The sequence below is a fragment of the Ammospiza nelsoni genome, chromosome 14, assembly GCF_027579445.1.
Source record: "Ammospiza nelsoni isolate bAmmNel1 chromosome 14, bAmmNel1.pri, whole genome shotgun sequence".
Classification (NCBI taxonomy): Eukaryota; Metazoa; Chordata; class Aves; order Passeriformes; family Passerellidae; genus Ammospiza; species Ammospiza nelsoni.
In genome coordinates this window covers 1,550,517-1,691,565 of record NC_080646.1, presented here as the reverse complement: position 1 = coordinate 1,691,565, position 141,049 = coordinate 1,550,517, and the positions used below count along the sequence as shown (strand labels likewise).

The 141,049-nt window shown below is 47.3% G+C and overlaps 3 protein-coding genes across 3 annotated transcripts in view; 2 read left to right on the top strand and 1 right to left on the bottom strand.

Annotated features, from left to right (window-relative positions):
• Positions 1 to 45,085: 45,085 nt before the first annotated feature.
• Positions 45,086 to 113,157, top strand: SMAD3 (SMAD family member 3). The gene is made up of 9 exons (XM_059482583.1): positions 45,086 to 45,375; positions 94,405 to 94,598; positions 95,486 to 95,620; positions 96,268 to 96,342; positions 97,103 to 97,153; positions 102,289 to 102,501; positions 104,642 to 104,779; positions 106,988 to 107,132; positions 108,820 to 113,157. The coding sequence occupies exons 1-9, from the start codon at positions 45,170 to 45,172 to the stop codon at positions 108,941 to 108,943; spliced, it is 1,281 nt and encodes a 426-aa protein (XP_059338566.1). The 5' UTR covers positions 45,086 to 45,169; the 3' UTR covers positions 108,944 to 113,157.
• A 1,312-nt stretch (positions 113,158 to 114,469) lies between these two features.
• Positions 114,470 to 131,487, bottom strand: AAGAB (alpha and gamma adaptin binding protein). Its single transcript, XM_059482584.1, has 10 exons — positions 131,400 to 131,487; positions 127,273 to 127,463; positions 126,690 to 126,786; positions 125,938 to 126,027; positions 123,474 to 123,557; positions 118,692 to 118,774; positions 118,203 to 118,290; positions 117,475 to 117,579; positions 117,119 to 117,168; positions 114,470 to 116,543 (listed from the first exon to the last, which is right to left on the bottom strand). The coding sequence occupies exons 1-10, from the start codon at positions 131,473 to 131,475 to the stop codon at positions 116,466 to 116,468; spliced, it is 942 nt and encodes a 313-aa protein (XP_059338567.1). The 5' UTR covers positions 131,476 to 131,487; the 3' UTR covers positions 114,470 to 116,465.
• The window catches only part of IQCH (IQ motif containing H), a 61,209-nt gene continuing 41,273 nt past the window's right edge, over positions 121,114 to 141,049 (top strand). The window contains exons 1-8 of the mRNA XM_059482581.1: positions 121,114 to 121,319; positions 127,951 to 128,205; positions 130,086 to 130,172; positions 132,335 to 132,451; positions 132,783 to 132,877; positions 133,202 to 133,310; positions 134,653 to 134,772; positions 140,327 to 140,438. Of these exons, the coding sequence (XP_059338564.1) occupies positions 132,362 to 132,451; positions 132,783 to 132,877; positions 133,202 to 133,310; positions 134,653 to 134,772; positions 140,327 to 140,438 (526 nt within the window). The 5' untranslated portion in view covers positions 121,114 to 121,319; positions 127,951 to 128,205; positions 130,086 to 130,172; positions 132,335 to 132,361. The remainder of the gene's footprint in view (positions 121,320 to 127,950; positions 128,206 to 130,085; positions 130,173 to 132,334; positions 132,452 to 132,782; positions 132,878 to 133,201; positions 133,311 to 134,652; positions 134,773 to 140,326; positions 140,439 to 141,049) is intronic.

The following is a 141,049-nucleotide window of genomic DNA, read 5'->3' as shown; positions in this document are numbered from 1 at the left end:
GGATTGGGACAAGGGATGGAGGGACAGGACACAGGGAATGGCTTCAAACTGCCAGAGGGCAGGGATGGATGGGATATTGGGAAGGAATTCCTCCTTGTGAGGGTGGGGAAAGCTGGGCTGGAATTCCCAGAGCAGCTGTGGCTGCCCCTGGATCCCTGGAGTGCCCAAGGCCAGGCTGGATGGGGCTTGGAGCAGCTGGGATAGGGAAGGTGTCCCTGCCATGGCAGGGCTGGGGCTGGATGAACTTCAGGGCCCTTTCCAACCCCAATAGTCCATGATTTTATGATTTCATAATCAGATGAGTTGTTCAACAATTGGACATTTCCTAAAAGCCTCTGAACAGCTCTTTGCTGCTGGCTTGAGCCAGCATATTTACAGCATTCAGTCTGATTCCATGAAAATTTACATTTCCTGAAATGCATTGGGCCCTGATTCTATAGAATAACACACAGAGAAACTAAAATATGCCATCAGTCAGATGTTCTGTGAGGAGGAGGATGCACAATATTGAGTGTAGATACTGGATTTGGTTCTTTGGGATCTTCTCAGCTGTGGGACTCTGGCTCTGCTCCTCTTTGCACTTTTGGGGATTTTTTTTTTTTTGTACTTGGGGAGCAGGGAGATGTCAGCCCCTCACACCAGTGTCATGGTCCCCTTTGTCCCTTCCATGGTGACACAGAAGTCAGAGATCCACCCCAAACCTCTCCTAGGTGGGACAGAGCTTTCCCCACTCGTTTCCCTTGGGATTCTCTGCTGCAGGAGGAGATGGATGGCTGAGTGCTTCCAAAGGCACAACTCCCCCGGCAGCATTTAGCAGGATGTAAAGTTTTCCTCGTGATTTATTGTCCCCAGTGCTTTAGACAGACAAAATATGCTGGCAGTCTGTCCTGGCTGACACTGCAAACTTTGTCTGGAGCACAGAGCCCTCCACAGAGAGGAACATCTCTTGTTTGCAGACATCCAGGAGCCCCTTAGGAAGTCTCTGGGAATTCCTCTGTTGGCAGATTCTGTCCCAAATTGAAGAGCAAATGTTAAACAAAGAACACGTGCAGGACAAATCTGTCCTTCAATCACTGCTGTCTAGGTATAAAAACTAAATTTGTTTTTTAAAAAGCCCCTAAGTGCAGTTTAGCAGCAGAATTTGGGATGAAATCGTTGAAGGCAAGGAAATTCAGCAGCAATTCCTCCCTTTCCTCTCAGCCACCTGAACATTGCAAGAAGCAGTGGGATGGAACACAGGGGTAGTTTCATGCCAAATGTGATTTCTTGAAGTTCAGGAAACTGTGTTTATAGTAATAGAACTTCAGGTTCTGATAAGCAGCAGGTTCACAACACAGAGCCACACACGATGCAGACAGCACAATGCCTGAATTTAGATTTTGGGCTTGTCTTAGGTTGCTTAACAGCCTCAGTGTTACTTAAATGTAGGTGTTTAGTGTGTGGGTGCATGATCCTGTGTGTGTCTGTGTGTGTGTGTGCATTAATAGCAATTTGTGATAGATGCCTCTGGGGCCCACACATTCAATAAGGAAAAAAGGAGTTTTTATGGGAGATAACATAACTGTTTGCAATTTGGCTATTCATTGTATCTTTGGCATTTTATGTACTGCATTAGCTGAGGCAATTTCATGCATATGGATATAATGCATTAAGTAGCAGCATTTAAATATAGTGAAACTAATTTTATGATGATTAGTTGAAGGAAAACATTGCATTGGTATCATCTATACAGGAGCCAATTTGCATGAAAATGCCCAAAGTTGCTATGCCAACATTTTCTGTGTTGCCGGTCGGGGTCGTCTCTGTGTCAAGACTTTGTATTAAAAATCGGTCTCCAGTGCCCGTGTCTTTTAATTCATTGCAAGCTGTAGGCCATTTGCTCACAAAGCGCTTGCAGTAAAACAAATGAATAGCTAAAATACTCATTTGCATGATTCCCATTTGAAAACGATTCCCCTGAAATTAAGGAAGCGTGTGACTCGGTTGTGAAGATGGATGGGCAGATGAGCCGTGCAATTAATATTTTTCGGCGCTCTCTTTTAAAGCCCTCCTAAGACTCCGAGCAGCACATGCTGCCTCCCAGACAAATTGGGTCCCGCAACAGTTCCAGGGCTGCCATGGCAGCAGCTTGTTCCCACTCTCTCCCCTTTATTGTCTCACTTACATTATGCAGTAATTAAAACTATTTACCATTCCTACTTATCTGCCATCTGCTGCCATGCAAGTTTCCTCTCCTTTATAAAGCCATCTTCCAGGAGAGGAGCGGAGTCAAGGGCGGCCGGGGGGAGGGAGGAGATGCTCCTGCTTTCATTAATAGGTAGCGGACCAGGACGAGGTTGAGTGTTGTAAACAACCGGGTACTCGCACGGAGAGTGTCGTTTGCTGGCATTTACGTCTGGCCACCGTGGCGGGAGGAGTTTTGTCCTGGAGCAAACGGGGGCGGAGGGGAGCGGGCAGGGCAGGTGCCCGGGGATGCTCCTCTGCTTTCACACCTGGAGGGGAGCGGGCAGGGCAGGTGCCCGGGGATGCTCCTTTGCTTTCACACCAGGAGGAGAGCGGGCAGGGCAGGCGCCCGGGGATGCTCCTTTGCTTTCACACCAGGAGGGGAGCGGGCAGGGCAGGTGCCAGGGGATGCTCCTCTGCTTTCACACCTGGGCGCTGCTGACGGCTCAGCGACCCCTCAGACAGAGCGGGAGGCATGAATGAAGAGTTTGGGGTTGGTTTGGGTTTGAATGGACTCTGCTCTCGCCAATGGGAGGGAGCTGGCATTGCTGGGTGCAATCCTGCCGGGGATGATCGCAGCCAGGCTGGATCCACAGCAGGAGCGGCGCTCGGGGTCAGTGTATTGGAAATGCGATGGAAATGCCCAGAGACCTGCAGGGCTCAGGGAAAATACCGAGCTCGGGGCCCGAAGTGCTTAAATCCCCGCTGGGGTGGGGACAGGAGCGATGACAGCCAGGTGAACGCAGCCTGCCCGGTCCTGCGGGCAGATTTAGGGAGGGCAGGGCGGCCCTGCAGGGCTCGTTCCCAGCCGAATGGGCCAATAAAGCAGCTCCCGAGGTGCTGCCGCTAATAAAAAGTGAAGAAGCCGGCAATTACTGCCGCCCTCGTCGCGTAACTCATGCTCCAGATTATTTACAGTGACTCTAAAATTTAAAAAAATCCAGTTGGCTTAATTGGCTTTTTCTGCCGTGGGGATGCCAGCGAGGGAGGGCGGCACAAAAGCCAGGGACCAGCACGTCTGGAGCTCTGGGTCTGGTCGGGGTAGTCAGGAACAGTGCTCAAAAACACCGAACTTTGCTAAAAAAAATGCTAAAAAGCACTTTTTAGTTGTACATTCTCCTTTCCTCCAGCTCTGGCAGGCTGAGTTACAGCTCGCAAAGCCAGCCATGGCACGCAGGACTCCGGCTGAGTTGGGTTTTTTCTTAGAAAGCCGTGGCAGTTCCACGAGTTTTCCATCGTTCAACTGCAATTGATTTTCTCAGTGCTCTTTTTTTAATATATAAACACTCAGGTCTGGATTTCAACTCTTTTTCGTGGCAGTCCCTGTTTTTGCCACCATCTCTTGGTCTGGAGAAAACATCAAGGGAAAGGAGGAGGAGAAAATGTTTCGTTCTGGGTTTGGGTTCTTAACCATCGGGGCTGTTGGTTTGAAGCATCATCCAAGAAACTCTGGTAGAAATAGTCCCAAATCTACAAAAATATGCAACAGGGAGAAATTGCTGCACTGGTGTTACAAACAACGCTGGCAAATGCTGCCAGGCTGCTGGGGTGGCTCGCTCAGTGCCCCAGAGATCCCTCCTGCCCACAAATCTTTGGGGATTTCGGGGTTCGGTGAGAACCAGCACCCAGCTTTTCAGCACTTGGTGGGCATTTCTCAAAAGCTGGATGCTCGAAGGACAGTCATTTCCCAAGCCATTGAATTCCTTTGTTACCGGGCAAATCCTTTTCATTCCTTGCCGAGTACAGCAGAGGGGGCACTGGATTATTCACAGACGCCCGGCTGAAACCCAAAATCACGGGGCTCCTTCTGGTCCTTTTTGGTGCCACACTGGGAGCACCTCGGGCACGTCCCAGTTCACCCAGCAGGATGGGACCACCCTGCTCTCCCCATTGCTCCTGAACCTCATCCAGATACGGCTGAGATCCACAGGAGGATGGAATTTGGCCTCACCACAGCGTAATTTGCTTTTTGTTTGGTGTTGGTGAGGTTGGGCTGCTAAAGGTTGAGTGAAACCTCTGGAAATCTTAAATATCCCCTTCATTGAAAGTTGAAAAACTGGCTGAGTTTTCTTTATGCCATCCAGCATCCCCATCCCTTTCAGTAAATGATTTTGCATCACAACCCTGCAAAAAAAAAATTACCATAGAGATCCCATTTAAGGCAAGGAGGAAAAAAATAATGTAAAAGGAAATATTTTAGGTAGGAGTTGAACAGCAAATGCTTTTTGGTCTCTGTGGGGAGTAATGATCCACAACAAGGACACAATTCTATATGCATGTAATATTATCACATGCTTCAAAAAGCTTTTAAATCACATAAATGCAGTTATGGACCATTGTACAAAATAAACATTCCACTTGTGTTTAGGCTGTTTTTAGTTCTTTGATCTAAAGTGATGCTTGCAGATTTTATTGCTTTGTAAATTAAAGCAGCTTTGATTTGATTGAACTAAATTAATAAGGCTTCTGCCTTGTTGCAAGATAACAACTACAGTATATTTTGGCTGCACTGCACGTAAGGAAACTGCAGTCTGTAACAATTCCACTGAAGCTTTGTGGAGGATTTCAATACCTATTTTAATTAAAACAAAAGCCACTAATGTGTTCCTTAAAGAGAAAAAAACCTTAGAAGTCCTTTTAAATCTATTTTAATATGTCTTAAGGACTAGAAGATAAATGGCAGGAGAGCTGGGCTCTGACAAGGGACTTTTTCTCCGCCTTTTGAATTTGCTTCTTGCACGTCTGAGGCCTGGCTCCTTTAGGATGATAAATCATGGAATCCTGGAATGGTTTGGGTTGGGAGGGACCTTAAAGCCCATCCCATCCCACCCCTGCCATGGCAGGGACAGCTCCCACTGTCCCAGGGGGCTCCAAGCCCCAATGTCCAGCCTGGCCTGGGACACTCCAGCAGGGACCTGTGGGCTCTGACCATGCAGGGAAGGCCCTCAGCCCACTTTAACCAATGTGCTGTGACATTTTCCAGCTAATTTCTCCTCTGTGGGGCTTTCCAGCACAGTCACCATCTTTAAGTTACTCTGGAGAAGCTCCTGTAACTCTCAGGAAGGTTTGGGATGTGGACATTCCTGGTTCAAACCATCTGATTATTTTAAGGAAGATTTTCGCTGCCTGTAGGTCTCCTTGGGGTTTTTTTCCCCTTGGGAAGTTTGAAACCAGAACTGCTTCTTGCTCAATTTCATTTCCAAAAAGAAAAAAAGCTTTCAACAAAAGCTGCTCTTTGAAATCTCTAACAATAAAAAAAAAGGCAGTGCCAAAAAGACAAAAAGACAGAGCTGCCACATCCTGACCACAGGGGCACCGTGGGAGGAGTGCAAGAACAGTTCCCAGCAGGGAAAAACTGGGAGCAAAAGGACTCCATTGGTGGGCATCCCCATGTGCCCCATCCCTGCAAGTGTCCAAGGCCAGGGTGGACACTGGGGCTTGGAGCAACCTGGGATAGTGGAAGGTGTCCTTTAATATCCTTTCCAACTAAACCTTTCTGGGATTCTGGGATCTGCTGGGGTTCCCAGACACAACTGCAGCTGGCAGGGCTCAAGCCTCAGCTCTCCCTGCACATCTCCAGGGATCTGGGATGGAAACAGCCAAAGAAAGTGCAAAAGCTCCCTAAAAATCTCTGTGGCCCCATTCCTGCAGCCCCTGGTTCAATAGTGCCCCATAAGGGACAGTGTTTGCTCAGGGGCTCTGTCCATTTTACCCCAGAAACTCAGACCCATCCAATCTCCCCTCCTTCACCACGTGGGTGGATCTGCCCCTCACAGCAGTGCTGCGATGCTCCCCAGTGTTTTTCTAACTGGTTTGGAAGGACAGATTTACTGGTCCAACCTTTGCATGGGCAGGGGACCCCTGGTCCTGATGCTGAGCCCCAGTCTCTGCTGTGAGCTCAGCTGTGGGATGAAAAACCTGCCCCAGGCTCATCTCCCCCAGCAGCAGCCCCAGCTCCCCATCCTTCCCCTCCTTCTTATTCTTTTCATAAATAATTTTAATATAGTCCAGAGTGGCTCAAAACAGGAAACTCTGCTGTTTTATTTTGGTCTGGAGTCAATTTTCCTAATCCCTGCGGTGGAGTTGCTAAGTTACCCTATCCCAGGGCCCTCGCTGCTGTTTTCATGTGGAAAAAAAAAATAATAATCATAAAAAAAATCAGTTCTTCCCTAAAGCAGCAGAGTTTGGGAAAGCTGCGGCTCGTTCTGTGCCAAGGGCTGGGCACAAGGAGCCTTTGCAGAGCTGCCCTCTGAAATCCCCTTTGAAACCCAGCCCTGGAAAAGCCAAGCCCTGGGCGGCTCGGCCGGGGTCAGGAGGGTCAGACAGAGATGAAATGAAAGACAAACAGCGGCCGTGGAAAGCTTTCCCTGCCATCTCCTCGGGCCTAATGAGCCCTGGCTGCGCGCCTGGACCGAGGCCAAACATTCATTTACCACAAATCTTCTGTAAATGATTACATTACCTTACATTAGTTTCTGTAGTACCCCCAACTGTTCCTTCCAAAGCAAGTTGAGCAGAAGGAAAGCTGCCACTTCCCTGTAATTATTCTCCCCTGGCCACTGGGCCGCGCTCCTGCCCGGAGGTGTGGGACGGAGGGGGACAATTCTGCCTTCCTGCAGTGGCCTCTTGGACACTGCTGCCCTGGGTGAGGGAACAGAGGTTCCCAGTGTGGGATGGAGGGTGCAGAGCAGGGATGCTGCTGGAGGTGCAGAGCCTCCCCAGAACTGCAGCTGGGAACAGGAGCAGGTGATAATCATGGAATGGTTTGGGTGGGAAGGGACCTTAAAGCTCACCTCATTCCAAGCCCTGCCAAGGGCAGGGACACCTTGCCCTAGAGCAGGATGCTCAGAGTTGCTTCACAGCAGCAGTGATGGGTTGTCCTTTTGCTCCTGGGGTCTCCTTGGCTGCTGGAGGTGCCTGGGGCTGAAGTTTGGGCCTCAGCAGTGTGACCAGGCTCACAGGGAGGGAGGCCATGGCATCCCTGCTGCACTCCAGGCAGGGCAAAAGCCTAAGAGAACTCTTTGGCTTGTGAGCTCCAAGTGTGGTGTCATCCCAAATCTGGAAGTTTTAGAGAAACCCCATCTCTCCCTAAGCAATTCCTCTTTTTTCCCACTCCACCTCCTCCTTTCCCTACAGCAAAACCACTTGGCGCAGCCCCTCCTCTCTCTGCAGCGATTCCCCAGCTCCCTCCTCTCCTCTGCTGGGCTGCTTTGTCCGAGCTGTGTTTGCCTTCTGGGGCTCCTCTCTCCAGCCCAGCCATGTGCCTGTGAGTGATGAAAGAGCAACTGGGCCCTTCAGCCGGGTGCAAATTCACGCTCTGCTGGTGTGAACTACTTTTCCTTGATGGGATTGACAACCACACGGTGATTTCTCCCCTCTCCACTCCTCCTCACATGACAGATTCCTGTGGCTTGCAGTACAGGGCCAGTTTATTTATTTTCCCCCAGCCCTACATGTGCAGCCCATGTTGCAGAGAGGCAGAGTGATCCCTGTCCTGACAGTTTTCCATCTCCCCAAGGCACAGGAAATAGCATTGCTTCGCCTGCCAGGGCTGCAGTTACACTGGAGGCTGGGGCTGGGGCTGGTTTGGTGCTCAAAAACCCTTGGGAAGATGCTTTGAGATGAGCAGCAAACTAAAAATAATCCCTGGGAGTCAATTCTTTCTTAAATTAAGCCAGGGAGCACCGGAGCTCTCTGTTATTCCCAGGTGTGCTCCCCTCCCTGTGTCCTCCCTCCCTTCTTCCAGCCTTTTCCCCAGGCCTTCTGTAATCTGCCATTTGTTATTGATTTTATTTAAGCTGCAGCAGTTTGTTATTATTATTAATTCCAGGCACATTTTTAACAGCACTAATAGGCTGGAAGAGAGAAGTGCTCTCATTTGCACATCCCTTCTCTCTGGAGGTGATTTAAGCCCATCCATCTCCCCAGCACAGAAAAAAAAAAAAAACTGGGAAAGGGAGATAAAGGCTGTAAATTGTGAGTTTCAAGTGCTGAGGTGTGAGTGAGAGGGGCGGGAGGTGACACCAGGAGGTGTTTAATTATCATCCTGTGCCATCACAGGTGATAAGGGAATGGAGCTTCTGCTGCCTTATGGGAACCCAGGAAGGCAGTGGTGATCCTGCAGTTCCTCCCCATTAGACAGACAGCCCAAACAGCCAAATATTGGCTTAAAATGTTGTAATTTGGCCACATGTTGGCAGCTTGCTCTGGAGCTTGTCCTTGTGCTGAAATCCAGAGGTTCATCTGAGGGAGCAGGGATGGAGGGAGCTGCTGCTCTTGGGTACATCCGTGCTCCTGCAGCTGATGTTTGCTGCTCACACCATGGGAGGATTTCCCAGCAAGGGAAAATGCCTTTATTAAGGGAAATTTTGGAGTAAATAACTCCTGGATTATGCTTGCCAAGCGCTGCCTTGCTTGGAGACATTGGGCACCCTCAGAGTTCGAGGCTGCCCTTGGAAAACCTGTGGGACTCTTTGTTGGCATCTCCCCGTTCACCTCCTGGAGTGGAGGAGCCTTTTCCAGGATTGAGGGAAGGTCACTGCTGTCCTGAGAGGTCTGGTGTGGGCAGGAGCTGCTCCCGGTGCCATGGATGCCATGGATGCCATCACTCCATCGATGCCATCACCCCATCAGTGCCATCCCTCCATCAGTGCCACCACTCCATCGATACCATCCCTGCCATCAATGCCATTGCTGCCTCCACTCCATCGATGCCATCACTGCCATCGATGCCATCACCCCATCGATGCCACCTCTCCATCAATGCCATCCCTGCCATCGATGCCATCACCCCATCGATGCCATCGTTCTGTCACCTCCATGCACGCGGCTCCGCTGTCCCTCTGGGCCTGCAGGAGATGAAAGCAATCAGAATAACAGTGGGACACGAGCTGTGTGCAGGAAAATCCCAATTTTGAGGCATCACAAAGGGGCCCTGGCTGGATCCGAAGTTGCTGCTTGCAGGAAGTTTGCCTTTTGTTTGATCTATTTTGCGCATCCCTATTAAATAACTAATTATTTAACATCTTTTAAAGCTTTGCTATATATTACAGCAGGCAGGACACAAATGGCTGCTTTTAATAATATAAAAGCCCATTAGCTTCATTTACTGTTAATGTTAAAATAAACATGAGGCAATTTAGATATACTATTCCAATTTCACGGAAACTTTGATGTTTTTCTTCTCCACTCACATAATTAAGGGAAAAAACTACTAATGATATTAAGTTTGTACAGTGTTAATGACAGAAACAAGCTGCAGTAGAAATTGCAGCCATTAATATGGAAAAATAAAATATTTAACACAGGAGATAAATGAAAGCAATTTTAATAAAGTAAAATGAAGAAAATTAATTTTAGAAACTTTCAGCATTCTTAAAGCGCTCTCGGTTTGTGACACGTTTTGTGTGGTTTTCTGGTCGAGATTATTTATGATTATTTTTAACACCTACCTGTTTTCTTTTTTTCTCTTCCCATTGTTTTCTCTGAAGGTCGAATTCTGCCCTGATTTACACCCCATAACCTGGCAGCAGCTAAAGGTGAGCTCATCTCTAGGAGATGCTTTATCACAACCTTTTTTTTTTGGGAATCAGGAGCCCTTCAGGCATTTCAAACCCCCAAATGCCATCTGGGGATGCAGGGTGGTGCTGCCTCATGGGATGGGGCTCATCCAAGTGGCACCAGCACGGCTATACAGCACTCCAAGGGGATGTGTGGCAGGGTTTGTGGCTCAGGAGAGTTGGGGTTGGGAACAAGGTGGGGCTGTGGGAGTTGAAGGCTGAGCCTCAGGGGCACAGAGAGCAGCTACAGGGGCTGTGCTCCAGCAGGATCTGGGCTGAGACCACCACAGCATGGAAATCTGAGTCCTGGGAGCAACCTGGAGCTTGGCCAGAAACCAAAGGGGTTCTGTGGTCAGGGCAGGAATAACCTGCGGGGTGCAGCAGCCAACACCAGCCTGTGCTCCCCCTCCCATGGGCTCTGCTGCCACAGAGACCAGAGCAGAGAGGAACATCCCTCTGCTCCCCATCACACCTGCTTCCCACAGGAGAGGGGCAGGGAGGGCTCAGCCCCAAGCAGAGAAGCTCTTGCTTCATGGCTCAGCCACCCAGGCCCCACCATCCTGCTCATTTTGGAGCCCTTAAAGTGAATCCATTCCCAAGAACAGTCCATTCCCACATTTCCAAACTTTGGAGGGAGGACAATTGGCACCCACGTACATTTCAGCCTCTCTTCCACACCATCAGCTCCATCACTAACATGTGGCAGCCTTTGCCAGCAACCAATCTTTAGCAACAGCTCGGTGATTTTTTTTTTTTTATTCTGATGCATTTATTTACAGGAAATGATTAATTAAGGAATTCTTTTCATTGCCATTAATAGTTTTGCAGACAACCCGACGAGATAATCATCACACGCTGGCAATCACTTGCCATCAATTATCCCCACGCTGCTGCTGTCAGTGGATCACAGCCCCTACCTGGTGGGAGTCACTGCTGGTGCCACCGAGGCATTTTCCAGAAATGCAGGGCTGGGGAGGATGGGAAACAGCTTCCAGACAGGCTCTGAGATTGATATGCACGCCAAAGGGAAATGCATTAAACTATTTAACTGCCTGGAAATCCAGCATAATGAACATCCAAAGGTATCTTATTACTAGTGCACTGTAGCTTGCCTTTATTTATTTGTTAGCATTTAAATTTTGTTCCAATTAGTTCTTGTGTTGGGAACACTCCTGCTGCAGGGGTGGGTCCTGCTGAAGACACTCAAATCTGTGTTTCTGCTCAGGTGGGAGTGGGAAGGGAGGGGGATGAGGAATGGCAGACAGGGAGCAGCCAGGTCAGGGATGGTGGCAGCACCGACAGGGACCTGGCCTTGTGGAATTTGGGTGGCCCTGGATGAGCTCTCCTGTCCTTCCCCATGCCACCATTTCCCCAGCCAGGGCCCATCACCAGGGGCTTGTCACCACCTCCACTCCCTGTTCCCACATCACAGAATCCTGAAATGGTTTGGGTTGGAAAGGACCTTAAAATCATCACATCCCATCCCCTGTCATGGGCAGAGCCACTTTCCACTGTCCCAGGCTGCTCCCAGCCCTGTCCAGCCTGGCCTTGGGCACTTCCAGGGATCCAGGGGCAGCTCCAGCTGCTCCTGCCAGGGCCTGCCCACCCTCCCAGGGAAGGATTTCTTCCCAAAATCTAATCAAAACCTATCCTCTGGCAATGTTAACCTGCCCCTTATCCTGTCACTCCAGTTCCCAATGAATTTTCCCTCTCCAGCTTCCCTGTAGCCCCTTCAGATCCTGGAAGGGGCTGTGAGGTCTCCACAAAACCTTCCCTTCTCCAGGCTGAGCAGCCCCAGCTGTCCCAGCCTGTCTCCATAAAGAGGGGCTCCAGTGCCCTGATCCACCCCATGGCCTTCTCTGGAAGTGCTCCAACATTTCCAGGTCCATCTTTTGTTGGCAGCACCAGAGGTCAGCACTGCCTGTTGGATGTTTTAGAAAAAACCCCAAACCCTTCCTGCCAGGGCTGTGTGTGTGCCCCCAGTGAGGTGTGAGGAGCACTGAGGAGCTGTGGTGGCCTCCTGCTCTCCCTGGGAAGAGCCAGGCACCCAGTGAGCAGAGATTTTGGGAAACTGGACCAGCATGCTCAGCAACGCCTGAGCCTCTCAAACATGCCAGAAGGACATTAAATGGAACGTATTCAGTGCTAAGAATTATGGTATCTTTAGAACCTAAAGTGTATAATTAAATTATAACATCTGAGATTGGAATTGCTTTCTCACTTGTAGGGGGAAAAAAAATAAGACATTTTAATAACATGTCATAAGTTTTACAGTTATTGGATTTTCAAATTGTTTACAAAAGCAATATTGTTCAATTGCATTGTTGTTTTGTTGGGGTTTTTTTCTTAAGTCTTTTGATAAAAAGAATAAACTAACAATAATGTTCCCAGGAGGTAGAACAAAATTGCATTTCACTTTTGTTATTTGTTTAATTATCCATTTAGCCAGTCAGTATATAAAACTCATTTTCAGCAGATTCCTCCTCAAAGTCTCTGGCTCCAGCTGTAACTGCAAAGAGCTTTCAACTTTTATTTAACATTAATAACCCAAGGAAATCCTGGTGTTCAGTTACTGCAGCACCTTGCCTGCCATTCCAGGGACATGAGTAGGAGAGATCATCAGGCTGGTAATTCCCAGTTTTCAGGATTGGAGGGGAACACTGGCTCACAGTGTCCTGTTTATTTTCAATAGGAAAACACAGGGGAGTCCTAAAAATCCACAGTCTCTGGTGGTTTTACAAATCTTGAGCAGTTTGGGGGGCTGTGCCCTCTCATTCTGAGCCCGCTGGGATTCTTTTCCTGGCTGTTCCTCCCTGTTTGTAGGAGAAGACCTTGGGCCAGGAGAGGGATTCTCCAGGCCATGACCTGGCTGAGGTTCACATTTGAAAGGTGATTTGTGTTAGGACAGGACCTGATCCCATGGCAGGTTTGGCTGGTTGTGTCTTGGTTTCAAGGAGATTTAATTAATTCATTTAATCAGTAGCTTTCTGTCTTCATCAAAACGTCTGTATTTCTACAAACCCATCAGTCCCAGCAGCCTTTAAACCCATGATTTGCTTGGCAAGGAGAAGTTGGGCATGGCTGGAATCCCACCAAAGCACTCAGTGGCTCATCTGTGTAGATGCTCATGTTGAAGCTGTTCCTGTTCATGGCACAGGGTGGAACCAGATGACCTTGAAAGGTCCCTTTGAACCCAAACCATCCTGTGATTTTGTGATTTATGATTCAATGTTTTATGATTCTGTGATTTTCATTACTCTGTTTCCATGATTAGCAAGCACTGCACAGTATGTCCATCAGTGTTTTCTCTCTTTCAGCATCTCCTTCCAGAGGCTGATTCCTGCCGTGTTTGAAGCACAATTGCTGATATTCAGGATCATCTTCCAGCCCCTCCTCATAGCAGGGAGCAGCAGGATCCCACCCATTCCTGGGAGCTCCGCAGGACACCCCAGTGATAAAACCCTGGTTTTTGGGATTTACGGGCACATAACCCCCCAGAGCAGCACCTGAGCTGGAGACTGTGGGAAAACAAAACCAAAGAGGTGTAAAATGGAGCCACTTTCTTTCCCAGCCTGCGTTCCTGGGATGAGGCAAAAGAAGGAGCTACTCCATCCCTCTGGAGCTGCCTGCTCCTCCTGCCAGCACATATCGGCTGTTAAATGCTTACCCAGCACCGGGAGGGGGTTATTAGGAGCAGTGCATTCCTTTGATAAGTTCCCAGGTCATAAAGATGTTTGACTCCTCATTTGCACGTTCCTCTTGGAATCGATCAAAGCGGAAAAGCTGGAGGGTAAAAATCGATAAGGGAGAAGGGTCTGTGGGAAGACGTATGGATAGAGCTGGGCAGGGGCAGGGCAATCAGTTATTGTGCTAGTTGATGGCAGGATGAGAACTCAGAATTGATCAGAGGCTGCCTGAGCTGATACAACTCAGTGGCTCCAGAATCCTGCTCTGGAGATGTCTCAGAGGGATGCTCGGATCAGCTGCACCGTTCCCAACCTGCTCAGCTGCAGGGGTTTATTGACAGGGAAAAGCAAAATGAGCCTGGCTCTGGGTTAGATCCCCAAAAAGCAGGACTCTGCTGATCAGGGCTCCTGGTATTCCAGCAGATTTCCACTGCTACGTGGATCCAGGGGCTGTTGATGTATCCATGAATCACCCACCCTCTCCTCCACTGAGGGTTTAGAGCAATCTCTGCCTCCCTCCAGTGCACCACAGGACATCAAGGATAAATAATTCACCCTCCTGACACCAATCTTGTGGGCTGGAGTCTGTCCAAAGGAGAGAGGAGACTGAGGCACAGGCACAGTGAAGAGCTGGTTGCTCCTGAACCTCACTGTGAGAGGAGATCAGAGATCAGGAGATCAGCTGTGCACCAAGGCTGTTCCCATTTTTTGCAGAGTGTTCCCAGCACTGCTGCTGTGGTATGAGACAGGAATCCTCCTGCCTCAGGCTGCCCTGGAAGGCACAGGTTTGACATTCCCAGTGAGTATTTCTGGATGAAACAGAGCTCGAACACCAGAGGGAAGCCTACAGATCCCTTTTCTTGGAAGGCATTTGATCAGATAAACCAGATCCAATCCACCTGCTTGTGCCCTCCAGGTGGGAATTCCCATTTTCCATGGGACAAACTGTGCTCCAATTCTCCTCCCTGCAGTTCCTTGAAACAAATCATACTTTGGGGATAATTTCTGGAAGATCTGCCCTGAAGCTGGATGGGAGGAAGGTCAAAGCCACCTCCATTGCAAAGCTCCAGCAGTGACCCCACAACAGGAACATCAGTGCCAGCACTGGGAATTCTGAAGACCAGGTAAGAAAAGAAAGAGTTTAAACAAGGATCAGCCCTGGGGCAATGGGGTGGAAGGTGACCAGGCAGGGTTCTTCCATTCCTGTGACCCTTCCTTGGCCACAGGGAGCTGCCCAGAAAGGGGCTCTGCTGGTGCCCAGATACCTTGGGCTTTTCACTGCCCTGCAGCCAAGAAAAGGAAAGGAAAAACAAATTTCTTGGTAACAGCTGTGTTTCCTTAACAAACAACTGTTCCCTTAAAACATCCAGGATGACAAGTTGACAGTAATGAAGTAACATCTGTCCAATCAGTGCACTTTTTGGCAGCTCTGGAGCCTCTGAGTGAACGTTCCCTAATGTTCACCAGACACTCGCAGCACCTGCTCTGCACCCCCAGCCTCTTAGGCTGCCTCCAAATGCAGAACAGATGTGAGGGCTGAGATAAAAAGCTTCCCCAAACAATCTATCAGTCTAATAGCATTGATCAGATAAAACTATCCTGGAACATCGCTTGCTTTGCTTCGGGCACCTTCCACCTTTCCTGGGCATCAACCCTGCTGTTAACCCTTGCAGGGTGCCAGGAGGGAGGGCTGGGGCTCTCAGGACCCAGCAGGGCCCACAGTCCTGTTTTGGGCTACTATTATTATTATTGTTGTTGTTGTTGTTTTGTTATAGATGATGGTGATTATTAAGTACATGGTGGGATTTTTGGGGTGCTCTGTGCAGAGCCAGGAGTTTGTCTCAGTGATTCTTGTGGGTCTCTTCCAACTCAGGATAATCTATGATGCTGTTGATGGGAATGCAGCATAGGATATGAATTCCTGCAAGGCTCTGCTGGGAGCAACAGTGGGACAGAAAGACCATCCATGGATTAAGAGAGATGTTTTCCATGGCGGCATGGGGGTGCTGTTGGCATTGCATATGGCACTGGGGACACCTGGCATATCCAGAGCAGTTTGTTTGTGGCAAACGAGCAGGGAAGGGCAGCTTGGGCAGCTGTGAAATTCATCTTCTGAGGGGCAGCTTGTCCTGGCTGTGGAATTCCCCTTCTGAGGAGAATTTGTTCTGTCTGACCCAGGGCAGGGATAGCGGGGCTGGAAGGATGGGCTCTGTGGATCTGGAAGGAGGAGACCAGGAGATACTGATGTCTCTGCATCACCCCCAGCTCCCTGCTGCTATAGAGAATTATGAAATCACACAATGGTTTGAGTTTAATGCGCCTTGGAGCTCATCTCATCCCAGGCATGAGCAAGTGGCACTTCAGGACTGTTTATTTTCTCCCAGATTAGCTCAGGCCCAGCTGCAGCTCGGGGGTCAGCAGCTCCGGCCCTGGAAGGTGCTGCCATCACTGGTTTTTGCTGTTCATTTCTCAGCAGCCTCTCTCATCCCCTTGGCTCGGTGCACTGAGAGGGTCCCTGGGCTGCTCTCCCTCATGGGGACACATTTCTGGGCCTGTGCAGTGACAACACGAGCAGCCGTTCTCCTTGCCCTGGCTTTGGCTTGGCAGCCCTTGCCGCACAGCCGGGAGGGGTGGGAGCGCCTGGGAAAGTGGGGAGCAGCAGATCTGCCCTTTGCGTTAGGAGGAAAAGCAAGAAAAGGAGGAAAAAGCAGCGCCGGCAGGGCCGGGAGCGGGGCCGAGCTGAGCCCGGCTGCGCTGCGGGTCCGCGGCCACGGGAGGGCGCGCGGAGCCCGGGAACGGCACAGGAGGGCCCTGAGGGAACGGCTGAGAGCGGGCTGGGGCTGTGAGGGAACGGCCGAGAGCGGGCTGGGGCTGTGAGGGAGCGGCTGAGAGCGGGCTGGGGCTGTGAGGGAACGGCCGAGAGCGGGCTGGGGCTGGGAGGGAACGGCTGAGAGCGGGCTGGGGCTGGGAGGGAACGGCTGAGAGCGGGCTGGGGCTGGGAGGGAACGGCTGAGAGCGGCTGAGGGCCCTGAGGGAACGGCTGAGAGCGGGCTGGGGCTGGGAGGGAACGGCCGACAGCGGGCTCGGGCCAGACTTCCACAGGGTCCTGAGGCGTTGGCTTTGCCCTCTCTGTTGCGGCGTTTGGAGCAGTTAAATCATCAAAGGTTACGTTGGAGGGAGCCTAAAGCCCATTCAGTGCCACCCCCTGCCATGGCCAGGGACACCTTCCTCTGTCCCAGGCTTCTCCAAACCCCAATGTCCTTAGCCAGTGCCAGGGATCCAGGGGCAGCCACAGCTGCTCTGGGAATTCCAGCCCAGCCTCTGCCCGCTCTCCCAGTCAGGAAATCCTTCCCAATATCCATCTAAATCTCACCTTTCCCAGTGTGAACCTATTCCCTGTGTGCTGGGGAGGGATCCCTTTGGGACAAGGGATTCCCTCCATCCCCTGTTCCAAATCCCTCTCCAGCTCTCCTGGAGCCCCTTTTGGCACTGTAAGAAGTTCTGAAGGTTCCTTTGAAACTTCCCTGTTGGGTCCTCTCTTCCTGCTCACAGTTCCTGGTACCAAACATAAGTTATTTAAACCTGGGCCACTTGTACAAACGAAACAAATTAATTTATAAGAAGCCAGAGCATTAATGGGTACATCTGTCTTTTAAAACTCATGGAAGTTCACTGATCTACTTCAGCTCAGAGCACACACATGGACATAATGTGGTATTTTTTGAGTGGGAAGGAAATTTGATACCAAAGTTAAATAATCCTGCCTGAGCTTCTGGGACAGGGATTGTGCTCACAGGCTGGCAGCAGAGCATGGCAGGCCCTGCCATGATTCCAGCTATCATGGGACAAAACCGTGGATTTGTTGTCCCATTAACACAAAGCCAAGATGAGTTAGCAGAGGTAGAAGGTGAAAGGTTTGTCTGCAGGCTCGCCTGGAGTCAGAGGGGTCTCAGCTCATTTTGCATGAAGTGCAGCCAACCATAGCCTCAGCATCAAGGCTCAGGGCCATTGAGTTTATGTACATTGATTTCACACCTTCTCTCATTTGCCTTTCCTCTCCCCAGTCCTTTCCTGCAGATAAATTTAAGGCCCAGCAGAGAAGGAACATCCTTAGCTGGAAAAATCAACTGTGGCAAATTCGCGATAAAAGTCAATCTTCCGTGCACCTTTGTTTTACTGGGTGTTGTAAGAAATTAGACATCTATGTTATCCAGCTGGATTTTCACCCTGGGCACGCTGAGTTTTCCACAGGATGGATCAAACAGGAGGGAGGTTGCTGTGCTTTGCTCTCCTGAAGCCCAGTCCCAGCAGCAGCACTCCAGATCCCTGGAAATACAGACCCTTAGACGAGGATGCTGGGCAGGGATTTCTGTGTTTCTTTTTTAGGCTGGAATTGGAACCATTTTAGTTTTAGGAAAACCAATTGGCTGTGCAGGCACATTTATCTGAAGTGGGGGATATTGGTCCAATGTTGCAGCAATGAGGGGAGAACCTCACCCCCCATTTCTGGTGCCCCTTTTTCTTTCTGGGGTTCTCTACAGCAAACATCAGTTTGCAGCTCTTTTACTCTTTTTTCCTGCCTTATGCTGCAACTTGAAACAAGTAATTGCCTTTAGCCCAGGAAAAAATAGAATCTGTATTGTTTCCTGCATCCTCTCCAGTCCCCATTCTCTTTCCCCACTCTAGCACAGTTATTCAGTTTATAAATTTGACAAATGCTTGTCAGGGCACTTCAGACATCAACCCTGAGCTGGTTTGATTGGCAGCAGTGAGATCCCGGGCACGTTTGCAAGAAGCATCTCTGAGCTGTGGGTCCAGCAGTGGGAACTGCTGTTATGAGCTGGGCTCATCCTTAGGGAAAAGCCTTCCCCATCCCCTGAGGGACCCAGTTCTGCAGGAGAGCCACAGCCCTGGCTGTGCCAAGTGTTCATCCCACTGGAGGAGCGCAGCCCCAGCTGCGAGGCGTGAGCTGGATGAGGCATCTCCTTCCAGGCTTTGTTTGGACAAAGCAGTGCTGCTCCCAGCTGCAGTGTTTGATCTTTTCCAGAGCTGAGGAGATAAGAGCAGGGTCCTCAGGGAGCTGGGAAACCCTCCCTGCTCTGCAGAGTGAGGCGAACGCTCTGAGCAGCACTGGGATCCTCAGGGGAGGGAGTGCTTTTCTTACAGTGCCATAAATCACAGCTCCAAGGCTGCTCTGTCAGAAGGGAGAAGCAGGGAAGGGGCAGTGGAGCAGTTTTTAACCCTGGATCACCTGGAGGGCTGGGATGTGCCCTGGTGTGGCAGAGTTGCCCTGTGTGTGCCAGTGTGGGAGCTGTGCTACTCTGCCCCACTCCTTCATTTCTAATTTGCAATTACGAGCGGAGCAGGTCAAAGAAAATGTCTACAAAGTCATCACACCTTCCCCTAGAATAAATCTTCTCTCTTTCTAGAAGAAACAGGGGAAGAAAGAGGAGGAGGAGGTGACTTAGGGGAGGAAGGATATTCTGGAGTAAGGAATGCCCAGGTTGGCACCACTGTGAGTGCCCCAGAGAATTGTGGTGGAGCAACCTCCTCATTCACAACCATCAGCATCGGGGGTGACTGTAGGGAAACAGTGACCAAAACTCCTCATGGCCTTTGCTATGTGTATCCCACAAAAATGTGCTTTCATCCCAGAATAACAGGGGAGAAAGTCTGTGGTTTCATCCCTGCCGTCTACAAAAGGGATAAAACCCCCTTATCTCTCAAAGCCATAAATGGCTGCTTTTCTTAGGGGTTTGGGAACAGGGTGACGTGGCATGGGGTGATTCATGCAGCCAGGGCAGCAGGAATTCCTCCTGAAAGGTGTCCTTCTCTCAATCTGCTTTTTGCCGTGTGAGTAACAGGGAACCTCAGCTCTCTGTTATTAATATGCCATCAGACCATATGTTCTCAGCCTCAGCCCATATGTATTTTTGAAAAGAACCACCTGTGAGTAATTCTGCCTCCTCAGAGGAGTGAGTAAAATCTGCTTCGGTGTGTGTGTGCTGTGTAGGGAAGGAGGACTACAGGTTTTTAGGGAATTTGTAGGAATTTCGCTGTTTTGGGCCCGCCCTGCTGCGGCTCGGGGGTTACCTGGTCCCTGTGCCATCAGCTGTGCCGCCTCACCGCGGCACAAAGCAGCCCTGAGGAGAGGCTGTTGTTGTTTTCAGGGCATGGTTCTGCTGTCTCAGGTTATTTGAACAGCTGCCCCGCGCGGTGCAGGCGGAGCCGGGATCGCAGCGCTGCCGGTGACTCACCTCCGCTGCCAGGGACAAAGCACAGAGCCAGCGGGGATGCCAACGGTGAGAGGCTGCCCTGCTCCTGCTCGGGGTGCTGCCAGGGCTCAGTTACCCCAGACAGGCAGAGCTGTGTGCCTGACCCTGGCCACAGGCTCCTTTTTATTTACCTCTGTTTTTAAGGGATTTCAGATGGACCGAGGCCCTTTGCAGAGCTCTTAGAGCCTCTCACCCACTGCAGCCCTAAGGGATACCCCAAAGACAGTTGTGACTCTCCCATTTTCTGAGGGTCAAATCCCTGTCTGAGCTGCTGGGGATGGCTGCACCCCCACCTGAGAGGCAGAAGGATAGACCCACTGAGAGGGGCAGCTGCCCTTTGGAAAGAAATTTCACCTTTTTGGTTTCAGGGAAGCCAAGGCGCTATTGCAGCAGCAACCACGGGCCAGTGAAAGTCTGGAAGTAGCTATTGTTTGCAGATGCAGGAGAAAATGTTTGCTAAACACGTAATGAATCTGTGTTTTAAGGGATTGAAACCACATGCCTGTGTGGCTGATGTGTGGATTTCTTAATGGTAAAATGTTAATGAAAAACTCTTGGGCAAGCCAATTCCCGTAAGCCATATAGCCCAAGCCTGTGTGATGCTGGGAATGCAGGACAGAGGAGCAGAATTTTTTTAAAAATGCTGTGAATACAACAGAGGAGTTGTTTCCCATCCCTTTCATGCCCTGCCCGTGCTCTCCTCACTCTCCTGGCACACACGTGGCAAAGCCCGGGATAATTCCTGCCCCTTGCAGGAGGAAAGAGTGCACATGTGGAAAGCTGGCACCTTGGATCACTCCCCTCCGTCTGAGCAGGCTGGCTGCAACTCACAGAGGCTTTTTTCCCTTGCAGACGGAAAATATTGCTCAGTGGAGCCCCAGGATTTGAGTGACACAACAACAATATCCCCTCCAAGCGTGTGGGGCAGCCAGGTGAGAGAGGCTTTGCTGGCACCGCCAGGGATGCGCTGACGCCGGCTCCTGGCCCCGGCCGGAGGCTTCGAAGCACACGATGCTTTCCAAGTGGGATTGCACCTGGAGATTTGCACCTTCTCCAGCCTGGAAGGAGCAGCCAGAATGGCAGTGCCTTGCTGAGGCTGTGCTACAGCCACTGCCCAGGTATTTTCCACCACAGTTTCGTTTTGAGGGGTTAAAATTGCCCAGGAGTTACACCCAAGTTTTTATCAGGGCTTCAGATTTGGGTTTAGGAGGAAATCCAAGCTTTTGGGCAAGGTGTTGGATTTCGATGCTCACTGCGTCCAGTCAGTGGAGCCATTCAGAAACATCAGCTCCCCCGTGGCTTTGCAGAGAGCAGATCTGCTCCCAGCACACAGTCCCAGTTCAAAGGGACAGGGAGGTCACTGGTGCTGCAGGGACAGCAGCATCACCAGCAGGCACCGAGCTCCCAGCCACCCACCAAATGCCAGTTTGGGCAGGAGTAATGCAAATTGCTGCTTCCCTGGGTCATCCAGGGCACTCAGCAAAATCATAGAATGGTTAAAGTTTGGAAAAGACCTCCAAGATATTGAAGTCCAACCAAGTCCTTCAGCATACATTTAACACCAAGTCTATTAAAGATTCAGTTAAGCACAATTGCTCATTTTAGTGCCTCACTTGGCTCAGGCACCAGATACAGTTGCTGTATGTGCCATTCCCTTTTAGCCTGCTTTCCTCTCTATCATTTGGGCAGCAAATGCTTGCTCAACCCCAGTTTGCTCCAGCTGCAAAGCTTCACTCCTGCTTTTTAGAGAAATTAGGAAGTTGTACGTTGTGCAAACAAAGTGTGCCATGTGTGGCCTGAGAGTTTCATTCATTCATTTGTTTAGGAGAAAGAAAGGGAAAAGCAAAAGGCCCCAGTGCAACTAAGAAAACAGTAATTGGGAAATAAAATTTGAGTGACGATCATTTCGGGTCCACTGGGGTTATGCATCATGTGTCAGGGTCTGGAAGGGAAATGGGCTTATCAGATCCTTTGCCTTTTGTACAGATAAAGAAAATATTTCCTTACAGAAGAACACCATAAAATCTGGCACCAAAAGTCTGTCTTGGCTCGGTGGCAAGAGTACAGTGTGTGGATTTGGTCCATAAATGTGGTGAAAATCCATATTCCCAAGCAGAGAAGCTGTGCAAGGCAAAGTTTCCAGAGCAGACCTGACCTTTGTTTATGAATCACTTAAATCATACATTTAATGTAATGCAGAAGGATTAACCCACTACAGATTTTTGAAAGTAAGCTTTAGAAAGATCACTCATGCATTGTGGGGGTTTTTTTAGAGCAACGCCTCAATTTAATCTATGTGGAAGCTATTGTTTAAGCTGTTAAATTCCATAGGATTTCTCATGGGATTGAGGATGAGTGAGAGGTAGACAGACAGCTGATGACCAACACTGACTATTCCAGCTGCTGTTTTCTCTTCAAGGCCTCTCTTTAGTAGGGGCAATCTTAAATGTCACACCTCGACCAAGGAACAGGGATACTTCCAGGTGCCCTTTCCTGGTGATCTCATGTCTGCACCAGGGAGACCTTAATTACAAATGCTAGGAACAGCAAGGGGGGTGCATCCCACCACCCCTGCAGCCCCCCTGCAGCAGGGCCCTGCTCTGCTCCCTCCCCAGCCTGTTTACTGCAGCCTCCAGCACCAGCGGTCGGAGCAAAGGGAGGAGCGGGGTTTTGGCTTTAGGGCTCAGCACCAAAAATAAAACTCTGCTGAAAGCCAGGCAGAGCTGGGAACCTTGAGAGAGGCTCCCGCCCAAGCAGCCAGACGGGCTTCCTCGGGTGGAAAATTAGAGATGGGCACTGAGCAGGCGTGGGTGGAGGGCGCTGCTGGAGGACTCACAGAAACCAAGGCTGCCCTGACACAGACACAGCTGGGCTCCAGTAACCAGTGCCCCACTCTGGGGCAAGCACCACAGGGCTGGGGGGCTGGCCAAGCCCAGGGGGGAGCCCTGGAGGCAGCAGGGAGATCCATGTGGGTGCTTATGGAGCTGGGTGCTGCTGGGCAGGCCCTGGCACAGGTGCCCAGAGCAGCTGTGGCTACCCCTGGATCCCTGGCAGTGTCCAAGGCCAGGCTGGATGGGGCTTGGAGCACCCTGGGATAGTGGAAGGTGTCCCTGCCTTGGCAGGAAGTGGAAAAGGATGGGCTTTAAGGTCCCTCCAGCCCAAACTACTCTGGGATGATCTCCCACAGCCTCAAGCAGTGCAGTGTGTAGCCCACCTAGGGCCAACCTTTCTTGTTCAAATACACTACTGATATTCACCCATATTGTTTTGATTTTGGCATCTGGTTTGCCACCTCTGCTTGGAAATGGTGCCACAAGACCATTTTGTGAGCGCAGCTTACCAGGTGACACCAGGTGTGTGTCTCTGCTCAGATGTGTCCCCAGGACTCTGCCCCTCCATCTGTCTCTTCTGATGGACCAAGAAATAGACACAGCTTTTGTAAGCCCACAGTGTGACTCTCCAAATTCATATTTGCAGAAAGACATTAATGTTCACATGTGGTGTCAGAACAAGATAAGTGTCTGTGCAATTAAGAAACAGCTGTTGCTGGCAGCTTGCCCCAACCAGTCTCAACAAGGAGCAAGACAGGTAGCCTGGTTTTATCAGACTCTGGGATCCCTTTCCAACCACTCCTGCGTGTTCCCAGCAAGACAATATATCAGCCTGTAGGAATGGCCCCTTGGTTTGGGGCCAAAACACAAGATTAAGTTGTTCTGAGGCAGCGTGCGCTGTGGCGAGGACAGCGTGTTTCCCCAAACAACACCTGGCAGCAGGGATTCAAAACAATGCTGAAATCAGGCCAATCTAAAGATTTGCTGGAGCTGCTAGTGATGCAAAACGAGGACAGGTGTGGCCATATTTCCAAAATTGCCCACAGCCAGTGTTTCAGGAACTTGGCAGCACCTGGCTGGGACAGATTTTCTAAGGAGGTCAGCACCCAAGATGCGGAGCCAGTGTGAAAACCCATCCCAGAATATCTAGCAGAGAAATACATCCCTTGAGGGTGGCACAAATGTTTCCCCACTGCACCAGGAGCAAGGAGACCTCAGACCCTTCTGCAGCCCCTGGACACAGCCTGGCAGTGCTAGAGACCTCTCCTACTCCCAGCCAGAGGTGAGTGAGGAATCTTTTTGAGTTATCCTTGACTCAGTTTGTGGTTTGACAGCAATTCCTGTCATTTCTTGAAAAATACCTGTGCAACTCCTTTTCTTTTTCTCTCCTTACCTTTTCTCTTTTCTTTCACTCTTGATTTTTTTCTGCAGTTGGCTTTAATTTCCAAAGGGTTATTTGTGTTGTGGTGTGGAGCATTCCCAGATGATGCTGGAAGGTGCACAGACACCTCTGTCTGTCCTGCTGTCCCTACCCAGGGCTCAGGCAGGGTGGCAGCTCCTCTGAGCCAGAGCAGGATGCCCTGAATGAAGAGATGCCTCCAAACCACCTCTGTCCAGCCTTGGGAGAGGTGGGAGTTGGATCCCAGCTCTTGCCATGGTTCAAATTGGACTCAACCAAACCCAGACACCCATAAATTCTGGGAAAGTCTGGTTCTGAACTCTGTGGCTTGGACTCTTCTTTAATTACAGGTCACTGCTAAAGCTGGTTGGAAAATGTTAAATATGTTCTCTGCAAAAATGGTTGTGCCATTAAATTTTTTTCACAGATTTTTGTTCCTTGATTCTTGTAACTTTTTATTGAGGGCTCACATACATTTGGCTGTCAGTTTTTCCACTGAGCTTCCGTTTTTCCAACAGAGGAACAGATTAAGTGACAGAAAATCAAAACCCTCCTCATGTGCATTTTTGTCCGAAAACTTGGAAAATTCCAACCAAAACAAAGAAGAACTTTAGCCAAGAGCCATTTTTGTCAACGGAGTGCTCTGTGAGAAGCCAAATTGAAACCAGCCCTGGGCACAAAGCTAAACTGGCTGCATCCACAAAGTGCTGTGGGAAGGAGTTATCCCAGCGCTCGCTGCTCCCTCATCCTGTGCCCAGGGTGTTGTCCTTGCTGAGAAACCCCAGTGTGCAGCTGGAGGGGCTGCAGGAGCCCCAGGAGGGGTTGAACCCTGTGGCTGTGGCACCTGGGGACATGGCTCAGTGTCCTTGGGGGAACTGGATGGGCTTGGAGGCTTTTCCAAGCTCAGGGATCCTGTGATTCTGCTGTGTTCCCTGCCAGCTCCTGCCAGCCTGTGCCCTGGCTGCTATCTCCACTCCTTCCCTGTCTTTAGGGCTGGGGAAAGTGCAAGTGGTGCATGGGCAGGACAGTGATCCAAAGGGACAGGGATGGATGTTCCTGGGAAGTGAAGGGTGTGCAAGGAGAATTTCTGCAGTGCCTCAGTGGAAAAAAAAAAAAAAAAATTAAAAAAAGAATGCCAAGTGTCTTAAGCAATGGTGCTTCCTGCAGAGCCAAACAACAGTGAGGACAACCACCTTTGGGAATTGGTGATGCAGAAGAGCTCTTCTACCAGAGGAGGAAGCGAGGAAGTGGGAGGAAGCAAATCAGCAAGGCAGGCCAATGCTGCTGAGCAGCCTGGCCCATTGAAGTCTGCATTTTATTATTAGAATCATTATTATTTGTATTGTGGCAGCATCAAGTGGCCCCAACTGGAAGAGAGGCTCATTGTACAAGGCACTAAACAAACATGGAATAACAGACACTCCCTTCCCCGTGGGATTTGCTGGCACAGAAGACACACAGAGGACCACAGCGGACAGGAAATTGTCATTTTATGGCATTTCTTGTGAGTGTAACGGCACCTCTGTGCTAAGGACACTCTCCCACTACCCTTATTCCCATGGAGGGCCTGATCCAAAACCTAGTGGAGTCAGTGGAAGCGTGGACACAACTCAAACCAACATTTACTTGTGCTCCCTTCCTGCCTGTCTGTCCCCACAGCTCCTTGATATGCAACAGTTCTGGTTTCCAGGCAGCCCTGGCTGGATACAGATGCAGCCTTGAGACGGGAGGGACATGTTCACACTCCTCCTGGAACTGGCAAATCTAATTTTAGGTTTGTCAGCCTTGGTTAAGTCCTTTTAAAGGCTGACCCAGGAGGGAAAAGCCAACTGTGCAGCTGTGCAGAGGCCATGCACAAGGACCACGAGTCTCTGATTTCCCTGGCCTTCAGCTTTATGAACTGGGGATTACTGCAGCAGCCTTGGAAGGGAAACTTGAGATACATCCAAGGTTGACAGATCTCCCTGGATTAAGGTCACTTGCTTTAAAAATCCATTTTTTCCACATATGTAAGTGGCTGGGACTCACTGTGTGCATCTCCAAGGAAAGTGTCACAGGGAAGCATATTCTGCAGGGACTCCAGTTCTGAAAGAGTCCTTGTGCTGCCAGATGTGTGATAAAGAATAGCTCCAATTTACTCCATTTTTCATGCTTTTATTTTAGTCAGCTGACTGGGAGCAGAAGTCCAGGCCTGGCAGATGATGAGCACTTTGAAATCCATTTGAAACAATGGGGGCTGCAGAGGGAGCAGCTCCACACCAGTGGGTGGTGCTTAAGGGAGGCATCATTCCCTGCTTCCAAAACCTTGCAGTGGCTCACAGCAGCAGATTCCTTGCCTGCCCATAATGTGGCTGCTCTTAGACTCACACAGATGATTGGATATTCCCAATGCTCCCGCTGAGCCTGACAAAAAGTCTCTGCACAACCCAGCTGAAAAATGTCAAATCTAGTGCTCCAACACGGCTCCCTGTGCAATGAGTGGGAGTTTTGCCATTTGCCACGGGCAGGATCAAGGCTCTTGTTGATGGAGGTGGAACAGAGCTACTCAGATCTGAAGGAGGAGAAATGAAATGTGCTGTGTGAACTCCAACCTGTGTCACTGCCGAGCAAGGAGCCACGTGTGGAACGTGTCCAGGGGTCCATTGCCCACCGCTGTCCCCAGAGGGCTGACACGAGAGCAGGCAAGCACAGCAGCTTGTGCCCAGGTTTGTGGCAGCTCTGAGAACAGGAAACTCTCTAGACAATTGTACAGAGAGGTGTAGGCAGGGCACCATTTGCAAGCAGAGACTGAAAAGCAAGAAATCTTTTCCAGCCCAAAGTGACCCCAACCCTTTTTGTTGTCTGCAAGGTATCTTACCTTGTCTCTGATCTCAACAATGCTTCTTTTTCAGAGAAAGGCTTCTTTTGGCACTTAAGCATCAAAATCAAGCACTCAGCAGCCAAGTTCTCAAAAGTGTAAGTGCTGCTGAGAAGGAAGGATGCTCCCTGAGCCCAAACGTTCCCATGCCCCCGTGTTACAGTGTTTTTCTCTGCTCTGGCTCTGCAGAGTTTTCCTCCTGGGCCCCTGTCTCTTTCCATGTACCAGCTTGCTCAGTGAACCATTATTCACCCTCTTGCTGTTCCTGGTTGTGCAATGTGAGCCCCTGTGCCTCACTCACTGCTCACTATTCAAATCCTGCTCCCAACACAGAATTATTCATTTCCTTGGGAGTGCTGTTCTGGCACTGACGACAGGCAGTAGCAAATTTTATTCTTCACATTCCCCTGTGAGGTGTGGGGGGTGGCATTTGCTTGGGTTCTAGATGACATTTGAGGCAGAGAGAAATGATGTTGAAGGATCCTCACCAGCTCTGGGTTTGGACACGATGTGTGAGCAGTCATGGTCCCTTGCAGTGCTGCTGCAGCTCCTTACAGCCCCACTGTCTTCAGATCCCCCCAGGAGCCTGGTGAATGCAGAATGCATTTTAGTGATGATCTGGGAACCTTTTATCCAAGTGACTTGCCTAATTCTGCTCAAAAATTCTGTGGCAGAGGCAAGGATTTCACTGACGCTTTTTCCAGGTTGGTTTTCAGCTGCCTTAACTGGTTCTCTTTCTGATTTCCTCCTTAATTCCCTACATGCTACCCATCTCCTGCAGCAAGTGGAGCAGGAGCTATCAGGTTATAGCTGCCATCACCTTGCAGCCTTTATTCACCCCTTAATAAGGTCTTGCCTGCATGCTAATAGAAAGTGAGGAGACAAGGACGTGGCAATAAAATTGGTGATAAATGTTTCTGTGGGGCCACAATAAATTGACAGACAGGTCATCAGGTCTGTGTCTTCTCTGGTCCCTTCCAGAATGGTTTCATTTGAATTAATCTAAACCAAAAGAGTAAATAAAACCTCAAGGCAAACCAGACTATGGCAGGCCTTTGACTTGAAATTTTCTGCTCAAGTGATGAAAGTTTGGCAAAGATTTCAGCAAGTCTTGGCATCAGGGCAGAGCTGCAGCACCAACCCTGAGAGCCACGTTTGACTGCTGGAGTGACCTCATAGCGTTTTGCAACCAAAGAAAGTGAGATGAGACAGTGATATTAAAGGTATTAAATCATTAAATATTGCAGGAGTGGTAATCTGTGGTTCAAAGGCTGGTGGAGATGCTGGAGATAGGGCTGAGCACTGCATCCATCAGCTGGGACACCGCTGTGCCTGGGGCTCTTGGCCTCTACAGCACAAGATTCCCCAAGAGAAAGCTGGGCTGAGGCTCTGCAGCTCTCCTTTCATTTCTTATGATGGATTTCTGGGTGTGGAAGTAGTTTAGAACTAAAATGGAAACCCTCCCATGCAGCTTTTAAAAATAAACAGGCCTTAAAGGGAAAGCTCTGCTTGGGCAGAAGTGGGGCTGGCCTGACTCGGGGACTCGTGGTGTGATCACTGAGGTGAGGGGTAGGAAAGGAAAGTGGAACAAGTTCTGCCTTGAAAAAGGCAAGGGGAGTCAGGGAAGAGAGTGTGTTTGAATGGGGGATGGAGTCATGGCAAGGGGACATTCCAGTGAAGAAGGAAACACTGCTCAAGAGATGCTGGTGATGTGCCTTGGCTGTGTGCTCCTGCATAAACCAGAGAAAAGCTGGGACACAAAACTGGGATGTGATCAGCAGGCAAGGGTTCTCCAGCTTCAGGATTCATCAGTGTGGGTCCAAACCCATTACCAAGCCTAAAGCAATGGCTCTGTTTCCAGTGAAAAGTACTAATCACAGAAATCCTTTATCCTGCAGATCCCAAAAAATGGAATAACCCCTTCAAGGCTCCCCTCTGGATGGGAAAACACTGCTTGGTTCAGCTTTGCATCAGCACAACTCTTCCCCCAGCACATCCTTTGGGACAGGTAGGAATAATATCCATCAGTTCCTTTTAATTGTTGGGCAATAGGGAAATTTTCACCACTGGATATATATATATTGCTCTTAAACTTTTCCTCTAAAAGGTCTCCTGTTTAGAGAACAGAGTAACAGCCATCCCTTAATATAATATATTTAAACATCATGATAAAAGTCCTCTCTGGGGAATTTGACAATACACTATTCCACCAACATTATAATGGATGGTTTTCTTCTTTTAAATGCCTTGCCATTAAAGTTTAATGAGCAATACTTACTTTCATTCTAAACTTATTTTTCTCTTTGACAGATTGGATACTTAGTTTGGATTTGTTAACATTGCTGGTCATAAAAATGTCTGCTTCAAATAAACTGATAGATACTGTCCTTAGGAAATTGGGCTTTGATGCCTTATTTGATTTCCATGGCAAAGTTCAGATTTCTTTTTTGGAAAAAGTGAGGTACTGTACAGAGAAAGCTGAGAACCTCATGCCCCTTTTTATTTTCCTGAAATTTCAGTTTATATCAATTTCAGTTTTTATAATTTTTTTCTATTTATATCAAATTTCAGTTTATACTATTTCTGTGTAGCTCAGAAAAGTTCTAACTCACACTGGACTTTTTAACAATGAGGGGGCATTTGTGGAATTTTCAATGGAGCTTTGACTTTCTCTCTTCTAATCCTTTAAGAATATGTACCAAGAATAACCAGAAATGAAATTGCAACAAAAGCTCATGTCTTTACATCAGGGTTATTTATGGCATCACACATCTTAACCAACAGTCTGGTTAATGTCCTTCACAGTGTTTCCAGTCCTCGTGGTTTTACTTTCAATCTCACAATATTACTATTTCTCCTTATTCTGCAGTTTCCTTCCAAAAATGTATTCTTGCCATAGATTTGAAAAGGGAAGGCTCTCCTTATGAATTCTCATGCTTCAAGACAAGTAGACATTTATTTTGAATCTTAAACCAAAAGAAGCTGCAAAGAAGGAGGGATGAACCTGACATGATTTTTCTTACATTCAATTTGTCCTTCCTCTGACATATTCGGACTCTCTTGAAAGAGTCTCTGTGATCGTGACAAGCCTTGTGCTTCAGGAACAAACAGGGAGGAAAATCTCCTTGACCCCCTTAGTGCCTGATGGCTGAGAGTGTTGTTAAGAGTTACAGCAGAGAAACAAAGCCAGTGATTCAAAGGCTTGCAAGAAATATTCACAGGGGGGGCAAAAATGCTGAGCAAGGACGTTCAGAATTTCTTTACCATCATTTCCTTCCAACAGCTGCTGTCGTTACCCTCTGCTCCAGAGCTGAGCTGCAGCACCTAGCAAGGAGCCTTTTCCCAGCTCAGACAAGGGCAACAGGCAATTGGGATTTGAAGACACTGGCAAAGAAAGAAGCAGCCCACAAAATAGCCGGTAGAAAGCCCTACAACAGCGCAGCAAACATTTCCTAATTTACTGCAATGCCAGAAGATGAGTCACCCCAGTGTTCCTGTTGCATAATCTTCCCCAAAGCTCAGGAGAGTGAAACCAGAGAAGCAAAGGTCTCGCTGGGCTTTCAGTGACATTTATGTTTAGACTGAACTTTCAGTTAGGAAAGTGTGAGTTTTTCTCTGATGACAAAGGAGGGGGAACCGATAGAGTAAGGTGTTCTTTCGGAAATGATGAACTCCTGAGTGTACAGATTGTCATCTCCCTAAGCCCCCAGCCGGAGCACCGGCTCCTCTGCCCTTCCTGACTCCCAGACAGGTCTCTCCATGACCTGCTCAGCCTGCCTGGTCCCCGGGGAGCACAGCTGGGCCCCGAGAGCCGTAAAACCCCTCCAGACAAAGCACGGCCATCCCTCAAGGCTGGCTTAGCTCACGGAAGGATCGTGGGGCTTCCCAGACCTTTCAGCGGCTGCAGGAGGGCTGGAAACTCCTGAGACGTGTTTGCTGTGCCTCAGCATCGTGCCGGGGTAGATCCAACCCTTCCGAAGCAGCAGGATCCCCTGGCATGCAGGGAGCCCCGGGCACACACAGCCGTGCTGCCTGTGCAGTCACAGGGAATCCCACCTGGGACAAGGGAGTCAGGGCAGGCAGCAAGGTCACTGCTGCACAGCCCCTGAGAGGTGTTACTTATATACTGCTGTGTGTTTTAGGGGCTAATCCACTTTTTATTCTTTAAAATCAAGTCAGGTGAATTAGGGAATGCTGCTCATCTTCAGAGGAATGTCAGGCTGAGGGCTGCATTCCTGCTGGGCTGTTATCCTGGGTTAGTGCCTGGTGCCAGGCATTTTTCTGTGCTGATTTGGTGAATGTTGTTTCAGAGGAGCCGGAGTGAGCAGCACAGGACTCCTCCACACCTCAGCAACTTTCTGCTCTCTGTTCCACCAGAGTGAACCAGGTTAGTTCCTCCTTCTGGGCACCATTACTACAGGCAATGTAATTTCTTCCCCTCTCTGATGAGAGTAGAAGAATTTCCTTTATTCAGAGAGACAAAAAAAAAAAAAAAAAAAAAAAAAGCGCAACGAGTATTCTGAGGGTAGTTTTGTTTTTCTCAGCATTTCTGAGGGATTTCCAGGGCTGTTTCATGTCCCCCTCCCTCCAGCTGATGACCTAAATGAGCTGCCGATGGCCAAAGCATTTGTGGAGTACTCCTGTGGAAGAAGTGCCCTTTTGGGAAGGGAAGGGAGCTCCTGAGCACAGCCTGGGCTCTACAGGCCCTGGTTCAGGCAGAGCCATCTCCTCCCTGCAGCAGGGAATTTCTCCTGCTGGCTCCTGCCCCGTGCTCTGCCCTCTCACCAGGTCTGGATGTGCCCTCTGCATCCAAGCATGGATCAAACAATCCACGGGCCTGGCCTCGAGGAGGAGAGAGGGAGATCCCCAGGTGCTCAACAACAGCTGCTGGAGAGAGGCACGGGTAATCCCGAAACTAAAGAGGCTTTAGGGTTTGAGAACAAGAGGACACAGCGAGGGCAAGCTCAGTGCCACAGGGAGCACTGGGAGCCAAGCTCAGTGACATGAAGGTTCCTCACGTTTTTCAGCAGAGACCACAAAGCCAAGAGGCAGCTGCCTGTGGCTGAGAGAGACTGCCTGACTCACCAGCGTGCCACCATGGCATGGGAGAGTGCAGGGAAGCACAGCTCCATCCCTCCCAGCCAGGAGCAGGAGCCCTGCCAGAAAGGGGAACAAAAACTCATCAACTCAACCACAGCTGTGGTAGAGAAAGGAAGATGGGGTTTCACAGCCTCTCTGCTCGCACATGAGGGCTGCACAGCACAGGGAGGGAGGGTAACCCCACACTGCTCCCAGCCTCACACCATTCCCCAGTGGAGCTGAAGGCTTGTGGTTTTTGGGTAGGGATGGGATGGAGCAGGCAAAGGCATCGAGCCGTGGCTGCCTCCTACATCCCTAAAGCCATTGCATTAAATGGAGTCATCCATGAGCAGAAAACACCAACTGGGTGAATTGTGGAGGTACAGGTTCAGCTGACAGCCTGAACAGAGAGAGCAAGGGCCTGTGGTGGTGCAGATGATGCTGAGATTGTTCTGATCTGCTCTGTCAGTGGCACAGCAAAAGGGAAATAATGAGTATACATGGATTTCGAATCTACCTGAGAGGCCATAATTCCTACCATAAATGATTCCTGTCATGTCTGTGCACTGAAGGTTCCATGTAAGGAGAGCAGCTCTCCAAAAGCAGGATTGTGCACAGCTCCCTCAGAGGTACAGAGTGGTTTGGAAATGATGGGGGTACCGACCCAAAAGGAAACTTTCTCAATCCTAGATATTCTGCATGAAAATACTTGTGGAATTTTGGGAGGGGAGGAGGGAAATGTCTTCAGAGTTGCTGAAGGACTGATCATTTTCAGTGCTAAGCTTGAAGCAGGTGTTTGTGGCCAAGTTATTAAACGGTTTCTGATGGATGGTGGCACCACCTTAACTGCAGCAACAATGGCAGGGGCTGCTGAGGCTCTGTGCTCAAAGCAGCTGGGGCTGCAGAAATGGGAAACAGCCTCTTGTTTGTTCCTCATTCTGAAGCAGGGAGGGCATATGTGCCTCCCGTGGCACAGCCCCTTCCTCTTGTATCCTCTAATCTGTGATCTTCAATATCCTGTTTTAACTGGAAGTCAAGGCTTTAGCTTCATAAGGCTGCCTACAAACTGGGAGGATGAAACTGAAGCAGGGCATGGATGCACATTAACTTCAAAGTCCTGCAAAACAAACACGTGTTTAAGTATTCACTCAAATCCATTCTGTATCAAGAAAAAAATATAAAGATGATTCAGTGTTTTGATCGGCAAAGGCAGATTTAAGCATACACTTAATTAATTCAGAAATTTTGTGCCCAAGGGCTGCTCCAAAAGTGTTACAAGATGTTCCTTTTTACAGAAGATCTTTTAGCGAATTCTCTTTGCAGAGTCTCATGTTATTCTATTTTAATTCATTACAGGCTAGACTTTGCCACTTCCATTAATGCAAAACCATCCCTTCATGTCAAACTGAAAATAGCTAAAAGCAAAACCCTAATTTAACCCTTAAAACAAGCAGAGTGCTGAAGGCACTGTTACAGAGAGGAGGCTGTGCCTGTGCTCTGTTTGATCTGTGCTAACTGGGGGCTGTTCAGGCCTGGGACATGCCTTGTTCACTGGAAATCAAATTGCACCCTGTCATAACAGTCTATTAACAGCCCTGAATTTCTGCAGAGCTTCACCTCTTTGCTAGAAGATAACATTTCTCTTTCCTCCCAAGGATAAAATAGCTTCCTTTCTTGCAGCCCTGCATATAATGGTGCTATTGCTTGACAGGGATGTCAACTTCCCTTGACTATTAAGGAGAGGGGAAATGTCTTTGTTACACATTTCTGTTCTCCTTTCATCCTCTTCAGAGAGGCCCCCAGCTCAATCTAAACAAAATAAAACCAGGGTATCAGTTAAAAACAAAACCATTTTGAAAACTCTTTGATCTCCCTGGCTTCCTGTTAAATATACAATCGACTGTTTCTCCACATCCTTGACCACTACAGATCTGATTTTCTCTGCAGTTTATATTGACTTTGGCACCACACAAAATTAACATATCATTGGCTATAAAATCTCTTAAAGGCAAAGAAATCCAACCCTCCTCAGCTTCACCTTTGCCTCTCTGTGTTCTCTGCTTTTCAATCTTGCCACCCACCCTTCTGTTTGTGTACAGGGAGCCTGGGGTTGGAGCCTGTGTGTTGTCAGACTCCTGTTTGTGACTCCTGCCTGTCCATCAGCCCTGTCCCCAGGCCAGCACAGACTGGTAGCTCTGGAAAACACCAGCATCTCTTTTGCTCTCAATCTGCACATCTTTTTCCCCCTCAGAAGTTCCTCCTGCCCTGCTCCACCAGCACTGTACCAGGGACTCTGTTGGCTTGGGTGTCTTTTTCCACTCCTGCCCTTGCCTTGCTCCGTCCTAAGGATGGGGAGGAGCTCTGGGTACCCTCCCCACGTCCCACCACCCCCCCTGCAAGGCTGGGCCTGGCTGCCCCCATCCTTCCCTTCCTCCTCACCCCTTCTCTTCCTGTGCTGCTGGGTTAACACTCACACTCCATGATCTTGGAGAGCTTTTCTTAATGGTTCTGTGATCCTGTGCAGCTCAGCTGCATCTCAGCCCTGCCCTTCTCCCTTTGCAGAATTTCAGCTTTTCCACTCTATTCATAAGGAATTCTTCTCTCTCAAAGGGCTTTATGCCTTCATCCTCACCCCATTGTCATTTGAACAATCCACTGCCTTTTTTTCTTTTTTTTTTCCCCTTTGGGAGGGTGACAATGGGTGGATGGGAATGGGACAGTTTGCTGTCAGTTTTCTGCTCCTTGAATGTATCTCAACTGTCCAGTGTTCATCAATTTTGGTGCATTAATGACTCAGACAACATTTACTAATGATTTAGGCTGAGGAGGGAGTTCTATCTGATAGAGATGAATAGATTGTAAGGTATTTAGGTCTCACTGTACTTGTGCAAAGCACTGCACATAATCTATGGAGTTCTACAAGTAGCAACAGGAAGTTTAATCCTCTGTACTGGCAAACTGGTGACTTGGTCTCTTCCAGCATTAATGACACTGAAGAAATACAAAACGTTGTAGCTTTCAGGACTAACTGCTCCATTAAGTGTAGCATTCTGAGCAAGAGAAATGTTTGCACACAATGGAAAGTCACATAATGCTGCTCCATGCACAGATCAGATAAATTGTTCTGTAGCTTCAGTGACAGCAGAAACAAATGGCTCTGTCTCCCTCATTGTAGCACCAACATCTGGGTGGCTGCCTCCACATTTCTGCCCTGACTTGAGGCCTCTCCACATCCCAAAAGCAGGGAGGGAACATTGTTTCTCATTCCTCAGGTAGCCCCAAAATGGGCCAGGGCCTGAAGGGGCTGGGAGGGTGGGATGGATCTGATGGGATGGAGATCTGGAGGCTTCAGACTCAGGAGATCCTCAGGTCACAGCTCAGGAGTCTTTGAGGAAAACACAATTCTCAGAACTGGCAGAAGACCTACAAACAAGCTGACTCATTTCAGACATGCCTCAATCTACACCTCAGCAAGCTTGGTTAAATTCTTAGGAAACAACGCAGAAAACAATGCAAACCCCAAACCAGAAACCAGAGTTGCAGACAACCATCTTTGCAAATTTAGTTTCTAACCTGGCTTCCTTTCTTTCAGGAATGGAGCAGCTCTTTGGGAAGCTCTGTGAACCCCTTGGTTTGTCATGGCTGCTCCTGGGCAGTGATGGCACAGGAGTGAGGGAGTCACTTCTGAGGCAGCTTCCCTAAAAGAAAGGTCAGCCACGAGGTCACTCCCTATGGACCAGAGCTCAGGTATGGACCTGTCCATTAACCTTTATCTAGCAGCACATTCCACATCCTGTAAGTGGGCAGCATAGTGAAATTTCTGCCTAAAGTGATCATTATTAATATTTTCTGTATTGTTATAAAAATATCCTTACTTTCAGGAATTTGCCTACACCACAAAATTATGCAATATTTCAAGGGATACTGAAATATATACATATTTTGAAATATGAATGTGTGTGAGAAAGCAAGGAATTGATGGACATTTAATAACTGAGATACAGCATTCTGGTTTTTTCAATCCAAGGACGTTCAAACTCTCCACCAGCCAGGGAAGCTGTGGCTGCCCCACCCCTGGAAGTGTCCAAGGCCGGGTTGGAAAGGGCTTGGAGCAACCTGGGATAGTGGAATGGGATGAGCTTTAAGGTCCCATTCTGGGATTCTTTACAAACCCTGATTTCCTGCCTGTGATGGGTTTTCTATCAGGCGCCCCAGAATAAAGAAGCCAGATCTCTTTTCCCAGCTCCCTCATTGCACCAGAGGCACAAATTACATTTTACTTTCTGCAAGCTGGGGAGTTGCAACCAGCTCTGGTGCCTTTGGGGTAGGCGGGGAAAGAAGTGCGGCTGATTCTAAATAAAAGTTACTGTCAGATCAACCTTGATAGCAGATAATGGCAGTGATCACATGGGAATAAAGACTCAGGCTCTGGTTTAATCATCACTCCCTATCAGCTGCACTGATGCAGTTCTGCATGACTAAGTCAAATAAATGTTAGGTAACTGAAATTATCTCCTTGCTTTGTACTCCCCCCTCCAGTACCCACAGTTTGTTTCGGGGACTTTGAAATAGGGAGATCTGTAAAGGACATCTGTGAGTGCTGATAACAAACAGGACAGGGTTTTTGTGAAGAGGTAGCTGAAGTTAAGCTATGAAAGAGAATTTCAGAGGCAAGAAATAGTCCTAAGGTCATAAAAATCACGTGTGCCTTTGAAAATTTCTATCAAGGCTGTACCCAGCTGCCTAAATTGGCTTCCATTCACTTCACAGGGTCTCTCTAAGTGCTGGAGCACGTGATCTTCAATTCTACTCCCAAAAACTTGGTAGGGGAAAGACCACCAATATTGAAAAGATGACTTTGACACATTACAGAAACCCCTGTAACTAGTGGTGTGACATTTTCATTTTAAAAGATCCCCAAAATCTCATATTGAAACCAATAGGAAGCCTCATGCAGGCAGGCCTGAGGTTTGGCTTGAAATCTTGATCCAGATCCAAGTTATGCTGGTTAGTTTATCCTAAAAGAAAGAATAAATGTGTAGGATCCTAATGTGTTCCAATAAAGCAGCATCCTTAATTTGTTCAGTATCTCAGGTAAATTAAAAATTAATAATTAATTGGACTTTCTCCACAGCTCTGGTTTCTTTTGTAATGCCCGTACCCCTCAGGAGCTGACTGCAAGCTCACACAGGTGATGTTCCTTAAATCCTTAACTCCCAGAAATGACCCCTTTGACACCCAGCAAAAGCTGAAGGAAGGAAACGACACTATTATTATTATTTTAATTTATTTGCTAAATTTCAGACCCATTTGAACAGGTTTCACTCAGGAGTTTTCAGTGTTTGAGTTGGTACTTCTGCCTTTAGCCCCCATAGCAAGGACTACTCTGTGTATTTAAACTGAATTTGATTTAAGTTTAGTTTTAATTTAGGGCAGCCTGCCCAGATTTCTTTCCCCTCTGCTGACAAACTTGGCAATGCTTTTACAGGGCCCAGAGAGCGTTTCAGTCTCTCTTGCAAAGAGCCTTCACACAAAGCACTTTATTTCCCCCAGAACAAATAAACAAGGAGTAAACATCCCTCCTCTTACACACACAGAACATTTCCTTGTCATTCTCTTCCCCTTTGTGCCATTTCTACTGCCCAAGTGGGACTCGAGCTTTATGAAAATGTTATGAAAAGGCAAAGCTGCATTTTTGCAATAGTAAGGACTCAAAAGAAAAAAATAAACCCAAGGTTTTTTGTATGTTTGCATGCACAGCTTGTGGACTCCCTCCAGTTCAGCTGTGTTTGAGGATCCCAACAGTAAAGGGACTGTGCTCTGTTCAAAATGCAGTGAAACCCCTGGAAGGGGAGAGCAGGCAGATTGGGGTGGTTTGATTTCCCCCTTTTTTATCTTGAAGAATGCGCTTTCTTGGGTTACACATTAAACTGTCAGGAGGCAAAATCAACACTTGGGATTCTACAGGGAGCTGGAAACATTGCTCCACAGAGCATGGCCATGCAGAGCTTCTCCCGCACATCTTCAAGTTGTTTCCCTTATCTAACCAAGCTATGTATAAATATTAACATATTATTCATGGGCAAATAATTCCATGCCACTCCTTGCTGCTGCCTTAGAGTATTCTTGGTTGAAATGAAAATGACAGTCCCTTTGTGAGGCCTTCAATGCATTTTAGGTTAAAAGAATTGAAGAAAAAAAAAAGAGAGAAAGGGTAACTTAAATAAGTAAACCTCAAAAATGAAGAAGTGGCCTTTAACTGTTGGTTTTAATGTAGGGGAGCCACCACCACATAAAAACTACTGACTAAACTCTATAGTAATAGCAATTAGTCAACTCCCACTTGACTTGGGTGAGGTAGGGCTGGGATCCAAAGGATTTGCTCCCTGCTGTGTGCATGGATGATCTTGTGAGCAGTCTCAAGCTCAGCCCAGGTTCTGCACAAGTCTTGGCCCAAACAAAGTCAGGCCCAGAGTTTGAACATGATCAGGATCTCCCTGCAGTGCTGGGAGGTCAGTTTGGCCAGGCTGTTTCTGTTTCCCAAAACTGGTGGGACTGACCTCTTCATTACAGGTGAATTTTTTCATTAAATTGTTCCTTGAGAATATCCCTTGCGCACAAGGAAAAGTGTGTTCCTCCAGAAGAGGACTCTTCTTGCAGAGGGCCAGACATGCCAGCAGTTGTGGACAAGAAGCCACTGCAAGTGGAACATTGAAAACAGGAGCTTATTCATAAAAAAAATGTATTTATATTTACTCCTTTAAAGCCTTTGCTCAGGAGCTTTTTTAAAGTTCAGCTGGATAGAAAATGCCCATTTCAAAACCAAAGCAAAGACTTTAACAGATGTGCCCTGGCGAAGAAAAAGGGTGCAGACACAGCAAGGAATTGAGAAAGGACAGACAGTCATATATGGACACGGGTAAGGAATCTCAAATAAATGTTTGTGGCTAGAGCTGGAGTTTTTGTGTTACCTGCAATGAGCCTCTGGTTTTGGGGCCTGGCCTATTCCTCTCTTTTTTTCCTGACTGCAGCTTTTGGTGCTTTTTTTACTACAGCAGACAAGGGAATCTCAGCAGCACCTTGCTCCCTCCAGCAACCAGGGCAGGGACGCATCTCATGAGAAGCACTGCCCCTAAAACTGAGAATTTGGATTTTATTTCTTAGCCATATTAAACCCCATGAAATTCCAGGTTGCCAGAGTGGGACAGGGCCATGTTTGTCACACTGAGAGCAGCCTGACAGCAGCTCCTTGTATGCAAAGTCTGGGCAGGGCTGAGTTTGCAGGTGCTGCCTCCTCACACCCAGGTGCTGAAAATCCTCCACTGCATCCCTCAGGATATCAGCACATCCCACTGGGTGGCCACCCTAGTGACAGTTTTATCTCCAGCCTAATTAAAAGTATATTAATTTCAGGCTGTTAGCACATTTGGAAAGATTAGATCAGGCCTTATCCCAGTGATTGTGGCTCAGGAGAGGGCTCAGCCTCAGGCGGCTTTTGTGTCCCTGTGTGTCCCTTTCTGTGCTCTGACAGCCATGCAGGAAAGAAGCTGGAGTGTCCTCATCAAGATCTTTTATTTTCTCTTATGAAATTCCAAAACCAAACAAGGAACTCTCCTCCAGACTATCACCGTCCATCTCCCTTCACAGATTGGACACTTGCAAACTGTGCCAGGACTCCCCATGTAAGAGCCTATTAAGATTTCAAAGCCAAGCCTCTGGAAGGAGGAGGGAAAAGCAGAGCTGGGATTCCCTATGAAGGTGTTTGTGAGGAGGAGGCCCTGCCTGGAGGGATGTGCCATAAGGGGTTTGTGAGGAGAGCTGTGTGGCCCTGCCCAGCAGGATGTGCTGAGTTAGTGAAGCGGAGCTGGGATTCCCTCTGCACCCTCTGAAAGTGTTTGTGAGGAGAGCTGAGGGGCCCTGCCCAGCAGGATGTGCTGTGTTAGTGATTGTCAGATTTCGAAGCCAAGCCAAGAAAAAAGGAGGGAAAAGCAGAGCTAGGATTCCCTCTGAAGGTGTTTGTGAGGAGGGCTGAGGCCCTGCAGGATGTTCTTTGAGGGGTTTGTGAGGAGGGCTGAGGCCCTGCCCAGGAGGATGTGCCATGCCAGTGAAGCAGAGCTGGGATTCTCTCTGTACCTTCTGAAGGTGTTTGTGAGGGGGCTGAGGCCCAGCAGGATGTGCCATAAGAGTTTGTGAGGGGGGCTGAGCCCTGCCCAGGAGGATGTGCCATGCCAGTGAAGCAGAGCTGGGATTCTCTCTGGAGGTGTTTGTGAGGGGGCTGAGGCCCTGCGGTCTGTCCCATAAGGGTTTGTGAGGGGGGCTGAGCCCTGCCCAGCAGCACGTGCCATGGCAGTGAAGCAGAGCTCAGCCACGTCCTGTGCAGCTGCGAGTGCCCCGAGCAGCCCCGACCCCAGGGGAGCAGCCAGGGGCCCCCAGCTCACCACAAACACCCCCTGAGGCCCAGGCTGCCTCACATCTCACTGAGACACACAGGGGAAAACTCACATTTCCTGGGAGATCACTCACCTGCCCCAGCCTCAACACTGCCCTTTCTCTCTCTGCTGAGACCTGTACAGTTCATAAAGGAAATCACGAGGGAATTGTTATTTGCAGTGGATAATTTCAGTTCTTCTTCAGAGCAGCTCTGTCCTGTGCCCCACATGGGCCATGGGAAGGCTACTCAGAGGTGTAAATCAGAAGCAGAGAGGTTTAGGAGTGCAGGAGTGGCCTGTCCACGGCTCTCCAGGGAGGTCAGCTCCAGTTCAAGAGCGCCTACACAAATAACTGCCAGGAACTGGGAGAGTGTTTCAGAAGGATCACTCTGGACGTGCTGCTGCCTTGTATTTTTTCCTTAGGCAAGAGGTGCTGCCGTGGTAACAGAAAGGATTCTGGCTTAACTAGAAGTGGTTGTGTGCTTTTTGCACCACTGAGCCTCTTGGAACATGCAGGTGAATTGGCTTGTGTGTATGAAGCAATAGGAATTTCCAACAAAACAACTTTTTATTGTGTGTGCATGTTTTCTCATCTGCAGAGAAGAATAGCTGTGGTACCCTGCAAGGATTTGACTGAGCTGTGTATTTCACAGAGCTGACATTACTGCTGAAGACATTAACTTAGAAAGGCCTCGCTTTTTTCATGACTCACGCCAGAAACTATTTTCCCGTAGGTTTGTTCTGAGTGATTAAGATAGGTTTGCTTGCATATAAATGCTGTTCTACACATATAGATATATTTATTACCTTAATCAGGGAAAGCTCCCACACTTTCCCTTGTTTATGCACATTATACATGATTTAGGTTCCAAGTTAAATGTCACAGCCCTTATTTACAAGGTAAGCAATGAAGATAACCCAATTTAAAACTCCTCATTTTCAGTGCTGCACATCTCACCCTTCATGGAGAACACTGGACAAGAGGAGTTGAGGCCACCAGCCTGTCTGCTGTGAGCTTCCCAGCTTGTCCGCCTGGGAATTGTAAAATTCCATGTACAGGTAGGAAATTACATTTAATATTTCAGTCAGTGAGGTAGAAATGGGGACAGCACCTCAGAAGCTGCTTCTCAACCACTCCCTGATTTTCAGCCCAGCCACAGTGGCACGTTGGGAGCTGTTGGAGCAGGCAGCAGGCTCCCTCAGAGCCCGAGCCCAGGCACGGAACAGCGTGCTCTGGCCACGCTGCTTCCATCCTGCCTGTCCCAGCTCGCCCTGAACACCTTCCTGTCTGCCCCAAAAATCCCTTCTTGCTACTCAAAGGATGCAAAGGGAACGTGGAGCAAAGCACACAACAATTCTTCAGTCTCTGAAGCCGTTAAAAATATTTTGGATAAAGGTACATATATGCACAGCTGAGCTCCAGTGAACACCTTCTTGTTTCTCATGCTAATTTTATATTGTTCCTAAAGCAGAGCCTGATTTTTCTCTTTGTGAAAGGAGAATTTTAATCCTGGTCCTATTCATTAATCATATCAAAACCCAAGGTATGCAGATATTATTTTTTCAGTAATTTTAAGGTGCTAGTGTATTAGTAAAAGGTTAAGAAATGCAAAAGAGCTGTAAAGGGTTTGGGTTTTTTTCTTGAAGTGTTTGGTTTCCTCACATTATTGCAGACTACATATATCTTTATTTCTCAGTAAGAGCAGACTGTGGCCCTCTACAATTCCAAATACAAGCAAAGATAATGACTTTTTAAAAGTAAAGAACAAATTGTTCCACAAAAAATGAGCACAATCACAAAAAGAAGCATAAACTTCTCCTGCCTAGTGGTGGCTTCCAAGACGTCAGACATTTTGTAAACCAGCAATCGGATCCAGACCATGCAGAATTGGGACGGTCCTGCTTTTCCTGTTAATTTTTCCACTATGAGAGTGTCCAAAACTCTCAGAAATAAAGGATTACTGTCTAGGGGTTCAGAAAGTCATATTTTCATAGACCAGTTCTTTCTGACAGGTAACCCCAGCAAGCACACAAGCTGTTCCATTAAATATCATGTCCTTAAGTATAGAAATGTATCCCACATCCCAAGCCCAATTGTTTGTTTGTTTTCAGGAGTGTTTTCAGTGCTGCTGTGGCCCAGAGTTTAGATCAGTGGTTTAGCTGCCTACACCTCATTTCGAGGTTGTAAGCAAGAGACCCAGTTTGGTTTAGTGTTTAGCAAATTATCTTCACCCTTTTGCCACTAAATCACTGTACAAGCACAAGCAAACCACTCAGCTCTTCCTCTCCTTCCCCTTATTCAAATGTACCCAGACCATGACTTGTGATATGACTGTGAGGAGTGAAGATCAGCCCATGAACATGGACAGAAAATTCTAGAAACTCTGCTGAACCAAGGTCACAGCATGAATTGTGAGTGTAGAGATGGGATTTGAGTATTATCAAAATCTTTCTGGATGAAAAAAGCATGGAATAGTGCCCGTGGTTTTCTATCTAAAACAGCCAGAAAGAAATGCTGTTCCCCAGAACAGAAATCTGCTCTGAGATCACCCTGGTGTAATATGGACTTAGCAGGTCTGAGGCAGGTCCTTCAGCCTTTGGGCTTGCAAAATGTGCTGGGGCAAGAATTGACAAAACAGAAAAAGATTATTTAACTTCACCCCATTTCAAAATGTAATAAGAATGTATTTCTGCATTTAAAAAAATTTGACTTCCCCATCTGTGTTTCACTTGGTTGACATATTCAAGCCATTTTCTGGAGTTGTGAACAACTTTTAAATCAGAGTTCAGACCCTTAAATAATCACAAACTATCAGAAACTTGGCCTTTTCAGAAAAACACAAATATACAGCAAGTCGACAGCACCAGCAAGTCAGTAACTGAGGCATCCTGCTTTTAGTGTAAATAGTATCAGTAATTTTATTTGCAGTGCTTTAGAGGTATTGAGGAGATATTTCCTTAAACGATGTTGGGATCATCATCTACAGGGGTTCCACATCTTTGTACTTCAGGCATCTCAACCAAAGCAGCCAAAAACTGGGTCAAGGCAACAGTCCAAAATTTTAGTGGTGAGCCTCCAAAATTCAAGACACTCAGGGAATGCATGTTGGGGAATAATATGAGAATGCTGAAGGAAAAAAAAAAAAAAAAAAAAAAGAAAGAAAGACATATTTAATTTGCATCCAATATTAATATTTCAAAAATTGGTGCTGTCAGTTTGGAATAAAAGCCTGGGTTTGAAGTGCCTGTGAAAGCCAAGGCAGCTGCCTCAGAGCTCAGCCGCTGTCTGATGCCATCGGTTCCTGAGTTGCCAGGAGGCGGTGTGGATGGCTGGCCGCTCCAAACCCACAGGCACCCACAGGGAGCTTTGGGATGCCGCTGTCGAGGAGTCTCCCCCGGGTTACTCTGGATCCCGGAGTATGGGAATGTGGGTTGGCAACAACCCGCGGGTCTGGGAGCTGCCGAGATGCCCCGCAGGCTTCCCAAATTCGGGCTCACCGCCGCCCCTTCTGATAGGATGGAGAAAACTGGGAAGCGTATCTCAGCTTGAAAACTCAGCATTCGGGAGCCAAGTCCCACAAAATTTCACCCTGTTGCTCCTGGGCAGCTGCTGCAGGGAGATGAGATGCAGCTGGACCAGATAAAAGGAACCAGCCTGGTTGGGGGCACCTGCAGAATCACTAGGTGCCTCTGAGACTCCTTGCTCAGCACCATTTTGGGGTAGTTTAACAGAGAACTGCTGCTTTGAGTAGCTAAAGTTTATAATTATATGTTTTTTTAGGACCTGGGCTGCCTTTCAGCATCCTTGAGACCGGGGAGTGTGACAACCCAGTCTGCCCAGTGATGGAAAGTTAGAAACTGGAAATGTACCTGGATGCCACCCTGAGTCAGCCCAAACCGAAGCATCTCTACAAAACACCTAGATGTGAACAAACTGCCGTCCTCTGACAAAAATATTCCGTCTGAGAATTTCTGACCAGCTGCGGCGGTAAACACCTCCAGGGTGTCCTTTTTGTCTGATACAGGGCAAAAATTATTCGGGTGCCTGTTGCTCGGGGTGGAAAGATGAGGGAATGGAATAGTAAATTAAAAGGGTTGGAACAAAAAGCAGCTGATTGACTGAGCACGGCTGGCCAAGCTGCGTTCGGGTATCTGTGTGGGAATGGATGAAATGCCCGTGGCAGGGGCCGCAGCCACGCCGTGGACCCTCTCCTCCCCTTTCCCTCACTGAGCGGACTTTACACTTGTGGGGCTTTACACTTGTGTTTATTTTCCTGCCTGCCCTCGGTGGGGTTTGTCCCGGCACCTCTCCTTGTCCTGCTCCTGGGCCTTTCTGCCCTCGCCGTGGGCCCCGCGGAGCGCGATCCCCTCGGGGAGCCGGGGCCTCCGCAGGCGGCGACGGAGGCGCGGAGTTCCCGGCGGGCCGGCCGCCTCCCCGCCCTCCTTCCATCCTCCCTCCCTCCCTCTCTCCCTCCCTCCCTCCCTCGGCGGCGTGTTTGGGAGGGAAGGAGGGGGTGGAAGCCGGGCCGGGGCGGCCAGCAGGCAATTTGCATGAGAGACAGACTGGGAATGAGCTGGAGTGGGCGCCTCTCCGCGCACACAGAGCGGGGCAGGAGGGGGAGGAGGAGGGAGCTGCTGCCGCCGCCGCCGGGGAGAGGCGGCGAACTCCGGGCAAAGTTTGGAGCCGCGGGCCCGCGGCGCTGAGGCAGCGACGGGCGGGGAGCGGCCGGGCCGGGCCGGGCAGGGCCGCGCGGTGTGAGGCGGCGGGCAGAGCGCGGGGGGCGGCGGGCAGAGCGCGGAGCCGGCGGCGGGCGCTGCCGGCACAGCCAGCATGTCCTCCATCCTGCCCTTCACTCCTCCCATCGTCAAGCGGCTCCTGGGCTGGAAGAAAGGCGAGCAGAACGGGCAGGAGGAGAAATGGTGCGAGAAGGCGGTGAAGAGCCTGGTGAAGAAGCTGAAGAAGACGGGGCAGCTGGACGAGCTGGAGAAGGCGATCACCACGCAGAACATCAACACCAAGTGCATCACCATCCCCAGGTACCGGGCTGCGGAGGGCGCGGCCCCGGGGCCCTGGGGGGCGGGGGAGCAGCGGGACCCGCAGGGACCCTCAGGGACCCCCGAGCTCCGGCACGGCCGGGACAGGGCTCGTTTGGCGTCCCGGCCCTGCCGCGCTCGCTGCGGTGTTGGTCCTCTCTACCTGCTCCTTGTCTAGTTCAGAAAAACCCGTAACTGGCTACAGAATTGAATTACTCTCTAGTAACCAGAGAGAAAACGTAGTGGAGAAAATATGCCTCGGGCCGAGATCATAAAAAAAGAAAAAAAAAAGTTGGAAGCGCTGCGGATCAGTTCCACTCACTGAGGGTGCTCTCATTGTCAGAAGTTTCAGCGTGTTCTCAAGTGCTGTTGCATTACGATTTTCTTGTGATTAGTGCGTCAGGAAAACGGTTTTGTTTGGGTTGTTTGGCTTCTTCCTTATTACTCCTCTGAAGGAGTGATTTAGAGCCCTGCTCTGCTGATGTTTTCGAGTTACTTTTTAAATCGGGAATGCAAACGGCAGAGTTGAAGGAGGTCGTTCGGAGTGCAAAAACACCCCACACATGTGAGGGTGAATAGAACTGATTTTTTCCTCCATTTTTTGAATGAACATAGATTTTATTTTTAGTCTGCGTTCCGAACTCGATCCATAGGGCCATCATAAATCATAAAAGACGTGTATAAAACTATCTCACCTAAGAATAATTTTCCAAGTAACTTTCAAATGGCTGCCCACAAGTGGTGTTTTATTGCTGCAGATTGTTGATTTCTGTGAGCTCAGCCAGATGACTGCTGGGTCTGTTCCTGATTGTTGTTTGAGAGTACTTTTTTTTTTTTAAAGCAAAGGCCAAAGTTCATTCCAAATATTTGAATGCTGCATAATTGTGTGCTTCTGCGTGAGAAGATATCTGTGTGTGTGTGTGTATTCATGCTTCTCTCTGGCACAAACAAATGTATGCTTTCTTGGTTGTCAGAATGATTTAATATGCAGGAGCTGATACAAAGCAGCATCTGTTGCATGAAAAAGTGAACCAAGTAGCTTAGAAATGTGGATGTTTGGAGCTCCTAAAATTTTATTCCAACAACTGCAGCGTTTTTTTAAAAGGAAAAATAAAGCCTCCTTATCTTTTTTGGTGCTGAATGACTGTGGCTAAGATTTTGGCCAGTAATGCAAATGAGAGCTCTCAGCCTTTGTTAGAGTTGCTCCGGCTTCTACTTGAAGCAGAAATCAAAACCTGTAGAGCCACCACACAATACAAACGCCTTAAAACCTATATTTTTAAAGTTCTTGGTAAGCAGCTTGCTTTCCACGTACTTAATTCACTGTTTAAAGCACTGCCCTGAAATATTTACCATTTCAAAAGAAGAAAATTGCTGTAGCAGCCCTGCTGCTGTGACCTGGGTATTGTGTGTGGCTGATGCTGACCCGTTAGGGAGCAGAGCATGAAGGCCCCTGGAACTTCTGTGACTCCTAACAAGGTGGTTTAAATAAGGAAGGATTTGATATTTTATGATTTAAAGGAAGAAAAGAGTTGGGCCAAACACAATGCTTTATTAAAGAAAAAAAAAAGTAGAGGTTGAAAATAAATAACAACACAAACATGTATCATAAGTGATGAATACTCACCTTCAGAGATTGCCCTGGCTGTTCCTCCTCTGTTAATGAAAATATGTGCAGAAATTAAAACATTTCATGTTCATTTATGACACTGAGCCTGCATCCTGCAGATCTTACACCTCAGTATGGGGGAGGCATCAGCCTGTTTGGTGGGAGCCCCTTGTAGCTTGGCATTTGTTTTTAAACACAACTTCATGTCTGCTTCTTTATTGTTCAGAAATGACCGTGGTTAGGTTTTCTGCACTGAGATATCACATCTGTGTGTCAGAGGTTGGGGAATGGAGCATAGAAAGATCTCTCTGAGGTCAGTGCAGAGCTGCAGCTCTGACCAGGCCTTGTGACTTTAAGAGCTGTGCCTTTTCCTCTGGGCTGCGCTGCTTGTCCTAATGTATCTGTGAATCTGATTACTGTGTCATCTGAAATTAGCGTTTGCAAGACGATTTTAGCCTGGTTTTAGTTTGCTGTTTGTTATTTTCATTTAATAATTTTAACGTATGTCATTTTACTATTTACTCAAATAATATGTTGGGGAGGGGGGAGAGGGGGAAAAGCATCATTAAGGATTAGCTCATGTTGTGCATTGTCTGTAATGCATCAGTAGACTGAATTACAGTGGAGCCATGCCAGTGATGACTCTGGCCCAGCAGGAGCAGGGTAAGTCCAAAATTAGCTATTGTATCCATGAGACAGAGCAAGTTTCACATGGAAAAGGGCTTGAGCTTTGCAGAAACGTTGCTTGTGGGAATGAGGGCTATGCAGCAAATTCCTGGACTGATCAGGTGGGATTGTTTGAAGAAAGGACAGGAAAAAAATATTTGTTTTGTTGTAGGGCTGAGGAATTAGAATAACAAATGTATTCCTGCTGTCGTGTTTATCTGCTGGGATCTGGAAGCATGTACTGCGTGCTATCTCCTGACAGATTAGTAAACAGGGATTAGTTTATTTGCTTGTGTATTTGCTCAGCATGTATTACTTCTCCAAGTGCTCAGTTTCTGAGGTGTGACAGACACCCCAGGTTTTCTGCTGGGAGAACCTGTGGCAGACAGCAGAAGGCTGGAGAGGCCTTCAAGGATTTCAGTGTGACTCTCCTGGCAAGAAGGATTTTTCCTTGTTTTTACTGCTGGAGGAGGAAGTCATTTCCACCTGCAAAACTCTGGTCTCAGACCATCCGATGGTTTCTGGTGCTGCACAGGGGAGCTCCTTCAGAGGCTCTTCCTTCCCTCCTGCTCTGGGCACAGCTGCCAAGGCCCATCCTGCCCCAGCAGGACCTTTCTTTAAACCTTTGTGCCCTTTGGTGTCAGAGCTGACCTGGTGAGTCCGGGTCTCCCTGGCAGAAAGGTTTTTTCATCCTCTATTGGGTGATAAAAGTTGAGAGCACACATTCTTCTGCCATTAAAATGCATCCTTTGTCACAGTTGCTTATCTTGCAAGCCCAGCTTTCAGGATGAGCATTTTTATCACTTTTCAGACCAAGCTGGGCACAAGTGTGCCATTAACACCTACCCAGCACAGGCAGCTGGGTGTTTGCGGCTTCCCTGCTTTGCTCTGTGAGCAGGCACTGATCTGCTCCAGCTGCTTGCAGGATTTTGGTGCCTCTGTTCTTTTCAGAGACCCAAAAATGTGGTAAGAATGGCATCTACATCTGGCATTCATACAAACCTGCAAAAATCTGAGTTTCTAGCACTGTTCTGAGCAGAAGTGAGGCCGTTTTGTGCACCTGAGAAACCAGCAGCATTTGCCCTGGAAATGAGGTGTGATGAGTGTTCAACTCAACATTTTTAGGGTCTGATCTGCAGAAACCAGACACGTGATGGGCACTCAGTAATTTCTACAAGCTGGGCAGTATCTGTAGTCCTGCTTTATGAGATAGTAAATGCTTTGTTTCAAGAGCTTTAGTGGTGCTACACACACAGACATAAATCTCCTGACATTTTGTAATATATTTTCATATGCACATTTTTCTTTTGAACTCATTACTGTATTTATTTGTTTTGGTATCACCAGTGGTTTTAGGGGAGCCAGGATTCCTGTATGGAAGGAACACCTTCTTTTAAGTGGTGGGTTGTATTTTTTTTTTTTTTTTAATTTAGAAAACAGTTTTGCAGAGAGGTGGGTGTTATTTCTTGTGGAACTCATCTGATAAGGGCAGAATGTACCAGTTAAAATGGAAACATGGCACATTTGCTTCTTAGAAGCCACTGAACAAGGTGTTCCTTAAATTATTTACATTTTGGTGGGGAAAGCCGGGGATAATACACAAGGAACTTAATGAATAAGGATAATAGAGAAGGAACATAAATATTTCAGAAACATCTTGGCTGTGAGCACAGCTTTGGTTGTGTTGGTAGTTGACCACACAATATTTACAGGATTTGATCATGTTCTTGGGTTTGAGGTGATACCAGGAAAATGGGAAAGCTGTGAGGATGTGAAGTGGCAGAGGCTGTCTGCAAGACCCTGAAGGATGTTGTTTCACATCATGGTGTGATTTTGGGGTCATTGGACTCCTTGTGGGTCCCTTGCAGCTGGGGATATTTTGTGATTCCACACTTCTCTTGGGGCTGCCCATCTGATGCAGTAACCAGCAAAGGATCAGTCACAGCTCTGTGTGTCCATGTGTAAATTTATTTATTTTTCAATGCCAGTTTCAAGCTACCTTGTTTTCAGTTTTCTGTTCCTGAGTGTGAGGAGCTTTAATATTTCATGGCCTTGTCTGGGAGCGCCTGCAGGGGCTCAGCCCTGGTGTGCAGGGTGGTTACAGCCCAGTCCCTGTGTGCAAACCCCTCTGGCTGCCATCCTCCTGCTCAGCTCCATCTGCTGGGATTTTCCTGCTGCAAACCCGTGTCAGTGACCTCTGTCCTGCCCGAGCTTCCTGGGCAGGGTTTACAGCCCTGCCCAACCTTTGTGCTGCTGCAGAGCCCTCACCAGCCCGGCTGTGTGGCCTCTGTGGGACAGGCAGGTTGGGTCTGCAGGTGAAGGTACACGGAGTGCGCATGGGCCTGAGCCTGACAGGGCTCCTGGAGTGCTGGGCCCTGCTCCTGGGCACAGGGTGTGACTCTTGGCATGGTCCTGTGCAGGGCAGGAGTTGGACTCTGTGATCCTTGTGGTGCCCTGGGGCTGTGCAGGGCAGGAGTTGGACTCTGTGATCCTTGTGGTGCCCTGGGGCTGTGCAGGGCAGGAGTTGGACTCAGTGATCTTTGTGGGTTCCTTCCAGCTCAGCTTTTCCTGGGTGATTCCGTGACTTTCCGCCTGCAGTCCTGCTTGTCCATCAGTGCCTTTCTCATCTCCCCACAGGTCAATCCCCCCTCTCTGGGCACAGATTTCTGCTCCCTGCAGCCCCTCCAAGTTTTTCTCTCCCCCTTGCACTTGTTCCTGCCTCTGACATCAGCCTGGGTGATGTGTGTGGAGTTGTTGTATTCCATTGGCATTCCCAAAAACAAAGCAGTGCTGTCAGGCTGGAGCAATAATGTTGGTACAAGCAGTTAGGGAGCAGCTACACACTCAGTTATTGTGGCAGAGACAAGGAGCAGGGAGAGGAGGGAGGCTGGGGAGGAGTTGTGCTCCCTCCCCTCCAAAGAGTTGCTGCTGGAATAGCACAGCAGCCCTTTATTAAGGTGTCTCCTCTGTTTTGTAATTTCTTGTGCAGTCGCTACCATTCAAACCCTTTTGCCAATATATATATTTATCTTTTTGCCTGAGTTGTGCAGGGCAGCTCACACTTTGCATTAAGACCGGTGATAAAACTCCTCCTGTCTTGAAAAACAACTGAAGTGTTTATCCAGGACACTGAGGGGCTAAGAGGAAAAAATTGATTTTACAGTTTGTTAAGATGCTTTCAGATATTCATATCTCTGTCTTTCATTCTTCTGCCCTTTCTCAAGAGACTAAGAGAGTTAAAATAGCTTCTGAAGGGCCTCATAATGTTCTCATTATATTGTGTAGTAAGCGTTGAATCTTTGTGAAATAAAATATTTTAAATGGTTGCTTAACTTTTGTAGCATTAGGAAAAGACCCTGAATATCACAGTCATTTAAATATAATGAGAAATAAATGCAAAAAATTGATGAAATAAGGAAATACACACTGTACAGGATTATCACATCAGGAATCCAATTAAAACGAGTTCTTCTAATAAATATTGGTTTAATAATGCAAACTTGTGATTGCTATATTATTACAACAAAAATAAAATTAACGAGATTTAATGGATTGAGCAGCCATTAATTTTCACTTGTTAATTTATTAGGAACTTCTAATGCTGTTAGGTGCACAGTAAAGCCATTATCCTGCATGAACTACTTGGTGAAATAAATAGGGCCAGCAAGTGCTCAAATTAAATTGAAATCAGTTTTTATTCCCAAATTATCTCTTTCTGTTGTTTGGGTTATTTTTTTATGATTACTATGTTTTAGCTTTCCTCTACTGAGTGCAATTAAATTTTCAGGGATGGGATGCAGCACTCCTCCAGCCAGGCTTATGAATAGTCCTAATTAACTTTTGTCCTTGTGTGCCTTGACGTGTTTGTAAAATCCCTTTTGCAGTCCGCAGCTGCCCGTGCTGATGGGCAGGGAGGGAGGGATGGGAGTGAGGCCAGGGCAGAGGTTCCTGTCCAGGCCCTGCAGTCCCACGGGGTGACTCCACCAGCTCCAGCAGGTGTTTGCTGATTCCTTCTGGAACTGGTGATGATTGCACGGCTGTGTTAGCTGAGGAGGCAGTAATGTGTGGGTTGTTGCAGTAATGCTGCTTTTAAAGGTGTTTGGGAGCTTTTCAGACCGGATCCTCATTTGCTGGCATCTCTTTGCCCCCGGGGTGATGGGACTTGCCCTTAGGGAAGTGTGACTGCTCCAGGTCCTGTGCCTCCGTACAAACAATACAAAGGCAGAGCTCTTTTCTTCTGTTTTAAAGACTCAGCTCATCGGAGCACAACTGTGAGTGGGAATAAACTATTCCTGCATAGTCAGAGCAGCCCTGTTAAAAACCCTACCAAATAAAACCAAGGGTAACCCCTAACTTCACAAGAGCCCAGCCAGGTAAGAAATAACAGCCTGCTTTTTAAAGTGTCACCCAGGGATCATCTGAGCTCCAGGAGGAAATCTTTGTTAGCTAAGGAACCCTGAGATATTAGAGCTACACAGTTCCAGATACCCAGATTTGTTCCTTCAGCAGCAAGGGAGGTTTTTGTGTGTGCTGCAGAGGCTTCTGACAGCAGCTGCTGTGGAAAACATGGATTATATCTCTCACTGGTGAGCCTTGTGAAAGAACGTGCTTAAAGCTCCTGCAAAACCTACCTGGGAGAAATGGAGCCCGTGGTGTGAGTCTAGGGAAGGTGGAGAGGTGATCCTGGTCAGTTGTGTGTGTGTCACAGAAAAAGCCTACACAGCTGACCTGCTGTTCAGCACGGGGTGATGAGGGCAGGGAGGGGACAGGTCCCAGGTGCAGCTGTGCCCTGTGTGTGCCCAGACTGTTCTGGAGCACCTGCACAGGTGGGCTGGGACCGTGGATCAGCTTATGGAGAACGAGGGTGTGAATCCTGGAGAGAGGGACTGCAGTGGCTGGTGTGGCAGGATCCTCTCCCTGGGGTTCTTAGGTTGGAAGTAGTGGGTGAGCCCTCCTTTGCTCACTTTATAATTTGCAGTTGAGAATTTGAGTAAATTTTCCTCACACATTGCGTCAGAGGAAAAGTCGGAGTTTCTCTCTGCACTGGTGACGTTCATGAACCATAACTCAACCTTTTTTTAAAAAGGAAGCCAGAACAGAAATTTCCTCCTTTGTGGTGAAGCTGCAGCCAGCAGTGGTTGAATGATGGATGCTGACACTGACTCTCCTTTTTCACAACAAAAGAGGAGAAGCTTTGTCCTTCCTGTTTTAGTTGCTTGAACATGAAAAGAGAAATTCACTTACTCTTCACATGTCAGGTTTACAGAAATATTGGGCTGAGAGGAGGACATCTGTGCACGTGAGAATGCCTCTGTTCCTGGGTTGAATGTGTGACTGTTGTTGCTTTATCTACTTAACAGCTGGAGAATTCTTTTTTCCCCAAATTTCCTTTCCCTCCATTAACTGGAATTTCTGTGTTGCTGTGTGGGAAGACAAAGACCCAACCTCAAGAACCTTTAATTTTGTTATTCTGAGCAAGACCAGATGTGGGTTTGTTTCATAGGGATACAAAGTCTATGGTTTCCACACATATGGAACTGTACAGAAAAGGTCCTTATTATTTGTTGAACAAATTGTTGTTCCTGAGATGCAGAGCCAGTTTGTAGCACATGTGTAACAAACAGTATCTGAAAAATTCTATGCATGCTTAAAAAGCGCTCAAAGTGAAAGGCTAATAAGCAGCTGGAGGCTTTTCCCACTCTTTTTGTGTTTGTGTAGTTACATGGATTTCAGTAAATTTATTTCCAATTTACAGGCAAGTGAGGGAGAGTCAGGCCAGCACAGGAAAGCAGTGAACTGAAAACAGGGGAGAGGTGTTTGTTGGTTGAATATTGTTCACTTTTCTCTTTTAAATTCAGGGATTTGGTGGCTTTTGTGGGTTCTTGGCAGGATTTGAAGCCTGCCCAGCAGAGCCTGTGAGACCTGGGGGCTCCAGCCCCAGGAAGGCTGAACTTGTCAGGCCTGGGCTGGAAATGTGGCAGCAAGCCAGGCAGGCTTTAGCTGGAAGTTTGATGGAAATGATACTTCTCTGCAAAACATTTAATTTTCAGAGGAGTTCACTGATATTTCAGGGTTTGCTGATGGGCACTGGTGGGACTGGGCAGGGACCCTCCACATTTGTGGCTGAGGTACCTCTGGGGTGGCTGATCCTGTGCCTGGCCAGAAGGCAGCATTGGGCACTTCTGTGTTTGTTTTTGTCCTTTTAAAAACCATTTCAAGCAGCTTTCAAACCAGTGGTGAAGCCCTTGTTCCAGTGTGCCCCTGCCCCACAGCTCCACAAGCTCAGGAAGCAGAAATGTTTTTAGATAAAGCCCCCCACAATTAGAGGCCTTGAACTCAGGAGAGCACAAGGTCTGCTAATGACATCTGTCCCTGCTCTCCCAACAATCAGCAGCCCCTGGGATAAAAAGCCTGGAATAGTCGTTGATGCTGGCCTGGAATCTTCAAGCAAAATTCCAGTGGGCGCTGGAGATTTTGGATTAATGACCTTGTAAGAATTCCACAGCTTGGGATGGGCAGGCTTAGAGATGACCTGGCTGATCTTTCTCCATATCTGCTACTCGGGCCTAAATTTACCTGACTTACTCAGTATAAGCTTCACCATCAGCCAGATCTGTCCTATTGGCCTGGTTTGTGTCATTGTTTTCTGATCAAAATTATATATATTTTTTAATAACCAGTTTTTGCACGAGAATGGTAGCAATTGCAAACCAGATGTGAAACCACTGTGGTAGAATGAAGCTTTACACAGCAAAATGGCAAATTTTAAAGAGCACATAATCACTGTCCACTTTTGGAGCTGATACAACTTTCTGGCTGGTTTCTGTTGCCAGTCAAAGTCTGCTTCTGAGTAGAGCTTTGCTCTTTATTAGATGCCATAAATAACTCGTGTGTAGGTAGACAGCTGATCATTGAAGCTTTTCCCAAGCCTGGTTCTGCTTGTTTGGGAGAACTGCAGGCTGAAAGTTCAGGTATAGAATTGCAATTGCATCTTTGTTTTTCCCAATCATAACTGAATAAAGATGGGGTTTCACTTGAGGATTGCTGCATAATGAATTCTCGTTGTGGTTAGGGAAGGCTGAAAATATCAGGGTTTGTTCCACACCACTGTGTAACTGTGAGGATAGCATTGCACCCTGCTTGTACCTCAGCTACCTCCCAGATGCAGTCCTTGCCTGTCAGGGAATTTAATTACAGTTGGGAAAGCTCTTAAAATCCCAGGATTTTAAAAACCTGTTGCAAACCTCATTACCTCACTGCTTTAAAAAGCTTTCTGCTGCTGCCCAGCAGCAGAAAATGAGTACACCATCTCATTTGTACTAAGAAAGCAATTTTAATTTTCATTGGAAGCTCTTTTTGAAAATCTGTAGGTGCTACGTCAGTGAGAATATTAGAATTCCACAGATGTTTAGTGGTAAACCTTGGCTGGGTTTGCCTAATATTTATCTATTCATCTCTGTAGCAGTGCCTCCTGTGCACATGGAATATTTTGACTGGTTGATACACATCATACCACAGAGTTCTGAGCTCCAGTCTGAGTCTGTTAGCACAAGTCCAGGGGAAACTCTATACATGTAGCCTCATGTTTTCAGTTATATTCTATAGCCATATGTGAATTTAATGCCATCCAAATACAGGATGGGAAATGAAAGAAATGTGTGTCTGATGCTGGTGGGCTTTTACAGCCATGACCTGCAGCAAAACCACTTGGAAAAATGTGATTTTTGTACCTGTAGCTGTGTCTTTTACTGAATGTTTTGGCAGCCTCTGAGTGTTGAGCACTCCCATCTATTTGCTTCAAAGCTCCTTTGCGTCTGAAGACTTTGTGGGGAATTGTTCTGAAAGAGATGACTGAAAACTAATAGCTGGCCATCTGGCTGGAAACAACATTATTAATTAAACGTTCTCTTTTAAATCATTTACAAGTTTGAAATAAATGCTCTTTTCAAAGCTATTGAAGCAAGATGAATTTGAAGCCCTGCTGTGGGAAACAGAGTATTTAATGTATCTCCTCACTAAAATTAAGGATGGAGAAATAACATCTGAGATCAAGGTTACGTAGATTAGCTGAGAGCAAAACAGCCTCTGGATTTTTTCCCTGTGTGTTTTCCATGGTTAGTTTCCTTGAAGGAGAACAATTAAGCTCCAAAGCTGGCAGCTACTCCCATTTAAAAATAATAATAATAAATCTTTACTATACAATATTCATTGAGTCCTCTTAAAGACCTTTTCATTATGTGCTTTTGAAGGGAGAGCATTTGTGGCCTCTCATTTTGTACCAGAGTTCTGATCTTAAATCCTTTATAGCAGAAGGATTTTTACCCTCTTTTGCTGATGGGAGAGAGTGAATCCTGAGAATGGGGTTGTTTACCTGAGGCTGATGGGGGCAAAGGGCCCTTGGGGGCAGACATCCTAAGGCCTGCTGCAGTTTTCCAGGACTGAAGTGGCATCTTCCTGTGCTCTGGATGGAAAACAGCAATCAGTTCAAAAGCTGCTCTCTCTGAGTTACACCAGTAATTTGTAACATGGGGATTTTATATTCATAAAGCTAATTTTCAGCTAAATAGAGGAAGAAGGCTCTAGCATTTTAGAATTGTAGACCCAGAACAGTGGGGGTTGGAAGGGACCTTCCAAGCTCATCCTGTCCAGCTCCCTGGATGTCCAGGGCCGTCTTTTACTGGGGTACTCAAAGCACCCTCCAGCCTCCCTTGGAACACTTCCACTGGTGGGGCATTCACAGCTTCTCCACACAAAAGAAGTAAGGAAGTGCTGAGGATACACCTCAAGACATGCAATTTCATTTTATGTCCATATTTTCCAGGCTTAGGATGAGCATGGAGCCTTTCTGCCCTGGTTTTTCAGTACATTAAGGGTCCCAGCAATCATTTTTGAAGTGTCTGAGTGACCCAAGAACCAGCTTTAATTCAAACCTATCCATATTGCAGTTCCTGTTGGCTGCATATGGAAAATGTGTGTTAGGGTGTTGGAACAGAGTAGCCATTTGAATGGATAGAAATTCATGAAGGGAGCACCCTTAAATAGGGTTGAAATAATAGTTCCATGTAAACATCCCCTCTGTTTCCTCCCTTTACTTCTCCATTTGTTCTCTGATGGGGTTCGTGGGGTAAAACAAAGCTGGTGCCAGACACAAATGAACCCATGGAGCCAGGGAAGGGCTTGGAAATGCTGGCCTGGAGTGGGGTCCTGTGAGTCCCTGCTCTGCCTGCCACGCTCTGCTGGTTTGAAGGCCCTGCTGGGGGAGCTGCTTCTAAACAGGAATAAAAATAGCCATTGGAGTGTTCTGATTTTAGAAAGAAAAAATAGCATTTATTGGATTATGATTGGCTGATGACTTTGAAGCTGGAGACAGTTTTATATTACAGAGCTTCTCACTCTGCTTATTCTCTCAGTTCCTGTTCTCCCCCCTCCCCTCTTCTTTTTCCTCTTTTCTTGCTTTCTATTTTTAGGGCGGCATTTCAGAGTTTCTGCTCTGCTGCCAGACCAGCTATTCCAGAAGAAAGAGGAAAGGTGGGAGGTAGAGCTAATGAGCACTGTTATTAATTTGGCTTTTGAGTTGGTGTTCAAAGTTTATATGTTTCCAATTTGTCTGACAGTCAATGAAAGATCTGTTTGTGCTTGAAGCCATTGATAATGCACATTTGACAGTCTCTCCAGTAAAAGAGAGGAGAGCAGGGAGTTTAGGACTGGAGAGAGGCCATTAAAAGTTTAAGGTCAATGTTATATTTTGTTGTATGTGTATGTATATATTTAGGTTTTTTTAATATATATGTAAAAATTTGTATCCCGTAGAATCAGCTTCAAGTGGAACATTTAATTAATCATTCTATGGAGAAAAAAAGTATTGTAACTTCATTAAAAAATGGTAATGGTCTGTTACCACTGGAACAAAACACTTGTTTAGTGTTACATATGCCCACACAAATAAAATAATGGGATAAAGGTTTTCCAGTCAGCTCTAAAGCTGATCAGAGTTGCTTTGAGGCATAAAAGCAGAGAGAGGGAATTTCCAGGAGTACCCTGGTGGGTATGGAGGTGACGTTCCTGCACCCTCCTGCCAAGGGCTCTGCTGCTGGGTGCCCTTGGTGCTCAGAGTTCTTCCCTGAGCTGCAGCTGCCCAGAGGCCCTTGGCTCCTTTGTGCCTTTGTCACTTGCATTCTCCTGGGTGTGCTTTTCTTTGTTTATTTGTTTAGGGATTGGGGTGCGGTTTTTTTTGTTTAAATATTATTTTTCTCCCTTGTGCTGTGGCTGAGAACCTTAAACAACAGGGGAAGATGGTTATTAGGAGGGCAAGGAAGGGGACAGAAATGTTCTTTGTTGTGAGAGCAAAGGGTGTTCCTCAGTGTGAGTGTGTGAAACAATCCAGCCACAGGGTCTGGGGTTCAGACCTGACTGGGGGGGTGATTTTGTTATTAGTTCAGTAAATCACATTTTTCACCTGTGTGAGTTTGGGGCCATCATTTTTGCACGTGCAGAGCAGCTCTGAATTTACATCACTGTGAGAGAGGAACTGGGGAGGCACAGAAGGCTTGATCACACCTTTGTTTTAGGATCACCTCTTGATTTTAAAAATCCTGTCACGTTTCATTCTTAATTTTGCTTTGCGGTCCCTGTGCTACTTGGAGCTCTGAAGGATATTTTTCTAGGCCCATTTGAGAGTTCAGTGTTGTCAAAAGGTGGCCGAAAGTTGGTTGAGTGTAACTGCCCATATAATGTATTGCTGCAAATTAAATAACCCAGGAATTGGTTTTGGAAGACAAGGATTATTTCAAGACACAGCTCATAACTTTTCTACCAGTGATTCAATAACTTCTTCCTGTTGGTTAAAAATTGCACCTCATGTTGAGTTGGAGGCAGTGCCAACTTGCAGGATATTTTTTAATTTTTTTTTTCAGCAGTGAGGTTTCTCCAAGGTACTAATCCCCTTTAAAATAAAAATGTTTTAGAATCAACATGAGACAAACAAATCTTGTGCTTCACAAAGCTGATCCAGTTTGTTTTGTGGCTGTCAGGGACAATGAGGAGTGCTGCCCAATCTGAAGCTGGCAGTCCTTTGGGAATTCAGTGTACAGTTTTGCCCACAGGATAACCTTTCTCCAGTTTCTGCTGTTATCTCCTGGCACAAAAGAGTGGAGGAGAGAGCCGGTCAAGTGTTGAAAATTTGTCTATATAAATACCTCCTGCTGTGGTTTTCAGGCCTGAAGAAGGTGACTGAGGGAACCCTGAGTGTGTGTGCTGTGCAGCAGCTCACAGGGCTGAATCTGCTCCTGGGGGTCTCTTTTGGGAAGTTTTAAATGAAATTTTTCCAGGCTGAAGAAGCCAAAAGCCACTGTGAGTGTGTGCAGTGGGCTGGCAGATGCAGCTTGGTGTAGCAAGGGGCATTATGTTGGTGGAATGAGATAACAATAACCCCTGCTTTTATTTGTCAATAATTTTTTATCTTTTACTTTAAACCCAAATATTTTCTTCATATGCCAATAAATGGCAGAGTGGATTTGGACTGAGCAGCCATCTCTGGCTGTGCTGCTGAGCTGTTTGGAAGCCAAATTAATTGTAACATAAATGACAGCTCTGAATGTCTGATTTCCATGTACCTTTGTACTGTCATATCTCTCCATATTCTGATAATGATACATCAGTGTCATAATTTCATTTCTGGTTTCACTTCAGTGAGGTAGCTCCTGTTAATCCACTGCAGGAATGTTACCCACCGTGACCCCCTTGTCTTGGAGGGCTGTGACCGTGCTGAAGGGGTTCGGTTTCTCACATCCCACCCCGGGCACGGCAGTTTCCTGTCCCCAGGGATTGTTCAGTACCAGTTTGTGCTCCGGTCGTGTTTCATGGGGAACAGGCACCTAACCCTATGCACAAGGCACCGCTTTGACCATCTGGGGACTGTGCTGGAGGTGACAAGCACTGAGGGTGCAAACCCCGTGCCTTCTGATGTCCCCTTCAAAGCAAACGCTAAATGCTGTTTATTGTGTGAGGTGAGTGGCCCCGTTAGTGGCCATGTCCTTTAATGAAGAACTTGAGCTCTTACATTATCCTTAGTCTGGCGCTTTTCCTGAGTGTTGAAAGCGTTTCTGTGCCGGGACAAGGTGTTACAGCAAAGTCAGACGTGGGTGCAAAACCGCCTGGGTGTAGCAGGGATTTGGCATCCCCGTGTGGAACGTGAGGAGCTGAGTGACCCTTGTGCAATGAATAAATGAAATCCTGCTCCGTCTTCTGAACCAGTCTGGCTCTGCAATTCGGGCATTCCTTGCCCACAGATAAGATAATTAATTGAACAAGAGGCAACATTACCTGGCAGTTGCCTAATCTTCCTCCCCATGTGCAATAATCTGCGACCCAGATGTGTTGGACAATGCAGATGTGAAATGCTATAACTTTATAGCACTCTTTTAATGTACTGAAAATCAGCTGCAGCACCCAGGTTTTGTCAGAGATGAGACTGTTTCAGAATGTGGACGTGCAAATGTCAATGACAGGAATTGTGCCTGGAGTGTACTGAAAATACACTCCTTGAAATGTTTTTCCTTTAATTTACATCAAAAGAATCTTGTCTAATTTTAACATATTGTTGCCATCGGGTGGTGGTGTCCATATGCAGCTCCAATCAATGCAGCACTGCTTTCCTTGTCTGTTTGCCTTCACTGAAGCCACTCATGAAATTATTTCAGCTAAAACCTCTCATTCCCTGGAATTTGGGCTCTTCCTCTGCAGTACATAAAGTGATAGATCAGCACCTAATAAAAGTGGGATTATCTCTGAGCTGGAAATAAGTGGAAAGAGCCTACTGTGGAAATGACAGGGCTTGCTTGTGGTTACAGATTTAATAATAATACTTGTAGTAACTCCAGCAAGGTGAGGGTCTTCAGAGGGCTTTGTCACAAACTGCTTTTTACTCCTTGCAAACTCTTTAGACTTTGGCTGTTCAAACTGTTCCAGTGCTCTCACTGCAGTCATGCAAATATCACAAGCTGTTCAACTTGTTCATTTATTCTCTTGGAAAGGCAGAGAGGAAAAACAGCCTGGACTTGCACCCTGGAGGGAGCTGTGCGAAGCCAGGCTCAGGATTCTGGGGGGAGCTGTGGGGTTTTCTGTTCTTTTGTGGATGAGACTTTGCTTTCTGTCATCTCTTAGCAAATAATGAATAACAGTGATGGAGACATGAAATCTGGAAGTGTTTATTCCAATTGTGTGTGAAGCAGAGTCGTCAGCAGAGCCAAGTTTCTCACGGGCTGGTCTGGTTTGTGCCTGGGGCAGGAGTTTGCAGCTATCTTGGTAATAAAGGCTCAGGGCTTCTGCTCTTTCTGCTTCCCAGGTTCCCTGTGCATGGCAATTACTGTCCCTGCTGGGATCAACACCTGGCTCTCATTTCCAGCAGTAACAAAGGGCCCTGCTCTATAAAACCCTCTGCTGTTTGTGTGTGGAGCACTTTGCTTTTACAGTCCAGGGTTGGAGGACACCACAAAAGCACATGAAAGCCAAGTGAAGCCGTTGCTGCAGTAGGCCTAAAACAAACTTTAAAAATCGTGAGGTTTTTCCTTCCTTCCCTTCGTGGTTTATTTTTGTCTTTCTTTTTTCTGTGGGGGAGGGGGGTGTGTGGTGAAGATTTATCTCTAAGCACAAACACTGAAATTTCGGTGGGGATTTTGCACTCTGTTGTTTGGGGAATTTTTAATCACCTTCCCCACTTTAAGAAGTGCTTTTTTAAAATCAAGATTTCCACAAAAACTCAGTCCTGCAAACCTTCCCATGGCCACCCCTGCGTCCATGGAGAGCTGGAGGAAGCTCCTTTGCCCTGTGCAGCCTTAGGATGAGTAATAATGGTCCCAGCACATTCACACGTGCTCCAAGTCCTGCACGTTGTGAAGAATTTTGCCAGGGTGAGCCCCCTGTAAGTCCGTGGAACTGGTCACATGTCAGGGTTTAACCCTGTCATTCCCTTCCTGAGAGCTGCAGCTGCCTGAGCTGGTGTCACATCCATGTGTTTGTTTCTGAGGTGCTTTCCCTGCAGTAACATTGCTTCACTTTTATTTTTCACTCTCCACAGCAGATCTGTTTAACAGCAGGGCTACTGCTGCTTTGGACTCTAAAAGCATTTTGGGCAGGATTGCAGTAAAGTGATTTTTCAGCTTGCAGTGACTGCAGTCTGCTTACTAAATACCTATTTACTACTTTCCTTCGGGTTTTAAAGAAAGTGGAACATCAGATAATCAGTTTAACTCCTTGTGTCCAGTAATCTCATCTCTGCAGCCAGCAAATGTAAAACAGAAGGAGGCATTGGGGGGTGAGTGAGGATGTGGCTTCGTGTTACAGCCCTGATTTGGGTAGAACACCATTAAATGGCATAATCCCATTTCTGGCTGTCTCTTGAGTTTTCTGCAGTTCTGAGTCTCTTTTTATCTTTATGGCAACAGGACCACCCACTCTAATAGCTTGTAAATGGTGCACTTCTAAATCAGAGCTTTGGGTGGAGTTTTGACCTCTGTTGAAATCAGAAACCTGGACAAGTGTGTCTTTCAGAAATGCATCCTGTCTTTATTTAAAGATACCAAGACAGACATTCCACTATATTGGTTTTTTATTTTGGATTTTTGTTTGTTTGTTTTAACAACTAATAATCTCCTCACATTAAAAAAAAACCTACTGTATTTCAGCTGCAATTGGCCCAGAGTCATCTTACAGCATTGCTTCATTTTACCTCTCTTGGCCAGACTGACAAATCCTGCAATATTCCCTTTTCCCCCTTCAATAAACATACTTCATACCCTGCTGGGATTCAGACCTCAGTCATCTTTGTCTTATTAGAAACAATGGATTGAAACTCTCATATCTTTTGTTTTAAGATGTTTTCTTTTGCCCTAAACTGTTTTTTGTGGGTTTATTTTTACCAAGCTGATTGCTTTACTGAAGTCTAAAGGCATTATATTTGTAAAATTACCTTTTATCAACCAACTTTCTCCTCTAACAAGGGAATCAAACAAAATTTGAGAAGATTTGAAGCTAGATTGCGCCTTAATTCTGTAGAGGTCTAATCTTTTTCACTGGAGAGAAAATGTAACCCTGTGCCTGCCTGTAGCAGTCTCCCACCAAACTATGTTAAATCAGGTGATGATGGTAAATTTTGTCTCATGATGGGTTTTTAAAAATGTTTTGGGTTGTGTGCCCTTGTGGCTTGTGCTCCTTCAAAGAACTTTCCTGAACCCAGCTTCACTAGGAGCAGCAGTGAAGGAAGGCAGAGTTGGGATTTCTGTGTGATTCCCACAATTTTAGGAAAAACAGAAATTTAATATCATCTATCTTCTTTCCTATTTATCTTTGTTTTTATTTAAGATGTGGTAGGACTTTACAGTTTCAGGAGTGGTGTGGGAAAGACAGATATTACCAATCCTTCAAATATTTCTTTTATGGGTAAACTCAGGACAAAACAGTGTCGTGTTTCAGGCTGCACTTAGCATTTCTGCCCTGGGGGAAGAGCAGGGCTGCAGAGCATCGAGGGCTTGCTTGGACAAGCTGCAATGAATGTTGAATAACTGTTTGGGAGCAGCTCATGCTTTTAACTTCATAAATATACATTGTGGTAATGTTAGAGGAGACCTCGGGATTATAATTATTTGAAATACGCTTTCCAAGTGCTTAGCAAAGCAAAGCAGTTTGGAGCCTCAGTGAGGAGCACACGCTCTGAGGAGATGCAAGAATTCTCCTTCATCCCGTGTGGTTTAGAGCAGCAGAAGAGATCTGCCTCTCCTTTGGCATCCAGTAGGGGCTGGGAGGTGTTGCAGAAGCACTGGAAGATGTCTTTAAATACATCCCATGGTGGCAGAATGATCCTCAGCTGGAGCGACAGTTGCTGAACAGCAGCTGAGCAGCAAATTCTGCTGAACTGAGATTGGTGCCTTGAGCTCCTTGTGCCTGGAATGCTGCAGTTCCAGGGAATGATCAGAAATATTCCTTGTGACTGATTGATAAACTGATGCCCTTGGAGAGCTTAAAGGTCTGTGAGCAGAAGGAGGAGTTATTGAGCATTTACCTGAGTGGTTCTGAGGTCCGAAAGAATCTCTCTGTGCCTGTTCATAGCTCCACTGTTGTGAGTTTGGTTAGATAAAAAGGGCTCCTGTTCTGTGGTGGTTGCCATTCTGTGGAATCTTTTATTTACTTTAATCTTGCATTTAATCTAGTGCAGAATGAACTCTGACACTTTGGAGGCATTAAAGTAGGTAAGATTATAAACTGTTGTGGTGTAAATTGTCAAAAGGTGATTAATGCTGGAAGCTGTTTATTTATTGTGGTTGTGTGGACAGTGGCCAGCAGAGAGCTGCATTGTTCATTGTGAGCAGAGCCTGGAGGCAGAGCTTGGGGCACTCCTGTTCTGTGCAGGGTTTCTGGGACAGAAGCTGTGTGCAGCTGTAGTGGTGCACACACAGAGGAAGCTGGCAGGTTTGGAAAGCTCAGCCCCAGGTTTTGGGGCAGCCTGGATGGGCTCACAGTGGGAACTGACTCCTCAAGAACCCTGGGAGCTGAGCTGCCTCTCCAGGGTCACACTTGTCCCCATGTGCAGTGACATAATTGGGCTTTCTGGACTTACCACAACCTGTAGCTTTGACCAGGCACAAAGAAAAGTAGAAAACCTTCAAGCTCTGCCCAAACACTTTTTAAAATAAATCTGGGAAACCTGGAAGCTATTTAAAATGGCAAAGTGATTAATTTCCACTTCATTTCTCCAGCTGGAGTCAATACTTTGGACAAGAGCTGCACCCTGGGAACCAAGCATTGAAATGCAGGCTGAGAAGAAAGGAGATTGCTCACATACCTTTTGGCTTGTTTCTGCTCAAAATAGCTCATACAAATGGAAATTGGTGCCCCACTTGCCCTGACTGGACCTGAAGTGAGCCCTGTTCTTTCTCTCAGCGTGGGGGGACTGTCACAGCCTGTCCCTAAATAGACCTGATGTGCATTTAATGATGTTTCATTTCTCCGGGGAAATTCTAGGGTTGGCTTGTTCCTGTTCGGGGTTCCTCAGTCAGAAATCAATCCAGGGTGTAACTCATGGACAAGGACACACTGCAGCGTTTTGTGAGCCCCTGGATTTGCTGGGTGCTCACAGGCAGCAGTTTGTGGTGTCTCCAGCTTTCTGAGGGAGCACGTTCCCATTTTCCTCGCTGTCACTCCTCTGTGCAGCACATGAGCCCTTGTGGTTTAAACTCAGCTCTGCCATGACATTCCAGGGGAGCCTCAACCAGCTCCCAGCTGCCTCTTTCCCAGGCACTCTTAGATCTAAGCAGGGGATGGGATGCACCCGGGATGAGCTGTGGGACAAACAGCCCGTTCCCAGCCACCATCCTGCCCAGGGAAAGTGTGCCCGAGGCCACATGAAAGGAAGGAGGGAGCTGGGCTGGGGCCCCTTGGCTCTGGGGGAGCAGCCTGGGGTGAGCAGGACAATGTGGAGTTCCCTTCCTCCTCCACAAAGCGCCAGGCTCCTCATGGGCTCCAGCAGGATTTATGGGACACTCGGATGTACAGGGTTTTTTTTTTTGGGTTTTGAAAAGAAGGATCAGCTTGCAGAACTGTTAGATGTTGATGCCAGATGTATTTGGATGTGGTTTGCTTTGTTCTTAAACAATAGACAGTTTTAAAGAAAGAGGAATATTCCTTGTGCCCATATGTCCCATTGTTTCCACCATGGGTATAATCCTGGCTACAGGGCTCAGCATTATCATGCTGATTCTGCTGGGAGTGACTCATGCAGCTGGATATTTGTCATCCAGTTTGTGGAATCTTTGATCTCTGCCCTTCTCTTCTCATCAGATCTGGGATCTGCACCCTGAGCTGGAGTTGGGAGTTCTGAAGGAGGAAATCCCAGCGCTGCAGACCTACGAGGTGCAGGGACTGTAAGGTGTGAGCCGTCAGTTCTGGTGCAGCTTTTCATGGTGCTGTGTTGACTGGCAGGGATTTCAGAGGGAAATAATATGCAGATTAAAAAATATTCTAATGGCAGACCAACAGCATGAATTTAAAAAGTAATTTTCAGAATACTCTGAAAAGAACAAAGAAATCCTCCTGGTGGCACTTGCTTTTAATGTCAGCTAAGCATCTCCTTCTTCCATGAGGGTACATCACATCTACTTTGAAAATGATAGGAAGCTATCAGGAGCTCATGCACCTGAGGATCGTTTAGCTTTTTTTTTTCTTACTTGGAATTCTCAGGTCTTAATTAGTTTGCCTGAGACATCACTGAGTATCTTTGATTTCTCCCTGAAATTCAGGGCTGATGGCTGAAAATACTGCAGCACCATTTCCTGGCTGTGTGACCCAAAGTAGGAGTGGGGGAAGCATAATTGGATTAAATGTTTTCCTTTACCGTTGGGGACATGGGTAAAATCTGTGTCTTTGAGTAGTTCTGTTTTGTCCATGCTGGTTAAAGGTCCTGGGCTGGTGGCTGTGTCACAAAGGGCTGAATAGCAGATGGCAGCCGTGCAAGTGTAAATTAGCAGCAGCTGACAGTTCTGGAGAGCCACTGATTGTGCAGGGCCCATTCTGGGGTGAAGTGCTAGATACTCCATCAAAACAGGATAGAACCTCTTGGAATCTTTCACTCAGTTAACCCATCAAGAGTTCTTTCTTCTGTCCATTTACGCTTTCTCTGGGTGTTCCTTTATTCACCAAAATAACTTGTTGTGTGAGACCTGGATTCTAGTTTATGGACAAAAAATTCCTAGGCTTTACAGCAGCCAAAATTTGTATTATTGAATGTTTTGTCCTTCTTTCCTGGGCTGTTCCCATTCAGGCACACAGAGGTGAGGGGAGGAAGGAGAGGGGGCCCAGTTCCCATCGGAAGTGCCTGGGGGAATTTGGTTCTCTCCAGCAATTTGTTGCTGACTTGGGAGTGGTGGTGACAGGTTTTGCAAGAAGTAACATCCTGTGTCCTTGGCCAAGTGAGTCCTGAGTGTGATTCAAGGTTTTTCGGGGAAATAGTGGATTTAGCAATACAGGATTGTCATATTGGCTCAGCACCTGGGGCACCTGCTGGTGTGTCAGGCACCACAGGAGCTTCCAGGCCTTCCCAAAAAGATCTTGGCAAAGGTGGCAGCAAAGAAAATCAAGCCTTTGGGCCTTGATACAGCAAAAAAAAATACAAATTTTTACCTAGTTTTAGTCAATTACTCAAAATGGCAATCCCATTTTTCAACATCTTTAGTATTGGATTTATCTCTTTTTTTCTCCTCAAAGAATTAGGAAAGTGCAATCAAGGCATGACATGAATGGAGTAGAGCAGCAACCCCAAAGCATCTGATGCTTTCCCCAGCCTAATAAATAATTAAATGGATATGCAGACTGTTGTACAGCAGTGTTTGCATGGTGCTGCTTTACTCCATGATTGCTCCCTAGCATGGAAATGTTACATTAGCCCTGGATAAAAGGAAAATACAGGACTTCAAGTCAAGAGAGAGATCAGGTTTGCTGGTAAAAATCTTCAAATCCAGCTGCTGCTACAAATCTGGAAATGACTTTTGTGTGCAGCAGAACTTCTCAGGTGTTCTCCTTTCAGCCCTGGAAGTGAGGGGGGAAGGTGTTGTGTGGAAAATCAGCATTTCCAGGGCTCTGAGGTGAGGCTTTGGTTCCCACCCCACATTGTGGCTCTCCTGGCTGGAGCAAGTGAAAATTGAGAGCTGACTGAACTTCATGGTAGGTAAAGCAGTGATTTCAAACACGAACAATTTATCTGCACGTTGTTGAAGATTTATTTGTGGCTGGATTTCATTGTTTGGAAATACTTGTGGTTTTACTCTGAGGGGAATTCTGCGGGGGGGGGCTGCCCCAAATTGCTTCTGCAGCTGCCGGAGGCTCCGTGAGCCTTCCCTGCTCCCCAGGCAGAGCTGTTGCTCCTTTTTCAGGATTTTTGTCCCATTTTAGCCCTGAGCAGCTGCGTGTGCTGCCCCTGGGGCCGTGTTCTGTGCTGCCTGCAAGGGGGCCTGGCTGGGGGCGGTGGGCAGGGCAGGGAGAAACAGGATGGGAGCTGCCAGGACAGATCCTGGCTCCAAACCTCCCTCCCTGGGCTTCCCATTCCCTCCCTGGGCTTCCCATTCCTTCTCTGGGCTTCCCATTCCCTCCCTGGCCATCCCACCCCTCCGGGGCCTGCTGCCTGTGAGCGTTGCCATCAGTTTGGGTGGGTCTGGCCCTTTCTGGGCAGGGTTGGCCCTCCTGCCCGGATGGGTGACCATGGGTGCCATCATCTTTGGCATCAGTTTGGAGCTGGATCACCCAGCAGCTGCAGCTCTCTTTATTTTCAGTCTTTCAGGGATGCAGATCAGGATCTCATTACTTTATGCTTTCTTGTTTAGAGACACACACATACATATATACATATGTATATTCACTTTTTAAAAAAAATCTGATTTTTTTTCCCTTTTTACTTATTTTTTGATTAAGAAAAAGACATGAGGAACATCTTTATGCAGTTAAGGTGAACGCTGAGGTGAGACCCTACAGCATCCATTCTGCACTAAGGGAAGGTCTCTCCCAAGCTTAGGAGCACTAAGAAAAGCCTAAACTCAAAGAGGCTCCTGTTATTCAGCGCTCAGAAATGTAATTTTTCCCTTTTAAAGAAAAAGCCATCAGGAGCATCTTTAAGGTGCACTTAGCCGGCAGTCAGGGTGAAGGCTGAGGTGTGACCCCTCAGCGCCACTGTGCACAGGGCAGGGCCTGTCCCAGGCTCGGGAGCCCAAGGAAGGCTGGGCCCAGAGCCGCTGTTATTCAGCGCTCAGAAATGTAATTTTTCCCTTTTAAAGAAAAAGCCATCAGGAGCATCGTTAAGGTGCACTTAGCCGGCAGTCAGGGTGAAGGCTGAGGTGTGACCCCACAGCAGCGCTGTGCACAGGGCAGGGTCTGTCCCAGGCTCAGAGCCCAAGGAAGGCTGGGCCCAGAGCCGCTGTTATTCAGCGCTCAGGAATGCGCAGCCCCGCTCCAGCCGGCTGTGGGCGGCTGTTTGCTTTGCGGTTCTTGCTGGGGGGTGGGTGATTTTGAAAAGCACTTGCTGAATTCGCATTTGGGTGAATAATGGCTACTTTATACACAAATGATAAATGTTAGTCACAGCCGAGCAAAAGAAGTTTCTTGTGTTGGTCATGCTTTTGGCATATCAAAAAAGGGAGAGGGGAAAGGGAAGAGAGAGAGCGAGCCCAGGGTTTCAGTGCTTCAGAAACTGCAAATTAAACAGAGCTGCATTTATGTTATGTGACATCTCTAAGCCTTTGGCTCTCTCGACTTAATGCCAGATATCTAATTTGGAAATATTTATTGTAACTGGCATATCTTTTAGAAGCCTGTCATCACGGAAAAGCTGTCATCAAACTGTCCTTGTTAACTTGGTTCTGTTAAGTGACTTTTTTTTTCAGTGCTTCAGAGTCAGATGAATTTCTGCTTTCCTGTGGCACACAGTGGCTGCTACAGAAAAGCTTCTAGGATCTTGACTGCATTTATGTGCTGGCTTATTTTTGGTTTGCTTTACTTTTGTTGGTTTTTTTTTTTCAATCTAGAATCAAAGATTCTGCAAAATCAGATGCCTGAAGCTGCATTCCTAGAGTATTAAAAGTATCTCTGACAGAACACCTTGATATTTATGTTTTCCCCCAAGTGCCGAGGGCTCAGCAGCTCCTCTCAGACTCACACTCTGCTGACCTGATATTTTCAGGTTACTTTAGTGCATTAATATGGAATGAGGATAGAGTTCTACATGAAAAAACAAAGAGCAAGTTAGGCATAGAACTTGTTTGAGGATGAAATTTTATTTTCCAGCTGACTTTGGTTTTTAAATGCTTTTTTTTAAATTTTACTATTGATTTGCTGTTATTTTAAAAAAGCAAAGCTCAGTGCTCCATGCCTGGCTGAGGTTAATCCCAGTGCCTGGATCACTGAGATACTTCCTCTGGATCCAGTATTTTTGCTCTCCTGCTGTTCTCAGGCAGGTGCACAGAATTCCCAGCTGCAGTACCTGCCTTAACTTGGTGTTAGATCCCAAAAGAAGCATCCCAGCGTGTAGAATCCAATAACAGGCTTTGCCTTTGGGAAAAAAATTTACAAAATCCCAACTACATCAGTGCAGCAGCTCCCAGAAAGGCACAAAGAGTTTTAGGGGGTAGGGATGATTTGATTTGAAACAGATCCTTGCAAATCTTTGCTGCTCTGGCTGGTTCCTCTCTGCCCCAACAGTGAGACTTGTTTAAATCTGGGCTTGGCTTTGCTCATTTTAAATTATGTGTCAAATACCGAGCCTCAGACCCAAAGGGAACCCGTTCAGGACACTCAGGATGAAGCTGAGCACCGACTCCTTGCTCTGCTGAGCATCCTGGCAAAGGTGGATTAGAGAAATCCCAGTTCCACTGAAGGGGAAAGGATTCCTCCTTTGACTTCTGTGCAGCAGCTCCAGAGGGTCGCTGAGGCAAGTTTTTAATTAATTTTTGTGGGGGGGAGGAATCCTCAAATATTTCCCTGTTTTTTTGAGAGATGAAAAGGGGCCTGCCTATCGCTTTTAACGTCAATGATGTTAATAATGCAAAGCCACAAAAAGGAAATTAAACTTTAAAAACCATGTTAAAATAACACTGAGAATTTGACTATAGCCCACAGAGGCAGGAAAGTTCAAAGGGAAGAGTGAACTTTATCTGACCCTGACGTGCCTAGGAATTGCAACACAGTTTCTATGTAATATTATCCAATTTTTAGAGAGGCTTTAGCCGGGCAGGAAGAGGAAGGTTACTGGAACCCTATTTAAAATTGAAGTTAGTTCCCTATATAGTTTGTACAATGCTGGGAAAAAAAGACTTTAAAATCATCATTTTATGCATCCAAGCCCTGAAATTATTTTATATGTGCCTATTTAGATGATGCCTATCAGGAAAGTAAAAATATCCTTAAACTTACAGGTTTTCTGTTTGCTTTTTGCCCCAGAGAAGGTATATGAGCAAAATATCTTTCCTCTGGAGGTTAATACTCTTTTGTTCCTCTAAACTTTTAGACTTTCAAGCTGTAAATCACTTCACTTGATATATGTTTCTCATTAATCGCCTTTAAGCCTTTCTGCTCTTTGTGGCTGGTGGTTTGATGGTTTTTTTCCTACTCTTGTTGTGCCATCTTAGTTTTTGTGTGCATTTATGTGAGGGGAGGTTTTTCAGTGGGTTTTTTTGCTGGTTTGGAGTTTCATTACAGATGTTGGTGTGGTTTGGCCCTGCACTTGAAATACTGTCAAGAATTGTGGCCCCTAACAAGCTGGGAAATTCTTGAGTTAATGAGGACTGCCTTTCTCACAGGTGCTGCAGCTCCGTGCAGTTTTGGCTTGGGGAGGAGTTTTTAATCAGAGCTGTGAGTGTTTGCTGGTCCTTGGCAGCCTGGGGAGATGTGTGCCAGCTGCCCAGCACGCTGTGGAGGCTGTGGAGGGGAGATGAGCTCCATGCCAGCCCTGCACTTTGGCCCTGATGAGTTGGGGCTGTTTGCGCCCACCAGAGGAGCTTCCCCTCTGTTCTTTGTTGTGTTCACCCTTGGGGCTGCAGCTCCATGCTGGGAACCTCCCTGTTTCCTCTGCTCTGGCAAAACCCTCACCTTCCCTGTCACTCCTGCAGGTTACAGAGCTTTGTTAAGCCATGAGATCCCTTCTGCTTTTGGTGTCTGCTGTCACTTCCAGTGGTGCTTTGGTTTTCCCTGAATTGATGGGGGGGGTTCCTCCCTAATGCTCTTAAAATTGTTAAAAGTCTTCCAGGCAGATGCTTCTCAGAGAAGCCTGCAGCCTGCTGTGCTTGGCTGACCAGAAACCCCAAACTGCAGGGCAGCCCAAAGGGACAGAGGTGTTTGTGGGCTGCACATGAGTAACACAGGGTGCAGAAGTGAAGCTGCTCCAGCCCCCTGGGTTTGGAGTCACTGACTCAGAGAGGAGGGATCCCCACGTGGAGGGAACTTGGACAGCCTCAGCTTCTGCCAGCCAGGTGCCTTTGGAGGCCTTAGGTTGGGTTGGAAGGGTGCTGGGGAGGGATTTTCTTTGGTCGTTCTGCTCTGACCTTGGCCCTGCAGCTCCATGAACTCCCCGGTTTCAGTGGTGCAGCTCAGAGGTTGTGCAGGCCCTGTGGTTTCACTCTGGGTGAGCTTCACGTGTGTTTTCCTGACTCCTTGCAGGGCAGATTGTGCTGCTTGTCAGCAGAGGGGGAAGGTTTTCCTGCTCAAGTGTGAAGCTGCAACGTGGGCACTTCAGTTTGGTTTTGTGTTTGCTTTCCTGGAGAAGCTCCAGTGGAGCTCTCCTCCTCTGAGTAACCCTGCAGGCCTCCTGCACAGCCTGAGCACATGGAATTCCCACAAGAGACACTCCACAAGATTTTTTTTTTAAATAGCAGCCAATTAATAAGAGACTGCTGCTGTAAAGACTCACTCAGTGCTCATTCAGAATGTATTTGATTCTGCCAAGCCACACAGAATAGATGGGACAGAGACATGAGCATTTGCAAGGGAGGAGTCAGTGGTTCATTTTCCCAGTGACCTGTGAGAGACCCAGGGAGGGTGACTGGTCAAGTGCAATCTACAGAATTCACTGCTGGAGCAACATGGCAATGACGTGGAAGCCCTGGACTGTGGGAAGATTTTTTTATTTTAATGATTTTTTTTTGAAGTTATAGTAAGCAAATCTATACACAGACATGACTGGCCTGATCCAAAGTCTGAGTGCATTTCCCAAACTCCTCCTGAGTTTTGGATCAACTCCTAAGTCTGCAGAGAGGAACAAGGGAGTTGTTTTTTGGGATTGTGGCTGCCCTGGGCTCTGGCTGTGCTGTGAGAAGCAGGATATCAGGATTGCACATGGGATCTGCACACACTCTTCTCCAAGGTTTAGGCAGGAGGGCTGTAACCACCACAGGAAATATTAGAATGTCTGTTTTACAATAGAATATATGTAAGAAATGTTAATCTTCACTGCTGTAAGTTATGATGAAGTATTTCCTGTCTTGTCACTGCAAGATGTAAGATGAAGTTTATTATTATTTCTTGTTGCAGTTAGTTTCTCAAAGAACACACACGTGATAGTGGGACAGCATTGCACATGTGGCACAAGAGAACTGGGAGAACTGCACCTCTGTTGTTGTCACCCTCCAGGTCTGGGAGTGTCCCCGTGCCTCAGTTTCCCTGCTTTGAAATGGAGCAAACCATTCCTTGGGGCACTGAGACAAGTGAGTGAAAGTGTATCAGAAATGGAAGTGTCTGATGAAATGGGAGCCAGATAATTGCATAATTCATTTAAGACAAAAATTTCAGGTTATTGTGGGCATTAAGTTGTGTAATGGTGTAAGAAGGGAAAATTTAATGCTCTGAAGGCATTGTGTAGAATTTCAGTGTGGTGAGCAATGTTTCTGTTTGGGGACAGAGCAGGGTGCAGAGGCTGCATTGCATCCCTGTGGCATGGCAGGGAGCAAACTGCAGGGAAAGCTGACCTAAACCCAAACTGCAGGGAAAGCTGACCTAAACCCAAACTGCAGGGAAAGCTGACCTAAACCCAAACTGCAGGGAAAGCTGACCTAAACCCAAACTGCTCCCTGGAGTGACTCAGGAAGGATTGATCTGGTGGCAAATCCCTGCTGATGGTGGGTCAGGATGTGCCAGCAGGGGTTTTAGCACTTGGACAAGCACTGGGTACCTTGCAGGTTGCTTGAGGGTGATCAAGCAGCATTACTTAGAACTTCACTTATATTTTTTTTTTCAAAAGAAACTAATCCAAATTTTTAGTAGTAAAGGAATCAAAGCTTGTCTTGCCAAGGTCATGGGCAGATGATGAGGAGGAGGAAAAGAGCAGTGAATAAACATGTTCATTGGTAAGGGATTTTTAAGGCAAAGAAGTAAAGCTGGTGAGTTACATTTTGGAGTCACAAATATTTTTTTAAATTTTATTGGTGAAGTGTTTGGTCTCTCAGTGACTTCACTCAGATAATTTTGGTCAATTATTTTATACAACTCTGCCTCATGGGAGGGTGCCCTCCCAGGACAGAGGATCTTTTAGCACTCTGTGTCCTGATTTGCCATTAAATCAGGAGGAATCTGGGAGTTCCCCAGAGGCATGTGCTGTTTTGGCTGCACCTCTGCTGGTGCAGGTCTGGCACTTGAGAGGGGATTTTGTCCTGCACAGAGGGGCAGGGCCACGCTGGGACAGCAGCAGGCAGGGGAAGGGGTGGAACGGAGAACTCTGCTGAATGTGAGCATTTTGCAGCCCCTCCTGAGCTTCCTCAGGCTGCCAGGGCCTGTGATGGGCACTCAGTGCTGAGCTGGTGGGGAAACCAGGGACAGTGAGCATTCCTTGCCAAGCTCCAGCATCCAGCAGAGCCCTTTTCCCCCTCTCAGAGGAGAAGGATCCTTAGGGAGCAGTGGGGATCTGCTCTGGAGCTCTAAAGGAGACTCCAGGATCCCACAGGGCTGGAAGGCACCTCTGGAGATGCTTCAGTCCAACTGTTCCCTGCAAAGCTGCTTCTGGGTTGCTCTGGCTTCTGGGCAACTCCAGCCTGCTTTAAGAATTTACCCAAGCTTGGAAATGTCCCCCAAAAAGCTGAGTTTTACTGTGGAGTGTTGTGCCTTAGTGATGTTCTCCAAGGTAACTAAACAGTCTGCCAGTATAACTTGATATCAGTTATAAATGTTAATTAATTTATCATGGTATAAAAGCCATCCTTAGTGATACTACTGCAGCAACAGTAGGGCTTCTGGCAAAAAAAAAGATCACAAGAAACACACTTTAATCAATTTAATGGGGGGAGAGGAGAGTCCCAAAGCTCTGCATGGGATCTCTGCCAGTTTGAAACCCAGCCCTGTGCTCCCCTGCCCACCAGCAAATAACACAGAGCCCAAATGTTTAGTGGAGCTGGAGTTGGGTCGTGGTTAAGAGTGAAAGGCCTTGATTGCATAAACAGAGCCAAAACACAAGGAACAATTGGTGGGAGAAAGAACAAGGAGGAAAAAAAGCCTTCCTAAATCATTTTAATCTGTAACACCCCACATGAAGGAGAGCTTGTTCTTTGGGAATGTGGTCCCACAAGGGGTGGTGAGTACATGCAGCCCACAATTTTGACAAGGTCAAACCATCAATTTTTCACAAGGTTTGTTCTCTATTTGTTGTTTTGGGGGCTTGGGTTTGGTTTTTTGGCAAAGCAAGTTGCTTTTACTTTGTGACTTTGTGCATCGTGACTGGAAATGTGCATTTTTCATCAGTGGAGAACATACACTTTGATATTCTTGGTGTTGTGTCACCCATAAGGGCCATTTAATTAAGAGTTGGACTCAGTGGTCCTTGTAGGTTCCTTCCAGCTTGGAATATTCTGTAACTGCTGCCTGCTGAGCCATTAGTACCAGTTAAGCTCATGGTGACACTGACCTTCATTTATCACCCCTCATACACAGTCATCAAGATTTCATTGTTTGTAATCTATCACCAAATGCCTTTAAAAAGCAGTTCCTGCTGTGAACAAAGCAAAGCAAGCCCAGCAATGGTTATTTGGAAGTGTGCTCTGTTTCTGCATCTTGCATGGAGGTTTTCCTGTGAAGGAATGTTTGCCATCAGTGGAGGAGTGGACTGGCAGTGCCATGAGTGGGATCCTTCCAGCCCCTCAATGCAGGGAAGCTGAGCCCTCCTTCCCAGTGTGAGCTCTCAAGGTACCTCAGATTTCTCATCTCCAAAACTCCTTGCCCAGAAGCTGCAGCCCCAGCAGTGAGATTTGTCCTTTCTGTGCTGCTTTAAAAAGAGCCCATTGTTTCTCTGGCCTTCCTGTCTCAGCTCTTTGTGCCTTTTTCCTGCTCCAGATGTTGTACCACAGGGCTCCTCTGGAACTCACTGCTCCTTCAGGCTTCAGTTGCTTTTTTGGGGACACATTGTGACAAGTGGCACAGGAAAGCTGAGCCTCCCTGGTGCCTCAGGTTTGAGCTTTTATGTTGTTCAGGTTCTGTGCTGCTTTAGTCTGAGCTTCACACGAGGGGATGGTGAGCTCTGTGCACAGAGCAGGGACACAAAACAATTCCTGCTCCAGCTGGGCACCAAGCACAAATGACCCAAATCTCAGCCCAGGAGCACAAACCCCGTGGGCTGGAGAGAGAAAAACAAGCAGGGTGGGACTGCAGGGCTAAAGCTGCAATGGGACAATGAACTGCAAGGTGCAAATGGAGCAGAGCTGATCCCAGGGACAGAGCCCGTGCCCGGCCGTGCATTTTGGGGCCATTTTGGTTCATCTTGGGTGCAGCCCTGGCTGGGCTCTGGTGCTGCCCAAGGTGGATCCATGGAGGAGATGCTGTCAATAAATCCCTGCTTTGTTCTGGAACTCTGCCCAGCCTCTGCTCCAGCTCAGCCCAAGGCATCATCCCTCCCAGCCTGGCCCTCTCTTGGTTGTCCACACAGTCCCTCAGCTTCTGCTCTGTACTGAAAAACCTGATTATTCTCCCAAAATTGCCATTATCAGCTTCTTGAGAAATATTTCACTCTTTGTGAGTGGAAACTTCCAGAGCCCCTTGCCTTTTGTGCTGTTGGCCAAACCAGTGATTCCATGGGATTTTTTTCCAGTGTGGCAGTGAATGTTCTGTTTTGTGGAGCCTAGTTAGTGCTGGGTTCTGGAAGGTGGATCCTGGACAGCCATCCTGCTAAAATAAACACAGTGCTGAGGGTGATCAGCTTGTGGTTAATTAGCAGCACAGAGAATGAATGTGGATCAGTGTTCAGATGTTTGAATTGGAAGTTCTTTATGTAACTTTACAGCCTTGGATGCTCTAGCATTTTTTCAAATCCTAAAGAACCATCAAAAAATGTACTTTAAAAGCTCTTTTGAAGGCAGCTTTCTGTATTAAACCGATTGAACTGAGGGCTGGTGATGTCATTTCCCACAAACTTGCTGCAAAACTCCTATAAAAGCCTAATGTTAGGAAAACCACAGCAAAATGAGAGTGTGCCCAAGGAATAATAATGCCATCAGAGTGGAGTAACAGAGTCTTGCAGCAGCCTGGAAGGAGCCCAGGTGGTTTTCCCTGAGGAGGTGTTTGAAAGCCTCCTGTGCTCCTGGAAGCCTCTCTGTGCAGTGCTGACACTTCCCAGCACGGTGTCCTGAGGATTCCTGTGATCCTGACAGGAGAAAACAGCCTGCTTGTAAAACAGCCTCTTAAAACAAAATGTTCCACAGAGAGCGAGCTGGCAGCACCATTGTGTGCTTTCTTTGAAATGTCTGCTGATCCAAACTTGTGATCTGCTGAGCTTTGGGCTGCTTTGGTGTATTTTTGTGGCTTCCCTTGGTGGGTTTTTTTAAGGTTCTCCCTGAAGCAGTGCAGGGGCTCAGTGAGCACTAAAGCCGGCCAGCAATGCAATTCTGGAGCTTTGTGCATATGGGATTTTTACTGCTGGAAAAGGACTATCTTAAAGGAATCTCTGTGTGAAAGTAAGCAAGTTTGGCAAATATATATCACTAAATTTGCCCACACTGTTGTAAACATTCTGTGTAAAGTGTAAGTTAGACAGGTTTAATGTTGTGACAAAGCAGAGCGAAATAATCTTAGAAAAGAAATGTAATGAATCCTTCTGTGTGCCAGGCTCCACTCTCTGTTCCCTCCCCAAAATATCCCCATGGCTGTTTTTAGGGTGCTGTGATAGGATGAACCTGGTGCCTTTTCTGCTGTGCTGAATTTTGGGCTGAGCACTCTGGGATTTCAGTGGGGAGGTACAAACCCAGCTGGGCTTGGGCACTTTGGGCCAGGATTGCTTCAGGAGGTGCACAGTCAAATTAAATGTGTTGTAACAGGGAGTAAATGCCCTGCTGGGGTTTGGGCAGTGCCCAGAGGCTCCCACAGAGCTCAACAAGTCTCTTTTCCCCTTTCCATGGACCTTGTGCAATGATTTCCACCAGCAGGGCAGAAATCTCTGGATCCTCAGGCAAGGGGGAAACATCAGGAGCCTTTTGGATAAGGAAAAACAGGAGGCTGCTGGCTGGGAAATCCTTTCTAGAGCAAAGCAGGCTGGAGTGGTGTTAACTCTGTGTCACTGGGTCCTTCACACAGGCTGGTGCAAATTCATCCTTTATTTTTAGGGAAAAGACATTTGCAGTTACCTTTTCCATCCAGTGAAAACTTGGGCTTTGAGTTTTTTCAACTGTTCCAAGAAAGAAGATGAAATGTTGACTTTAAGCACCTCAGTTAAATACTCCCAAGCTGTGAAAGTGCACATTTAATAGAGGAAAGTTCTGGTTTTAATGCAGTAGTTTACATTTATACGAAAGATAAACCCAGTCTGAAGTAACATTTCTCTGAGCCTTTTTTGGTAGAATTTGATCAGTGGTTTAAGTTCCAGGAACACTTCAAAGCAGTCACTTCTCCTTGGCCATTTGCAAAATCACCTTCTGAGACTGAGGCTCTGGAAATGCATTTATTCATAGAATATGTCTTGCATTAGTCCTCAGTTGGCCAACAAAATTATCTAAGGCATGTCTGAGGCAGCTACTAAAAAGAAACTTAAAAGACATTACTGTTCTAGTGAAGATGATGCAATCCACTGGAGCTATTATCAGTCTCCAAGTAAAATTAAATACATTCAAATGAACTTGTTCTGAAGGGATTTGATGAATACAGAGCTTTAAAGAAAAGTTGCTTTGAGTGGAGGCCCACCCTTGTTAATTTATTGTGCCTGAAAGCTGAGGTGAAGGGAGGGTGCCTGTCCCCACCCTGAGCCGAGCCCAGGTTTGCATGGAATGAGAAGGAAGTGACACATGATATTCCATCTTCTTTTCCTCATCTCACAGGCCAGCCCTACTACACTGGAATCTTTGCAGCAGGAAGCAAAATGCTAAATGAGTTGGCTTTTATTCAGCTAGAGCAGAGTGGGGTGAGTGTTCCCTTTAAATCAGAATTCCTAGCTGTTGCCTTGAGGTACCTCAGACAGCACTGCCTGCTGGGGCTGAAATAAAATGTTATTTTTATTTGTTGAAACACTTCATTATCTAAGGGAACAGCGGTGTTTTAAGATTTCAAAGTCTCTTTCATCCTAACTGAGCACAGCAAAGCTCTGCCTCCATCCAGGAATTCTGCAGGGCCTCTGAGGACAGGCTTGGACTGAAGAGTTAAATTAATGGAGCTGTGAGCAAATGCCCACACATTCCAAGGCTTCTGCTGATGCCTTGGCAAGGCTGGGCAGAGTTCCAGAACAAAGCAGGGATTTATGGACAGCATCTCCTCCATGGATCCACCTTGGGCAGCACCAGAGCCCAGCCAGGGCTGCACCCAAGATGAACCAAAAAGGCCCCAAAATGCACGGCCGGGCACGGGCTCTGTCCCTGGGATCAGCTCTGCTCCATTTGCACCTTGCAGTTCATTGTCCCATTGCAGCTTGAGCCCAGGCAGTCCCACCCTGCTTGTTTTTCTCTCTCCAGCCCACGGGGTTTGTGCTCCTGGGCTGAGATTTGGGTCATTTGTGCTTGGTGCTCAGCTGGAGCAGGAATTGTTTTGTGTCCCTGCTCTGTGCACAGAGCTCACCATCCCTGAATGTGAACCCAGACCAACACACTAAAGCAGCACAGAATATGAAAAATACAAAATCCAAACCTGAGGCATCACTGGGATGCCAGGGGGTAAGAAGGGCTCGTTCCTCACTCGGAGCTCTCCGGGCACATCAGCAGGTGGGGCTGGCAGCAGGTGCTGCTGCTCCACACCCCTGTCACAAATGGCACCGAGCACTCCCAACTCCCGCCTCCACAGCCCGCTGGGGAATGTCTCACGGCTCTCAGAAAACAATTAAGAGGCCATTAGCAGGAAATGCTTTTGCCAAGCCAGCACCTGACACAGCCACTGGATGCACCTTCACTTGTGAGTCTGAAATGCAGCTGCCTTGGTCAGGGGAGCATTCCCCCAATGGGCACTCTGGCCCTGCTCCAGCTTTTATTATTTTATTTTATTTTATTTATTTTATTTTTCTCTTTATTTTTCTCTTTATTTCATTTTTCTCTTTATTTTACTTTATTTTATTTTACTTTATTTTTTCATTTTCTTTTATTAATTTAATTTTTCATTTCATTTTTATTTATTTTTATTTTATTGTTAATATCAAATGTTCCAAAAAACCTCAGTGCCAGCTTTTTGCATGGTTTCCATATCTGTGCCTCTTGTAGCCATCCATGTTGCTTTTTTTATTACTAAGTAGTAGCTGGCTGAGCAGCCAGAGCTTTTATAGCAGTGAAATCGTTCTGTGTGGGAGGGTGTGGCCCTTGTGGAAGTTTGAAAGGCAGAGACAATATTATCTTCCTAAAAAATACGAGTAAATAATTTAAAGCAGATTTTAAAAGAATCCCTAAAGAGTCATAATAATTTATCAAGGGCGATCAGCAGAGGAAAGCAGAAAGGGTTGATGCTCTTTGCTTTACTCATATACACATTTCCCCACAGCCTTCCCTTCCTCATGCCACTCTGATTTTCAGGGAAAAAACATTGTATTTTTAGTTCCTAGCATGTTTTTTCCCCTCTTTCCTCTCTCTGCCTGTAGAAGAAACCGTGTTTTTCCTAGGATTTGCTCACCTGTACTTGAGCAGCCATGTTTTGGAAGTGAAATGGGATGAATTGCTGCAGGAAGAATGGGATGGGGATGTTTCTGGTTTCTGTTCCCCACGAAGCCTTTCACAGCCCTAGCAGGAGCTGCTCCTGGGATAACTGCTCCTTCCTGTCTGTCCTCTCATTTACCTGCTCATCCTGCTGGAAATGCAAATCCTGGCTCAGGGACTTGCTCTTCTCTGCTGCCTGTGTATTGGCCCCGATGTTTGCTTGGGGTTTAGGGGATTACTGGGTGCTGCCATAAAACAATGGGCATCCTCCGGAGCCGGGTGTGAAGGGTGGGATGGAATTTGCTGAATCCATTGCGTGTGCAGAGGAGCACACCCAGGTTCAGCTGAGAGCTCTCCTGCAGGGAAACAAACCTGGCAGGTTTGGGGAGGCTGCTTGGTGTGCCACCTGCGAGCTTTCCATAGCTCTGGGCACAGGGAGCTCCTGAGCTCAGATTAAAGTGTCTCAGTGCTCCTGGGTCCTACCCGAGGCTCCTTTAGGTTTGGGAACTGTTATGCATAACTGCATTGATGATTTGGAGTTTTGACATCTGTTTTTGTGGTGTTGGAGCTCCTGGAGTGTTTCCAGAGTCCTTGCACACTTGCACAGCAAGGAGCTGCCACTTGTATTTACAGAAAAGCATTGAGAGCAATGGGGACAATTTTGATAAGGATAAAACACTTAAAAAGCACCTGAAGATTTTGAGAACTTTGGTTTAATTACCAAATCCAGCTAAGCTTTATGTGCTAGAACAAGAAATTCATCTCACTTTGCTCTGTTGGAGAACTGTGTCCCCAGAGCCTCACTTTTTTCTATCTGGTGTGGCTTTTACCATTCTCTCATTTATGCTAAACAAAATATTTTCCCCTTCAAGCCCAAATATTGCAAATTGGGAGCAAGGAATGCAGAATGTGATGTATTCCAGTTACCCGAGGCTCTCAAGTTTTATCTTTGATTGTGCTGAGAGAAAGGAGATACCAACAGCTCTTCCCTGGCAGGGAGGAGGAGGAGGAGAAGTATTTTCAGCATTACAACCCCGTGGTGAAACAGCACATCCCCAGGCTGGGTTTCCTGCTGTGGGCAGGACGTGGTGCAGAGATGGGACCCCAAAGTGCCACTTGCTCACCTCACCAATTCCTGAGACAGCCCAGCCACACTCCCATGAGAGCTTCCCACCACTGTTCCCAAACAGAGAGGGATTTGTGGGGTCAGGAGCACGGGGCTGTGGGATGGAGGCTGCAGGAGGAGCAGGGGGCTCTGATGGAGGCTGCAGGAGGATCAGGGGCTCTGATGGAGGCTGCAGGATCAGGGGCTCTGATGGAGGCTGCAGGAGCAGCACAGGGCTCTGATGGAGGCTGCAGGAGGATCAGGGGCTCTGATGGAGGCTGCAGGAGGATCAGGGGCTCTGATGGAGGCTGCAGGAGGATCAGGGGCTCTGATGGAGGCTGCAGGATCAGGGGCTCTGATGGAGGCTGCAGGAGCAGCACAGGGCTCTGATGGAGGCTGCAGGAGGAGCAGGGGCTCTGATGGAGGCTGCAGGAGGATCAGGGGCTCTGATGGAGGCTGCAGGAGGAGCAGGGGGCTCTGATGGAGGCTGCAGTTATTCACAAGCCCTGTCCCAGTTTGCCATGGGTGCCCTGCTGTGCCCAGCGGTGCCGGTTCACACGGGGCTGTTTGCAGAGCTCAGGCAGGATGTGCGCCGCGCTGTCTCACTGCATTATCTGCTCCTGGTGTATTTTTAGGCTCTTGCTTCCATGACAAAATATTCAGTGACAGTATATTTGCCCACAAGCCTTTGAAGGGCTGTTTTTGCCTCGTGGAAGAGCTGCCATTGTTTGGGATTCAGCCAGCCTTTCAGCAGCAGTGCTGTGTGTTTTGCATGTCATCTCCATAATGTTTCTAGAAACAAACTTTGCGTTGCTTTCAGTAAAGCCGCGGCTGTGCCTCAGAAAGGTTGAGTTTGTGGCAGGCTGGCTGCTGCTCAGTCCCGGGTGCCAAACGAGTTGTGGGGAATGCTGTGAAAGCAGGGGAGGGTGTGTGTAATTCCAGCAAACAGAGCAGCCCGAGGAGGAGCTGCTCTCCTCCCTCCTGCCTCACCCCGCTCCCTGCCGGGGAAAGACCTGCCCGGAGATCCCGGAGAGTGCACAGTGATGGTGCAAGTGCAGGAGCTGAAATGTGAGAAAGTCGTGCTCTGAGGGCAGGATGGAGACTTCTGTGTGAAGTCCTGGGCCAGAGCTGTGGAACTTTCCACCAGCACTGAGAGCTAATTCCCCAAGCTCAGCATATTCAAAGCCTGAATTCAAAACTCATCTTTTCCATGAGTATTTTTTTTTTTTCTCACAAGCTCACAATGGATAAAAATAAAATCTTAAGAACTAATCCAGTTAAGCTTTTTCTTGCCGGCTGAGAAGAGAGGGAGACAGGAGGAACAATGAGCACTTTGTTTCTGTTTTGCAGTATCTGGTCAGTGGTCAGATACAACAGAGGTGAAGGGGTCACATAACCACAGATCATTTGGAGCTGGATGTGTTGCATCACAGGTCTGGGTGGGACATTTTGGAGGGGATAGAACCAACACGAAGCTGTGTGGGCATGGTGACTTAAAAGACTGAAGAAGACAAATCCTTTTTTTCAGGCTCATCTATAAATCAATTACCATTTGTTCCTTATTAATAATTTAGCTGCCAAGAACGTGCTTATTGCTTTAGAAGAGGGGGAAAAATACAGACTGTCCCTGTACTGAGGAGCTGGCAGGCTCAGAGATGCGAGGCAGCACTCCTGGGAATATCCAGCAAAAACTGTAACCACGGGCTGTATTAATTACTGCAGTAATTTTGCACTTTCTGCTCCCTGCAAACCTTTTTGTCTGCTTGCGTGGTGTTGATCCTGGTTGGTGCTCTCAGTTTAATGAGCCTTCCCAAGGAAACGAGAATGTGAAGGATCATCCTTCCATCTCCTCAGGGCTGGAAGGATTTTCTGCACACTGTAGTGCTGAGAGCTGCCAAAAGCAGGGAGAGGGGCCCAGGTGGGAGGGGAGGAGAAGCCAGAGGGAAGCATGTGGGGGATGTCCAGTCTGGACATGGAGTTTGGGACAAGCTGCTGGTGGGATGAGCTCTCAAGTGTGTTATAAAAGAGGGCTGGAGTGCCTTGAGGACAAGGGTTTGAACTTAATACCTCTGAGAAGATATGGGACAATGTGAGAGAGGAGGGTGATTGATGGGTCACAGTGATAATTTTAGCAGCTGTGTTTTCTGATGGGTTGGAGGAACAAGATATTTATCTGATGTGCCAGAGAGGAGGAAGAGGTTAGTTGGGATGACATAAGGACAGGCAAGTTGTTTTGATTGCTGTAAGGAAAAATAAGGGGTAGGTCTTCACTTGCTTCAGAGGTTTGGATTTTTTTTTTTTTTCCTTTAACTTTTGTATAAGGAAATGTACCAAACAGAAAATGGCTGGGAAGGCTGCTAGGGGTGGTCTGGAGCAGTGGGTGTGGATGGTGAGTAGTCTCTAGGGTAAGGTTTGGTGCCAGGATGGGGCTGAACCTGGGGGCTCTGGCTGCAGGTGCAGGCAGTGGCCTTGCCTGGGGCAGCTCAGAGAGACACAGCACAGGTGAGGTGCAGAATCAGAGAATAACAGAAAGGTTTGGGTGGGAAGGGACCTTAAATCCCACCCCATCCCACCCCTGCCACAGCAGGGACACCTTCCCCTATCCCAGGCTGCTCCAACCCCATCCAGCAGTGCCAGGGATCCAGGGGCAGCCCCAGCTGCTCTGGGCACCTGTGCCAGGGCCTGCCCACCCTCACAGGCAGGAATTCCTTCCTTATATTGAATTCAGATCTCCCCTGTGCCAGTTTAACCCGTTAAGGCACAGCACAGAGCTTGAGCTCAGGTGCTCAGGGGTGTTGGAATGCTGAGCAGGGAGCTGCCAGTGCTCTCCTCTGGGGGACAGCCCCTGGCACAGCCCTTGGCATGGATTGAGGGCTGGTTTGGGATCAGCTGGCACGCTGGGCACTGCAGTGTCCTTCCCCTGGCAGCAGCTAAGAGTGACTGCAGTGAGTTCATCTGGGAGAGGGATGTCTGCAGAGGTGGAGGTTTGGGAATGGGATAAGAGTTGGACTTGCTGGTGTTTCATGTCTCATTGAGAGGGGGAGTTGGATCCTGTCACAAACAGAGCAGACTCTTAGTAAATAGGCTGAGTGCTGAGGGGGAGGCTGGTTGGTCACTGCCTCTGTGTATTTTAGAGCAATCACATTTGTTTTTTTGAGGATGGAGTGGGTGTGCGGACCAAAGGCTTAGTCACGAGGGGAGGGGAAAGAAAACTGTCTTGACTTGTGAAGTCAAATATTTGTGACTTATCCCATTGTTTCCCTATCTTTGTGTAGTTTCTGTCCGTGCTCACATGCTGTGGGAGTGAGCAGTGCTGCTCCATCTGTGTTTGCCATTATTCCTCTTTGCATCATCCAGGAATTCCCAGAGCTTTCCTGCTCTTTTGCACCCTTGGTCTGTGCTGTGTCCTCCCTCTCCCGCCCTGGACAGCCTGGGCAGTGTTTGGGGAAGGTGCAGGGAGTGAGACATCTCCCACCAACAGAACCTGGAGGGTGCTTCAAACCCTCTGGGTGATTCAATGGAAAGCCCTCTGCCCTCTGAGTCACTGCTGCCCCAGGCACCCAGCAAGTGCATTTTGCTGCTCCAGAGGAGACAGAAAATGCCATAATTGAGCCTTACCCCTCTGTGCCTCATCGTGTTGGTTTGGAGGAGCTGGGTGGTGTTCCTGGGCCCCCTGTCTGCATTTCATCTGCACAGTGATTGTGGCTTGCTCAGAAGTTCCCAGAGCTTTGATTTGGAGGCCTCATGGTGGTCTCACGGTGCCATCTGGGATGTTGGTGTTGGCTGCCACACACACATGGACACATCTATTTGTGCACTTTTGGAATGCTGAAAACAATGAAGGGTTTGAAGGAGCTGGGAATCGTTTTGTCTTCTCTGGATTCCCATTCAGGGCACAGCAGAGGGTGTTGGGCTGCTGTAGGACAGGAGGGGTCTCTCCAAAGAACTTCCAGGCTTTATCCAGCATTATTGCCCAGGAGGGTGTGAGGGCTGTGCTGGGCATTCCCAAACATCATTCCCTGCCCCTCTGGGGAGTGCCAGGAGCCCCTGCACAGCCCAGCCCTGCCCACCTCTGTGTGCCTGGCACCTGCCAAGAGGGGCCAGAAAGGAAATGAGGAAAAAAACATGCCTTCCTTCTGGAACTCTGCTGGCTGTTTTCCATCATCTGCCTGCCTGTGTCACTGTCCCCCCAGAGCAGCTGCCAGGTGCTTGTCCCCCCTTTTCACCTTGGCCTTCCAGTGGTTGGCAGAGCTTGGCATGAAAATCAAAAGCAGCTTTAAAATGTGCTCTGGCTTTTTCAAGTACAAACTAATATTTACCTGTGAGTCTGCTTCTCTCCTCATTGCCTCTCCTTGGCAAGCTCCAGACCTGCTTTAAGCTCAATGTTTAAGCATTTATCCAGTGAGGTTCCCAGGCCATGAATATCAAATGTTCTTTGGGGTTTGGAGGGGGGAAGGGGGAGCTGACTGCAGGAAAGGTGCCTGAAATGGCTCTCTGTTCCTTAAATGTGAGTTTGATATTTTCAGCTGTTCGTAGTGGACACCTCATGGAAAACTTTTGAAAAACATCTCATTTGGGAACAGTGCTGCGTCCTGTGGTGGTTGAGAGGTGACCTGTTTTCATGCTGGGGTTTTTTTCTGGACTGTTCTTTAATCACTTCTTGCCTCAAGCTTTTATTACTGCTGACATTTACATGAAAATAAGGTTTTTGTTTATGTTGCTTTTAGCCACTTGCTTCTTCCTGCTGCATTTGGTGTCACCCCAGCTGGATTTCCAGGAGCAGGAAGGGCCCTGTGCACACACACTGGAGATCCTGTTTGGGTGATAAGAGTGACTGACTTAGCGTGATCCTGGTGCTGTGGAGAGCTCTTATTCACTGAGCTGCTCTCCCACACATCCTGCATTAGTCAGAGCTCAGCTTTGGAGTTAGACATCACTGCTCCAGGAGCACCAGGGAAGAGGGAAGGACAGAGGGAAATGCTGCATCCAGACAGCAGCACCGTGGAAAAATTACATTTTTGGCAAGCAGAGAATCGCTTGTGTCTCGCAGCATGGGGAAGATAAGATACTCTTCCCCCTCCTTTTCTCAAAGTTTTTCAGGTTTTTATAACATAATCTGTAATTTATGGAGGCAGAATTTGGCTTCCGTGAATGAGATAATTATCTTGGCTGAGGGAGTGACTTCTCTGCGTGAAAACAACCCTTGCCCCTGCTCTGGAAAGTCACAGGAAGAAAGGAACCTTTCAGGTAGGCCCCATACACGGCTTCCTTTTTGCTGCTGAGAGTCTGAGGTGTGGGAAAAATATATATTTCAGCTGAAGCTGCTTCCACCTCTCTGGTCCAAAGAACCCATTTTTCTTACTGTAAGGATAGATCAGAGTAATAATCCCAAAAGCAGCAGCAGCTCCTGCCTGCCCTCAGCCTCCTCTGAGGTGCTGTAAAAGCTGATTATGAGACAGAGGAGGTTCCAAAATGCTTCCTGCAAACACAGCCAACACTGATTTCACTGGCAATTATCAACAGAAGGGACTGTTCAATATTAACTCGTGTGAGTTTTTCATGAGCAGCTCCATCTGAAATCTGCAGCACTCCCCAAAGACATCCCATTCTTTTGGGCTGCTTTTGGGGCTGGAGTGCTCCTGCATGGCTGGTGACTCACAACAGAGCAACTCAGAGCTGTAAAATGAACAGAGCCTGCTTCCAGTACCCTTTTCACCTCAGCACACACCTTGGTTAACTCCTGGTGGAAACTCCAGGGTTTGTTTGGGCCGCTCTGTGTCATCGGGATTAGGGGGAAGCCTGTGGGAATTGCTCTGGGATGAAGCACATGGGAAGTGATTCACCCACAACTGATTCACTGGAGCTGGGAAAGCTCCTCTGGAATACAGAGCTGGGGAAATAATTCCTTGGGAAGAGGGGAGAGCCTGTAAGGAGCCCAGAAAGATTTTTGTGAGCAAGCTGGGTTTTATTGAAAGGAGACCAGACCCCTCACGTGGGGATGGATCCCAAAGGACATCCCTGGGGAGGAGCTGGAGGAAGTCTGTGGGAGCAGGTCCCCCTGTTTGTGGTGTGCTGTTAATTGCTACTGTTTGTGCAAATAATTACATATGTGAGGGGCTGCTAAGCCAGTTTGGAAAGCGATAGAGCACAGAGGCAGTGGGATTAAGGGAAGACTTGAAAGGCCTCTGTACTTCCAGCAGAGCATTGATCTCTGCCTTGAGTTGCTTTTGGAAATGGGAGATGGGCACTCTGGAAAATTTCACCCTGGATCTCATTATCCGTGCGGGGGAGGTCCAAACGCAGATGGGCAGACCTGCAAATAGCTGCTTTTCAAATTACAGGAAAAGCAGCAGCATTTTCACTGTATAATAAAGAAAATAACAGCAACAAGCCTCGAGTAGCCTCAAACTATTCCAAACAAGATAATTGGAGGCTGGAGCACAATGTATTTTTAGCTATATCTGCTATAAAGTAAACATATTCTTTGTCCAGGACCACCAGAAATGTTTCCATAAGAAATGTTGGCTTTGGCCCAGCTTGATAGAATGCACAAACATTTGTCTGAGGAGCCAGTTCTGACTCTGGTATTTATATGAAGGTTCTGTTGAAGGCACTGGGAATTGTATATATTGTGGAGGGGAGGCCAAGGTCTTAAAACTGTCATTTTCCACCCTCCCTCAGATAATCCCCTTTGCTTTTGTTAGCACACACATATTTGGGGCAGCAGTTCTTGGTGTGAGGCGTCTGTCCAAACACTGTGCAGCACAAGTTTCTTTTTCCTTTCTTTCCTGGGTTCTCTAGCTCTGGTTTATCTGGGTTATATCAACAGCTGATGCTGATTTGCAGACCTCTCTTGATTTCAGTGAAAATAGGAGTGTTTTTTCCTACAGTATCAAGAAGATGCACGTAGAAACTGGATATTAAATGTAAATCAGTGTAAGTACCATGGAGGCAGACAGAATAACTGAGCTTTACAGCAGCTTTTTTTGCCTTTTTCTCCTTTCTGATTGGCATGTGCTCCAGTAATTCAGTCTCCCTTGAAGAGCTTTTGTTGTGGATGCACTCTGGGTTGTGGAAGATGATCTGAATTTCCTTGGCATTTCCATCCATCCCTTTTCTCCTCCTGAAAGTGCCCTGCCCATGCAAGGCCACGGCCCCTTCAGGATGCCTGGAGTCTCCTGGGAGAGGGGAAGTTGCTGCTTTGCTTGGATGAAAGAGTGTTGGGTTTTGGATTTCAGCTCTGGAGTTAAATACAGGATTCTGGGAAGGAGTGACAGGCTCTGATAAATGACTTTTCAAAAAGGCACGTTCAGAAACCTCTCCTGGGTCCCCTCCCTGCACCCTTAAGGCTCAAGCACAAATAAATTTCAGTCAGTCTGACACAGATTTGGGCCAATAAACTTTGCTGAAATAAATAAAAGGACCAGGACTGCTTAGAAAAACTGGGTTTCACATTTAGAGGTACCAGGGATGCAATACTTTCAGAAACACAACCTCAAATCCCACTTATATTTTCAGTGGAGAAAAGGCAGAAATATTGGAATGTATATTAGGAAGTTTGGAAGTGGGTTTGTGATTAAGCCTTAATTAAGCATTAGGATATATTCTGTCCTTTCTGGGGTAGGAGGAGGTGTGCTTGGGTCTCTGGGGTATCTGATTTGTTTGCTGTGCTCCTGGCTATCAGGAAAAGGAGGAGCTGAAAGAAATAGAGGGGCATAAAATTACAAAATGGCTAAAAATAGAGGAGAGGGAGCTGGGTTTGGTAGCCACCAACCAATATCCTGTAGCTGGGGCAGAAACAGAAGGGGTGTAAATAACAGAGATCAGTGAAAAATACAGGAGAAAAAATAGTTGGTGATATAGGAGAAAATGAGATCTTTCCATAGCTTCAAAGAAATCTGAATTCAGCTGAGATTGGAAGGGGGACAAGGCTCTGTGGAGCAGCAACAATGGGCAGAGAGTTTATGGTAAACCAATAAAATGTACTTATGTCTGAATGTGAAATTAGACTCTGAAAAATACGGTCTCAAGGCACCTGCTAAAGAGCTTACTGGAATCTTAATAAATGACTCATGCTGTCATAATCTGATCCTGACATCAACTCCCAGGGCTGGAGTTCTGCAGCCCTGGAGGGGGAAGGGAGGCTGCAAGGACTGGGGTGGAAATGGGCAGGTAAAAACCATTTCCACAGGAGATATTGGTAATTTTTGCCATTATCAGCTCCTTTGCAGACCCAGAAAAACGAGACTCGGGCAGAGGAATTGTGCAGCACCAACAGGAAAGATGAATTTCTCTTTACCTGGTGCTGTGGGTTGTTTTGTAAGGGATGTGTGGTTTCCTTCCAAATCCAAAAGAGGATTTTAGTGGGAAGAAAGAACCAGATGAGAGATTTACCAGCACAGAATAGGGGTGATCACTGAGAGTACTGAGGGACAGATTCACTCTTCTCTCCTGGTCTTGGCTCTGCCTCAGAACTTTTCTTTTGCTTTGGGAAAATCCTTTAACTCCATTCATTTGGAGGTTATAAAAACTTTCCCTCTCCATAGGCATATGTTGAAAATTACATTTATTAATTATTTTAATCTTCTATAAATTTTCAACAGGAGTGTTAATTATTAGTTTCCTCTCTGGTAGCACATTGCAAACCTCAGCTTGACACAGGGAACTTCTTTTTCCAGACTTTGAAATACAGCACTGTTAGAAGAGCCCCAGAAATTGGAAAATTCAGCGATGCTGAGCAAATTGAGGGGAAAGAGATGGCAGAGGATCAGCTCTGGAGTTACAAATGTGCTGTGTGGGTCATTTTTTTATTCCCTCTTGTTGATTTGGCCGCTCTTGAGGGAAAGTTGAGATTTTCTCCAAGTGCTCAGTGAAGCCCTGTGGATATTGCAGAGCTCTGCACACAACACCAGATTCTGCTGCAGGAATAAATGCAGTTTCCCTACTGCAGGGCCAGTAAGGAACTGCTTACCATGTTCTGTGTTCAGGAGAAAATCACAGCCTGTGGCCACAGTTCTTGGTGCATTTTGGAGCAACTGGCAATTTATTAGTCATGGGTTTAAAAACCAGCTCCTGCTTGTGGTTTTTAAAGTGAATAATTTCACTTTTTCTCCTGATGGTTTTTCTTTCTTTCTTTCCTTTTTTGCACACAGTGATGTTGCTGGATACTTGAGTTTTCCAGGCATTTTGCTCTCTTGCAAGATTAATGACCGGGATATAAAACTGATAGGGAGGGGAAGGGATTGGATTTCTAATGGAGTAAGTCTGAATTTTTCCAACCTGGGCAAAACTCTTTGATTGCTTAGATCACTCTCCTTAATTTGCACTCCTGGGTTTTGCACCCCTGATTTCAGCTTTGCTTTTACAGCAGGAGGATGGGTGCAAGGCAGAGTTTCAGTATCCATCTAAAGATAGCTGCTAAATGCTCAAAGAGGAACAAATAAATTGACCAAAATCTTTCAGAACGTGGGGTGGGTTTTTTGTCTTTCGCAATCCAGGATCTTTCAAATTAAATACAGTTAAAAAAAGCAACCACAAAACAAACCCCAACAGAAAAACCCCAACAACAACAAACCCCAAACAAGCAGAAAAAAACCCCAGTCAGGCCTGGAAATCAAATTCAGGTTGTGCAATGTTCTCCTGTTTAGTTCAGACAGATTGTTTAAAAATAAAGCTTCGATGTTGCTGTCATTTTTTTCCCTCCCCTCGCTGGTTTTGCCATTAAAGCCTCACTGATGCCCTTTGCTCTTTGAGCAGCTTTTGGCCTTGGAGAGGCAGCTTGGTGTGGTACATTTCCCTAGGAAATGGCTTTAAGGATGGATCCCTGCTAAAGGTGCTCAGCCTGAGGGGTTTTGGCTCTCAAGGACTCCTTGGAATACTGGGATGACAGAGCACAAACTGTGCTGGTTTTGTGGAATTGTGGGACTCTTGTATAACTGATTAATATGATTAAGTAGAAGTTGTTTATTGTTTACATTACACATATATTTATAGATTGTACAAATGACTAAGCACACACTTGTTGATTGGTGTCTTTGTCTTGTTCACTCGTTTGCTGTTTGTATTTCTTGGAGTAGGTGATTGGTTCTGGTCTAGGTGTTTCAGCCTTCTGTTATCTAGTTTGTGTGGTCTTGGTATTCGGTTTCTCAGCCTCTTCTTTCTTAATTTAGCACAATTGTTGTTCTAATAGCTTTGACAAATTGCTGAGGTTTTGATAACAAACTTAGCACAGGTTGGCTGGTGCCCACCCTTGTGGCCTTACCCTTGCAAATACATTGCAACATGCTGGTTTTTTAGAGAAAAACCCAATACTAAATTTTGCCCAAAAATTTTTGGTAGTTTCAAAAGCAATCCTGTTAAATAGTATGGAATAATAAATATATCAAGGCAGTTGTACAGGGAGAACTGCTCGGCCCAGGCTGGTTTGAGGAAAGGTAAAAGGGAGGAACAGTTCAGCGTCCCCAGGAAATCTGGGGTTAAATTCTGCTGATTGTAATGAAGTCTGGCTGTGCTGAGCTCTGGGATGCTTTGGGATCAGCCTTTGGGGTCAGCCCGTGCTTCAGAACAGGACCAGGAGAAGGAAGAAATTGTGTGTGCCCTGGAGATCATTATGGGATGGCTCATGGCACCTGTGCTGGGTCACCCCTGGGGCAGAGCAGTGTTGGCTCCTCTCATCTCCTGCCCCGTCTCAGCCACACCAGGAGCTGTTCCTTGGGACAAGAAGCCCCTTGAGGGCTGAGGAAAATGCTCCTGGAGGGTTGGGGCAGAACAGCAGCAGCAAGTGGAGCTGCCCAGTTCCCAGCCACGCTCTCAGGGACGTGCAGGTGATGCTGGTTTGTCCCAAATCCCTCATGGGGAGCCTGAGGAGAGATTTCCCAACCAGAAAAACCCAAGGAACTCCCAGGGCTTTGGGGGAATATCATTCCTTTTACCATATCTCTTACGGAGGGGAGAGGGGAGGTTGCTGGGCTGGAAAATAAACCAGATGGCTGTGTCATTGTAAAAAGTCTCTCCAGATAAAAGTGCAGGGAATTCCATCTGTATCTGTGCTGTGGGCAGAGCCTGTGTGGGGGCAGGAAGAGCCTTTCCCACCCCAGCTGATTGGGGAGGTTGTTGTTGGGGAATGCAGGGAGAGCCCCATCCTTGGAAATCACCCCAAAGTCAAACACATTTTGTGTGAATGCCCCAGCTCAGCTGCTCTGCCCAAATCCACAGTGCCCACGTGCTGCTGGAGACTGGGGGCAGGAGTAACCCTTCCCACTGCTGGGATGCTTGGAATATTCTCTCTGAGCCTTCTTTTTTCTCTTTGTTCCTCACTTGGATGCCAGAAATGCTGCCAGGCAGGCTAAGGTGAGGGGGATGGAGAAGCACTCCTGGTTTATTCCTTGTCTCATCTCCTTTTGCTAAATTCAGTGAATATTTTCATATGTATTTTTTTAAACCTGGTTAGTTTGGAAGTCACATCACTGCAGTCTTGGCTCCAGTGAAATCAACACCAGAATTCCCAGCTTTCCCAGCAGCTCAGGTGTAGCCACTGTCCTTGGGAATACTCCCCAGTTTTGGCTGGAATCAGTTGTGTTTTGCCTTGCCTGTTGTTGTAGCAGTGTTTGCAGAGGTGTGTGTGGTACCAAGCTCTGCCAGAGCAGCTTTTGGGAAAACTCTGTTAGGGCAGCCAAGATGAGCCCAGCCTCTTTGGGATAATTGTTTGTGTGCTTTGCTTTGGGTTCGCTTTGTTTTTCTAACTCTGCTGCCAACACAAAGAACCAGGGGAAATAATTCTGAGTAAAATTTCAATTTTCTTTATTTTTCTCTCTCCTTGACAAATTAAAAAAGAGAAATATTTCATTTCACCAAAGCCCTGAAGTGTTTCATTTGGGTCATTAGGAAAAGCAAGGGAAATGAAGGGTTAGACTTCAAAGGAAGTGCCTGGGGGCAGCTCCCATTCATCCAGGGTGGAGGAGACCCTGCTCCAGCCTTTTCCTCTGCTGGAGAGGAGCTGAAAACTCTTGTCCTGCTTCCTGGGAAGCTTTGCTAGGAAAAGGCTGTTCTGGGGTGAGGATGGGATTAGGTGAAAAAATGAGCTGCTGGAGACACAGGGTAGATGTAAAAATAAAAATAAGCAATGCTGTAAAAACTCTGTATTTGCTTTCAAGCTGCAACTTGGAAACAAAAGTGGAAGTCTGGGTTGTTTGTAAGGGTTCCTGAACTTTATATAGACATAGTTGATAAGTTTACAAAATGGTATCTATATTGATTTGGTCACAATGAAAATTCATCTATCTGTGTCTTAAGAGTCCAGGTTTATTAACACACATTTTAAGGTGTAACACCTTTCCAAGCACAGCAGATTTGGCTGAGAGCTGTGCAAACCCTGCTTGTTTAGGAAATGTCAGTGTTTTGAGTGCCACTGAATTGTCCTGTTCTTGCTGGCTGTAGCTTCTGTCTCTGCCTCCTAATCAACCATAAAATAGTAAAGAAACAAGTTAAAAATCCAGATATCCAAAAGGAAATCCAGAGCAGAGCTGTTGCATAAAACAAATACTATTTGTTGAGGATGCTTCATCCAGGGCCTGAAGGGGCTCCAGGAGAGCTGGAGAGGGACTTGGGACAAGGGGTGGAGGGACAGGACACAGGGAATGGTCTCAGACTGAAAGAGGGTGGGGTTAGATGAGATTTGGGAAGGAATTGTCCCCCGTGAGAGTGAGGAGTGGCTGGGCTGGAATTCCCAGAGCAGCTGTGGCTGCCCCTGGATCCATGGAATGTCCCAGGCCAGGCTGGACACCGGGGCTTGGAGCAGCCTGGGACAGTGGGAGGTGTCCCTGCCATGGCAGGGATGACACTGGTTGACTCTTAAGATCCCTTCCAACCCAGACCAGGCTGGGATTCCATGATTTTACTGCTTTTGGAGGGAAATCCTTGCCCTGAGGATGGGCACCAGCGGCGACCTGGCAGCTCTGGGTATTGGTGGCCGTGCCAGGTGTTTGTTGGTGACCGTGCCAGGGCAGAAGCGGCCGTGTGTCCCTGTCCGACTGCAGGCTCACAGCCCTGTGTCCCCCGTGCAGGTCCCTGGATGGAAGGCTGCAGGTGTCCCACAGGAAGGGGCTCCCCCACGTCATCTACTGCCGCCTGTGGCGCTGGCCCGACCTGCACAGCCACCACGAGCTGCGCGCCATGGAGATGTGCGAGTTCGCCTTCAACATGAAGAAGGACGAGGTCTGCGTCAACCCCTACCACTACCAGAGAGTGGAGACCCCAGGTACAGCACAGCCCTGCCCTCTGCCTCTCCTACAGCTGGGGCCATCTCCAGGGGCATTCCCAGGGGACCCCTGCCATTCCCAGCCTCTCCTGCAGCAGGAGCCATCTCTGAGGGCATTCCCAGGGGATCCTGCCCTCCCCAGCCTCTCCTGCAGCAGGGGACATCTCTGAGGGCATTGTCTATTATTGGTGATAATCCCTTCCTCTCTGCAGTAGCATAATTTATGAACCTTCACTCAGGGAAAATATCGTTGGGAAATGATGAAATCCCAGTGAGCAGGTTCCCAGTGTGCACGTAACTCACAGCAGGAAGCATGGCAGTGTTCTGTGCATCCCTCACTGCTGGGGTTAAATTCAGGATAAACTGTTGAGCTGGGTCTAAGAACAGCTCCAAGCTTCCTGTTCTGGAGTCTCCTCCTGCCTCTGGAAGAGACTTTGATCTGGAGCTGCAGGAGCTTCTGCTGCATGTCAGCACAGATCTGCAGAGCCAGGCAGGATGTTTATGCTAATCCCACCTGCCTGCTCCATCCTATGGGAAACTCATTCCTTGGGAATCATGGGGTGCACCGTCTCCTAAATGGTGTTTCCAGCAGAGCTGCAAGGGGGCACAGGGAGCAGATGTGCTCAGATAAGCTCTGCCCCATTCCCAGCTGGGAATAAACAGCATCCTCACCTGCTGCTGTTATTCCAGAGGCAAACATCAAATCCTGTCCCTTAACGAGCCCTGTGTTCGAAGCTGTCACTGCAGCCTGGTTTCTCCAGTTCCCTGCTGTTTCCCTGCCCTCACTGCTGTTCTCTGGCAGTGCTGCCCTGTGTTTGAAGCTGTCTCTCCAGCCTGGTTGCTCCTGTTCCTGCTGTTTCCCTGCCCTCACTGCTGTTCTCTGGCAGTGCTGCCCCCGGTGCTGGTGCCGCGGCACACGGAGATCCCGGCCGAGTTCCCGCCCCTGGATGACTACAGCCACTCCATCCCAGAGAACACTAACTTCCCTGCAGGTATCGAGCCCCAGAGCAACTACATTCCAGGTACCTTGTGTCTTCCATAGGGGAGCAGAGGGAAGGGGCAGAGAGCACAGGCAGTCCCAACCTGGCAATCTTCCTTTCCAGCGTTCCTCTGGAGCTACAGAGTGCAGGAATAGCTGGGAATTGTAAATGGGGCACTCAGCATGTTCATGGCTTGGTTTTGTTGGGTTTAAACTCACCTCTGCATTCAGTGGTGCAACTTCAGTTTGTTGTGAAATCTAAACTGGATGTTTCCTTACTGGCTTGAGATTTGCATGAAATTCAGCCATTTTGAGTAAAACTCTCCAAATTTCTGATGGAATTGAGCTCTTCTATTTATGTATCTATTTTACAAGCAATTTACACCTTATTTGCATGGACAAGTTATGCAGCTGCACTCCAGGAGAGGAGAAATATGTGGACAGAAAACTGCCTCCATGGCTTAAAGTTTCATGGGACTGAAAATCCGGATTTTTTTGTTTTCCCCCTCCTCTGTTATTCACAAATATGGATATCACCCTGGCTGTGCTGGCTCCTCCTTCCAGCAGCTTGAGAAAGAAAAGTAATAAAAAAGAATTTGAGCTCCTTGTGAATGACAAAGTGAATGTTTTTGGTGCCTAAAATCCAGAGTTTTCAGTTGCACTAACAGTGTGATGCTTTTGTGCCTCCAGAGACCCCTCCTCCAGGCTACCTGAGTGAGGATGGAGAAACCAGTGACCACCAGATGAACCCCAGCATGGATGCAGGTGAGTCACCTTTGGGGTTTTAATTTAGTGGCTGTGTCCCAAAGGAAGTTCAATGTCCAGGTTTTCTCTCATTGCCACAAAAAGAAGTAGCCAGGTTTGGAATGAGGGTACCTAATTAATGTTCAGATAATCCATATATTATGTTCAAATAGCCCGTATTAATGTTCACATGTCATGGACTTCCCTCTTTATAGAAAAAAAAAATAAAGAAACCAGCTCAGAACAATGTCAAAGGAAATGTAAAAATGGGCTGCACCATCTGTCTGCATCCATGGGACATCCAAGTGCAGATACTGAAATTATAGGCCCAGAATTGGTGGCAAATTTACATGATGGAGGATAAAACTCTGACAGCTTTTTGGTCAGATCTGTGTAACCTGATCCAACACTCCATTGTCCCAAACCTAGCAGGATTTGGGATATAAATGTTATGGTTTTAATTTTATTTTGTCTGGCAATGTGCGCCCAAGCTCTTTAATGCCCAGCTAACTGGATTTGTCAGGATTGTACCTGAAAGCAAAACAGCCAAGTGCTGCTCAGTGTGGGAAATTAATGGGTTAAGCTCCAGTGAATTCCCTGTGAAGGGGCAGCAAGCTGATATTTAAGGAGTAGTGAACATGAGAGAAGCTGCAGTGTCAGAAATGAGGCTGCAGTGAGCACTGGGCTGTCCCTCCAACAAGCCTGGGCAGCCCTGCAGATCCTGTGAATGTTTTTCCTGGTGCAGATTCCATAGCAGTAATTACCCCTTCTTGATTTTCAGGTTCTCCAAACCTATCACCAAACCCCATGTCTCCAGCACACAACAACCTGGGTAAGCACATGATCCTGGCAGCTGTAATTACAGCCAAGAGGGTGACATTTGGATGATGCTGTGGAAGTTGTGCACTTCTTGCAGTATTCCAATGGTTTGAATCTCCCATAGGGCAGCTTTGGGTTGGATGTGAGCAGGGAATTGTTCCCTGGGAGGGTGGGGAGGGGCTGGGCTGGAATTCCCAGAGCAGCCGTGGCTGCCCCTGGATCCCTGGCAGTGCCCAGGGCCAGGCTGGAGCACCCTGGGACAGGGGAAGGTGTCCCTGCCATGGCAGGGGTGGGACTGGATGGGATTTAAGGTCCCTTCCAACCCAACCTATCCTGGAATTGTGTGATTCTGTGAGACTGAGCATGGTCTGAGCACAGAGGAGCGGAGGAGGTTGGTTGGTGTGGGGCTGGAGAGCCCAAATGAGCAGGGAATATGCAGGAATGCCAGGGAATGGAGAGGTCATGGTCAGCATTCCAGGGGTGGTGCTGGTGGGGGAGATGCAGGGGAGGACTGATGTGGCTCACAGCAGCTGCTTTTCCTCACCCAAACCCAAATCACTCTGCAGTCTGGAGTTGTTTCCCCCCCCAGCTCCATCCTGGGCACAGGGAGCACATTCCAGCCCCAAGGGCTCTGTCAGGCCATGGCTGGCACTGTCTCATCCCACACCTGGGGCAGAACAGGGCAACCCTGAGGAGAAGGGAGAGCTTTTGTGGCTCTCTCTGCACCTCTGTTATCTCAAAAGTTCCACCCCGTCTTTTCATTCTGATCTCCATCACTCCGAGCTCCTGGCCTGTTTGGAATTGCTGTGCCATAAAAATCCCTCCCAGCTCTGCCTGGCTGCAGGATCAGCTCCCCAGCTGTTCATTAAGGCAGCAGACAGAGCCCACTGGAGACTCCTCTGGAATAACCATGGCCATAAAGTTTACATATGCTTTTAATCCTGGCACGCAGGACTTTGACACTGCTCCAAAATTTGTCAGTCATTGGCTGACTTTTGGATATCTTGGGGCTGTTGAACAGAGGATTTCTTCCCCCACCTCCTTTTTTAATATTGCCATGGTAACACAAAACTTTTATTTCTTTAACTGCTACAGCCCAAGAAGAAAATGCATGACTGAGACATTTTTATTTCATTTTTCCCAGTGAGAACTGATGAGATGTTCTTGCAATTTTTCCTTTTTTTTTTTTTCCAACTTAAAAAGCCAATTCCATGTAACAAACTCAAGCTGGCAAGTGGTATCTGCCTTCCATAAGGCAGAGAGGAGTTCCTAAGAAAGAGAGCCCTCATATCCTTCCTGACAGGGACACTGGTTGGTAACACATCAGATGTCTCAGGTGCTGTCTGGGGACAAAAAAAGGAGCAGGTGAAGCTGGTAAAGCATGAGGAGTCTCTTTGTAGTCTGAGGAGCAGACAGCAGAGAAGCAGTTTAATTTACCAGCATTAAAAAATGCCTTTGAATTCTTGCAAACCATATTTATTGCTCTCAGGCAGGAGCTTCCACAAATGAAGAACTTCTTGTTGCTTTTAATTTTATTGTAAATTTTTGCCTTTGAGGAAGCTACGAAATAAGAAATGAAAGAGCAGCTGATCCACACTTAAAAGTGTCCAAGGGCAAAATTGCCATCACATGAGTGCTGTAAATGGTTTATCAGCAGCAAGGAGCTGCTCTCAGGGAAGTCAGACCTTCAGCCTGATGGGCACAGCCCAGGAAGGAGCTGCTGGTGAGCTGCTGCAGCACTCCTGTCATTCCTGGAGAAGCAAACTCCACTGTCTAGGGCTGGACTTTGCTCTGCAGGAGTCCAAAGAGGCTTTCTGTGTGTCTGTGGAGGAAATGGAACAGAAATCCAAACCCCAGCAGTGTGTGCAAGGAGGAGGTTTCTCAGCTCTGGAGCAGAGGGTGGGCTTTGCCATGAAGAAAACAATGTCCCAGGATTGCTTTGTTTGTTTGAGCAGAGCTACCTGAAGCTTTTAGGACAGTTCACTTTGTGTAAACTGAACTTTGGACCCAAATCCCATGGCCATATTCCAGAGGCAGTAAAGCAGCACAAGGCAAACCAAGTGTGACACCAGGGGCAGGGTTACCTCGAGGGCAGGGCAGGTTTTCCATGGCAGGCTGAAACTGGGATGGAAGGAGCTCAGGGAATTTCATCTTTCCATTCCAGGCACAAAAGTGTTGCAAGGTAACATATTGGGATTTTTAAAAAAATTCTCCCTTCAGTTTGTGTTGGAGTTGGAAGTGTTGGAGTTTTGGTTCCAAATTACACTTGTCAAGTTTTCAGTTGTCAAACAAAAGCTTTAAGTGGAAGTCACAAGATCCGAGGATCTCTTCCCTATTGCTGAAACACGGGCTGAGGGAAATACTAAAAACAAAATGAAAGGAGAGTTGCCAGCATTCTGTGGGCACTGGGAATGAAGTCAGGGATTGGGGCTGGCTGAGGAGCAGCCCTGTGGTCACACACCCACTGTTGTCCCGAGGGGGCCATCTCTGGGGCACAGGAAATCCATTGTCAGGGATTGCCCCATGAAGGGCCTGACACAGGAGCTGCCAGAGCAGGGAGCACACGGCCCTTGTCACATCCCTGTCCCTGTGTCCCTGTCCCAGGGCACAGCCAGCCCTCCCTGCTGCAGGGGAAGGGAGCATCTCCTTGTTCCCAAGGAGAGGGCTGGGATTGGCACAGGGAACATCTCTGAGTGAGCTGTGGGCCACACTGTGATCAGCACCCTCCCTGGAACCAGGGTAACAACCTCTTGTGTTGCAGAGCACACAGCAGATTCTCCCCAGGACTTTGATCTGGCAGGGAGGATGCAGGGCTGGGACCATCCCAGGGCCCAGAGGATACTTCTGACAGCAAAGCTGTTTCTGAGTCAAGGCTGAAATTGTGCAGAGACGATTCAGGCAGGAATTGCCTGGGTTTCATGTATCCTGTTTTATTGATTGTGTACCCCCACAGGGCTCTTTGGCTTTAGCAGAGCTGCATTCTCTTCCTTTTCCCCAAACACTGAAGCCATAAATTGAAAATGAATATTTAGGACAGCTCTAACACAAGAGAGAACATGCCCATCCTACAGCAGCTTAAGCTGAGGTTTAAAACTACAAATCATAGGAGAAAGCAGCATCATTAAAAACTTGGTTGCAGTTTTTAGAGACAAGCTTTTCCTCAAACAGGGATTTGTTGGTTTATGTCTTTCCTCAGGCTGCAGATAAGCCAGAAATAAAATTTCTGTACATCCTTCAGTGAGGAATCCACAGTTCCCTTGGGCCCCAGCGAGGTGGAGGTGGTTTCTGAAGGAAAGGACCACAAAACCATGGAGAGGTTTCAGTGTTTTTATAACTTGAATAGCACCAACCTGAGGGTATTACTTAAGGATCAACACAAGTTGATTTTTCTGGAGCTGAGCAGCGTTTTGATTAGAAAAGCACTTGCTGTGGAGTAAGAGCCCAGTCATGTGGAACTGATGTGTTTTCTTTGGTGGGTGCGCTCACCTTGGGAGGCTCTGGGCAGAGCTGGTGTTTGCTGGGCCTCTCTCCAAACTCTGCTGGGGCCTCAGAGCCCACAGCAGTCCTGAGGTGGCCACAGCTGCTGCTGGGAAAACTTGCCTGCTGTGGCAGTTTCCAGTGGGAACACCAAATGGGACGTGCAGGAGAAAAAGGCAGGGACAGTAAACTTGTGGCACTCCTGGATGTGTGAAATAATCTGTTTCTATCAAAGAGGGGCTTGCTTTGAGCTGTAAAATTCAAATGTGAGGAAGTGGCAGGTAAAAGAAGCTGGGGATGAGTACAAGCTCCAAATGTCATGGATTGTGAAGCCTGCTAAGGATTACAGAGTTCCCCAGATGTACTTCTATTCAATTCCTTATTTGTTGTCAGCAAAGCGTGTAACAAAGCAGAAAGCAAAGTGATTTTCCTGATTAATGGGAACTCTTCCAGCAGTGGAGAGGAACCCAAGGTGCCTTTTGGCTGCTCCAGCCTGTGCCTGAAGGTTATGGAGTAACAGGTACAGGTGAGAAAAGGCTCCCAGACCTCTGCAGAGACCCTGGACAGTGTGAGAGGAGGCTGGGGTGGTGGATTTTTTTGGAGTTGATCTCTTAAGCCTCACATTCTCCTAAGCCCTGCAGGAGCAGCAGACGGGAAAAACCTGGGTTTTGCTGCTTGATGTTAACTCCTTGGCCAGATGGGAGCTCTTCTGTTCTCTCTTTAAGCACCATTTGAATGGGGATGAAGTGATGAACTGGGGGAGGGCTGGAGGGAATTCTCCTGCCCTGGATGTGGGGAGCAGCACTCAGGAATTGGCTGGGTCTGCTTTGCAGTCCCTGCTCAGCTTGGCTCTCAGCAGGGCTGGCACCTCCCTGGGCTGCATTTCCAGGAAATTCTCCTTGAGCCTTGCTCTGCTGGAGTCTCCTGGGCTTCAGTAGAGCAGTGAAATCACTCAGTGCTGAGTGCCCACCTGCCTTCCTGAGGCTGCCTCAGCTTCCTCTGCTCCTCAGCTTCAGCCCCTTGGCTTCGGTCCATGAGGCAAACCAGGACCCCGGGGGAAGAGCTGAGCCTCCACCTGCTGGGAAGATGGATTTTCCTGTGGTGCTTGGAGATTCAGTGCACTGAGAAGGTTTTTAAATCACTTTGATGCCACTGTTAAAGGCAGTTTGGGGCATATTTCAGACTCTACTGGTTTCACCAGTGCCAGAGAGGTCACAGCAGGGTCAGTGAGAAGGAAAGTTGGATTTACTGATTGCAAGTGCACAGATTTAGGGTGCAGCACACCTGTGCTATGGACAGCAGGTTTGTGCTTTATGCTTGCCAAGGTTTTCTGCTCCTTCCTTTTCTTTGTCTCCTTAAGGAACTGTCTGCCTAAAAGGGATCCCACATTTCATAGTAAAGCTGAGTTTATTTATTTAATTTCCCCCAAGTGTGAGGCTGCTCAGTGACACCCCACTTGCTAAGTGAGTAATGCCTTTGACTATCTGTGATTGCTCCACGTGCCAGAAGCTCCAGGGCTGATGTCACCTCCTTGCTGTGCTCCATTAAAAAGAAACCTTGGTTGAAGTGAGCCTGAGGAATGAAGCAGAACAATATTCCAAACCAGCTGGGTTGTATTTTTTCCATCCCCCTTTCCCTTGCTGTGGCTGATGTGGCTTTTGTTTGGTGCAGACCTGCAGCCCGTGACCTACTGCGAGCCGGCCTTCTGGTGCTCCATCTCCTACTACGAGCTCAACCAGAGGGTGGGGGAGACCTTCCACGCCTCGCAGCCCTCCATGACCGTGGACGGCTTCACCGACCCCTCCAACTCGGAGCGCTTCTGCCTGGGGCTGCTGTCCAACGTCAACCGCAACGCGGCCGTGGAGCTCACCCGGCGCCACATCGGTAACGCGCTGCCCCCAGAAACCCCTCCTCAAAACCCCTCCACAGAATCCCCTCCTCAAAACCCCTCCATAGAAACCCCTCCTCAAAAACCCCTCCACAGAATCCCCTCCTCAAAAACCCCTCCACAGAATCCCCTCCTCAAATACCCCTCCTCAAATACCCCTCCTCAAATATCCCTCCTCAAAACCCCTCCACAGAAACCCCTCCATAGAATCCCCTCCTCAAATACCCCTCCACAGAATCCCCTCCTCAAAAACCCCTCCACAGAATCCCCTCCTCAAAAACCCCTCCACAGAATCCCCTCCTCAAAAACCCCTCCATAGAAACCCCTCCTCAAAAACCCCTCCACAGAATCCCCTCCACAGAATCCCCTCCACAAAAACTCCTCCTCAAAAACCCCTCTGTAGAAAACCCTCCATAGAAACTCCTCCATAGAAACCCCTCCTCAAATAGCCCTCCATAGAAACCCCTCCTCAAAAACCCGTCCATAGAAACCCCTCCTCAAATACTCCTCCATAGAAACCCTTCCTCAAAAACCCCTCTCAAAAACCCCTCTACAAAACCCTCTGTTAGCCGGTTTAGAGCCCAGTTTAGGGTGGGAATGTCAGGCTGATCCTCCATACAACAACACTAATTGTGATTTTTCACATAATTGTAATATAAAAATGCACCAAGGAACGCTAAAATTGCTGCATGTCATAGAATTTAAACCATTTCACACACTGTGTATCTGGAGGGATGTCAGGGATAATTTTCTGTGTTCTTTTCCCCTCCTGCACTATTTTATTTTCTAAGTGACCTTTTATAAATGGAAACTGAGCTCCTTGATTGTCATCTCAATTTCCACTTTTCCTCCAAGGTCCCAGCCAATTTGTTCTCAGTGAAACTTGTTCTAAGTGGAACATCCCAAATTTCTGCAATTTTGCTAAAAGTCAATTGCTTGTTCTTTACTGTTTTCTGATGACTCCTATCAAAAATGAACCCAATTTTTGTCCTAATTTTGCTCCCCTTTCCCGAGCAATTGGAGAATCCTCCCTTTTGCACAGGAGGATCTTTTCTCACTTGTTTTGAAGATTGTTATATTCCAATCCCCAGAACCCACCAAGATTCAGAAATCAGATTTTAAATGCAGCAGAGTCCTTCTGCTCGGTGGAAGGATGAAAGCAGCACATTCAGACAGGAATGTGAGACCACATCAAATGTTTATTTGAGCAACAAAACGTATTCTTCAACTTTGTTCCTTTATTAACTGAGATTTTAATGATTTGTGTAAACACCTATGGGCAATGTATGTGTCCTGGTACACAAAGTCATCTTCAGCAAAAGGCCAGGATTTGGAAGTGCCTTGGAATTCCATTCTGAATCATTGAGTAAATCTCCAAACAGTTGTGTCCAGCTGGGATGACTTTCAGAAGAAATTATGATTTTCATGTGTTAACTGATAGAAATGATGACTTTCATGTGTTAACTGATAGAACATTCATATGGAAACTATCAGTGTGCATGAGTTGGAGGGACCTGGCTGGGGCTGGAGGTACAATTCCAACTGGAGCTGCTGCTCCTGCCTCCCTCAGCTCGCCTGCCCATGGAGCAGTTTATTGGAACGTCCAGTGGGACAGAGTTTCCATCAGTGGTGGCTGAGCTGCTGGTTTAGAGCTGGCTCAGGGAGCTGTCCCAGCCCTGGGGTCAGTTTTCCCCCATGAGGGAGCCATCCCATCCCCGGGGTGAGTTTTTCCCGGTGTTTTTCCCCCTGAGGGAGCCATCCCGGTCCCGGGTCAGTTTTCCTCGGTGCTTCCCCCCCGAGGGAGCCATCCACCCCTGGCACATTTTTCTGCCCTCAGGGAGCCGTCCCAACCCCAGGGTCAGTTTTTCCCCCCCTGAGGGAGCAGTCCCAACTTCTGGGTCAGTTTTTCTCGGTGGTTTTCCCCCTGACGGAATCGTCCCAGGCCCTGGGGCAGTTCATCTCCCCTGAGGGAGCCATCCCAACCCCGGGGTCAGTTTTCCCTTCTGAGGGAGCTAACCCATCTCCGGGGTCAGTTTTTCCCGGTGTTTTCCCCCCTGAGGGAGCCATCCCATCCCCGGGGTCAGTTTTTCCCGGTGTTTTCCCCGGTGTTTCCCGCTGACCCTCGCTGTGTGGCAGGCCGCGGCGTGAGGCTGTACTACATCGGCGGGGAGGTGTTCGCCGAGTGCCTCAGCGACAGCGCCATCTTCGTGCAGTCGCCGAACTGCAACCAGCGCTACGGCTGGCACCCGGCCACGGTGTGCAAGATCCCGCCAGGTAAGGGCACACACACCCCGGCACTGCCCTGCTCCGGGCACTCCGGGCAGCTCTGAAATCATACCGTGGCTGCGCTGGGATGGGTTGGGTTGGGTTACATTGGGTTGGAACGTCCCCTTCCACACCTGGCACTCCCCCATGCTGCTCCAAGCCCCGTCCGGCCTGGCCTGAAGCACTTCCAGGGAAGGGGAGCCCACAAATTCTCTGGAAAATCTATTTTGCTCTTTTAGAAGCCACTCGACAATTCCAGCAGGGCATTTTTATAGCTTAAGGGATGGAGGTACTGCTGAAGGAAGCTGCTGTGGAGCCTCCAGTAGTTGCACTACAATCATCTAACAGAACAGAATCTTAGCACAACTTAGAGCTGAATCTGCCCCTTGTTCCTTCAGTGTTTTATCAGTCTGTTGTTGTATTGTAATTATCTCACAGACACGTTGATAATTTTGTTTGTGCCTCTAACTAATGGTAAGAAATTTCTCTTGATTTAGATTCACCCATAATAGATTTAAATCGCTCCTTTTTTTCTGGTCTCTTGTAAAATCCCTTCCTCTGTGTGAATCGTTTGTTCTAAAGAAATCACATTTGCAGACACCTTGTTGTTCTGGTTACAGTCTGAAGTTTTTGCTGAAACATTACAAGATAATTTATTTCATCTACTTGGGAAGAAAAGGCTTTTTTGTTAGATAAATGCAAAAAAGCTGGTAAGAGAGGAGATGCTGTTTGAAATGGAATTTTGTTATTTAGCTAAGCTTACACAAGCTGACTTCTTTACAGTTAAAAGCCTGTATATATTTAAAAACTGAACTTCTTTGTTTAGAAATATTTGAATTCTTTTCTTTTGAGAGGAGATCCATACGCTCCAAGCTCTGGCCCATCCTAATGGGTTTCCTTTCTCAGATGCAGCTGCCAGTGCTGCAAATTATGACTTAATTCCCCACCACATCACAGGAGTCCACCCTGGCTGGAGTCAACATCTGTAGACATGAAAAGCCCACATTTCCGCTCAGACCCAGCTCAGGCTCAGTTTTTGGATCCAGCTCTCCCCACTTTTGCCACAGTCTTTGGCCGCCTGCTCTTCAAATCTTTGCTGGGTTTGGAGCAGTTTCTTCATTGCCTCATTGACAGCATCGAGTCATTGCCTCCCTCCCCCATGGGGAGACCTGATCCCAAGTGCTCCCGAGGGCTGGGATCCAGCACTGGGGTCCTCCTGGAGTTAATTCCTCCTTCCCTGAGCTCAGCCTGGCCCTGGCACTTCCACCCTTCAACCTTCCCTTCAGGCTCCCTGGGACTGCAGCCCTGGGCTCCTGCCTGGTTCCAGAAGTGGGCATTGCTTCCTGCAGCTGCTGTGGTCACCCTTTGCTCCACACCAGAGGAGTCCAGCCCAGGAGAGGAGGCTCACAAAGTGATTTTTAGCAAAACACAATTCATCCCACTCCAAATGTTGTTTTTCAGCCTTGGCCCATGTGTAATCCCAAATGAGCCTTAGCTGAGTGCCTGGTTTCAGAGTTTTAACTTGTTTATGGTTATCTGGGAGAAAGCAAACGTAGAAACACTTTTTAAAGAGTGGGGCATTTATTTATTTATCTAAACTCTGAAGGATGTTATTATATTTCACCTTTTTCCCCTAAGAACAGTTGGATAAGTTGTTCTCAGTTGTTTAGCTGGGGCTAAACATCAGGGGAAAAACTTGTGTTTTGAAAGGAACGTGTTTGGCACATGACAGTGAAAGTGGAGAGAGGATTTGAGCAGGAGCAGCCCTGGCACCAGCCCTGGCACCTCTTTAACCCTCAGAGCTGCTTCCTGGAGTGTCAGAGTGGTTTCACTGCAGAGCTCCCCCGTTCTGTGACAGACTCGTGTCAGTCCAGCGCAGGGAGCTCCTGTGTTCACCCTGTGCGTTCCTCCCCTCCAGGCCTGCAGGGATCTCTGCTGGCAAGTGCTCGGTCACAGGCAGCCTTTAAATTACAATAGGAAGGAAATGGTGTCCAGGAAAGAGAAGGAGGTTCCAGGGGAGGATCCCAAGCCTGGTCTCTCCAGTCACAGTCTGCTGGGGGCTCCAGCATTCAGAATTCTCCCTGTGAAAATGTGGCAGCGTCCATTCCTGTCCCTGGGCTCTGGGGACATGGGAAGGCAGCCTGGAGTTCTCTGAAAAGCCAGAATTCTCAATGCCACCGAGCCAACGGTGTGTCCCTGCTGTGTCCTTTCCCCCAGGCTGTAACCTGAAGATCTTTAACAACCAGGAGTTCGCGGCGCTGCTGGCGCAGTCGGTGAACCAGGGCTTCGAGGCCGTGTACCAGCTGACGCGCATGTGCACCATCCGCATGAGCTTCGTCAAGGGCTGGGGCGCCGAGTACAGGTGGGGCCTCCTGGGCTGCTCCTGCTCTGCTCCAGGCTGGGGGAGAGAGCCCTGCAGAGCTGCCAGTGCTGTCTGCAAGGGGGGACGGCCTGCTCAGGAACGGGGATGGGCTGTGCCTGTTGGGATTGGATCAGGGATCACCCCAGGCTGTGCTCCTCCTCAGCTCCTGCCTGGGAGAGAGAGCCCTGCAGAGCTGTCACTGCTGTTTGAAAATGGGGAAAATTGCTCTGTCACCCCACTGGTGAGCAAACATCCAGGGGAGAGTAGGGATGGATAGTACAAGCAGGGGAGATGCAATTCAGTGGAAAATGGGTGTAATTTTCTGAGAGGGCAAGCTGGTGAGGGTTTAAGCCCAGAGTGATGTGGAAACACTGGACTCTGCACGCTTTAAAGCTGTGGCCTCACTCAGAGCTCCGTGGGGTCGCTGCCATTCCGGGGCTGCTCTGCTGCAGGAGGGGGAGAGGCCTCAGGAGCAGCTGGGGCCCAGGCCCTGCACGTTGCTCTGCCACTTTCTTCATTTCTCCAGATGTTTGGAGTCCATTTTGTTTTGAAATCGTCCTGAGCTGGGGCCAGAGCAGCGCAGGGCTGGCTCCCAGCCAGGCCCTAATGAGCTGCAGAGGAGCGTGACTTACGGAAAGCCAGGGATCCCTGCAGGGCAGGGCTGCTCTGCCCATCCTGCTCTCCCTGCCACAGAGTTCTCCATGTGATGCAGAGATGGAGATGTTCCTGTGGAGCATCCAGAGGGCCATTCCCTGATCCCTGGTTCACCTTTGAGCGGTGATGGGGATGTTTAGTGCTCCTCTGTGCCAGGGATCTGGTGCAGGGAAGGGGGAGAAGCCAATTCCATGAGCAGCCTGTGATGGACAGGGATGGTGGTGGGAGCTCAGGGCAGCCCCCCCAAGCACAGGGTCAGTCCCCTTTTCACCTCTGGTTGTCCCTGGTCCCACAGATTCCAGGTTCTCCCTCCCATCACCAGATTCCAAGGGCAGCTTCTGTAGGAAGTGGGGGTGTAAGGCGAGGCTGTTTCTCCTGCTTTGTAATCTCCCTCCTCCACAGCAGCTGTCCCTGGAACAAGACCTCGGCCATGCCTCAGCAAGGGAGGGAGAGCCCCTGGCTCCATTTCTTGGTCTCCCTTTCCTTCTTTTCCTCCCCATCTCTGTGCTTTGCCTTCTGGAGATACCTGTGGGGTCTGGGCTCAGGGAGAGTGACAGGAGGGGAACAGGGATTCGTGCAGGGGAAGGTCAGAGCAGCTGAGCCCTGGCCCAGCAGGGCCATGGATGCAGGAAGGGTCTGCAGGGCTTGGGGTGAGCTCCTCCCAGCACTTCCACATTCTACTAAAACTCAAGGGTGCAGTAAAAAGTGAATATCCTTGTCTTGTGCATAGGAAAACTGAACATACTTGGTGAACACAGACCTTGATGTCTAACTAGGAAAGGTCTGCAAAGGAAAAATGGGTTTTGCTTGGATTGACACCTTGTTTCCCTTCAGGGAATCAGCTGCCTGTTCCCAGGAATCTGAGCAGTAAATAGCAAGCTGCTCCTGTGGGATCATAACAAATATGGAGGGACAGGGTGGGTTTTTAAAAGAAATCAGCAGCGCAGGGCAGAGGCAGCTCAGGAGCTGGGAAGCCTGTTCTGTCTGCTCAGGTCTGTGGGTCACGGTGGTGTTGTGTGCTCTCCCCTGGCAGGAGGCAGACGGTGACCAGCACTCCCTGCTGGATCGAGCTGCACCTCAACGGGCCCCTGCAGTGGCTGGACAAGGTCCTGACACAGATGGGCTCCCCCAGCATCCGCTGCTCCAGCGTCTCCTAAGGAACCCCCTGGGGCCCTGGGGAACGAGGACTGCAACACCCTTAGCAAAGGCTTAGTAAACAACTCCCCAGTTACTCAAGCAATGAGAAAAAAATCTGCTTCAAAAACAAAAAGAAGTGGGTTTTCTTTGTTTTGTTGTTTTTTTTAAATACCCATTTAAGCCACTTCCACTGAAACTGTCGGCACTTTGGTCGGACTGCAGTTGGAATTTGGAGCTGGAGTTGGTGAGGATGAAGAGCTGGATGTTGTTTCAGTGGAGAGCAGGCACTGCTCACCTGCCTCCAGGCTGTGTGTGGCACAGGAGCCATCCCAGCTGCCAGGAAACTTCCCCTTCCCTCACACAGCTCCAGGCTCTGCAGCATCCCAGGAACACCAGAGCCTGAGGGCTCCAGGATGGGAACACCAGAGCCTGAGGAACCCTGGGATGGGAACACCAGAGCCTGAGGAACCCTGGGATGGGAACACCAGAGCCTGAGGGCTCCAGGATGGGAACACCAGAGCCTGAGGGCTCCAGGATGGCTCCTGCTCTTGAACTCCTTCCCCACCCACCTGATGTACACCAGTACTGCAGCAGCAGGGGGAAGGAGGCATTTCAAACACCCAGAAGAAGGAATTCCCCAGGAATGTTCCCAAAAGGAAGGAATTTCCCACCCTGGACTTGCAGCAAGGAGGCAGAGCCTTGCCTGTGCCCAGGGATGATGCCCTCAAGGATCAGCCTGGATTCACGTGGAGCCAAAGCCCACCCGAGGGCTCTTTGTGGTGTTGCTGCAGCAATGTTTGACTGGAGCTGCTCCCAGAGGGAGAATTGTCCCTGGGGAGCCCTGCCTGGAGCATCAGGCTCATTCTCTGCAGTCTGTCTGCATTCAGCCAGCAGCTCTGGGCTGTGCCTTCCCAGTCTCTGCCTCTCCAGAGCCCGAGGGGCTCCTGTCCAGGTGGAGCAGGGCTGGAATGTCCAGGCCTGGCTGTGGAGCAGCCCTGGAGGGGGAGCCTGTGCTGTCACATGCAGCAGCCAGGACATCTCAGACACAACCAGCCCTCTGTGCTGTGGGAAACTGTTCCAGCTGATGAAAATGCTCTAAGATGTGTTTTTGCCTGGAGAAATTGGGAGAGTGTGTATTTACTTGTATTATAAAATGTTCATTTTAAACATACATGCTCCAGACTGTTTAATACTTTTTATCCCTGCAGCAACTGTCGTGGCAAACAATTTCCACAACTGGAAAAAACCCTTAGCACTTGTTTTTATGGTTCACATTTGCCAAATAAGTCTCATAACTTTGTCAGTGCTGTCCAATTATCTGTTTCTTTATATCTGCAGTGAATATCTTATGCATTTGTGCCAAAATATTAGAGGGGGAGGGGAGAAAGCGATAATCAGTTTCCTATGGAAATCTTTTTTTTTTCTTGTTTTTTTTTATCTATGAAAGATAAACAAGCTGGATGTGGGAAGGACTGACTGGGATGGACTTGAGGATGGTTTTGATAAAGCTTTAGTCCTGCAAACTTCTGTGGGAGTGCCCTGATCCACGGGGGGAACTGACTGGATCAAACACCACCAGGAATTTCCATGCTCCTCCCTTGCCAAGGCTCCTTCCTCAGAGACCTCTGCCAGCCTCTCCTGCTTTGGCACAGCTGTCACGCTGCTGGAGCTGAGGGGACCCAGTGCCACCAGAGCAGATCCCAGAGGCTGCTGCTGCTGCTGCTGAACGCAGATGAAGGGATGGTTTGGGGAGTTCCCTTCCAGAGACAAGGAACTGCCTTGTTACACATCTGAAATGCAAGGAGGACTCTGATGGTGGATGTGCTCCTGGTCACACAGGACTTTGGATATCCTGGCTGAGTCTGGACTGCAGCTGTTCTGTGCAGCACAGCACAAGCAGCACTGGAGGCTTTTGGATGTTTGTTGAATTTTACAGTGTGCCTGATCTGAGTTACAGGTTTGCCTGCACAGACCGGGACAAGGAGAGATCTGTGTAAAATAGGAGTTATTTGGGCCTTTTACAAAGCAGGTCTGTTGTCACCATGGGTTGGTTCAGATACAGGTTTCTAACATAGCTGTGAAGAAAGGTTTATCCTAAATTTTGTAGAAATATTTGACTTTTGGCTGTTTAAATGAGAGGGGAAAAAATGTGCTCTGTAAAATGGCTCTGGGTTTCCTCCATGAGTGTCTGATTTGCTTATTTTGGTGACAAATGTTGTTGTTGTTTTCCTCATAATCACAGAGGAAATTTGACTCGGCTGCCTCCTGCATTAACCACAAAATGCCCTCTGAAATCCCAGAGGGATTACAGGTGATGGTGTGAGCAGGAGCCCAGCCTGATCCTGAGGGCACAAGTGGGAATAAATCCCAATTTAATATGAAATCTGTACACGGAGTCACCTCCTCAGCCACCCTGGATTTCCACTGGGAACCAGAGCTACAGCCCCTTGCTAAAGGATATTTAATTGCTGACCAATATTAATTGAGGCCTTTTGAAACCCAGGATTCAGATGATGCATAAAAACTTTGCTTAATCTCCCCTCATCATCTCTTAAGTGAAATGACTTCCAGTGGAAAATGTGAGCTGGCCCAGCAGTGCAGTGAGATAAAGGGGAGATTATCTCCACTCCAGCATTAATTTCCTCTCTCCCCTTTGTTTGCTGCTCCCTGATTCATGAGAGCTCTGTGGGTTCTGGAGTCACTTTGGGGAGCCCAGCAGGGCCCTGGGCAGGGCTGGGGCTGAGCCAGGGATGCCCTCACTGCCCTGGATGCTCACAGTGGCTGCAGGTGAGGTGAATTCCTGTTCCTGTGGCCAGGGCTGGGACTGCTGGGGGCAGCTGGGCCCTGAGGGCACCCGAGGCTTTGTTTGGTTTCTGCTAGAACTTGATTAAAGCAGCTTTGGTGTGGAGCTCAGAGGGATGGGAGCAGCCTGCCCTGGCTCAGCTTGCAGCTCCAGGCTGGAACATCCTCTCATTTCATGGCAGGCTGGGCTCGTTTCTCCAGGATTTCACCCGGGTTTGTTCCTCCAGAGTCAGCAGCAGGACCTTTGACTCTTCCCTTGGTGTGGCTGCACAGCACAGGACATCCTGTGCTTTCCCAGGCTCTGGTGATCTGTTTATTGTACATGTATTGAATGCAGGTTGTATTTTGTGTTAAGCTTGTCTTAGGAGTAATCCAGTGCTGTCCATTTGACTTAATCTCCAGCAATCAGTGCGCAGATGCACAAAGAAGGAGAAATCCCATGGTAAGGCATTTCCCTGGAGCTCTGGCTGCCCCTGGGTGTCAGGAAAAGGCTGAGGGAGCCCCTGAGTTACTCACAGTTTCCTCCCCCTTGCATCAGCGTGGTTGAACCCTGCAGGATCCTCTGTAGGTGAGGGATGTTCAGGACTCACCCCAAGCAGCCGGTGGTGGCTCCTGTGCCTTGAGCCGCTTCCCGACTGGAAAAGCAGGAAAGCCCAGCCCAGGGAAGGGCTTCAGCCACGTGCACAGCACCCAGAGCTCTGCTGGGTCCCTGAGGGGCAGGAGGATGGGGTTCCATGGCTGTGCTAAGCTGGGATGAGAACCAGGCCCTCTCTGGTGGTGGTCTGAGAGGTGTGCTTGAGAAATTAAATGTTTTTTACTATGTACCTGCTTTTGTATTTATATGTCTGTCTCGAATATTCAGATGATCCAGTATTTAATTTTTAGCAGAAGGGGCAATTAAGCACTCAGAGTATTAAATCTTCCATCTGCTCTTTGCTGATGATTGCTGGAAATGAGGAGTTTGTGATGTGAGACCAGAGCTGAGCACAAACTTCCCGAGCCCTCGGTAGCCACGGTGCTGCTGCTGCACCAAGTCGGGGTCTCAGAAGGGCTCTTGGGGCTTGATGGGGCTTTAAAAACCAAACCTGTTCCTCCAGAGCTGCCTGGGTCATCCTCTGCTCCTCCACACCTGGCTGGGTCATCCTCTGCCCCTCCACACCTGCCTGGGTCATCCTCTGCCCCTCCACACCTGGCAGTCCCTCCCGTGCTCCCCAGCCCAGCTGGGTTCCCCGTGCTGGCTGTGCTGGGACACCCAGCCCTGCCCCCGATGGATCCACGGGAGCTGTGAGTCCTCCCTGGCTGTCTGTCCATCCTGCCCTGCCCTGCAGCATTACTGCCTTTGTTACTCCAGGCCTGTCCCATGTACACCCTCCCTTTCCATGTGGAACTGTAAGGTCTGTTTTTGACATTTTAATAAACTTTGATTTGAAAACTGAGGCTCGTGAGCACATCAGGCTGTCGGAGGAATGTATTTAAGGACACAAATTGACAGTTTGGGGTGTTGCCATGACAGTGATTGGGACACAGCAGCATCCTTAGGTTGGTGCAATCCCAGTAAAGCACACAAGAGCTCAGTGACAGGTAAGACCCTCCTTCTTTTTACAGCTGGGACAGTTTTGTTCAAGAATTTAAAGTCAAATATATAAAAAAAAAAAAAATTAAAATTGCATTTAGTTCTTTTAACTAATGGGACTCAGGGGTGAGTATAAGTGGAGTTCTGTGCTCCAAGGATTTACTGTTCTCCAGTTGCTGGAGAAGTCAGGCACAGTTGAGTATTCACGGGTTCAAAGTGCCACTGGAATTCCGTGTAGGGAACTGGGGAGCTGTTACCAGCTGAGGAGAGCAGGAGCTGCAGAGGAGCAGTCACTGCTCCCCTGCAGTGCCCTGTCAGGAGCAGACCCCGAGTTCCTGCCGTGTCTCTGTGTTGGAGCTGCAGACACGAGTCCGGCCAGTAAATCCTGGAGAAAGCCCTGAGGAGCAGAGATTGCACCCTCCCTCCCTGGTGAGCCGTCCACGGCTGCCCTGTGCTCCTGGTGGGAAGGTTTTCCTCATTAACCCCAGGCTGCGATGCCATCCCGGGGACAGGGACAGATCCCCGGCACTCCGTGGCCTCGGGGCAGGCACTCCGAAGAGCCCCGGGGAGGCTCCGATCCTGCTGTGAACTCCTCACGGCCCCCGAGGGTTTCACTGGAATTCTCTGCTTTGGGGCTGTTTTTCCTGACAGGATTTACGAGAACACTTTTTCCACTCGGGTTTCCAGCCATGTGGTAATGAAGGGTCTGGTCCAGGCTCTGTGCTGGGCTCGCCAGAGCTCGGACAGGCTGCAGCGAGCCCGTGCGGAGCTGGGGGCTCTGCCGGGTCCCAGTGTCCCGATCCCTGCTGGACACGGGCAGTGGGAGGAATTAAAATCCTCAGCCAAAATAAAGAGTGAACTGCCACGGCCTGAGCGGGTGCTTCAGGCCAGAGCTGGGTGCCAGGGCTGGGTCGGTGGCAGGGAAGTCTCTGCCAGCCCAGAGCTTCAGCTGCAGCCTGGCCTGCCCAGGAACACTGGGAATGTCTGAGCTGGGAATGCTGCGGCAGCAACAGCTCTGAACCGGCACAAGGACATCAAACCTGGGGCTGTCCCTGCCCGTGGCAGGGTGGGACTGGGGGCCTTTAAGGGCACTTCCAACCCAACCACTCTGGGATTCTGTGGAACCAACTGGGAATTCTTCTACACAAAGAGAAACTGAGAGGCACAAATCTGCCTTTCCGCTAATGCCCCTTTTATTCATTTCTGTAACAACTTCTTTTGTAAAGAAATTCTGTAGCCAAAACCAAAGGGTCTCTTCAGAAAAACCCCAAACAACCCACAAAAAAATAAGCACCAGCAAAGTAAACCTTGATTTTAAACCACAACACAACAACCTCAAAGGATCATTAAATTATTTCCCAGTGTCTTCAGCCACACTTCCTGCCTCCATGATTTGTGCCCCTACAGAGAAGACCCACATTTACAATAAATCATGTTTAAAAGAGTTTTGAGTATGGGAATGAGCTGCTGCTACCTCATAAAAAGGCAGCAAAGCACTGGGTTTTAACTGATATGATCTCACTAAATTTAAAAAGTCACATCTCTATCACATGTCTAAAGAATGGGTTTATAAAGTGTCCAAGTCCATTTTTTCTTCGCTGCCTCCACTCCATTCCCTTGGCACTTTGGCCATTTATCAGCATTGTACAACAAAGATTTAGAAAGGGCAGAAACAATCTCAGCGACCGAGAAGCCAATGGGGAAAGCATTCATTCCCTGCCTGGAATGAGCCACCTGCAGCTCTGTGCCTCATTCTCTGTGCTGGGACAGAGATGGAGAGCAGGAGAAGGTGCAGTCACAGCAAGGCCCCGCAGCTGCCTGGGAAGGTGTCCCTGGCAGGTGTTTCCTTGGCTGTCTCATATTCCAGAATCCTTCCCAAACCAGGTGTTTCACCACGGGGGAGCTCCTGCTCAGGCTTCAGCTGAGAAACGCTTCCCAAACTGCCAGTGAGGCTGCAGTTCTTGTCCTTGAACGCTGCAGTTTCCATGCAGGAAATGATTCCCAGCATTCCAAGAATGATGATTTACATTCACCTTTGCTTCAGCATTAAAAAAGGGAATTCAAGGAGCACTCTGAAAGTGCTGCAGGACATAAAGCCATCCAAGAATCGATGGCAAACCCATGTCCTGGGACTCGGCAATTTAGGGGACACTGGAAAAGGTAATTTTGGAATTCCTAACTGAGGGTGCTTAACAGGGTGGACTTTCAGATGGATAAGGAAAAGTTCTTGGGGCCAGACTCTTCCTGTGGATCCACAGCCTGTGCCTGCACAGAGGAGCCAGGGTGGCATCTCCCCTTCCTCCCCTGGCTCCTCACCAGGCTCCACGTTCCTTCCATGTCCGTCATTCCAGAGGCTCTGTGCCCTGTGCTGCTGTGGAAGTGACGGGGGCTCCCCCCAGGAAAGGGAATTCCCTCTGAGCCCTGATGGACACACAGGGAGTGGGCACTGAGCCCACCCAGGGGCACCAAGGGCTTTGGGAACTGTGGACAGAGCTCCCAGAGCAGCTCTGTGCACTCTGCCAGGCCTTGCACAAGGTTTGGGCAGGGAACTCCACCCCAGGAGCAGCAGCAGCCATCTGGCATTCCAATGGGAATCAGGGAGTGTGCACAACACCTGGCACTGCAGGGAAGCCCCTGTCCTTACACAGGCAAAATCCAAACAGAATCCAAGCCTGGGGCCACGTGTAATGGCTTTGGCACTTGGCAGGATGGGGCTCAGCAACCTCCTCCTCATGGCTCATCCAAATCTGGCCAGTCTCAACTGGGAAAAGCTCCATAAAACCATCCAAGAGCCCTACAGCTGAAAAATGCAGTTTGGAATTCAGGAGTGACTTCCCAAGCCCCGGCCCTGTGTGCAGAGATAACTGGGAGCACATTTGTTTATTTAAACCCCAGAGAGGAAATCATAAAAATGTTCATCTGTAAAATGTAAACTCTTCACTGTTTCCTTGAACCACACTCGTGTCACCTCCCAAAGTCCTCTGGGAGAGGAGACAGGACAGTCAGACAAAGCCTCTGGAGCTGGAGATGCTGTGGAATGTGGAACATGGGGAATGCTGTCACCAAGGGCAGCAGCTACAGCTAAATGGGGTTTTTGGCAATGAACACTAATTCAGGGAAGGATCATTCCCTCAGGATTGCTCTGGCACTTCCAGCTACAGAGGAATTCAGTTTTCTTCATCCGAGGAGAGACCTTCAATCTCATCCCTGTCTCCTCCAATTGCCATCCAGAAGGCTTTGGCCACCTACAATGGGAAAGAGATGGGAAAGGGAGAACATTCCCATCACATGACTGAAGATTTTGTATTTCCCATCCAAAGAGCAGGAACTGAGCAGCAGCTGAATCTGGCAACCAGCTCTGTGAGTGCAACACATCCTCTCTGAGGTGAAGGAATTTTAGCTACACAGGGGCAATGGTTCAGGTCACGGGAGGCACCTGTGCTACAAAACCTGTGCTATTTAAGGCATCATTAAGTTCTCCAGGAGATCCAGACTTTTCCATTGACTTGTGGAAGCTGGCCAGCACCCCCAGTAACTGCAGGGCTTTCAGCTCAGAATTCAGAAAGAGGAAAGTCTTTTTTTATGGCACTGGGGTGGAATGAGATGATCTTTAGGGTCCCTTCCAACCCAAACCATTCCAGGATTTTATGCTTTTCTGGTATTTCAAACTTCCAGGTTATTCAGTTTTTACCTGACAACTCTCATAGGACTGTGTGGTTTATTCTCACAGCTCTTAATCCAGGAACTCTGCAGGAGCAGGAACTGTGCTTGGAAAGAAATCACCCATTTTACTGACCCCACCCCAGTTCCCAAGGCTCACCTTCTCCGCGTGCAGCTTCCTCTGCTCGTGGGGCAGCATGGCCGCTTTGTCTGTGGGGAAGGAGAGGAGAGGGGCTGTGAAGCTCAGGAGGGAGCAGAGAACAGAGAGCACCTCCTGCCCTGGGTCTGGGAACTGCAGAGAAAACCTCCTGCCCTGGATTTGGGAACTCCAGTGCAACATCTGCTGCTTTCAAGAGCATTGTCAAGATAAAGGACAAATGAATGGAAACAGCAGCTACCTCTCAAGGACCTGAGGCAGGAGAACAGGAATTTCACAGCTTCCCAGCTCACTCCTGGCTCTATCTGAGCCACTGCAGGAGGTGCCAGAGCTCAGGTCCATCTCTCCAGGTGCGTTACCTTTCATTTCTTTCAGCTTTGAGAAGAGCCTTTCGAAGTTCTCCAGGTCCCCATCCCTCGTGGTCAGGCTGGCCAGCTCCTGGATGTCCATATCCAGCATGGGATCTGAAATACAGCTTGGTTGAAATGATTCTGGTTTCTCAACAGAAAACCAGGATTTTAACAGCTGCAAATCCCATTTGCAAATTCCAATGTCATAAGAGAGAAAGAAACACTTAATTTACTGATTGCTCATAAAGACAAATCATGGCATTGTTACAGTGGTGATTAATTTTATGGCAGAAATCCTTCCCTGTCAGCATGGGCAGCCCTGGCAGAGGAGCCCAGAGCAGCTGTGGCGGCCCCTGGATCCCTGGCAGTGTCCAAGGCCAGGCTGGACAGGGCTTGGAGCACCCTGGGACAGTGGAAGGTGTCCCTGCCATGGCAGGGGTGGAATGGGATGAGCTTTAAGGTCCTTTCTAACCCAAAATATTCCAGATTCCATGATTCTGTGATACATTACATGTGAGCTCATCCAGTATTTAAGATTTCTTGCTGATTCCAGAATGACCTGGATTCACAGCCACAGAGTGCATCAAAGACTGATGAGCTGATGAGACCACATCAAAGATCCAGATGTCACACAGAGCCGGTAAGGCAGTCCCCTCTCCTGGAATGCTGCAGGGATTTCTGGCAGTGCCCGTGTGCCCCACGCTGCCCTGTGTCCCTGCCAGGTGTGCTGAGCTCACCTGCAGCACTGTCAGGCTCCAGGCTGTGTGTGCCAGCTCCATCCTCCCCACCATCTGACTGGGATTCCTCCCTCTCTCCTGGGTTGGACTGTCAGGACACAAAGATATTTCAGTATCCAGTAATGCATGAAAAAACACCAGCAGCAAATCAGGTGCTCCCAGCTTTTCCTTCAAACCCTTGCACGTTATCTCAAAGTGTTACTGCACAACCTGTGCCATGAAAGGTCCCTCCTGCAGCACTGGGAACTGGGGCTGCATGAAAGGATTTCAGGATGGATTTGTTGGGGTTTTTCCAATAACACCATAGAGTGACAGGTTTTGTTGTGCCCAAAGGGGATAATTTGGATATAATCAAACCCATCTTGAGAGGAGCTTTTAGTGCTCTTTCCTTTGGCTCTGTGGCACAAGGGGAGGTCCCAGGCACCCCCAGTGGATGCAGGCAGGGCCTGAGCAGAGCAGCAAGCAGGAATTACTGGAATCACTGTTTACTTCTGTCTCCGGGGTCTCTTCACCGCCATGGCTCCTGTTTGCTCCTGCCAAGGTGCTGAGGAGACCAAAGCCCTGGGTCCTGTCTGCAACAAAGCACAAATTCCAAAATTACTGCAAATACCGGGGCTGGTCAGGTGGGAGAGGGGGAATTTCACAGCACCATGGAAAACCGTGCCAGTGCACTTGCAAACAGATTTTAAGCAGAAATTTCACATCAATTCTAAGCTTTAAACTGTGTCTGCACCGTTTGCTGCTAAATATTCCCCCCAGGGAAGGGAATGTGAGCCACAGGAGATGTGGGGTCTTTTCAGAGCTTGTTGGAAGCCTGTGCTCCGTTGGGATCTGAGCTGGTAAATCCCAAATGGGCAGCTGGAAAATCCAGAAGCAGAATTTTCTGTTGCTGGTGCCCAGGTTTAACTCCATGGGAAGCAGCCCCGAGTCTGAGGGTGGATTCAGGAAAGGCAAGGAGAGCCTTTGCTCACACTGAACAGGCTGAGCACGACAATCATGGCAAAGAAAATTGTTAAATATCTAATTCAGAATTCCTGGCTGGATTCATCCATCAAATCCAGGGTTTCTTCTCACTACAAGGTGCTCTGGGCTCTCCCCACTGCTGGCCTAGGGTGTATTTCAATGCTGTTTTAAAACTCAACCTAAAAAGTGATTTCAAACCTGAGCAGTCATCTAAGATAATAAATGTTGTGCAGTATTTTTAATTTGAACTGGCTGTATTTTTAAACCTGTTTTATATAAAAATATGTGCATAATGGGTGATATGATGAGGTGTTTTTTACTAAGTCAGGTTTTTCTAAGTCAGTTTACTACTCAATACAAACTGGCCTTGCACTGAGTAGTAAATATATGCAGTTACACAAGGCACTCAGGAGATTTTTCTGCAAACCTTTGTATTTTAGTCAACTAAAACTGAAAAAAAGTGAAATTATTGTACCAGAAATAGCCAGGAAACAATGACTTCTGCCAGAAGCAAGATTTAATGTTACTTTTTAAAAGAAGTATGTTCTAAATTATTACACTCATGACTAAGCTCTAGACTCAACTGTTGAGGTGATGTCATTTGGATGCTCTGCCCAAATTTCCTTGCCATTTCTCCAGCCTCTCCTTCTGAGGGGTTGGATGTGTAACTGGGCCCATCCAGCACTCACACAAACACATCTCCATGGGAGAACCCCTGAGCCCCAGTCCCCATTCCCTGCTCCTGCAGCTGATCTGTTCTGCCCCATCCCTGGCAGGTATTTGGGGCCCCTGGCTCTGCTTTATCCCTTTTGCTGCTTTAGCAGATCCCTGGCCAAAGGGGTGGGAAGAAGTGAAGCAGTGGAGCTGAATGAATTCCCTGGAAAACCTTCAGCTGCCTGTGAAGTCCAGCAGGTCAGCGAACAGGGATTGCAGGATAAAGTTTGGGATTTGCATCCCAAAGCAAAGCAGCTTGCCCAGTTTCATGGGCTGAGCAGAGAGCTGGCTTTGGGGAAGCTGTGAAGGTGGACATGGAGCCAATCTCTGAGTCACCTCAGGCAAGGCTGGACACTGCAGTGCAGAATGTCCTGGAGAGAGAACATTCCCACACTGGCAGAGAGGTGGATGCAGTGATCTAATCATGGCCCTCGTTCATGGCTGGGATTAGAATCTGTCCTGCACAGAAAAATGGCAGTGGCTCCACATTCCCTCCTCCAACACTGCAGAACCTCAGCCAGAGTTATTACAAATGTCATCCCTTCTGAAAAACCTGGAGTGTGCAGCAGGGATCTCTGAACAGCAGCTGTTTGTCCCTGGATCCATGTTTAGGGAGGAGGCAGACACAACACTTGGTTGCAGGCACACCCTTGGAAAGCCCTTCCTATAAACTCCATTTATTGGATGTAAAAGTTATTTCAACTTCTGGGTGCAATTCAGGAAGTGGGTGATGCCTTACACAGTGTTCTTGAGGCAGGAAAGCCAAAAATTAGCTCATCCCACTTATGGAGGAGTCAGTGGCTATGGTGGAGCCCAGAGCAGCTGTGGCTGCCCCTGCAGGGGTGGAATGGGATGGGATTTAGGGTCCCTTCCCACCCAAACCACTCCTGATTCCATGCTCTCTGTAGTTGCACAGGAACCACTCATGATGCTCTGAACATAGATTCAGCATTCCCAGACTCCTGTTTCATGGCCAAGTGTTTCCACTGCCTTTACCTATTATTATTCCTCCTGTCTCCAGCTGACACATGGTGATCCTTACACATAAAACTGGAATTAACACATCAAAATTCACAATTTGTTTGAATTGCCTCCCTAAATGAGGTTAATTGGCTGTGATTAGAGCCAGGCTCATTCCTGGCCCCACCTGAGGTAAGCAGCTTCACCTGGGATCACTCAGGCTGGGATTTAAGCAGGAAAGAAGCCAAGCAGCCTCTTCCAAAGGACTGGAAATGGTTTCTCTTCTTGCCACAGAGGCTCTTGCAGGGACAGGGAAGGTTAACAGCAGTTTAATGCCTCTGTGGGGAGGGAACTGTGTCACCTGGAGAATCCCTCACGTTCTCCTGCTCAAGAAAACTTCCAGAGACTGAAGGGAGCTCCAAGTCCTGGAGAACCAACCTGACAGCAGCTCCAGGGAGGATCTGCCTGGCAGAGTCCCAGGTAAGGCTGCTCCTTTGGCTTGGAGTAGAGATAATGCTGCTCCATTTACTCACAAAGCACGTGGGATTGGTCACTTGGTGTAAACTTGTTTCTAATTCAACTGTGTTACATTTAATAATTCTTTTTATGGATTGTGTGAGAATGATGCATTTAATGGTGAGAGAAAAAAATCTGAAGTTTAAAATTTTAATGAATAGGTGTGTGAAAAAAACCTGCAGCTTGACAAGAATTGTGTTGGGGCTTAATGCAATAAAATAATGAGTTTGGTGTTTGTGCTTGAAAAAGGCTATTCCTGCTCTGTCTGTAAATTTAAATTCTCAAGGAAACAGGTTTTGAATTAAGGCAATGCTGTTGAATAAAGGCTGCACCTAACAGTGCTGTAAGTATTTGCTAGTAGGCATTTACTACTGGAACTCTCTTAGGGTCTCTGATAACTCCTCCCTGCATGGTTTTTAACCAGCCAGGAGTTGCAGGTCATTTTCAGTGGAAAAGTTAAAGTTGGATTTACATGGCAGCCAGTTTCGAGGATCTGGAGGAAGCTGAAAACAAAAGATATGTTAGAGGTTGTAAAAAGTTTTATTTTAAGCAAAATGAGCTCAACAATTTCCCTTTGAAGGCACAGTCAGGCTGCAACACCTTCTAAATATAGCAGACTTCCTGAGGGGTTTGTGGTGGTGCAGCAGTGCTGTGTGGGGCTGGTGCTGTGCAGAGAAAATCAGGATTTGTCAAGGAGCCTGACCTTTACAGAACACAGCAGTGATGTGCAGGAATTTCCCCCTGTGAGGAACTGAGCATGTGACTAAATTCTGCTGTTCTGTAAGGTGGTATCTGCCAGATACAGGAAATGTGTTGTTAAAAAACCGTTTTTAGCACAAGTGAGATAAATAACCTGACACCATCTGCCCAGGTTACCTGGTTCTCTGCAATGGTTACACTGAGTCACACCCCACCTTCACCTCAGTCCTGATGGGCAATGAGAAATCCTCAAAAAGCTGCATTAAAAAATGGAGGTTAATAATGCTCATCCTGGTTTCACTGAGTCCCAGCAAGCCCCTTGCAGATGCAGAGATTAACAGCAGCCTCTCAGGGCTTTTGATCACTCCACAGTTAATGGCTGCAGGAAGGGAGAAGCCACAGCAGAGGGAAATGGGACATCAGGGAGCAGAGAGGTGTTGGAAGGCTGGTGGTGGGATGAGGCTTTGTGAATAAGAAATTCCAGGCCAAGCACTCCTGAAGAGTTTGATCTTCCTACATTTTCTGTAGCAGTTTGTGTGATTAGAAAGGTAATTAAAGGATTTCAAGGAAATGGAAGGATCTACCCTTGTAACCACAGCATTTCCTTTTCTGATGACTCTAAGGCTAAAGTGATTTTTCCAAATTCTAACTCTACCTGAAATCCAGCTTCCTCAGGAAATTATCTGGGGTTGCCCATTTTTTGCACTGTTGTAAATAAAATCTGTGGTTTCCATGTACTCAAGTGGGGTTTTCTGTAGCAAAAACAGCCCTTAAATGTTTGACACAGCTCCTTCGCCAAATCTCATCTCTGCACTTGCTAGTCTCATCCCTAGTACAAAAATTTAAAAACCCAACCAAAAATCCCCTACAACAAATGTGGAATTTAACCTTTACTTCTACACTGAAGCATGTATCAGTCTGGTAAAGCTGATAATTACAACCTATTTCTTACTAGAGTTTGGTGGAATTAACTTTGAGTTTTCATTGCAACCTGCAGGATTAATGGAATATTTAACTGAAATTATTGGTAGAGTGCAAGTTAAAGCAGAGAGGGATCAGGAGCAGGTGCTGGAACAGGAGCAGTTTTACACAGAAATCCCTTCCTGTGAGGGTGGTGAGGCCCTGGCACAGAGCAGTTGTGGGTGGAAGTGTCCGAGGCCAGGCTGGGTGAGCTTGGAGCAGCCTGGCATAGAGGACAAGCTGAGCTTTGAGGTCCCTCCCCACCCAAGCCATAAATTCTGTGATAAATCTCACCCACTGCCTGTGAGCTCAGCAGGACATCAAGGGGGTGAAAGCAATGCCTGGGCCCTCCTGTCCCCCGGGGAAGGTCCCATTGTGCTGCAGCTGTGCCTGTGCTGGCCCAGCTGCCCCATGTGAGCTCCCCCAGGCTGCAGGGCCAGGCCCAGGGGCACCACCTACCCCCCTTCATCACCACGTTGGACCAGACGTTGGCGTTGAGGGCCTGCACGATGCGCTTCACTCCCGTGGACTCGGGGAAATCATCTGCACAGAACAGAGAGGGGCTCTGAAACTCCTGAGAACAGCTCCAAACACCACCCCATGCCTCCAGAGGTGGGGCTGAAGGCCTCTCCTGGCTTCTCAAAATCATTGCCAATTCTGCTCCTAGTACAAAATGCAGATTTTTCACCTTTGATTGATGAGAGGCCAAGTAAATGTAAATTAATGCCTCACTTCTTGGGCTGAGCTTCCAGAGATAATGAAATGTGAGCTCAGCATTTTGCAGGTATCTAAATCCTTTTTGTTAAATATTTAGCAGGAGGCCTATATTAAGTAACATCTTTATAGCATATTATAAAAGTAAAATATACTTTAATATATTATAAATATTAATAAATTAATAATAACGAAACAGTAAATTATAATAAATAATATGACAGTATATTATACTTTATAGTATATATATATAAATTTAATAGCAACAGACAAGAAACTTCCATCTTTCACTCCAAGATCTTTTACAATGCTGTATAGCATAGAAATATATTAGAAAATAGATACCAGAATTATTTTTCTTTCTTTTAGAAAGTAAAGAACTTGAGACAACCATTTAAAAAGGGCGTGATGCCTGTAAAAAATGGAAAGGAATATTGTAAAGCTGTCCCCACAATAACTTACTCCAAAAGTTCCAGTAATCCTGGGAATTACAGGAACTTGAAAGCCCAGGGAAAGCATTATTCAGATTTTAATTTATTTACTGAATAGATTTGACACCACTTTGGATCAAGTCAGTTTTCCCATTTCCTCAGTTTAGTCAGCTTCCCATGTTTGTGCAGGTTGACAAAGGGAAAAAAAAAAACCCACCCAAACAATCCTTTGGATACAAAACTGTTTTTGTTTAGAAAACAAACTCAAGTGACTCAGGGATCAGGTGCAGTAATTGAAACTGCCTTTAGAAATGCATTTAAGGGTGAAATCAGATGTTTTGCCCTCTGTGATGCTGCTGTTTGGTTTGGTATCAGAGTCCTTATCAAGAGTCCCAGTTTAGAGCTCTTGTCCTGGCTGTGCAAACAACTGACAATGAGTCAAAACAAAAGTTCCAGTTTATTTGAGATGAGCTGCCTGAAATGTCAGAATTTGGAGTAGAGATTGGCCCAGTGTGTTTACAGCATCTGTTGTGCCTTTGTAACTCACCCAGAATGTTTGGGGGGTAAATAAGTTACTCACAGGAACAGTTCCTCCTCTGCATGAGTCACAGTGAATCAACTACCAGATTAAACAGCTGGGAAAGAACATGTATCCCAATAACCCACAAATTAACATCCTGAGTTGTTATTATTCCCATTAAAGAAATGGTAAAGAGCTCGTTCCCATAAATGGCAAAGAGCTTGTTCTTTATTCAGAATTATTCAATAGGAAAATAACTTGATTAAAGGTTACTATTTTTAAAGCAATTAGTATTTGTTTAGTCTAAGGAGTCCTCACTTCCGATTTTCCCAGTTTCTGTGAATCAAATCTGTAAATCACCCTCCTTGACTAAAAAAAGGGAAACACTTTTAAAGGCATGCTGGGGAGAGAGGGAAACTTCCCAGCTCCTCAAGATCCAATTTTAGCAGGCCCTTAAAGGGGGGAAAGGGGTGGGATGTGTAGCAGTGAGGATTTTATAGTGAATTATTTTTGGTGGCTGCAGTGTGCTTGGAGAACCTGAAATAGAGCAAATGTTAGTGACTAATTCCTCTCCAGCCCGCAGTTATCTCATTTTACTCCAGGGAGGTAAGGTGTAAATGCTTTTTTGTGTCACTGAAGTGAGGAGATAAGGCTGATGCTGATAAGGCTGTCAAGAAATGCACAGTCACTTTTCAAGAGTGGAACACCACATTTGACTCTTCTTGCTGTTTTTTTTTTCAAGTTATAAATGTTGGGCAGCCAGTGATTCTGAAACTGGTTTATTTCCTGTGTAACAGCTCCTGTTGCTCTGAAATGTTTTTAACAACCTGCCATTTTCAGCCTATCATGTCACTGTTTGTACCAAGATAGCATAAAATAGTTTTCAAGTCTTTTTAAAACCAGAATTTTTCTGCCCTCATGCAGAAAAATGTTTCTTTAGATTGATTTTCCAAGTGGAATATAAAAACTTCTGATGTATCAATACAGTCCTAGGGCAGTGCCAGAAAAAGGAGCAGATATTTTGACGTAGGTGCTGCACAAACAGCAGCTGGATTTGGGAGGGTACAAATGGAATTTCTCAGAGGAAATAACCTCCTCCCCCTCCTGACCTTTTACAGCTGAGACAGCCCCACCAACCCAGAGCATTCCATGCTGTAATCATGTGCCCTATCAACAACTGCAAGGGGCACAACTTTACTTAGAAGGTATTTCTGGGCACTTTTCAGTCTCAAAATGGCAAGAGAAGCAGCAGACCTACCATCTTCATCAGGCAGCTCCTCAGGGCTGAGCTCTACCAGCTCAAAGCCATGCTTGATGCACCACTCTTGAGCTTTCTGTCTGTTTACACCTAAATTGGGAGACAAAAATGGGTATTAAAGGAGCAGATCTGAGACCAGTACCAGCACATTTATCAGAATATTTAGCTGTGTTTTATTCCCTCAAAGTTGTTTGCTTGCTCTGGAGTGTATGGGAAATGTAGAGCAGCTGGCATGGATCCTCCATTCACTGTGGCTTGCAAAAATAGAGTTAAACTCCTCCTTGGAACTGAGGAACAGAATCAAATGGTTTTGCAGAGGGTACAACGCAGGTGTGAATGAAGACTTCTGCTGACTCTGGCTTTGACACTGAATTGAGCTGCAGGGACACATCTGCACCTCCCAGCTTGCTGTGGCCTAGAACCACAGCAAATGTGTGTGCTCAATGTCCAAATGTCAAAAAAATGGCATTAGCAACCAAGTTCTCCCCCTTTTTCAGCAGGGTCATGCACATCCAGCAGCAGGAATGTTTTAGTCCCCCTGCAGTGGCAGGACAGAGCTGACTCTGAGCAATCTGGTAAAATTCTGGTTGAGTTCTAACACATCCCACTGAAGGTTTCAGCTCCTGCTCCCCTGAGCTCTCCAGGCCACTCTCACCCAAACTCTGAGAGGTAATTGTTGATGTAATTACAAAGTGAATTATTATGCAGGCTAATGGCTCTGAGTGAGGATGGGAGTTCTCTGGGTCTCCTACCGTTCTCAGACACTCTGTCACAAACCAGGATCATCACTTCTGGCAGCCACTCTTCTGTCAGGGGCAGCCATTCAGAGACACCCTCCAGTCCAGTTTTCTGCAGGGCAAAAGAAAAGTGTTCTTCAGAGTGCATTCCGCAATACTTTAGTTTTTAAAAGTATAAGAATTGAATTATATAAAGAAATGGGCTTTTTTTGTCTCAACCTTTCTGGTTTCTGCTAAACCAGTTTTCACTGCTGCTGGTTTAGTAGAAACAATTTTGGGTGAAATGCCCTGAATTTTATGTTTAGCTCCCAAAATTCTGTCTGTCCTAAAGGAGCCTTTAAGAAGCAGCACCAGCTAGGAATAAAGCTGGCAGATGGATTTGCCATGGTGGCATAATGGCTCCTGAAAACGCCTCTTCCAGCTGGAGGAGAGGAGTAAGGGAGAAGGAAACTGCTGCTATTGTGAGCAGGGAAATGGAATAGTTAGTGTTGAATATTGACCTTCTGCCAGTGAATAAACACTTAAAGGGGATGGGTGGGGTTCTGGTTGATGGGTCTCACTGTGAGAAGGCAGGAGAATGAAGCAGGAGAGCCCTTACTGTTGTGCTGTCAAAGTACACCACAAATGCCTGCACAGCCTCGGCGATCTCTGCAGTCACGTGGAACGTGTTTGGGACCACACACAGGTGGATATCTGCACAATAGTATTTGTTATCTATCGTCCAGGGGTAGAAATTCACTCTTCCACTTGTTATTGCACCCACAGTCAGGTCATCTTCTCCTGTGATACCTGCAGGAGAGAAAAAGGGTGAGGAGGAGGGTAAAAGCAGCAGCAAGAAAATAATTTGTCTAGAAAAGCACAGTGCCAATGCAGATCCATCTTTACTACAATAAACCAGTACATAATCAAGATCTTTAAAAATTCAACTCAATTTGTTACTCTGTCCCAGATTTTATTGCTTAGCTTTCAAAAGAGTTTATTTTCTAGTTTTCAGTCTAAAGTATGACCCAAAAGCTGCAGAAAGCCTTTTGTTTTCCTGGAAATGCCTTTTCAAGTGTTAACCTCACACTCAGTAGCTGTAAACAGGATGTATGGAGAGAAAACCTAAACTTTATTACAACCCTTGCATGCTCTTTGAGATGTAAAGATCTGTTTAACTGTGACCAAAAGCTGAAGGTAACTAATGAGAAAATAAACCCAGTTCCTACAATTCATCTGCAATTCCCATTAAATTCCTTGTGGGAGCTCAACCATTAAAATCCAGTGCTTTGCTCAGGTGCTGCCAGGCTCTGCCCTCCGAGGCAGGAACCTTCCCAGAACACTCCTGGAGCTGAAGCAGAGCTGGAAGCACAGCACCCCAATATTCCTCGAGGGAAAGGCCAGGAAACCTTGTTCAGGCTGGATGAACTCGTGGACACTTTGGAACACAGGTCTATGATTTCTAAAATGGACTGAGCCATCCAGAATTGCCTGGGGCAGGAGAAGAGTTAAAGAATAAAGCACATGGCTTTTCAAGGATTTGTATTTGAAGGTACTGACTTTTCCTGGAGCTGCTGGAACAGGCTGTTCCCCAAATAGTCTGGAGATGAATTTGAATTTATCTGTATCTTGTTAGTAAAGAGACAGGAAAACCTCCTTGCCAAGGCTGCAGTGATTTTTACAACTAAACTGCAAAGCTGAGAGGTGGATCTGGTGACTGAGCACGGGGCACAAGGCAGGGAGAGCTGCAAACCAGGATCATCTGCAGCCCTGGGGAGGAGATGGAATCTGAGGGAGAAATGTGACCTTGGAAACAGAAACCTGGAGCCATTTCCTCCTTAAGAGAGTGAAACAGGAGTCTCCTCTCAGAGTTGCTTAAAATAAGAAGTGCCACATCTAAATGATTTTCCAAGCTCAAGTTTGATTTATTTTGGATGGCAATTATTTTTCAGATGATTTCAGGTGATCATCTTTAACCAGATGATATTCCATGCTAAGATTACCCACCTCTCTTTGGAGCTGGGGGACAAAGATCCTGAGTCACCACCAAACAAACCTGGGTTCTGAGCTTTGTATTCTCAGGGGTTTGTTTGGAATATGATATTAATTTCCCTTTACTAGTGTTTTGACAGTTAAAAATAAGTAAGTAAATTAAAATCAGTCTGAGCTAACAGAATTACAAGTCAATGCCACAAGAGGCTAAGAATAAAAGGGTCCACAGAAATTACAGAAACCCAGAAAATCAGCAGTAAGACTTGGGGAGGGAAATGGGGTGAGGAACAAAATCAGCTCTGAAGTCATTGAGTCAGTCACCCTAACAAGGATACAAAGGGGAAGAACCCTCAGAAAAGGTTTTCAGAAGCTGATATGAATTTCACATCTGCTTTGTAAGGGACATTTTTTAGAAGAGTTCATGGACAGATTTAGGTCTGAAAGCACTGCTAGAATGAGGCCATGTCCCATTTCCTATTACTGCTGCTTGTTCCTGTGTTTTAAGGGGTTTTCTTTCATCCCATTGTGCTGCTGATTTCCCATCCTTCATGCTGAGATTCTGCCAGTTCCCTGTGGAATTTCTCTCCCAGTAATTGCCCTGTTCCCTAATACCCAAGTAGTATTTCAGCACTTTTAGCACATTGTGTGCGTAATAGTAATTTTTTAATGATTACAACTTCTTTTTGCAATTTTTTTTTCCCAAAGAGATTAAGATATTTACCACTTTCCGTAGTGTTTTTCAGATTGAATAAATGTTTTAAGAACATAATGCCCTAAATGCTCCCAAATCCTCAGAGCTGTCAGGTATATGGAGCAGCTCCCACATTCTGGGCCTTGAGAGCCACCTGGTGGAATGAACCATAAAAAATACTCCTAAAATTACACCAAGGAGTAAAGAGAGCCCAAATATGCTGGGGAGGAGGGGAGTGGTAAAAATCCAAAAAGAAAAGGAAGAACAGTCAGACAGAATGAAAACGGAACCAATCTTATTTGCAGTTTTGTAATACATCACAATAATAACAGGCAGATCTATGTTGAGCACTTTAAAAAGATTTGTTTTGCCACAGTGTCCCATGAATTAAAGCATTCAGAAAAACCTGAACAAATAAAAATATATCTAGCAAATGTATCATCAGCTGCTTCTCATCCTCCAGCCCTTTTCCATTGAACAGAAGGAAAACCCTGGAAAAAGTCTTGGAATTGGCCTGGAAAGTTCTGGCAGGTTCTTTCACCCCCCCAAACCCTCCCCACTGCTGCCCCGTCCCTGCCTGGGTGTCCTTGAATGTTTTACAGTCTGCTGCCTCTGATTTAATGTCACCTGGGACTTAAGATGCTGATGGTACTTATTTTATCCAATTTTATTTTATAAAATAAAATAAAGATTTATTTATAAATCTTTTTATTATTTATAAAATAAAATAAAGATTTTATTTCTTTCAGGAGGGTTTTAATGTAACCCAGTCAGAGGACACACAGACAAGACTCCAGTTTTGGTACTGGGAGCAGTGGAAGCTGAGATATTCCAAAGTGAGTACTAGTCTTAAAAATATATGAGCTTGTATTTTAAGATTTTCTCAGATTAAGTAGCTTTTTGCTCACCTACCTTTTCTACCTGTTTCATTTTACTACGCAAAGTAATCAAAGGGGAAACCTAGAGGAACCTTGAGTAATTCCTTCCAATTTGCTTTATACCTTCCTCAAAAATAAGGTAATAATATTATTTTAGGTGTGGAATCTTTAAATAATTCAGTGTCTTGCAGCTGCTCTGACAGAGAAGCCTTTGACTGCATATCTTGTACTGTTATTTTTCTTCCAAAATGTGCTTTAATGAGGTGGAGGGAGCCAGTTCCTGGGGGCAGCCCTGTGCTTGGTGAGGTTCTAAGAACTGTTCAGAAAGAGAGAAAACCAAATCCAGAGAAGATTTGAGGGAGTTAAATTCTACATCTCAGTGTGCACAGCAAACTGCTCCCTAAAAAGCAGGGCTGTCCTAACACAGGCAACCCACCAAGATCATGAACAGCTTCTTCCTGGAAATCTCCCGATTTTAAAAATATTTTAAAAATACCAGAAATTCCACCATGGCTTTCTCTACTACCAGATCTTGTGTTCCCTTTTTGAGCCAGAAAAACAGCAACTGGTTTCCAGGAAAAACCACTTCCTACTGAATGAGTTCTATGTACTCGGTACCGAGTGTAATCTGCAATTCTACCAGCTGCAGGACAGACAGAATTTTTAGCTTTCCCTTTCAGTCCTTCCGCACTGAGAAAGCGGTGAATTATTTCCTTAAAGCACTGAGGAGGCTCCCGATACCCTCTGCAAGGGCTCGGGGGCTGCGATCCCCCTGTCCTGAGGGGAGGACTGGGACCCTGAGAGCAGAACTGCGACCTTGACGGGAAAAATGAGAACCTGAGGCGAAAACTGGGTCCGTGAGGGGATGGCGGTGACCCTGAGGGGAAAACTGGGTCCGTGAGGGGATGGCGGTGACCCTGAGGCGAAAACTGGGTCCGTGAGGGGATGGCGATGACCCTGAGGCGAAAACTGGGTCCGTGAGGGGATGGCGGTGACCCTGAGGGGAAATTTGGATCTGTGAGGGGATGGCAGCGACCCTGAGGAGAGAACTGTGATCCTGAGGGGAAAACACCCCCCCTGAAGGCCGGGGCTGAAGGGAGCCGCTGCCAGCCCGGTTCGCGCGGGTGCGGGCAAACCGCGACCCCTGGTTCCGCCCGCTGCGGCGCCGCGGCGGCCCCGACTCACGTTTGACGAGCTCCTCGGGCGCGAAGCCCGCGGCACAGCTGGCGAGCAGCGCCAGCGGCCGCGCTGCCGCCGCCATGGCGCCCGCGCCGCGCCCCTTCCGCCGCGCCGCTACCACCGCCCGCGGGGGGCGCGGCCGGGGGAGGGACCGGGCGGAGCGCGGGCTCGGCCTTCGCTGGATGCGCTGTCCCCCCCCGGCGGCGGGGCGGATGGTGCGGCCCGGCCGGCGCGTCCCGTTGCCGGGAGCGGCGGTGCCGCCATGGCCGCGGCCGGAGCGGGGCTGACGCTGCCCTGTGGGTTCGGACAGCGCCGGGAACGGCTCCTCCCTGCCCGGATCGGCTCCTCCCTGCCCCGACCGGCCTCTCTTGGCCCGGCAGAGCAGCCGGGACACCCCGGGTTACCCCTCAGCACCCCGGGTCATCCCTGGGCTGAGCGCGGCGCGGCCGGTGCCGTGAGGGGACGGGGGACGCGCGGGGCTCGGCCCTGCCTGAGGGGCAGCGGGAGGGAGCGGGGATCGGGCTGTGGGTGCTGCGGGGCTGGGGAGCCCGGAGCTGTTTGGTTAACGTGAATACTCGGGTTTGACATGGGCTGGGCTCTCCTCACAGGCTGCCTGCAGTTTGTGTCCCTCCTTAAGGATTTTGAGATCCCTGCCCACTGAAAGCACCTGTGCCATGTGTCAGATGTGTGAGGAAACATCCTTCCTTAAGCGGAGAATCTCAGTCCTGAAGTTTATGGTCACTGCTTTGTGAGGTTTGTTTTAAAATTGAGTTTTTCCGGCCTTTCTACAATCAGTTTAAGTACTTGGGTTTGTATTCTTGGTTTATAATAGTACAGAAGTATGGGGAGTCACATGGATCCTTTTTCCTGTATTTAGGAATAATTTAATTTGAATTAACCTCATAGGGTTTGGTCGATTTTTGTCCTAACTTGCTTTTTAGATTCAAGAAGACATTCAGAAGCTTAAAATGGAAAAAAACAACTTGAAAGGAAATGCAGAAGCTGTGGATATTTGTGACCTCAGAAAAGCAACTGACAGGTCTGAACTTGGGCTGAGAGTAAGTAAAATAGAGCAGATCCAGACAATTATTCTGTTTTTAAAGTCTGTGTTAATAATTCACTTGGTCCACTTATTTGTTGTGTTACAAAATCCCTTTCCAATCAGCAACTGATGAGATTATTCAGACATTATAGTTCAGAATGATGCCTCCCTTTTGTGGGTCATCAGAATTAACTGATCTTGATCAGCCAAAATCAGATTTTTAGTCTGACAGAGACACAAAGTTTATCAACTTTTCAGTCAAGCAAAGACCTGGTTGCCTAATGAACCAAGTTAAATAAAACTAATTTCCCTTGTAGTAGGCTAAACATATTTTTTCCCTCTAACAGAAACAAGCTGAAAATTATTCCAGTGTTATAGATGGCCAAGAGTTAACTCTTTCTTCAGCTGGTAATAAAGTAAATTCCAAAGAGCCCCCTAAGTGGTAAGTGAAACAGATGTTTTATTGCAGCAGGACACAAAAACTGAGGTGACATAATAATGTAAAGCAAATGGGAGTATTGACCTAGAAAAAGTTAGTTTAGTCATTCCCTATTTTGATTTTAAGTTAAAAAAATATGCAAGTGTAAATGCAATTTTAAGTGTCTTCAGCAGTGCTCTGCTAACTTGTGTGATTTTACTTCTGCAAAATGCAAGTTTAAATAAAAATGCAGTCATTTGGATAGAAGTGGGTGAAAGCAGAGTGGGTTTAGCAGGTGAAATCCAAGCAGTGTTTAGGAAGCTCACTGCCTGTTTCTGTCCCCAGCAGGAATGCTGACTTTGGAGCCTGTGAGCAGCAGCTGGTCCTGCCCCCGGTGCCGCCCCTGGCTGTGCAGAGGAGCAGCAGAGCAGCCCCACGGGTGTGCCAGGGCCCCCAGGTGTGACACCCCAGCCTGATGCTGCTGCACATCCATGGCTGCTGGGTGTCCTGTGCATCCCATAATGCTCTGGCTGCCGTGGAGTCAGGCTTTGATATCGGGGTTTGATATCAAGGTTTGATATCAGGGTTTGAGAGCACCCCATGATGAAAGCGTTAAAACTCCTCAGCAGAAGGAGCAGCTGAGACAGGAGCCCTCTCCCAGCCCAGGGTAACATTTAATTTGGGAAAGATCCCAGTGTCATCCATGCAGGGTGGAATTGGCCCTTCCCACCCACCCAAGCTGACAAAGCCACTTTATCAGGTGGTTTTTTATTAATAGTTCCAGTTCTTGTTATCCTGTGTGGCACCTTCCCCTCTCTATTGATCATTTCCCTGTCAGCTGAGTGAGGAGTTTGCACTGGGAACCATCTCCTGCTTTAATTGAAAGGTGCTCAATTCCCCCAATTCTGGTTTTAATAGCACCAGCAGTTTCCTCCCTGCATAACGGTGTGTTATAGTAATAAAATAAATACCACAAAAGCACTGATGAGGTGAAAATTGAACTTTCTGTCTCTGTGCAGCCATGTGGCTAAAAGAGTAATTGGCTTGGATAATAACTTGTGTTCTTACAACCCCAAATCTAAATGAGCATCTCATTGATACATCTGCTTGTAATTACCATCAAAAGAAGAGAGAATATATAGTGCAGATAAATAAATTAAAGCATTTTTACTGCTTTCACAAAGTAACACAGTTCTTCAATACTTCAAGTACACATCTAATGATTCTTGAACTTTTTATGGCATATTTTATTTCTAAAAATTGGAATTTTTCTGGATTTATTTTTACATTTATACAAAAGAATATGCACCAAAATATTTTTAACTTAAGAAACTTCTACTGTAATAAAAACATAGGGCATCCCTCTGGGGTTTATAGGTATGCTTTAGGTGTTTCTTATAACAAGAAGAAACTTTTAAAGTCTTTTTCTGCCCATTGGGATTTAAATCATCATTATTTTTATTAGCAGAATAGTTGAGCTCATTCCATGCAGATCACAGAGTGCATTAAGAACTATATTTTAATTCTGATTACTGTCAGGGGTTTTTAATTCCTCATTTACTAATGGTCAGGTTCTGTGCCTGCATTGATGTGTCCATTTGGATAAAAGTTCCACTCCTTACAAAGTTTTCCATCTAAGCAAAGGCACTTTGCTGTTTGCCCAGTTCTGTGTGGAGTCAAAAAATACCAATTTTTATAATTATTTTGCAAATTTACAACTTGTTAGCCAGTTTCTACTTCTACACACTTCAGCTCCAGTGTAGTTATTTCAGGATTATCCCTATTCTCTATTTCAGCAGCAGGTGGAAATGGATTTTAAAATCATGCTTGACCCAGAGAACATGGAGAATAAAGCTGGTTTAAAACTTCCCACTGATGAGACCAGGCTGCCACTTATAGCTAAGAAAAAATCTGCTCCTGTAAGTAACTTTTATTATTTTATGGGTTTGTTGTATGCATTGCTTTACACTATTACAGTTAATATTTACTAGTCCTAAATAAAATATTCACATTCAAGTTATTTCCTCATAATTTCCTGCTTTTTGACATGGGTATTTAAGGATCAGAACATTTTGAGTGGTGATACGATACTGGGGAAAACAGATCTGAAATGTAACAGGTTTATGTCCCAAGATCCCAATCCAGCAAAAACAGGGATGTGCATGGTCAGGAATGTCAGGAAAATCAGGCAGAGGAGATCAGCTGGAGCTTGGGGACTTCTGCATGTGACCACAGGTGCAGCAAGAACTAAAAGCCCATTCCTCTCCCTGCTCTAGGAGTGTTCAGATTGTGCAAGGTGAAGTTTTGATTTTCCCAAATTTCCCTCCTGCAACTGCAAATTTCAGTTCTGCTGCCAGTTCTGGAATTATTCAGCAGCAGTTGAATGTAAAGATGATATTTTTAGCAAAGAATGCTTTCAAAAAAAAAAAACCAAAAAAGAGTAGGCACATCCATCCCTCCAAAGAATCAATTATGTTCACAAATTTAGCACAGCACTCTGGTCCACACAGCCAATGGTCTCACATGGGGATGCTCTCCTAAAATTTAATTTATGTGGCAGAAGCATCCTGCAGCAAGCCCAGTGCTCTAGGAGAGATTCTGGGTGTTTGGTTTTAAACAACACAAAGAGAATCTGTGAATGGCACAGTTGTGAGCTGCCACTTATGAAAAAATGATTTTTGGAAAGCTGTTGCCCAGACTTGAGAGGTGATTTGTGTAACCCTGTGATAATAGAGTTAATTAGAAAAAAGCATCATGGCTAATAGGTTTTTAGAAGCACTCTAAAACACTCACAGAGAGGAATATTATCTGGCTGCAGAGAGCCATGTGTTTTACCACTCTCCCTGAAACATGCACTGAGCACAGGGAACTTGTGGGGGATTTAAACTGCAAACATTTAATGTGAATTGTGAATTGCTCAGGCTCCCAGATACATATTTACAGTTACTGAGGAGCTGACAGGCTTAAAATCCAAGCAGGTATTTCCTCTCTAATTTATTCTCTTCAAAATTTTAGGGCACAATGTGTGGTTTGGGATGTTCTGCCTTCTCTGGCTGTAAAATTTTTGCAGTTGCTATTTGCTAGATACATTTGTTGTTAAAGGGAGCGCTTAAGGGAGGGATTTTATGTGATCTATACGATGATACCTATGATTATTAGCGGTAAGGCCAATGAATCTGGTGCAGTTTCAGGGGCACAGTTTGGGTTCATTTGGGTAAATTTCCATTAAAGCGGCTGCGGAAGGGGCGGCCGGCAGGGGGCGCTGTCCGTACGCGCGCGTCCCTGCGCTGTCCGCGGGCTCAGGAGCGGCTCCCCAAAAAAACCCCAGAAATCACCCGCATCCGAGCAAATTCCAATTAAATTCCAAACTAATTGCTTGTCTCCCTCCATTCAGGAGTTTCCAGCGAGGGCTGAGCGGCTGAAAGAGTTGTGAGGTTGAAAAGTCGGGGTTGGAGGTGACCTGAGGGGTCAAGCACAAATCTACCCGGACTTTTTATTATCCTGCCATTCCACTAGTTGGAAAAATTATTAGTCAGGGTTTCATTGTTTCACCAAAAGTGATGTCTTTTCTTCTTCTTTTGGTATTATAAAGTTGCTGATGCTGGGTTTTATTATAGAAACTAAGAACAATTAACTGTTGCCCTTTTGGACCTTTTTGGGTCTAATAGTAATGCTTCATCCTCTGCCAAGTTCTGTAGTTATTTTAAAATAAAGGCTGTAATTCTGTTTGAAACACACACTGGGCATCACTTTTTTTTGCAGTTTATATCTGGATGAGAGATGAAAAATGATGAGTGGATAATTATTAAATATGTATACTTCCCATGGAGTATCCAGCCAAAGGAACAGTAATCTGAATTGCAGCAAAAATAATTCTGATGCACTGCTGCAATGTAGAAAAGATTCAAAGCTCTACCTTCTGTTTTCATAGGGCTGCTGTTCTGTTATAGAATTATACTGGCACTTTTGGGTCCTTGTTTTCTTATAAATGTATATTATACTGTAAACTTAGGAACCTTTTCATTTATTCATGAGGTAGAATTTAATATGGGGATGATTTCTAGCCTTTATGAGTTGCATCTTATCTAATGTGGCTCTAATGGTGATGGCAGTGATTCTGAGGCTTTTTTTAAGCTCACTTGTTTGAGCACAACCATTCTAATCATATCTTCAATTATTCATTCTTTATTCAGCATTTGCATGCTGCTAATCATTAACGCTTATCCCTGAAAGTGCATTTATTTTCAAAATTATAAAGCAAAGCAGGGAAATTCCTTTCATTTCAAGTGACTGGAGGAAGATGTAGAAGAAATCCAGGTTTTTTGGTGGCCCAGAGCTGATTGTGTTTTAAAGCCAGGCACGTGGCTCTAGTTACAGCCAAAGCAGAGTTTGGCAGTGGTGGCAGGATGAGACTTAAACAAATTGATGTCACACTACAGTAAATCAAAAGAAGCTCCTTGCATTTGTATTAGGGTGTGGGATCATAATAAGCAGCACGGTGATTGAATAAAATCCTCTTGTCACTAAAAATAAAAAGGAAATAATTGCTGGGAGAGAGTTAAGGTAACAGATGAGTGCAGTCAGCATCCTCTCAACCTGGAAATGGGAGTGTGAAGGTCACCCCATCTCTCCTGACAAACGCAGAACGTTTTGTTGGTAAACAAATTAATCTTTTGAAAGGTCACCATTTGTTTGAAGTTTTTATCCAGTTCTTGTCGTGTGGAATTGGAGCTGGAGTGTGATTTTGCCAGGCAGGGGTGCAGGCAGAGCTGCTGAAGCTGTTTGTGTGCAGCCCAGCGTTCCCTGCCAGCTCTGTGCCTGCTTGGGATGCCATGGGCTGCTGCTCACAGCTGGACAGGGAGGGAGCTCACCCTGAATTCCAGGCAGGGATTGATCCCACAAATCCTGGCCCTCTGCCCACCAGAGAAGCATCCTGTGCTTCAAGGCAGCAATTATCTGCCTCACTCCCTTCTGTGCTGCTGCTGCTGTTTGACAGAGCAGATGTGGGATGCACCAAAGTTCTCCCTTCGTTCTCTGTCCCACCTGTTAGGGAGGAGTTCTGATGGATCTGGGTTTCTGGGTGAGCAGGAGGTCAGGAAAGGGGCAAAGCTCAATTTTTTCCAAATTGACAGTTCAGAGCCATCTCTGGCTACTTTAAGAGCTTAGAGAAGGTAAGGATAACACAAGATCTGTTGTTAAAGATGCAATTCCAAATTTTTCCAGTTAAACTTACCCTCTCCAAGCCCTTTCCTGACGGGCTCCTGGACATCCTGGAAAGTGGCCTTAGTTCCATTGGTTTTATTTTGCTGTGCTTCCTCTTTCCCTTTATAGGGGTGAGTGCTGTGTCCATCAAATCCTGGCAGGAACTTCTTAACAGCAAATCTGACAGTTTGGAGAAGATTAATTTATCATTCCATCTATCTGTTATATCCCTTTTTTCCCATCGCTATCAAGCCCTCAGATTTTCTGATATTTATTTACCAGATCTCATATCTCTTTTCCTGGTACACAATACTCTTCTTTCCTCTGTATTTAATACCAATCTCTGTTTCTTTTACTGGAAGAAAAAATACTTACAAAGATATTTACCAAAAAACCACAAAAAAAAAAGTTCTAGTTAAATATTGCTAGGTAAAAAGAAAACAAATAGAGAACTAATCAGAAAAATCCCCGTGGTGTTCCAACAAGTGCCCTATTTAAAATGAAGCAAGAAGAAAAAAAATTTAGAGAGGTTTATCCACAGGAGAAAAACACTTTAGAAAGGGTAATAGAATTGTTTTCCTTGTGTCCCAGGTTAATTACACTCAGAAGCACTTGAAATGAAAAAATAGTTTTTTAGCACACTCCAAGCATATTTTAAGGCAAGTCAGCCTTGGTCTGCCCTGCAATTTAAGAGCTCCCTTCCAGCCCTGCAAAACTGAATTTTAGAAGTGCTCATGATGAAGCAGTGATGTTAAAACTAAAACCTTTCTCTTGCAGTACTTAATGTTATGTTTGAGGTCTTATTATGGTTGTGTTGGTGTAATTTTAGTGGCAGTGACTCCCAGAATGGCAGCAGCTGGGCAGTTTTGCTCTGGTGTCTCCCTGAGGTCTCCAGGAGGGAGCCAGAGCAGCAGTCAGGGTGCTGGGGGTGAAGGGGTGGGCTGGCATTTTCATGGGGAGCTGCTCTGGATCAGCTCCCTGTGCTCCTGTCCTGCTGATGATGGCACTGGGCAGTGTCAGTGAGAGATTAAATTAAATTCCATTTCTGTCCCATCAGCCCTTGTTCTAACACCACACCTGCCATGGACTTTATAGAAATTAATGGATGCAGCGCAAAAGAATTAAATATCTGTCTCCAATTTAAAAAAAAAATCAAAACCCCCAAGCCTCCAGGCTGCTTTTGAACTCACACACTGCACCTGAACTGCTTTTCCTTGCAGCCTATTCCATCTCTATGAACAGAATGAAAACAAATATATTTCATGTGCTGTTTATCATAACAAAACCTCATAACTGGGATTTCAATTAGGATAAAACTGACCAGGAGTTAAATCAGTGCTGCCCTGCTGCTGCACCAGCAACAGTCTGGAAGAGGAATCACTGTTTAATTCAATTTCTTACCTTTTTATCTATTTTTGTTGTGGCCTCACCAGACTGCTGGGTTGAGGGTGAGCAGGAAAATGTGGATTATGATTTCCTTTTCTCAGTATCACTTACATGGCAGCAGACATGAAGTTAACCTTTGTTCATGGTTATTTCTGTTTTCTTGGAACACCAGGACGTGAGGATTCATCCACCTCCATCCCTTAGAACAGAACGTTCCAGAATGGCCATAACTGAAATGAGGGCCTGGGATTGCTCTGAAAGGTTCTCTGTGATGATAAAAAGTGCAAATTTTCTCTCCCTCATCTCTTGTGGGCAGCACTGTTAGACAAACTGGGAGGAAAGATTGGAATAGTTAATTTGGATCTGTCTCATTTCCCTCCTGGGAGTTCCTTCTCTTTTTAGAAAGTTGCTGGGTGCTGTTATTCAATAATTAGGACACAACAGTGCTCCAAGATCCCAGTCATGGCTTGGATTGCACTAAAAGCTTGGTAATCACTCATTAAAAGCTAATATTTTAAACTGTTTCTTTCTCCTTCTGCTTCCTTGCCTTTTGTATGCATTTTATATTTTTAACACTGTTTTGTCAAGAAACACTGCTCAGTTTTAAGGAGAGTAGTGTAAATACAAACTTCCTGAGATCCCTTCATTAAATAGTACACAAGGCATCAATTAAATTTAATTAACTTTATTTTCAATGACTGAAACAACAACAGTAGACAATACTGTAGCATGTTCACAAGTAATAAAAGGAGTGGTGCACTGTTAATTCTTAATGAAACAGTCACAGCAGAAATTCTATTTATTATTTATTGCTGCAGGAGTAGAGGATGTGTAAATGTGTAAATCCCAGATTCCCTGTGTCACAGGAGGTTCTGTCTCTCCCAGGTGTGCAGCCAGAGGGCAGGGAAGGATCCCACAGCCCCCAGCCCTTGGGCTTTGCCTGCCTTCCTCTCCCTGGGCTCTCCCTTGCCCCTGCTAGAGGGGGACACCCCAAAAGGTGAGTCCCAGAGGGCCCTGGGTGCTGCTGCCTCCAGCAGATGTTTGGGAATGGAATTTCCTGCCCCCTGCAGGCTTCCAAGAATTGTGATTTCAGACATTACAAAGGGTGGGGTGAAGTGGAGGGTGTGGAGTGTGTCCTGTGAGCATCACCCTGAGGAGCTCTGGAACTCACAGGGTTCAACTGAATTGTGAATCGTGTGTGTGGTGGAGGTTCTGGTCTAAATGCCACTCAAACTATCATCATTAACAGCTGGTTATTAATTGCCCAGTCTTAACTAGGCTTGCACTGTTTTAGCAATCAGTTTTTAGTGGGAATTGCATGATTATATTGTGCTTTGCAAGAGTTGATTCTCATCTATTCTGCATATTAAATTGCATTGTACAAGCAATGCAATTAATAGATATACAAACATGTAATTATAGATATACAAACATATTTCAGAATTAGCACTGCTGCAATATCTTACATGTATTTATCAAGTTTGATAGGCACAGCTCACCTTCCTTCAAGGTAAAATATTGACTGTTTAAGATAGGAATCTTTCAATTAAAGGAAACTGCTGCTTTTGTGGTGTTGATGCAGAACTTGGAATTCTTTCTTCATTGCCA

What these genes read in the sequence shown, in the direction of transcription:
- AAGAB (XM_059482584.1), bottom strand. Translation starts at nt 131,475, where the DNA reads ATGGCGGCGGCAGCGCGGCCGCTGGCGCTGCTCGCCAGCTGTGCCGCG. An exon ending in CAACGTGGTGATGAAGGGGG is followed by an intron (nt 118,775 to 123,473) that starts GTAGGTGGTGCC and finishes GCTTTGTTGCAG; the next exon opens with ACAGGACCCAGGGCTTTGGT. An exon ending in GGAGCCTGACAGTGCTGCAG is followed by an intron (nt 117,580 to 118,202) that starts GTGAGCTCAGCA and finishes GCTGTATTTCAG; the next exon opens with ATCCCATGCTGGATATGGAC.
- SMAD3 (XM_059482583.1), top strand. Translation starts at nt 45,170, where the DNA reads ATGTCCTCCATCCTGCCCTTCACTCCTCCCATCGTCAAGCGGCTCCTG. An exon ending in CCAGAGAGTGGAGACCCCAG is followed by an intron (nt 94,599 to 95,485) that starts GTACAGCACAGC and finishes GTTCTCTGGCAG; the next exon opens with TGCTGCCCCCGGTGCTGGTG. An exon ending in GGCTGGGGCGCCGAGTACAG is followed by an intron (nt 107,133 to 108,819) that starts GTGGGGCCTCCT and finishes CTCCCCTGGCAG; the next exon opens with GAGGCAGACGGTGACCAGCA.